This window comes from Tetranychus urticae, chromosome 3 (assembly GCF_039701765.1).
Source record: "Tetranychus urticae isolate SD_2017Ah chromosome 3, NJAU_TeUrti_SD_1.0, whole genome shotgun sequence".
Classification (NCBI taxonomy): domain Eukaryota; kingdom Metazoa; phylum Arthropoda; class Arachnida; order Trombidiformes; family Tetranychidae; genus Tetranychus; species Tetranychus urticae.
This window is the reverse complement of record NC_142960.1, coordinates 17,606,332-17,741,122: the sequence shown is the minus strand read 5'-3', so window position 1 is coordinate 17,741,122 and position 134,791 is coordinate 17,606,332. Positions and strand designations below refer to the sequence as shown.

Genomic DNA, 134,791 nt, shown 5'->3' with positions numbered 1-134,791 from the left:
ACTTCATGAGTTATCACTGGGCTAATCTCAGTAATTTTTTACGAACCTTCAAAAGTTTATTTATCTTCGGAAACGCATCTTATAACAATTATTATACCCTTAAAAGACTTTTGAAAAAAACATTTTCGATGTTATCCAAATAGACGTTCAATCAAGTTTTATGTTTCGGTCAACAATATTCGACTATTTTTGAACATTAGTAGGATTCGACTTTGTTTTATCACTGGCAGGGTTAATGTTAGAACAGTTTGACCCAATATTATGCCAATGACTTTTTTTCGTTTTAAAAATCTTAGAACTTCTAATAGCTAAGAAATTTCAATTGCATTCAGCTATCTTCAGAACCCATGCAATAATCAATAGATTTAAATGTTTTTCTAGACCGATTGACCTGCTTTGATTAAAGCACGGGAATAAATTTGAATATAAATCATTATCGCTGATAGTAATCTCTCACAGTAGAAACGGAATTAGATAAACCAATAAAAGAAATTCAAAAAGTCGTTTAGCAAATCTTGCTCAAGTTATTAGCACTTCCAAATAATAAACTTCGCCCATTTTAATGAGTTTTCATTGGAAATTAAAAGTCATTTTTTTAAAATTTAAATCTTGTAATAGTCACAGGGAAAAGAACAGTTTATCTAGGGTCTTTAGCGAGCTTATCTGAATTTTTTCCTTGAATCGCATGAAGACGTTCCTGAAAATATTCCAAGGGTTCACTTGAATATTATCGTACAATGGCACAATCATCGAAAAGGTCCAAGAAAAGGAACAACCACTAGTTTGAGATTCAACAACACATGAAAATTTCAAATTATATTTTAGTTTCAACCGAATCTTCTTTGAAATTAAAAGCTTTTGTTTAAATTTAAAATTCTTCTTTACTTTGATCACAGTCTCTAGGCTGGCGAAGTCGAAAAGAACGTTATGTTTATATGGTAAATGTGTTCGTCATCTGACCCATCAAACGATAAAAAAACAACGCTATCAGGAGATCAGTTTTTTAGCAGCAATATTGGCCGTTCAATGGTTTCTTATTGAAGGAACAAAAAATCATTGAAAACGTTAAATGGTTCATTTTTCATTTTCTAAGCATTTAACATTCAACTAAAGTGCAACCGTTACAAGTCCGGACAATTCGATTGCCAAGCAACAATACCGGAACCTCTCTCATTTTAAGTCGTTGCAAACGTTCTCTTACACACAAAAGAGATCTTAATAGCAATTAAGGTGAACCTTAAACAGTTATTTGCAATCTTTGTTCGAACAATTGGTATTCCTGTGATTGACTTTGAGTCAGAAAGGAAATTTAATTTTAAAAACTTCATATAAGCGACATTAGTCGATTGCTTGAGATTCGGAACTCTTTCCTCTTGGATGTTTTAACAATTTTAAATATTTTACTTGAGACAGTCAGATATTCCAAGCCGTGGTGACTAGATACCTGATCACAGAAAGATTGAAGTAAATTTTAAAAGCTAAAAAAGCTTTAGAGAGCGCGCATGATGACACAAAAAAAGACCTCAAATCTCGAGTTAACCATTCAAATTTGGGAATACCATGTGCAAAAAAGAGAACCAGAACTCATTCTTCTGAATGTTTTATGAAATGCTCATTTGTCTAATGAGCTTCAAGAGCTATTCAGATTTTCCAAGTCTTGGTGACTAGATACCTGATCACAGAAAGACTGAAGTAAATTTTAAAAGCTAAAAGTACTAAAGAAAGCGCAATTTAAATCGAATATATTTTTTAAAAATTAATTTAAAAAGGGACTTTTTTGACATCAAAAAACCACAAATTTCATATCTCGAAACAACTTTTTCAGAGACTCAGAATTCATTTCAATTTGAATGTTTCAACAATTTTAAAAAACTTCAAGAGCTATTCAGATTTTCCAAGGTATTGGTGACTAGATACCTGATCACAGAAAGATTGAAGTAAATTTTAAAAGCTAAAAAAACTAAAGAAAGCGCAATCAAAATCGAATATATTTTTTAAAAATTAATTTAAAAAGGGTCTTTTATGACATTAATTTACTTCTTGTTTAGTGTAACACGGAGTAGTTTTAAATTTGAATTTTTATGCCGTATTGAAGTAATGTGTAAGATGATTTATCAAGATAAGATTTTCAAAGTCAACGGCTCAACAAAATGCCAAAAACGATTCAAAATTTGACTGAAATTGAATATATTTTTATGAAGCAATTTTAATGACATCAAAAAAGCCTTTCAAGATTTGTCTTGAAAAATTAATTTCAACTTTTTTTAAATTGAGAACATTTTTTCGAGAAGAGTTTCCTTGAGAAAACTTGTCGCTTTGAATAAAACAAAATGGATAGCAACTCTAACCCTTTTCTCTGCTTTACTCATAGAGACTAAATTTCAACCGAATTTCAACCTTTTGGTCGATTTTAAAATTGTCGTTATTAGAAAAAGACACTATTTGCCAGTCGATCTATCAAAGGTGAATCGTATTGTTGCACTGTGATAAATGTTGCGAGATCTTCGATATCAATTGCCGAAAACTCCAAAGAGTTTTTGCCAGCTTCATTTAATTGTCACCTTCGAAGTTTGGAACCGCAATATTAAATATGTACTCTTTTCGGTTTTGAAACTTAAAATTGTCTTGATGTATCTAGTAACGATTGCAGATCATTTTTGAGTACACGGTTCATAAGCCTTGCGAACGAACTCGAAAAGTTAAATATTTATAAAATTTCGTTAAATATAATGGTTTTACTGTTATTATTGTGGCAAAGTACTTATGGAAAATTTGAAAGAGTTTTAAAAAGTCTTAAAATAGATGAAAAATGTTAAAAATGAAGCGACTAACATTTTCGATTCGCGATTAAAACTGCAGCTTTCAAATGTTCTAATGAGATTGTCTGTAAAAAGTAACGAGCTTTGCCCTTTATTAGAATCCTGGATTAAAGTTAAAAATGTTGCATTTCGTTACTTATCTTAAATGCGTCTCTTAAAAATTGAGATTGACCGATCATTTCCACTAAAAATGATTTCGAGAATTCAAATCTTAATCAAAACCAAAATAAAAACGAAATTTAAATTCAAAAGGTGTTCTATTTTTGACAACAAACCCAGTCTCAGTACTCCACAAAAATGATCATTTTTGTGAATATAATATTAAATATTTAATGATCTTTAAAAATTAAAAAGTCGATTTTTTCAAATGTAAAAAACTTTAAAAAAGTTTCTTCCTGGCTTTTCCGAATCCAATGAGATGTTAATAGTATTTTGGTTTCCTCAGTGATGAAACAGAAATAGGAGAAAAAACCTTGATTATCGCATGAATTTACTCACAACTTAATCGTAGTCTCTGAGAACTGATCTCAGTTTATCGTAATTTGAAGCTCTTGAACTGCATTAACTTTTTTTCTAGCATTTGGTTCCAAATGTTTTACACTCATAATGCTCGTTAAAGTGTCTTGGACTACTAAATATTTCAAGTTTTTATTAAAATTGCATTAAGCCTGGCTTGACACTTGAAAAAGTTCAATAAATTAAAATTAAATTTTCTGGTTTTCCAAGTGCTATAAAGCTGGATAGGACATTTGGTTACTGAAGACGGAATTTGTGATATCGCCTGTTGAACAGAATTCCAATTTAAATTTAATTCTCCAGTTGAGAAATTATTCTAACTTATCGGGATTAAAAAGTTTTTGCAATCAAAATCGGAGTAGAAATTGAATTTTTTAAAATCGACCGGAATAACACTGACCGTCTGTTTTTGAACCGCTTTAAGAGTTTCTGTAAAACTTTAAATTTAACTTCCAAATGTGTCGCAGTGAAATCTTTTCTTGCACCTAAATGTTTTCGCAATAACTCTATTGTTTGGGTTATGTGTCCACAAATCGAACACGAAATTGTGAACTTTTTTTCCAAATGGTTGATTACCTTAGTTTTGTTGTCAAAAGACATCCACAGGAATCATATTCACAAATAAATCTGTTTTTTCTTGTCCCCTTGTGATTCATTAACTTCAAGCTGATGAATGCTTGCAGGATACAATTTTTTCATTGTTTTATGGCACTTTGGTCCATCGCCATAAATAAATTCAATTTCGTAGCATTTTCATGAAACCAGTTTTTAGCTTTTAAAAATTGAAATAAAACTTTTAATCCAACAGCGGGAATTTAGTAAATTAATTTGCAATTAAAACCTTCAATCAATTATCCCAAGTAATTGGTGTTTTTACATGATTATTGTTCCTTAATTTTTCTCTATTCGAACATCTCGACCAAATTAAACGATAATTTAATGGGAAAGGCTTTTTTGGTAAAATCAAGAACAATCATCCATATGAAGTGGATCCAATTCGGGGAAATTTTATCTTTTAAATTTAAAGAAGAAGCAAATTTTTTAAATTTAAACTTTGATATTCTTCCTAATTAGTCATTTACGTTGTTGCACCAACGTAAATTTAATTTCATTCACTCACTACAAGCGACTGTGACTAATCCGTGTTATTTAAAAATTAATTTAAATTTAAAAACCCTGAAAATTAAATTTCTATCAAAACTTTTCATTGTAAACGTATTAAACTTATACAATGACTTTGAACATAATCAGCAGCTTTTTGAATATTGACAGTAAGTGTTAGGGCTAAGTTAACAAATACAGATCAGAGTTAAGTCAATTTTCAAGTGTGGCCATCGCGAGCCATCTACAGTCAGCATTCTCTCACCAACTTAAACCTTTTACTAATTGAAAATTCAATGCACTCAAACAAATGACCATTAGTTTATTTGTGTCATGATTAACCCGAGTAACAACTTATTCAACAAAACAAACTCATTCTAACCCATTTCTTGGTAAATAAATCAATTTTCTGGTTAAGCTTGCAAATGTAAAACAAAAAGTGCTACAAAAGACTCAAACATGTAAGTAATGAAGTTTAGACTCTGTTGGTTTGTAGAGACATAAAAGCTGAATTCAATCCTGCGATTTTGAAGTTTCTCTGGCCGACAGTTTTTGAGAAAATCGAGTTCGAATTTGAAACTTTGATTGCCTTTTGTACAATTATGTAAGCAGATTTTTTCGTGAAACTCATTTCGCTGATGTAATTATTGATGATAAATCAGAAAATGTATGTATTTTGATGAATGAACACTTCTATTTCTGTCAAACAGATCAAGTTCGATTTTAATTCAAACCGACTTTTTTCTGAGTCCATAAGAACTAGCAAGCTAAAACTTCTTATTAGTTAATAAAAATTGTTATTACGCAGCATGAAACTAATTATTTTTCTAAATTTTCAACCGTTCTCTTATTTTTGGCCATTGGCCTCAAAACTTTGGTCCTTATTATTTCGAGAATGGTATTACCTAGAATCACCACTATTTGGCCAATCATTTGATTTTATTTTGTGCTTTAATAAAATATGATTGAATACCGAATAAAATCTGAGCTATCGACTACGAGCTACGAATATCTTTCCCCACACAAGATATGTTTTTGAGAAACTATTATAAACTTAATAAATCAAGCTCAAATCTGGTAACATAAGTAATGGGATGCTATAGCTCTTTTAAAGGTTCTTAAATAATTTACTATTTCAATCAATTATAGCACAAAATAAACCCTAATGTTTGGCCAAAGAATGGTGATTCTAGGTAATACCATTCTCGAAATAATAAGGACCAAAGTTTTGAGGCCAATGGCCAAAAACAAGAGAACGGTTGAAAATTTGGAAAAATAATTAGTTCCATACTGTGTAATAACAATTTTTATTAACTAATAATAAGTTTCAACTCGCTAATTCTTATGGTCACAGAAGAAAGTCGGTTTAAAGTAAAATCAAACTTGATCTGTTTGACAGAAATAGAAAAGTTCATTAATCAAAATACATACATTTTCTGATTCATCATCAATGGTTACATCAGCGAAATGAGTTACACGGAAAAATCTGCTTCCATAATTGTACAAAAGGCGATCAAAGTTTCAAATTCGAACTCCATTTTCGCAAAAACTGACCATTAAAGGGGTTATTTAAAAGCATCAATGGATTCAGTTTTTAAGTCCCTACAAACCTATCCAGTCTGAACTTCAGCATTCACATTTTCGAGTCTTTTGCAGTACTTTTTGCTTTGCATTTGCAAGTTTAACCAGAAAAATGGTTGATTTACCAAGAAATGGGTTTATATGAGTTTGTTGTGCTAAATAAGTTGTTTCTCTTGCATTTAAAACCCAAAAATAATGACCCAAATAAGCTAATGGACATTTGTTTCAATGCATTGGATTTTTAATTAGTAAAGGTTCAAGTCGGTGAAAGAATGCTGACTGTAGATGCTATTATTCTCGAAATATCGAGGTTCGAAGTTTGTAAACTAATGGCCGAAATCAAGAGAACTATTACTGAATCGTAAAAATCATTCAACCCATAATGTTTGCAGACAATTTTCATGAACGAATAATAAGTTCCAGTTTACTAACTGTTAAGGTCACAGAATACAGTCGGTTTAATTGAAAATCGAACTAATCTAGTTTGCAGAAAAATAAAAGTGCTATTATTTAAAATAAGTGCATTTTCCTGTTAGCCATGAAAAGTTACACCAGTTTAATGAATTTCATCGATAAATCTGCCTCCATAACTGTACAAAAGCTCAATCAAGTTCCAACTTCGAGCTCGATTTTCTCAAAAACTGTCCATCGAATGGATTATTTAAAAGCACCAATGGATTTAGTTCTTAAGTCCAAACCAAACCAACAGAGTCTAAATTTTAAAGAAAGTAATTTTCATCCGTTTTCACCTTATTGTATCGATCGTATCGTATGTGTCTTTTTAGTGTTAATAACAGCCTGAATATGTCTTACACTCTTAATCATTTAGGTTTACAATAGTTAGGTGAATGTAAATCACTTTGCACCCACAGAAATGCATGTTATTTCCAATAAAACTGTTCTTATTGTTTAAGATCATTTCAATGACTTGATTACTAGTAAAATTAAAAGCCCAGAAAAAGGTAAAGTCAATTCAAACGGATTCAAATCAATGGAACTCGACTTAAATCCAGTGAGGAAACGGCAGAGAGAGTTGAGATTTCCTTAAAGCTCATTCATCTCCAGAAACTCAAGTAATCTGTTCAATTCTAAAAACTGAAAACTCTAAAGTTCATGTTTGGTTTTATGAAAATATTTACAAGCGAATTTGACTCTGTTTGGAGTTGATTGCGTTTCATTGCATTGGGTAAAAGATGACTCCAAGTGTATATTGTGCTGCGGATGTTTAACCAAATAAACTAATTCAAAGATGGTTGTGTGGTTGTAAAATATGAATGGAGGAAGGTTTGTAATGTGTGGATCAATCAGTCTATTTGAATTAAATGTTGAAATTGTTATTGGATCGTAATCAAAATGCGAAGCTAGACATCCAAATTTGACAACCAGATTCAAAGAGCTGTTGAATTCATAGTTTTTATCTAGTGAACTACTGACTGGTGTTGTATCACAATTGATTATTAATTGTATTCCCATTGTAATATTAACGGTTTTGCAGTTAATAATAGGTCCTGGAGTTGAGGCCAGTTCAAATTCAATTTTATCGACCTTCCAAGTTAAAGCTGTAGAGGCTGTATTATAAGATATTTTGACAGCTTCACCTCCACTTGATATTTCAATGGGTTTAATGTCAACAAATGAAATCCAAGTTATATCAGTTGGAATTAAATTACAATAAGATTGGCCGGTACAGTTTAACCAGGTTTCAAAATAAATCAACAAAAACAAAACCCAATCAAGTCTAGGTTCAATGAAATGGTGAAACATGGAGCAAAACCAGAACCCAATTAAAGGTTAATTGTTCCCATTTAAACGAAACATTAGATTTACTATTAAGGATGTTGCCTTTGAAAAGCTTGTTGGTGTTTTGGTTATTTCAATGTTTTGTTTTCTGGTTTAGGCAAAACCCAAAAGTGGATATTAAAGGTTGCTATTGAAGATGCTATGAGATTGAGATTTTAAAGTAACAATTGAATGTTTATTTACAATTTTATAATCTTGTGTTCAGTTTGTTTGGTTGATTGGCTTAAAATGTTAAGTTCACCATGAATTTGATTAGTGTAAACTCATTGGAAGCTCAGTTTTATTGCTTTATTTCATTTCATCTTTGGTTTGGTGTCTATTGTCAAGCTTTATGCGAGGAGCTAAGTCTTAATATTGAACTTGTAGCAGTTGTACCAAATGAGATCGTTTCAATCAATGAACAGGTTCTAGTTTATTTTAGAGCAGAAGGTTTCAAAATTTCTGACTTAAACGTCACTTTTCGCGATTCTCTTGGTGCAAGGATATTTTGTTTGAATAAAGATTGGACGCAAAGCTATATTTTGAATTCAATGGTCAGTTGTACAACAGAAACTTTTGATAATTTCACTTTCGGGTCATCTTTAGATCTTGAAACGACAATCAAGTGTGGAAACACACTAGTTGATCACAAAATAACAGCAAATGTTGCAAAAGTAATTGATCCAGAGATTGAAGATTACACCAAATATGTTTTCATGGGGGAACAAAGCAATGTTATACTCGACTATGCCAATATACATGAAAAACACATCAATACAACAAACCTTTCCTACAAAGAGACAAAATGTGATAGAGTTAGTTTCGAGGATAAAGCGCACCGATTCAAGTGTTTGATTCCCCAGTTTAATCAAACCCAAGGCTCGGTAAATGATACGATTCTTGATTTCGTGATCTCTTTGACGGATAAATATTGGAGGACATTGAAGCTTAGTGTACTTCCCATGCCAACCATTGAAGGCACTTTGGGTTCAACCTTTGCTGGTGCCTTGAATCCAATCCTTATTATTGGCTCTGAGTTCTCGCCTCTATTTGCTTCTCAATTGCTTTTAGTGACGAGCAAGTCAAAGACTCCAAATAAATGTAGTTACTTTAATGAAACCTATCTCAGGTGTATAGCAGCTCATGGTCTAACACCGGTTAATCTGGCAACTCAAGTAAATTTTACCCTTCTATTGAGTCCAGACTTTAATATTTCCTCAACATGGACATTCACCCAAAACAAAAATCCAATCATTCTTTCAGCCGATTTTTCCTTTTCCAAACAAATACTGACTTTGCTACTTTACAATTACATTTCTTATTACCAACAGTTTACAGCAATTGAAATTTTCGATGCAACCAAAAAAGAGGTTACACCATGCACAAAAGTTAGATTCACTTCTGTTTCAACTTTAACCTGTGAACCTGTGGTTCACCTTTCACGAGGCTATCCTCATAAAAATCATGTAACATTGAAAATAAGCTCTTGGCAAATCACTCACTGCATTAACTGTCCAACAAGTGCTTCATCCTACTCAAAGACTTTTATTGTCGTGGGAATTTTAAGTGCGTTTTTACTCTCAATTGCAACAGCCATAATAGTTTGTAACCAGTTAGAAGCCAGTAACACACTCAGTGTTTTCAAGCCGCCACCCAAGCCACTAGGCATGGCATTAGAAAGGCCACTAGCCAAGCCCGTAGTCAAACCACTTGCCAAGTCAGAAGTTGAGCCACTAGCCAAGCCACTAGCCAAGCCTGTAGTCGAGTCCGTAGTCAAGTCAATAATCGAACCCCTTACCAGGTCAGAAGTTGGACCACTTGACAAGTCAGAGGTCAATGCAGTCAAGACACTAGTTAAGCTTATAGTCAAAACACACAATAAAGATAAATTTCACTTTTAATTTCTCATTAAGACAATCATCGACCAGATTAAGTGGAGACTCAGCGCTTAATGTTTGGTTTCGAATCGTAAAGTCATGTTTACAGGGGAAAATATTTTGAATGTTGAATGTTGTCCTAACCTGGAAATGATATTTCGGAGAAATTTTGACAGAAAAATACCAAAACGGTATTAATATGCGAAAAGAGTCTTGAAAAACAGAAATGGCAAACAACGAAATATGTTGTATCGATAATGTGTATAAAAGTGCATGATATAACTGAAAATGCATTTAAATCTGGTTTTATGTTTTAAAATAAATCACTTCAGATTCCTTCTATTTGCATTTCAATGAAGAAAAGATCACACTTGGCTTATTAAATTTTATTCAAGATGACGTTCAAGTAACAAGAATGTTAGAATTTTGGAAATTTCATTTTTTTCTCGATGTTTTTCTGATGGTTATTGTAGATGTAATTTAGATCAAAGTGGATTTTGATAATGATTTCTTGTAACATTTATCCATTTCTCAAAAAAGTTTGAGATTTCAAAAAGACTTCATGGTAAGGATTCGATGAAGATAAATACTAGATATTGCAAAGTTATCTAATAGTGACCTTTATAAAAAACTCTACCTTTTCTATTTTTAAAATTATTCCGTCTTCTTGTTTCGGAATTAGAAGATTCTATTTCTTCATCTCGACATCGCGCTGAGTTGTAAGTTACAAAGTATTACGGTCGATTGCTCATTGCCTTGCACAATAGGAGGGTTTGTCACAAGAGAGAGATCTTTACATTTCAATTGATCTGTTGAGCAAAGTTGTTTCGTTTCAACTGTCATTACAAATTATGGAACCGAATTGTGAGAGCTTACCTTCAAACACGATCGTACATATTGACATCAAAGTGGACTCGACTTACAAGGTAAGTGTTTATTATTTATGAATTCAATTTCAGTCATAATTAAGCATTTGATTTGTGTGCATCTTAAAGGGTAAAGAAGTTGAGGTGAAACCTAAAGAAGAACCAAAGAAGAAGCCAAAGATCAACCTAAAGGTGAACCTAGCGATGAACCTAAAGTAGAGTCTAAAGTAGATCCTAAGGCTGAACCTAAAGATGGAGATAAATTGGTGCGACTTGAAAATGGTCAATTCATCCGTTCGAGTGTTCAAAGGGGCAAGATCAATTACAATGCCTGCTGCAACACAGTTCTTGCTCGACGACCAACCATGGTTAAGCTACTCGAACCTGATGCTAAGATTTTCAAGGGCTTGGATGATGTTGTGCCTTGGGATGAAACCCTTTTACCGCCTTTACCTGAAGATTTAACACCTGGAGTGATCGCTTCCATTAAGAAGGGAATGTTACTTGGAAAGTTGTACAAAATGCTAAAGTCAACTCTAGAGGAAGTTTGTCCGCGACTATCGACTGTCAAAAGTGAACGGCTGGTGCAGGAAAGAGGTTGGGTAAAGAAGAAAATGTTTCGATGTCCATTGTGTCCCAAAGATTTCCACAAGAAGACTGCTCCGAGAGATGCTTACACTCACATTGAACAGTATCACACCAAGAGTCTAGTTACTTGTACGAAGTGTCAACTTTCATTCACCTGTCAAGACAGCGTTTTAAAACATAAAGCCAGTAAACACAAACTCTGTAAACAAACTGCTTGAGTTTACCAAATAATTTACTGATTTATTCAAAATAAACTTTCCTTAACCTGAAAACAATTTTTTCCCCTTTTTCGCAAAAACGCAATCATTGTTCCTCCAAGAAACTAACCAATGCGACAGAATAGCTTTCGCTGCTTATTGAATCATTTAAAGTATCATAATGAATGTATGATTGTTACTAAAAAACGCAATCAATACGATCGATACAATAAGGTGAAAACGGATGAAAATTACTTTCTTTAAAATTTAGACTCTGTTGGTTTGGTAGGGACTTAAGAACTAAATCCATTGGTGCTTTTAAATAATCCATTCGATGGACAGTTTATGAGAAAATTGAGTTCGAAGTTGGAACTTGATTGAGCTTTTGTACAGTTATGGAGGCAGATTTATCGATGAAATTCATTAAACTGGTGTAACTTTTAATGGCTAACAGGAAAATGCACTTATTTTGAATAATAGCACTTTTATTTTTCTGCAAACTAGATTAGTTCGATTTTCAATTAAACCGACTGTATTCTGTGACCTTAACAGTTATTAAACTGGAACTTATTATTCGTTCATAAAAATTGTCTGCAAACATTGTGGGTTGAATGATTTTTCCGATTCAGCAATAGTTCTCTTGATTTCGGCCATTAGTTTACAAACTTCGAACCTCGATATTTCGAGACTGGTAGCATCTACAGTCAGCATTCTTTCACCGACTTAAACCTTTACGAATTAAAAATTCAATGCATTGAAACAAATGTCCATTAGCTTATTTGGGTCATGATTTTTGGGTTTTAAATGCAAGAGTAACAACTTATTCAACAAAACAAACTCAAATAAACCCATTTCTTGGTAAATCAACCATTTTTCTGGTTAAACTTGCAAATACAAAGCAAACAGTACTGCAAAAGACTCGAAAATGTGAATGCTGAAATTCAGACTGGATAGGTTTGTAGGGACTTAAAAACTGAATCCGTTGATGCTTTTAAATAACCCCTTTGATGGACAGTTTTTGCGAAAATGGAGTTCGAAGTTGAAACTTTGATAGCTTCTTGTACAATTATGGAAGCAGATTTTTCCGTGAAACTCATTTCGCTGATGTAAACTTTGATGATAAATCAGAAAATGTATTTATTTTGATAAATGAACTTTTCTATTTCTGTCAAACAGATCAAATTTGAACTTGATCGTTTAACAGTTAAACCGACTTTCTTTCGCGACCATAACAACTAGCGACTTGAAACTTATTATAAGCTTATTATAATTGTTATTATACAGCATGAAACTAACCATTTTTCATACTTTCTAACCGTTCTCTTGATTTTGGCCATTGGCCTTAAAACTTTGATCCTTATTATTTCGAGAATGGAATAACCTACAAGCACCATTCTTTCGTCAAACATTAGGTTTCATTATGTGCTATAATATATGATTGAATATTAAATAAAATCTGAGCTATTGATTTAATAACGAATATCCTTCTAACAATCAAGATTTGTTTTGAGAAACTATTCAACTTTATAAATCAAGCTTAAATCTGGTAACATAGTTAATGCAATGCTATGGCTCTTTTTAAAGGATTCAATATGATTTAATATTTCAATATATTAGTTCATTATAAAATCTAGTTTTTATTCTATTGTTTATTATTTACAATTTTGGAAGCAGATTTTTGCTATGAAACTTATTTTTCTGACATTTCAAATTGGCCTAAGAACTTTCAAGGAGAATGCAAATACTTTGCAGAATGGCCCACGAAATTTCTTATTACCAAATCAGATAAACCAGAGCAATCAATTCAATCAATTCGCCAACCAAAAATTAAGCTTATTCACTTCTCGTTTTACAGACGTTGTTCTCGAATATCGACACTTCTAGATGTGACAAGTTTACTAACCAATCGCTAGCCATGGAAAGTGAATCTTAAACCGTGAGACACACGTTTTGAAAGTCAAGAATTCTGACAAAACACCCGCTACAACATAAGCCAAAGACTCGAATGACGAAAAGTGCAAAAAAGTCTAAAAAGCAAAATCAAGGCCGAGTTCAAAACAGTTTAAGCGACCGAAACCTTAAACTCTCCTTATTCACATTTGAATGGCAAAATCCAACTGCACAGAAAGATCTTCATAACTTGTAATAGTCTATTGAATCCCTTAAATGTATCATTAAAATATTTTAATCGCTTATAAGCCAATCTTCATCTTATTTGTCCATGCAAAGACGAACCCTTGAAAATTGAAATTGATTCTCGTCTTTAAATTTCAAAATTAGTGTCCAAACTGAAATCTTTTAAATTTGGCAAAATGACCGAAAATGCAGATTTAAATTGAAATTAAATTTCCTTTCCCCACAACATGCGACTGTGGTCAATCCGAGTTATTTAAAAATTAATTTAAATTTAAAAACTCTGAAAATTAAATTTCTATCAAAACTTTTCATTGCTCAGTAAACATTTCAAATTGCTTAAGAACTTTCAAGCAAAATTCAAATCATTACGGCTCACTCAATATTTTATATTAAACCAGATAAACCAGAGCAATCAGTTCTAATCGCTAACTAAAAATTCGGCTTATTTCCTTCTCATTTTCCGACGTTGTTCTCGAATATAATTTAATCAATAAATGTCTATAATTAGACAGTTTTGGAATAATTTAGTTTTATTTTTTTACTTTTATTTCGTTCCAGGATTCACTCAGAGATACGTTAGAATAGAGTTAACAACAAAACAGTTTTTGAAACTATTTCGACTAATACGAATGGAACAGCAAAATTCAGGGTAACCATAAAAGTATATGAGAAGCTTTCATATTATAATAGTATTTATATGAGCTCAATATTGTAACCATCCTGAAGCCTTTACAGGAAAATGCAATAATATTTATGAACACCTTCACAAGGCAATAAAAGTAAAGCTTTGATCTGTACTTGCTGCACGAAACCGTGGTGATAGTAAGACACAGATGGACAGGGAAAATTTGAAATCGAATTATAATAAATTCTTGGGTCTTTCGATATGAGCAGATTACTACAATAGAGAATTGGAAGGGATTTCAGCCGCTAATGTATGTAACCTGACAATGGAAGAAAAAAAAGAGAAAAAAAACATCTGAATGCTGTTGTGGCAACGAAAAATGTGAAAAATGAAGTCGATAAGTTTTTTTAAATTTAATTCTTAATGGTGAATGTTCCTTCAGAGTTTTTAAATTTAAAGATTCTGGGATGTTTTGGCTTTAATTTAAAATTTAATTCTTGTAGGCCTTTTCAAAAAATGAGTAAACTCGATCTTTTGCAGATTCAAAGTAAAATTATTAAAATTGTCACAAACTCTAAGTCTCATAATTGATTGAACACTAAAAATTCACGTTCTGAGCTTTAAATTTTGAAAATTTGTCAAAAATTTAAAGCAAATCTCGTCAATACTGCAAAATGTCGAAATCATAACTGCAGAAATGTAACATGAAATGAAATGATAACTGCTGAATTAAAACTAAAAACATTACATGAATTGTAACATTGAATTTCCTGTGTTTTAAAAATTTGTATTCAGCCTTTTCTCATTGTAAATTTAAGATTTAAATGAAATACTTTCAGTGATTTGAGCATAGTATAAAATAACAAGAAGTAGATGCAAAAGTAATTTTTAAATTTAAAATAAGATTCATTATGAATGTTGAACGAGACATGCGAAGACAAAAATGAAATTTATTTTGGTCAATACGGGAAAAACTATCTTAGCATTTTCCACCCGATCAGACTTGAATAAATCTCTCTCAAGATGAGATTGACTTTTTTAGATACATTTGTTTCGTTAAAAGACGTTTCGTTGAAATCTCTACTTGAATAAACGATAGACGAATATTCAGAAGGACTAATATGAAATAAAACAGTCAGAATCGTATGATTCACTCAATTGGATTTCAGTAAAAATGTCTATAAGATTCACTCCTCACAAAATTATTCAATTTACCAAGAAGTATTAATCGAATCTTTTAATTTCTTTAAATATTTTTCCGTTTTCCTTAACCTCTTCGAATATTACTGGTTTGGTCTAACATAACCTAACCAATTTTTTCATTGAATTCTTGCAATGCTGGGATTTTATTGTGAATTTGCAAAAATTTAAAATTCGAATTAAATTAAATGCTGAAATTAAAGCAATTTAAAAGTTATTACATGACTAGACGGCACTTTCGGCTACGGAAGCAGTAAGACCATCAAGTTTTATTTCAAACTCAAAAATTCATTTTCATTTATTAAATCTACTTATTTACCGAGTAAAAAAACCGAATGTTGAGACTCGAAATGTAAAATGTATTGAGTGAAATAGGTACATGGGTGATAAAAGGATGTCATGAGAAATACTAAATCTCTTAGGTTTTCGTTAAAATTTGCAGAAAACAATTCGCTTGAAATTAATATTGTATTTTCTGGAGTTTAATGGAAATCGAAATGAATGTTAAATGAACATAAATACCAGTTTTGAGACAATTTCAAGTTTCATGTAAATTTAAAAAAATGTTTACAGCAAAACACCCAATTGAATGTTTAAAATTTTTTCGTTTTTTAAAAATTTTACTACTGCAGCAAAAATCAACTTGAACAAAAAATTGTTTCAATAAAATTTAAATTTCGACTTATTAACAACCCTTAATTGTAAAAAAAAGTCTAATGTACCAGAAAATACTATTTGATAAAGTTTTAAATTCATTATAAATGGAAACTCAAAGCTACGAAATAAGATTTCAATTTTAGTCCAAAATCCCGGAGATAAAAAAAGATTGCCATTGTTAATAGCTTTACAGAAGAAATGAAATGCTGAAAATAAAATGAATTTTCAAAGTGTTATTCCAAGTCGTTCAATTTCACTGAATGGTCAGCTTTTACTTCTCTATTGGTGTAAATTGTACGGTTGGATGTAAAGATTGTTGACTCTGTATATTCATTTTGCCCTTCTCTCAATTTATTTCAGATATTCTGAGATTTTTAAAAAACGATCTCATGTAAGAAAACTCATCCATAGGACATTGAAGATTTTTTTGATTCGATGTTTTGACTTTTCAAACATTTATCACAGGCGACGAAGTAAAGTAAAGTTTTTTTCATTTTAGCCAGATTACTATTTGATGCCCTTTCTGGAGATTTTTTTGTTTCTCGTTTTTTTTAACCAAGAAGAGATTTCGAGTTTTGAATGAAAACTTGAAAGATTTTAAAAACTCAATGTTCACTTGCTACAAGCTATCATAACTTATTTATCGAATTGTTATGATCTTAATACCTTATTATAGATACAAAGACTTACAGCTATCGCTCCAACTGCGAATAACGTTTTCTGAAAAAATTCATTCAAAAGTTAAATTTACTCTTGAAAGATTCAGTTGAAAAATATGTATCGCAGTCGCATGGAATACTTTTCTGTACAAAAAATTCATCGTGGTTATTAGTACATCACTCAACGAAATGTCATTTTTTAAAATCAATTTACTTTTTAGTCCCCTTTACGATGACAGTATGTGAAGCACTTCTTCGCGTCTATCGCCTGGCAATTAAATTTGAAATAAAATTTTAAATTTAAATTCACGTTTTTTTCTCAAGTCAAAGTGATTTTTTTTCAAATTTTTGTCCAGGAAATGTCCAGTATTACCCTTCTTTCAATATTCAAATTTTTATAACTCGTTGACAAAATTTTCGTCAAATACCATAACGGTGCTTTCCGTCCTTACCAATCTGGTCGCCCAATAACCGTTGAACAATTTGCACGAAACATAATTCCCCAAATAATGCAAAAAGCGTTCAGCTGGTGAGAAACCGAAAGTCGGATATAATGGTTCTCCTAAAAACTTATCAGTCGAGATCTGATAGCAATAAAAACGTCCCTGAAGTTATTTATTTTAATTTAGTTTTTCTTTGTCGTTTTCCATTTAGGACTGGAAGCAGAGTTTTTGAATAAGATTTAAGTCTCTCAATGAATGACCTGAAGAAATTATCGCTCAGGTCACCTTTTCGTGTTCGACGGCCTTTATACTAGTCAAAATTACGATTCAGTATTGATTGTCATCAGGTTAACGGGGATTATACTTTGGATTAAAAATACAATCTACTCGGAAAAAATGAAGAAAATTTTCGATTTAATAGAAAATTTAGAATCTGAATTAACTATTGACAATTGTGTGATAACCAACTTAACGTTTACTCGATTACCAGTGATAAATCGTGTTTTAATGAAAGTATCATTAAAGTGCTCATCGGTAATAAAAGTTGGGAAACTCACCAGCAATATAATGGAAAAGAAAGATTTCTGAATCTCTTTACATTTCAATATAAAGTATCGTCAACTATTTGAGTTTTAAACGAAATATTTATTAGCAATTATAATAGCAATTTAAAACTTCTCCAGAGTTATCGACAAACAGTCTTTCAATTGCAAATTTCAGTCCATATGCCGTCTAACAGTCATTTTAAAACAATTGGGTTTCATGATCGAAAATTAAAACTATTCATCTACCGAGTAAAGAAACCGAATGGTGACTTTATTAGGAGAAAAAACATGGAGAATCACATAAGTACTTGGAAAAACTGAATAGTGTGTAAAGCACATTGGCATGAATATGAAAATCGTGAAAATGCGACTTTTGATATTGTTTTAGAAAGTGTTTCTTGATTGTTAAGAGTCACAACAAACACTGTTTCACATTTGAACATTGAAATTAAAATCTGGAACCCAAAGTGGATAAATGATCGTCTGAATAAGACTACCAGGTCACATCCTGTTAATCAGCGATGAAACGTGACCCGGAAAAAAGGTCAAATCTTTTGTAATTTACCAACATTTAATTAAATGTTGCGGTAACAACGAAATGCTTGTAACTGAAAAAAACTTTACCGTGAAGTCTAAAATAATATTTTAACTGAATCTTTTTTTCTGAGAATTTTTTTTTCGCTTTCAACTCATGACTTGAACATTTGAAAAAGGATTTTTAATCGAGTTTTTAAAACCTCAAAAGATAAAATAATAAAATAAACGTTTCTGATGCAAGCAAACTCGCGCAATCTTGAACACATTCTTACCTGCACAGATGTATTAATACTATCATTGGTGGTGAGAAACAGTAAACTGATTCATAATATCGATTGCCGATTTAGCTCATTTACTGCGAATAACCTCGTCTTTAAAGCAGGCTAAGCAGACAGAGCTTCACGCAACTTTTTAAAATAAAATGGGCAAAAATTAATTTAAAACAAGCGATGTTTTAACTCAAAGAGCTGCGTTATGAAATAAACCGACATTCGATAAGGCAAATGTAATCTTTTGTTGGGCAAAATGATCTATTTAACAGGTTAACCTTGATGTTTCTATAGGAGTAGCTTAACCCCTTCATATTATTCATTCGTATTAATAAATTGATTATTCCAATTGTACTGAACTTTTGGCTCAAGTGTTTAGAGTAACAATGTTCCGATACTTTATTCAGATTCAGATTTGCCTATTAAGTGCAACCAAGAACATCACTTAATTTGACGAAAACGAAAAGACAAAAATTTAAAAATTTAAAAGACGTTTGGGTTTCAATAAGCTGTTTTCAGTAACATGAATTTTGCATCTGAAATCAATTTTTATTTAAGTTTTAAATTCGAGACAACTTAAAGTCCATTTAATATCTGGCTGACTAGGAGATCCTGAAAATTAAAATTTCAAGTTCTCCAAAGTACTGTTTCATACCAACAAAAAATGAAAATAAAATTAAAATTGTTACCGTTGAATGGAGTTTAAATATGTAGTTGTCGATTTATTTAAGTTTTAAATTCGAGACAATTTGAAGTCTATTCTGGCTGACTAGGAGATCCAGAAAATTAAATTTTAAATTTTTCAGTGAAATTTAATGTGTCGATTTAAGATGGTTTTTGGCTTGATTTGATTTAAATTTTTGACAAAATATTTGAGGTTCCAGATTATCTTGATGAAAATCGCAATTTTTGAAATTGATTTAGCTTTGAATGCTTTCAGACTTTAGGCAAACTCGTGAAGTCTTATGGAAAAGAAGAGACTCAGGTAGACTACAAGATCTAATCGATAAAATCAAAGATCGACACATTCTACAGTAACAGGGTCTAGATAGATTCCAAGTAGTCCAACTTTAGATGTGATGCTGATTGCTAACGAGTTTTTTAGCTGAATTTTTTTCTCCGAAATTCTCTACTTTTTACATCTCGTTTTGGAAATATTTTTCCTAAATGCATTTCTTGGTGAAAATTTTTTATATCTTGGCATAACATGGTTTCAATATATCAACTATGGTAATTTTACGTTCGATCCATCGAACCATAAGGTTTAGGTTTGGTCTGATAGATAGCAGCTTTGTTGCTGTTAAAGGTTTTAAATGGAGACTCGAAAGCCTTTTTACTTGCTTTTGGTTAACATTCAATGTGTCAAGATATTTATTTTTATTTTTATTTTTCACTCGCTTGTGTTCAATGTGATGATATTATGTGTCAATGAGAGAATCCATTTCACCAAGTTTCCATTCTTAATCAAAGTTCAACCCTTTTCTTTATCATTAATTGTTCATTTTTTTCCTCTACATCTAATTGTCACTTCACGATGAACCTTTAATCACAATTTTGGTAAGTTTCATGTTTATCATTAAATGTAAATTGTCATTTACTTCAATTTTTACACACTTTTCAGAGTAATTTCACTCCCTGTCAGGTTGTTGTTCAGTTGAAATTTTCAAGTTTTCATGGATTATTTTTGCTCAAGGTTAATCAATTAGTTGATTTGAAATGGGCATTTATTCAGATTTAATTTAGATTTATTTACATTGTTAAGACTTGGTTAGATTTTCATTTTTTTCGTGTTTTTCTGAAATTTCTGATTCGATAAGTTGATGGGATTTTGAGTGTTTTTTTAGACTAAGGTTGAAAGGTTGTGCTTTTAAAATGCTAGTCGAGTTTACGATTTGTGTGTTTGACCGAATGTTTGCCAACGGACTTTTTTCCGTTCTATTTCGGTTGGAAAAGAGAGTTCGAACAAAAAAATGAATCCAATTGTTGATTGTGAGGTTGAATTAAGATTAATAGTGAATGCATTGATATATAATAAAATGTATGATAACTGGAAATTGTTGAGGGAATAATAAAAGATGTTGGCGACAAAATAGCGAAAGGTTGAGAAGGAAAGAGGAAAATATCGATCGATTATCGTGAATGGAAGAGGCAAGAGAAGAAAAGAAAGAAAAGAGAGAGAAAAAAATATACATTGAAGGTTAACTTGAAGAAAGAAGATGAAGAGAGAGAGAGAGAGAAATGGGGAAAAATGAAGTGACAGGAAGAAAGCAGAAAGATGATGCAGAAAGGCAGATGGAAACGGGCAAAGGGTCGCACTCAGTTCGGAGGGACAATAAAGAGAGGTTAGAGAGAAATCGAATGATAAGACAGAAGAAGAAGAAGAAAGAAAGAGAAGATAAAGTGTTTGTAAAAGTGAGACTAGGAAGAGATGAGAGAGAGGCAGATGTAAACGGGCAAAGGGTCACACAGTCTCCGAGGGACCAAATCGAGCGAAGAAAGAGAGAGAGAGAGAGAAGTGGTTATGATGATGAAAGTGAGAGACGAGTCTGACAACATGGCGCCCAATGAGAGTGAAGGAAACCGTTGATGAAATGGCGTGTGCCTTGCGTAAAAAAATATTGTTGAGCGTACGCGAAGCATTATCAATGATGTTTTATCAAAAATACCCAACCTTTTCTCTCTCTTTTCTTTCTCTTCTTTTCTCACTCTATTCTCCATCTTCATCATCATCATCTCTCTCTCTCATTTAACTCCCTGTTCGGTTGATCCCTTGGCTTTCTCTAGTCAGTTACTGTCTGTCAGTCATTGATTTTATTTCAACTCAACATTTACTCGATATCTACATGACACTAGAATATCATATCTTCATCTTTTCCATTTGTTTTTTTCTTCTCCTTCAATATTTTCCATTCCAAGTTTTGATTCAATGTAATTTACGTCTTTCTTTTCCTTCTTTAGAGTTTTATTGCCAATTCATTTGATATAACCAGTGAATAACCAGAACTTTAATGTTGACTCGAGTGTTGTTTTCCTTGATCCCAGTGTCTTTTTTTTCCTCTTGTTAAGTGACTTTCAATTTTTCCAAATAAAATTTCACTCTATATATAAAAACATGATTTCCTCCCTGTTGAAAGCCTTATGAAAAACTTCAAATGTCATGTTATTGTCATTGCCATACTCTCCGTGTTCACTGTGTATGTCTTGATGTTTCCTTTGATTATCATAAGGCACGCGGTGAATGCCAAGAGTTGTGGTTATCTTATTGATATGGACATGAACCAACAGGCGCTCAACATCATACCACCAACCAAGCATCAAGACCAAGCGTTAACCAAAAAAGTACCAGAAACCAAAGTCTAAGTATTGAACGAAACAAGAGAAAAATGATGAGAAAACGGAAAAGGATGATTAGATGAGAAAAGGTAAAATCTGTTTTAATGATAAACAGGATGAAAGTGCCCGTAAGGATGCTTCACTGTAATGCTTCGCAATAAGCTGAAGCCTTAGGAAAAAGATGAGGATGAAGATGGTAAGAAGAGAAAGAGAGAGAAAAAAGAGAGAAAAAAAAAGATTACCTTCATCTTGATCGTCTTTCCGTTTTTTTATCCTTCGCTTTTCCGTCTTATTTTTTGGTCTTTTTTTCTCCACTGCGCTTTTCATCAGATCTTCATCCAAAATGATCGCCATCTTCCTCCTCTTTTTCCAGTAATTATTATCCAATTGTATTGTTCCCTTTCCGTTTCTTCTTAGTACCTTCTGTCTTCCTTCGTCTTTTCCTTCTCTCTCCCCTAGACTCTCTCATCTTCCCTCTCTATCATCTTTTGTTGCTCTTCATTGTTACCCTTGATCCCTTATGTTTACCTTTTATCCGCACATTTGGCCTCTTTTAGCGCTCGGAAGCGCAGCCAAATTATTCAGCGAAACAAAAGGCAAGATATAAAAAAAACAAAACTGTCGATTGTTAGTTTAAGACTCGACTCGACCTGGATACTCTCCGTGTTCACTGTTTGCCTTCATGTAGAGCTTTGATTTATCATAAGGCACGCGGTGAATGCCAAGAGTTTGTGGTACTGACCAGCTAAAGACAGTTAACGCAATTGCCGCACAAGTGAGCAATTGTCCAACCGTGAGTATCAGACCATTTACCTTTACAGATACAATTCAAACTTCATCTGTCAACTGACTTGACTTTTGAGTTTGATCATTTTCAAAACATTCACTTTTCGACAGCAAATTTTCATTTATAAAGTTGATTCACTTTTTTTTCTCACATCATAATTTTGAGTCAACATTTGGCCCTTTTGTGATCACTCGATTCTCATAGGAATATTGCTCATTATCATTATGAAACTGGCCTCCAATTTTTTTTGTATTATGATTAACTTTCTTATCATTCTTGTATCCATAGTAATGAGTTTCAATTGCAACCTTACAATTGTTGTTAACCTACAAAAAAAAATCTATGGAATCGGTGATTACACTTTTACTCACGTTGTCAGCTTCAACCTTTCAATTTTTGGATTTCCAATGAAACTAGAGAGAAATGAAAATGTTGAAAATGCAACAATTAAATATCAACAAGTATTTCAACTTATATATTCAATTGTTCAAATTATTTAAGGTATTATTTGGGTTGCAGATGAAAGATGAAGGCAACTAATTATCTGAAACATTATATCATTAGTTTCAATAATGATCTGTATCTGTGAACATACAAGACTACCTTTTGGTTAACATGTTTGTCTGCAAATTAATCAATACAATTCACGACATTTTATAATCAATGGTCAACACAAACAATTGTTATAATTCAATTCTAATATCAATCAGTCCGCAAAAAAACATGAGCGCATTTTCACTCTGTGTGTCTATTTTACTCTATACGCTGTCTATTTGTGTCTATTTTCATCTACTGTTGGCTGATTTGGTTAACAATTTTGGGTTTACTCAAGATTGTTTGATGAGTGCAAAACCTTTTTTCGTGATTAATCAGACAAAATGAAAACGCTACAAATGATTAATTAGAAGAGAGTAAGGAGAATAGCTTTAAGCAAAAATTAATAAAAAAAGGTAGAAATAATGTTCACCTAAAAAAATAGACAGACAGGGAAAGAGAGAAAGAGAAAGTTGATTATTATTAGTATAATTAAATAGTGAGGGAGAAAACTTAATGCATTATAATGTGCAATTAACTTACAATCAAAGGAAAGTTAAAGTGAAAAGACTAAAGCTCGAAGAGGATTTATATTGTACATAAATAAGTACTGCTTTTTATACTATTCAAATGGCTGACTGTATCTATCAAGGTCTGTCTTTATCGTCTCCTCTGTCTATACCGGTTTTGTGATACTTTCAACGGTCCAAAAGATTCTCTTTCTCTATTTTCTGTATTAGTTTTTACTGTTCTTTCACACAGAATTTTAATATCACTCCCAATCCTCTCTACATATATATATATATGAATAATGTTAACCATTATTACTAATATATATGTGATCAGAAAGGCAAGGTTGATATTATTTTTACATTAACCTTAAGAAGTAAAAATGAATGCTTTTACAATATAAAAGCTGTAGTGTGTCTTCATTGAGAGTAAAGAGAGTCTAACAACTATAGCTAATTGATAAACAGTTACGATCGATAATTGGAAGAAAAGGTAAGGTTAAGGAAAGAGAGAAGATTCATCAAAATAAACGATGAAAGATAATGTATCAATGATTGAGTATTAAGCCTTAGAAGCCATCTTTTTTCTCCTTTTCCTCATTAATTCACAGATGATCCCTTGAAAGATTAAGATTGGTGATTGATTTGTAATTGGTGGTCATCACGAGTCCAAAAATTCTTTATCCTTAGGTTACTTTTATTTCAACTGAGACCAGATTGTTTGAAATATAATTATCAAAACCAAATCACTATTCCACTCGAGGTGAACCTATGGTAAGAGTCCAGCTGTTTGGGTATTTTAACAAAAGAAATCAAAATGAGATTTGGTTGGTAAGTTAATGGCACAAAACTGTGGACTTACCTAATTAAACTTGACCCATGCCATTAATGAACCCATGGTTTAAAAGGTAGCAAAAATAGCGTCCATATAGCGTTCACATAATTATTCAAATTCACACCAAGCTAAAAATAGTCAATCAAAGCTGGTTAGATCATAAGGTAAAGACACAATACAAAGGCAAACTTACATCAGTACAATTTACAGAGCAAAACGCAACCCCAGCTGGTTATAAACCCATTGATAACAAAGAAAAGGTCAAATAAACATCTAAAAGTGAAAATGAAATAACCAAGTAAATCATTGAATCAATCAAAAAAATGGTTAATTCAAAAATTAATCTTACCAGAAAATTTTGCAACAAAATCGCCATTCAACCCAAAAAGTTACAACCGCCATCTAACGGTACAAACATTAAACATTCTCTGCACTGTTAATGGAAAAGTTAATTCACTATTAAAATGATTAACAATTTTTAAAGGCAATTAAACATGAAACAATCAAACAATAGTCGAGTCCAATCTTAATAAGTCGAAATTTGAAAGTCAAATATTAACTGTAAATTTTCCGAATCATTTTTCAAGCTCAAAATTGCAAGCTTTGATCAAGTGAAGCTGAAAACAGTTAACAGATTTAGCCTTTTAAAATTAACCAACCAAATTAAACGGTGAACTTTACAATTAATGTTGAATGGAATGTAAAAGATAAAAAAAAGAGTCAAAAGGGTTGAGTTGTCCATTAAAGTTAGCAAATGAATTTGGATATTAAAATGAAGTGAAGAATGAAAAAAATGGCAAATTAATTAAAATGAAGTCACAATTTGCCAGGTTTGATAAAAATGGTTGCATTAAATTGCTGATTCAAAACTGGTAAAATGATGAAGTAAATTAGCTGATGAAAGCTGACCAAGAGTCAACAAATTGACTGGCAATTTGTGCTTCAAATTAGGTTCGAGGTTTGATTTTGTTTTTCAAGCGACAACAAATTTTGATTATTAATCTGATCATCAGGAATCAATGGTGTCCATCAATTGGTCACCTCATGTAGAGTCGCACATGATTGATGAGATAAACTCCAACCGAGCTTTGAATAAAGTTTACTCAAGTAAACCATTTTTTTGATTCCTTTACCGATTGTCACAATTAATGTTTGATGTTTGTTGATGTTTCACTCAACCTTTCAAAGCAACAATTTTTGAAATATAAACTTTAATTAATTTTCTTAATTTAATCAAATCTAATAACTTGTTTATTTACCTTTAATTTAATTTACCTTCACTTTTATATCTTGTCAACTCAACATTCATTTGTTTACCTTTTCACTATAATTGCAGATTCATTAAGGCAATGTTTACTCTCGTTGAAAGATGTTTGGCAAAAAAATGTTAAATTGTTGAGGCTTGATTGCTCCAAGAAAATTAAACACAACTTTGATTAAACCTTATTGAAACATTAATATTTAAGTGTGTAATTAATATTCATTATTTGGTGCAATTTACCAATCTTTGCATTTCTGGTAACTCTGAGATGAACAAAGGTTTTGTGTGTAAATTGTCCGTTTGTTAAGGCTCAGATCATCTGGCTAGTTGGCATTATTATTGTTGAAGTTGGTAAAATGTAAAACATGGTTAAGTTGATAATAGTTATTGTTGAGCGCAAATTAGCCACCCTTGGCTTAAGGCTTTCCAGGACAGCTTTCCGACTCGAGCCAGGAATCGTATTAACAGACTATTTTGCATTGCTATTGTAACGCGAAACTGATACAATCTGATAAAAAAATGGAGGGACAAACATTTTGGGTTAACTTTACCAAAGAGTATTGTTGGTTACAAGCCTTTTGATAGACCAAAGCTGTCTCCAGCAAAATGATGATTAATGTGAATAATAAATTTGATTTCATTCTAATATTAGTCCCACTTGCACAGCCTTGTAAGATTGCCGTTAACCTGAACCGTTAAATTTACAAAAAGTGTCTCTTCAAACCAAATGCTGCAAGTTGAGTTATGAAAAAGCCTCATTGGTCTCATCTGCATAGCTACTGTTTCTGGTAACTTTAAGACTCGACATTCACCGATTATCATTAATTTTGCTTTTCATTATAAAATGAATTATCAACATTAATATTGTAAAATCTTTGATCTCAGATCTGTGCGAAGGGCTAAACGAAGAGGTTTGAAGATCACTTAAACTGCAAGTCTAGCGATGGATGGATGGAATGGTTTGAAATGTGTTTTTATAAAAATCATTTGATTTCTTTTGAGTAACAAAACCTGGAAAATTTGAAGCTCTAAATGTAACTGATGAATGAGATTAGATTTGACAAATTTTACTCAAACACCGTCATTAGACTAATGAACAACTCTGAAACTGATGAGTTAACGTTTTCTCGACTCATCAGTTTACATTATTAAGTGATTGTTGATAAACTAAAATATTGATCATGAAAATGATCATTTCTTTTGACTGCAAGTTGACATAACATTTGAAAGCATTTCGTTAAAAACGGACATTTATTGAACAAAGCCATTTGAACAATAATAATGAGCCAAAAAACGCATAAAAGGTGATTTGATTTTCGGAATGAATAGCAAAAGCAAAAAGAAAAAAGAATAATAAAAGAAGAAGAAAAACTGGTTTTAATAAAGTGGATCCAATAGTGGATTGAGATTGACACAGATTTTGGGGTGAAAAATGTTGCTTTTGTTATCATGAAAACATTGAAAGATGTTGAAAGGTACACACAGATCTTGGTCTCTCAATGTGATATATACTTTGGTATGTTTGTTAATATGATCATCTTTTATTGCGTGTTAGCTCTCTGTTTATGCTTGTCCTTACCATTCATTTCAGTATAAACTGATCATCATTAAACCATGATTAAACTGAATACAAGCCTTCCCCAACCTCCATCGTCTTTTTTACTCATCTTTCACCAAAATCTTTTCTCCTCCTTCTTCTCCATCCTCATCCAGCTCATTATCATTCTCATCCATCTCCATCACCAATCCAAAGGATCCATTTTAGTAGATGGCAGTAGCTATTGACTGATGAACAAATATAGGCATTCCATATAGGCTGTGTACCAGTTCAACAAGAAAAGGTATTTCAATCATCATCATCATCTCTCCACCAGAATCATCATCATCTTTCCTCTGCCTATTCCATGTAATACTTTGCTCCAGTTTTCTGTCTTTTAACTGTCTTCTTGTTCTTCATCTTTTTTTATCGCTTTCAAAAAAGATTTCTCTCTTCTTCATCTTCCCAGAAGAGCTTTTTTCCATCATCATCATCTCGCCATCATCCAAATTCAAACATTCATCTGATGCTTTGTAAATTTACTTACCTTAGCTTTTCCCTTCTCTCGACCAACTCAATCCAATGTAATCCACATTACACTCCAATTGATAGCAAACAATTGTTATCACAAAACTCCTTTTTGACCTCGATACTTTCATCTCCATCCTCATCATCTTATTATCAATATTAATAATAATATTATTGTCTTTACTTTCTTTTCCTTTTTCATCTTCTTCTTCTTCTTTCCTTTGTCAAGATTTGTTACCTTCAACTTGAATATGTTTTTTTTGGCACAACATTCATCTTCAACTCCGTGACTTGATCTTTTAATAAACTGATAAATTCTGTAGAGTTTTGTTTCCATCATGAAATTAAAACGTTACAGATTTTATCGCCATTCATCTTGTTTTTTCTCTGTCATTTTCATGGAAATTTTATTCCAACAAATGGCTTTTGTTTCATTTTACAACCTTAAAGGGAAACTTTAATCGATTTCAAAGTTTCACTTTAAGTCATTTTGATAATTTTTGTTTTCGTTGGAATATCAATTCCAGGAAAAGAAAAGATTTTTATCCTGGAAAAAAATGAGGATCAGTTGAGACTGAATTTTTTCGATAACAATTTGTTGATTCGTTTATTGAAATTGGCGCAAGATTGTTGCTAAACATATTGATGTTGGTTACTTTTGGTCAACTTTTCTGGTTCATTGCTGGATAACGTTAATAGATGGTGAAGATGATGGAAACTGTTGATGATAAAGATGATATTCTGGTAAACTGAGCATAAATTAGTCAGTTTTTGCTTCACTTGACCCTTGGTTACTGTTTGCTTTTCAAGGAAACGAATCAAATAAATAAGGATAAACAATAAATGTCCATCACAATCGCCAATATGATTAGGAGTAAGATTTGTTGTAATCAAAATGTTAACCGAGCACAAAAATGTTGATCCAATCGATTGATTGGGCCAACAATTGCTTTACCCTTTCATACTGGAAAACTATCCAAGCCTTTAATCAAAATACCTGATCAGAAATGTTCAGTTCATCAAATCGTTTTCCCTTCAAACCAAAACCCAAAAGCTTTTCTCAACTAATTACCGATTCCTTCAAAATTCAAACGTTTCTTCAAGTTGAACTTCCATTTGATAAAACTAAATTCAAGAAATGACAAAGATCGAAATTCATGGATTTCATTTTCCATGAGAATAATTACAAACATTGTATGTTACATTCAAACGCAACAATTTAGATTAGGAATGGAATTAAAATCATTCATTCTTCAACTTGGATTCTTTCGAGTTTTTTGACTCATTTTTCATCGAAAATTAGATTCAAGTTCAAAAATTCTTGCATTTGACATTCGATTAAATCAACAGTTGAAAATGATGAACTTTGAATTTCACTGTCTTAACTGAAGACTAAATTTTCACATTTAGATCAACAATCTTTGGAAATTTTCATGTAAAGATAAATTCATCGAGATTGACCGTTTAGAGTCTTATGAGCAAATTGATGAAGATGCGATTCGAAGGCGAAGCAAATGAAATGATTTGAAAATTGCTTTTAAAATTGAACGTTTAATGAAAATGAAAGGCTCAAATTTTCTCATTTTGATTTTGAAAATGTTGATCAGCACTTTACAACTCTTTCATGCGAATCATTTCAAGAACATTCAAGTTCTCCTCGAAGTATTTTGAAGCCTTTTTAACAGTTTTCAGTCTAAGATAGTCCATAATAAGGGAATCTTGATTGATGCATTTCATTTTTGCTTTTCAACCATTTATTTGTTAAACTACTCTTTCCTTGAATAGTAATAAATGTAAATAGTGAATTGAGTTTAAAATTTGTGAATAGTTTAGATTTGCTTATTAGATTGTGAAAATGAAGCAAATGTAAATGAGCAACAATAATTGGTTCAACATAATAACAATCATTAAATTGTATCTCATTTTATAATCGCATTTAAAAAGAAGGTTTCATTATAAGAATTTTTCACCAGTTTCTTTTCATGGATTACCTTTTATTCCTTCAATTCAATTTTCCTTCTTCCATTATTTTATGCCTTTCATTTGTTATCACTTTCCTTCCTCATTTACTGTTGCCATTTCAAGATATTGTTCAACAAGAAGAGGGAAGAAGAAGAAAAAGATTGAAAGAATCTTCAAAATTCTGTTCAATTTCTGAAAAATTCTGACAGATAAATATTGTGTCATGAATGGTTAACCAAGCTCAACTCATCTTCAACTTTTCACCTCACTTCACTTTTGAAGCTTCAAATGCCAATTTGGTCAACAAAATTTTTCAAGAACCGTTCATGGAACAATTTACATGGAGAAGAGAAAATTTCTCTAAAAAATGTAATCAAAAACACTTTCGATTAGCATTGAAATGAAGATGAAATTTACATTCGATTTTCGGGTTTACCAGATTGAGTAAAATCTGTTGGTTCTCATCGATGATTCAGATAACATCTAATTATCAAATGAAGCTTGTGTTCAGTATCGCATTACAAATATTGATTATTCAACATTCAAATGTTTCAAGACATTTGTGCGTTTCCTTCGTAAAGTTAACTTTATTTTTTAGGTGAATGTTGAAGAGTGGAAATAGGTTTAGATCAATCAAAAAAAAGGAAAGTTGAATGTTGAATCAGTGTTGCTGCAAGTGTTCATTAACTGGATAAAATTTTATATATTATTTGCATAGGCATGTTAAGATAAATATATGCTGTTCAGCATTGCGCCCACTCTCATTACAAATGCTTTTTTTCCCATTCAATGGTAACAATGAGGGAAAGATGAAGATGAGAAAAGTGAATGTAAAGAGAGTTGAAGATGAAAGGATGAAAGAGGATGTTAAAGAGATGAGAATCGCATCAACTGTAAGATCTATTTAGATAAGGTAAAATAATAGTCTGGGAGTGAAAATATATTTGTATAACAGTGAAAGTGAAACAAGTATTATTATAAGAGGAAATTGAGAAAGTGTTGAACGGTAAGAGAAGATGAAAGAAGATGATTCTTTTTTCTGGTTTTCTCTTGTTTTCTTTTCTTCTTTTTCTTCTTCTCTTCATTCTTTATTCATTTAAAGTTGAACAAAATTTGGTGATAATTAATTGGAAATGATTGGATTGAGTTGAGAAGTAGTTTCTGGTATTTTCAATTGGATATCCTATTAGGTGCACTTGTTTGTCTGACAAAATCAGGAATACTTTTTTCTTCTTCTTCTCCTTGTATAATGTAATATTGAGTGAATGGTTAGATGAAGAGAAGAAGAAGGAAAAAAAGTCGAAAGGAAATCGAGAGTGAAAACTGGTATTACAAGGAAAGAGTGGAAACTTGGTAGAGAGTGGAAGAGGAAAGATGAGGGAAGAAAAATGATGATGAAGAAGCTTTTGGATGTTGAAGTTGCCGAGAGACTGGGAGTTAAAAGATGAGGATAAAGGTTACAAAAGGGAAGGATAAAGAATGTTGAGAGAAGATGAAGAGAGAAGGGAAAAGGAAAAGGTTCATGTCGAGACGGTAATGAGAGTAGGATAAAAGAAGAGTGGAAAATGATGAGCAAGAAGATGAAGGAAGATGAAGGAAGATTGAGGAATGAAAAGTGGGAGGCAAATAAATCGTGAGACCCACAAATATTGGCAACCATTACAAATGTATAACAGCTAATGTATAAATATATTTTTTGTGATTGACCTTTTATCTTCTTCCTTTTTTTAAGGCACACTTCTCATCTTTCCTGATGGCGCACTTTTGAGAAAAGCTTTAGACCCGAAATTCATTCGTTTTGGTTTGCTGAGTTTCTCCTGATTCAATAGACTTTTTGAAAAATTAATTTCTCAATCTCAACCTGACTTTAGACAATTGATGTTTCAAGAGTTTGAAAGGTTTAACGTAATTATATTGTTTCATCAATGAATCAAGAACTTTGTAAATCACGATTGAATCATCAGTAAACTTTCTCATGATCAACAAGCTCAACCTTTTTGAACTGGTTAAACATCAATTTTGGTTTTGCTGTTTGTTGGTTTAAAGTTGGAAGAAAACATTAAATTGCAAGATTCCAATTTGAAAAGTCACATTTGAAAGTAACGTCAACTTGAAACTGTAAAACTCATCTATCATGACGCACTAAGAATGTATATCAATTCATCTTGACAACCCTGTAACATGGAAAAAGAAATCGATAGTTTTTGTTTCTTTCCTCTTTCCTCTTCTCCTGTGTTTTTCCTGTGCTTTTTTCACTCTCCAATGCTTTCTCATCTCCTGCTAATGCTCAAGACTTTTTCATGAGAAGATGAAGGAAGAAAAAAAATGAGAAAAATAATAATTTTGCAAACTTCTAAAGGGTCCATTACTCAACACATATCTGAATCTAAATCTGGTTCAGATTTGGTGAGAAGATATTTTACTTTTGTTCACATCTTTTCTCATGAAAATCAATAAATTGTTAAACTCGTACAAAAAGATTCTGAATGTAAAACAATCGACTGGGAGTTTCAATGACATTGCAGCAACTGTTAATTGTGATTAGTCAAACCTTTAAAAGCACTTTTCACATTTCATTCTTGATTCGTATTGATGGTTGTAATAAGATTTTCATGATGAACTGCAGAAAAAAAATCCAATTTTATAGTTGACTAGATTCACAATGTATTCATCATAATCAAGCTCAACAGTCACAAAAAAAGAGAGATTCATTGTCATTTCCATTTTGATTGAAAGTAATATATTATAATAATAATCAGGTTGATATTAAATTGCAGTTAAAAGGTTCAATTTATCATTTGATTGACGTTCATTTTAATGGATGAAACAAAGGGATTGATTAAGCAAAGTTGAAGGTAAACAAAGGTCCAATTTGAAATTGAACAAATTGTTAGCTGAGCAAATACAATTGTTTGTTCAATCAATGAATTAGTTTTAGGTTTGATTATTTTAAAATTATGTTTCACTTTAAAAGCAAAATATCAAAAGCAAAAAGTGAAACATTGAGTTGCCTTTTGCTGTAAGAAGTAAATTTGAAAAAATTGTTTTCTTTCAATTTTCCATTGAATTTCATGATAATTTGGTGAAATGTTGGAAATGGTTGCAAGAGAAAAGCTAATAAATCTATTTAGTTGATCTTATTTTCATGGTTCAACTGATTGAATCGGAAACTGAAACTTGCTATTTTCAGAGTCGCCAAAATTGTTCTGAATTACCTTTAACAAGCATCCTCATCATTATCAAGTTGGTCATCCCAAGGTAAACAAAGAAAGGAAAAGGAAGGGAAGAAGATGAAGAAGATTGGAGTTTGTTGTGAAGGACAGAAAAAGTAATAAGGAAAAAGTTTTGTTGAATCTCAATTTGCTGGACAAACTGAATCCATTGAACCATACTTTATTCAAGCTGAGCAATCCATATTGATTCCCTTTGTCCTTTAATAATCTTCACAACTTGTAACACTCTTTCCTCGTCTTCCTTTATCCTCATCTTTTATCTTCTCCTTATCAAGCACACACAACACTGCTCTTCACCATCATCCAACTAGCATCACAGTTTTCCCCATCAAACCGCTTCTCTTAGCTAATCGATCAACCCTTTTCTCTGTTGATGTAAAAAACAATTTTCAACTTTCATTATTAAATTTAAATTTCCTTTCCTTCTCATCATAATAATCATCTTCTCCTCATCTTCTTTGTCCATTTCCCATTCTAATCCTCTTCAAAACTCTACATCAAAACCTTTAATATTGTCTCTCCAGACTCTCATCCATTTTCATCTTTAGAAGCGCAATAAAATGGAAAATCAATCGATTATTAAAGCACTTTAGCAACATTCAAATTTGGGTTCAAGTCGATTTCAATTCATTTCATTATAGCTTAAGTCTAATAATCAGAAAATGTCTAACAAAAGCTGTTTCAGTTATTCATTCAAATTTTAACCGAAATTCATTTTTAAGCTTTAGCTTCATTTTTTTTATGGAGATTGAGTTTGATGCTTAAATCACTTGTAATGTTGACTAAAAGCTGCAGATGGAACAAATGAACAGAATTGAAAGAAAATTGAATTTTTCCAAAAAATCTCTTGTTTGGTCATGAAATATTGAGCCAAGCTTTGAGTTATTGCTTTGAAAATGGCAAACATTTAATGAAAATTAAGCTAATTTTGCATTCGTTTTGTGCTTTTCCATAAGAAAATGAAATCTCAAGTCTTCAACCAAGTTGAATGGATTTTGTGTTTTTCATGCAAAATTTTCTTCTCATTAAACCAAAGTCTAAGGCAACTCTTTCAATGATAAACAACAGCAAAGAATAGATCTTGAAGTGGAAAGGTTTCATCGTTTCATCACGAATCACTCGTTAAGATTGAATCGATATTCACTGGGAATTCCGTTGGACTTGACTGTGTTTTGTCTGGAGATTTTGAAGTAAAAAATTGTTCAACTAACCTTTTGGTCAACTAATCATTTGACTTTGTTTTGCTTCAACAAAACACCTTTTAAATGTTGGCTTCAATCAAAAATATTGATTCAGTTATGCCATCATTTTCACCCTGTTATTTCATTTTCACACATTTTTCATGTTTGATGAGAGAAAGGAGAGAAAAAAGAAGAAAAAATTACTGAACAATTTTTCTGTTCCTTCCTTTATTTTCCTTTCATTTGTTTATTCAAAGCACAAACAGCTAAAGCTGATAACCAAAGCTGATAGTTTTGTTGAAAAAAAACATGAACACACAGCATGATAATCATCAAATCCAATAGTTTCCACCATTCCTCAACATTAATCCAGGTTTTATCTATTTTTTCAATTCCATCCTTTCATTTTCATCCATCATAATTAGGGGACCAAAAGAAATGCCTGAAGAAGAACATTTAAACAGATTTAATAACAGAATTGGAATAATCTATTTTTCATAAATTGCAATGAATGAGCAAGAAAATTGTTCCAATGTTCATCTAAATTGCAAGATTAATTAACAATTTTGTATCATGTTATTCAACCTTTTTTTACGACCTTTTCTTGCCTCAGTTTTCCTCACAATGAATGAGCAACAGCAAAACCTCTTATTAAGTAAATAAGATTATCATTAATGAGATTATTTTCATCATGTAAAGATGAAGAAACGGAAAGATATTGGATTCTTTCATGTATTTCCATTGAACACTGTTAATAGACAATGAAATTCATTGTGTCATGAAAAATACTGTTTAGTTATTATGAGATTTTCAGTCGTCTGATAATCCGTTTCCGTTTTTAATCAAAATGTGACCTGACTTGATGATGAGCTCATTTGATCATGTCAAATGAAATTGGTTTACACCATCAATTGAAAGAGAAAATGAAATTTCTCTCCAAAAGAACATTCATTTTCTATTCAATCGAATTAGAAATTGAAATGTGTGAGGAAAAAAGGAAACTTTGAGCTTCTCTTTTGCTATTCAGCTTTAGAGGTAAATGTAAATATCATGTTGGAGGTAAAAAGAGCAAAGGTAATGAAAGAAATGGTCAAAATCAAGATTTATGCCTTTTCCTTGTTCCTTTTGTTCCAATTCAATTTACCTGGAAAAACCATCTTCTTGTAAACTTGTCCATTTCAAATGCTGGACAAGCATTCAATGAAATGTTTATTAGCATCAAATCAACTTCATGTTGATCATCTTTTCGTGATTTTAGATTAAATCAGTTTTTCCAAGGTAATGTTGAACGTATTGATAATTTTGTTAAACATTTTTACTCAAACTCGGTCAAATCGGTCAAGATTATCAACTGACTGTTAATAATGCAAGAATTTGGGTGAATTTTGATTAAAATGTCAAAATGTTTGAAGCCTCTAAACATTAAAAGTCAACAAATCAATTCTAATAGTTAGATTGGGTCCAACAAGCAACTTGAATATGATTAGCTTCAAGTTGACTTCCATCTCCATGATTAAGCTGAGAATCCAAATTTTGGCCAACATGTAAATTTGAATAAACTGGAATGTTTATTGGGATCGAATCAACTTTAACCATTGAATTTATCACCTCCAATAAAACTGACTTTTTATCAATTCCTTGTCACTATAATAGAGGAAAATAACGAAAATTATGTCTTTATATTTAGTCAATCAAAATAAGTCAATGGAACTGGTAGGTTTACACAAAAAAACTGAACTTATCTTGTAGAGTTGGCATCCAATGGGATTGTAAATTATTGCCTGGAAATCAATTTTTGTTTTTCAATATCCTTTTTGAATGAACATTTCAAGATTGATGGCGAATAAAAGGAAGAAAATATATTCTCTTTTCCATTGGTATGAAATTGACAAAATCAACGAATTGACTGTTAAATTTACTTGCATTCAATAAGCAACATTCTTGTGAACCATCATTTAGAGGAAAATGGTGAAACAGTAAACTGAAAAATATTTGCCTTCACCAGAATATTCATTTCTCTATACAATTCAGCTTATCAGCTACTTTTTTGTTCTCCATATTATTCTTGTTGTTGTTGCTCTTTCCTTTTACTCCGCCATTTATGTAAATGTACATAACTCGATGAATTTGCCCTTGAAAAAGGTTCGAACATGACGCCATTTTGACTAAAGAAGATGATGGATTCTCTTGAGAATGGATTCATTCGCCTACCAGTCTTTATCATCTTATCCCTTCTCATCCTCCCCATCATCTTTACTCCCAGCCATTGGCATAATACATATAAAAATATATATATATATATAACATTATCTTCTTAGCCATCCAAGGCTTTTTATCTCTCTGGATCAAGAAAAGAGTCTTTAGGGGAAATCGAGTGTGTAAAGAATTTATCCTCATCAAGCAATAACAGCTCAAAAGATGATGATGAGAATGAGAATGAGTATGATGAGGATGTTGATGATGAAGGGAAGGAAAATCCTGTCTTTTTCTCCCTTTTATTCAGATGGAAACAGCGACTGGCAGAGGAAGATAACTTGTTTACGCTTTGTCTTTTTTAGCCATACATTTCATTGAAAATTTTCCAAGATCAACTTTTTACTCTTTTTTTAATCAAAATGTAATTAGCTTGATTATCTGATGTAAGTGTTGACAATTAACCAATTGAGTCTTGTTTCCAAGTTCAACAAACATCATCAACCCGAGTCTCTTCCAGTGGTGTAAACATTTTCAAACAGCCATTTGAGGTTCAACTTGATAATCACAATTCAGGTTAATCAAGCAACTTTAACAGATTATTCTGTTCTTTCATTTTTTCATCAGCAAAATTCACCTTTCCTTTATGATTCCATCTTGTTGATCTTGCTTTTCAAGTATCATCCTGATTCAGTGGATTATTTTTTGACTTTTTTTCATATTTCTTATCTGCTTAGGTAAACACATTTTCACCTGAAAATAGAGAGAGTGTGAAAAAAGAGTTATTTATCAAAGGATGAAATGAGGGGAAAAGTGAATTACTTTGAAGAATCAATAAATCGACCTGAAAATGAGAGAGAAGAGGTTCGGTTTTGATGGTTACAGGGATGAGGAGGATGATGATGAACAGTATGGGAATGACTTTGATAATGTCATCACAGATTTGAAACAATTGAAGCAAAATTTGATTGCAACAGTGAGTTTGGATGCAACAGATTTTATCATAAATTATTAATCATCATTTCGTGATTAAATCTCATTTAATGGTCACAATTGACTAAGCCTAACCCAACAATCAAACTTATTGTAATTAAAAGTTATCGTGTTTCTCATTTTAGCAAAATGATGTTAAACTGATGTTTAAAATTGAATGTTACCATTATTTTAAATTATAAATTCACTTTTGGGATAAGATTTTTGTTCAAAGATAATCAATTAAAAAATAATCATTTACATTTTTGACGTTAATCTTTTTCTTCATCTGTTAAGCTTTTATTACAATTTTAATTGAAGCTAATCTGAATGTCTAAATATGTGATTTTATCCGATTTTATTGAACAAAAATCCTCTTAACGTTCTGTTTCTCCAAATACTACATCAATATTTATGTTAATCACGAATGATGATGAGAAAGAGGAGGAGAAGGATGAAGATGAGGATGAAGATGAAGGTGATCAAAAACAGTAAAGTTAATCGGACGATTGATAAACATTGAGTGGACCAATTGATGAGAGTAAAACTGGAAAAAAAGAGAAAAACGAAAATTAGTTTAAGCTGTGAATTTGGATCATCCGATAAAAGCTGTTGCTTGGAATCAATTTGGATTGAAATTGTAAGCCCTTGATAATTACAATGGGACTAATCGGCTGAAAGTCTAATTGTAAGGGACAAAATTTTAATCAATTTCACTGAATCAATCAAAATTGTGTCTGCAAAGGCAATCTGGACCATTACATGGAAAAAGGAAAGCGAGAACTTTTTACCTGAAAAAATGTGTTGCAAAAAATGATACTGTTTCTGTTTTTAAGCCAAAATAGTACAAGAAAAGAGTATTAGGACAACCATTTTATTACATAAGCTGTAAATGGTTGAATGAATTTCTGTTGTTTCTAGTTTAAAGATGATGGTAATGATGAGGATGAGGATGGCGATGGTGGTTGCGTTGTAAAAAAGATGATGAAATCATGTTGGCAAGGGATGAAATGATTTTCATCAACACAGGAAAAAACACCAAAAAGCACAAAATAAATAAAACTGAGGGATGACAGAAGATGGTGAAATAAAGGGATGATGAGAAATAAAGTTTGATGATGATAATGATGGTGATGCTTACGGCTTGGAAATTGTTTAACTTTGACTGAGGCAAGATTACATTTATTTCAATGCACCATAAAATACTGTTTAAGTTGACTCTTCCTATCAAAATCCTCTGGAGGGTTAATGTCCACCTTTTATGATAGATTACAGTTAAATATTGGTTTCTCTGATTCTGCAGATATTTCAACAATGGACGCTTTTTTGTCTGTATTAATGAATACCTTCCATTTTTAATGATCACAGTTACCAGCTTTAATTTGAAATTGAACACACTTGCAAATGCAATTCGACCAGAAAAAAAATATCTTCCTTTGTTTCCAACCAGCCTTTTGAAATCAGGTTTACAACTGCTATCAACATTTTCTATGTAACATTGAGTCTGGATTTTTTTCTCGCATCACATTATTATCATAGTTTATAATTGGAAACTGTGCTCAATACTGTTGTTGTGACCAATTAATTGTGTTTGGCTCTAAAAAAAGAGTGACGTTGATAACGCACAAACAGGTTACTAAATCAAAAGAGAAAGATAATAGGGTGAGAATGAATTTAGTTTCTCTATTCAGCTGTCTATCTTAATTTTAATCACAAGTTTCTGGTCAAATTGTAATGAAAAAGTAAAACAAAAAATTTAATCAACTCGAACAATGAGACAAGAATGATTCATTGGGATAAACAACAGCAACAACCAGAATATGTGTAGGAAAAAAACCCTAATTCGGGACTTTCTTTGTTCAACATATTGTTCAGATGAGAAACTTTTTTAATTAATTTAGCTCGAGTATTAGCTTAAAATGTGTAGTCTAATGATCATGTTGAATAAACTATGATAATAACGATCAGCAACAATAAAATCAACAGCAACAGAAGCAGAAGTTAATAATGGCACTTGGTAAGGCTTAAAATACAGGCGGAATATCCAAAAAAACTGATGAAAAGAGTGTAAATAGAGCCCAGATGAAAGTGAAACAGATCTAAATGAAAGAGAAGAGAAATTATTTTAATAAAAAGGTTGATCGTCTGATCAGTTGAAACTGAAAATTAAAAATAACCAGATTACCAGTTGATGTGTAAAGGGTATAAACCATGAAGTCCAAATTGGATACCATTAAAATCACAGTGAGTACAGTTGTAAACAATACGAAGCAGCAGCTTTGATCATGACAGAAGAAAACAAAACAATATAATAAATTAATCAACAGAATAACAAAAGGCAAGAAATTAACAGTAAAAAACAATTAACACTAGTAATAAGCCAACAGAAAAATTAAAACCATGTGACAAAAAAGTGGAGGCAAATTTTCAATTTACCAACCCATTAGTTTTAAAGCGCCAAGTTTAATATTCTTAATCAAATGTTGAATAAGTTCATTTTTTCCCTTCTTAATCAATAGTGATTCACAAAATTTGAAATAATATTACAAATAATGAAAAAAGGTCAAAAAAAGAAATAAAAATGTTCCAATTTAGTTGTCAAAATAAATATAAATATAAATGAATAGACAATAGTGCAAACAAAGGCCTAAGGCCAAGAAGTTAAGGGATGGAGGAAAAAGTGAAAAATGAAATTGAATATGATGATGAAAAGGGATAAAAAATGATTACCTATTGAAATGTCAAAAATTGTCGCAACAAAATGTTCAATCTAAATGATAACTCATAATTAAAATGGCAAAATTACCATTTCTATTTGAGTTGCAATCAAAATTGAGTCACAACTTGAAAGACAATTTATTTCTGGATTCACCTTTTTCAATGAAATTGTCAGCTTGCTACTTCCAATTTAAATCAACTCAATGTTTCAATGAATGGTAAATATTCATTGAAATCAGTTATTCACAGTAAATTTACCGATTAATTTCAAGATATAAATAAGATAAAAATTGAAAGATGAATGTTTGAGGTAAAATTTGAGGTAAAATTTGAGATGAATTTTGAGGAATGAAAAATTATTGAATAACCACTAATCCAAGAAGGATTTTGATGGTTAACACGAAGATTTACATTTTTCCCAGCAGAATTTAGAAGAAGAAGAAGCAAGAAAAATGTTGAACATTTTTGTTGAACATTCTGTTATCATTCTGATAACATTAAGCATTTTTAAATCATTTGTTGGCATGAAAAAAACTCGCATCATTTTCATCCTTAATGATAAAATAATTTTCATCAGTCAAAAAATAACAACATTGCCTGTTAGGATAAAGTAAAAAAGAGGGCAAAAATATCATTATTTTGATGAAAAAATATCAATATTTTAATGGTAAACATTTTCTTCTTTTTCTTCTCCTTTTTTTCATATTAAACTAAACATTTTTCATTTTGCCTTTAATGACATTTACTTTGAATTGTTTAATGTTTGATTAAAATTTACGCGTTTCTTTGGTGCCTTTTGCTGGTAACGACTAACAGTGAAAATTTGTTTCCATCCAATGTTCATTTGTGCCGAGAATGTTGATCAATATTTTCTGTGTACTTTGCATCTCATTTTTATGGTGAAATGCTTAAAGTCACAATTAAATGAGATTTTCCAATTCAATATCATCTTATTGTAAGAGACTTTTTGGGTTCATGTTATTGTTGAAAATGGGTAACATTATGATGGAGTAACCTTGGTGATGGATGCTAAGGGAAGAGTAAAGATGCTCATTAGTGTGGAAGAGGAAAGATCTTGAAAGCTGATGAAGATGAAAGAGATGAGAATTGAAATTGAGAGAAAAAGGAACAAAAAAGTAAGATTAGAAAAGAGGAATAAAGAGAAGACGAAGAAGAAGATAAAAGAAGGAGGAACTTGAATGATGAGAAGAAGAAGGAAAGCTGAGAATGATGAGGATGAAGAGGAATGAGACTGAGTGCTACTGTTGTTGAAGGAGGGATCAGAGGAGGAGTTGTTTGCTCTTCATCTTCATCTCCTTTTTACTGGTAAAGTGAAGATGCTTTTCAATGGTTACTGTCGACTGTGAAAAAAAGGGAACAAGAGAAATGTTGGAATAAAAAAGTCGACACAAAAATGATGATCAAGGATGAAGATGATGACAAAAAACGATGAACAAGAAGAAGATGAAAAAAAGAGAAAAGTTTTTAAACAAAAGAAATGCTTCTGGATATTACATGAAAAGCATCTATACTTTGGATAGCAAGATGAAGATTGTGTATGATGAAGAAAATATAATTGGAAAAAGGGAAAAGGAAATCGCAATTTTGACCTAAAGGGATTTAAATTGATATCAATTTGATATGTATAATATGAAGAGACAGATGATGATGATATTGATGATGATTTGTCTCTAATAATGGTTCAACATTTGGTTCCTTTTTTTGTGTCTTTTGTGAATCATTTTGCGTCTTGCAATGTTTTTGCATTGTTAATGGACATTTTTGCCTTCTATTGCTTTTATTAATTTTATTGTTATTTTTGGGTATTTGTTGCTTGTCTTTTTTTGTTTGGGTAAAAGTGTTTAAAGATGTTAAAAGATTTTTAAGTTTGATGTTTGATTTGAAAAATGGGTCTAGTTGACGGTAATTGAGGTACGTGAGGTGAAATGATTTAAATTTTTGATGATATTGAAGGGACGAGGTGAAGACTAACATCAACCGTTAATATCAACCTGTTTGCTGAATGAAGGTTGAAGATGAACATGTAAAGTATTATTGGTTATCAGGGAATGTCAGGGAAAGATAAAAGATGTGAATAGAATGTGTTTTTGCTGGTTTTAACCCAATTTTTTGTTTTACTTTACTTTACATTTTTCATTCTTATTGGCATTATTTTACTCACGCTAGTGACTCAAGGTACTTCTAATTTGATTACTTGAAAGCATTTTCAATCCAATTAAAAGTGATTTCCAATTGATGAAACACAATTTGTTTTCATTAGGAAAGGCAGAAAATTTGAAAATGATGAAAATGGTTGTAAGAACGGTAAAGATGAAGATGCTCAGAATAGTGAATGAAGAATGTGGAAAAATTGATTTTTTAGATTTTGATGCAACAAAAGGGAAAAAGTGACTTAAAGAAGGAAGATGAGGATGAAGTGAAGATGAAGGGATAAAAAGAGAAGAAGAAGAAGAAAAATCTTTCTTGATCGATATTGTAAAATCAATGCCAAGTGAAGTACATTATTTTTGTTGCTATGGTTATCCAATTGAGAGCATCAAAGTTTAGATGAGAAAAGAAGAAGATGAAGAAAAATGATGATGAAAAGGAGGAGGAGGAGGAGGTGAAGGATGAAGAGAAGAGGAAGAAGAAAGAAGAAGAAAAATGTTCCAAAGTTATCCAGCATCCCGACTGAGGTCGACACCAACACAATCCCTTGAGTAACTTCAACATCAGGCTAACCTTCATCATCAGTTCATCTTCATTGTTCATCATTTTTATCAGTTTCTCACTTGAATCGCCTCTTTCTTGACTTTCCTCATTGTTTTTGCACCATCATTATAATCATGAAACTAGAATGTTTTTTTTGTTCCCTCGATAACATCAATGTTGACCTTATCTTAAGATGATGAGGACGATGAGAGGAAGAAGACAAGATTACAGAAAACTGGTGAAGACAAAAGAAGAATAAGAAGATCGATTTTTAGGTTGACTCAATGGTGATCATTATTTTGCCTTTTTGGGCAAAAGAACCAAATTTTTGGTTGAAAAAGAGCTGGAAAAAGCACCAGAAAAAGGCTAATATCATAACCAGAAAACAAATGCAACTCTAATTGAAATAAATTGACATTCAAAACTAATATTGCAAGAGTAATAAATGTTAACCAGGTTAACCTAAAAAAAGGTAAGAAGCGTAAAATTTTCTTGCTACCATTTACCATGTTTAGGAACATCTTTTGTTCATCTTTTTCATGATGAAAATATATTTCCATATCAACATTAAATTGTTACCGTTTGCTGTCCACTAATAGGGTTTTTATGCTTATATCTACTGGGTTTAATCGCAATTCACTGTACATAATGTGTGTTGCTCAAATAAATAATGACAATAATCTTGGTTAATGTTTAATTTGAATGACCTTTTCACCTTTTCTGGTTAACTTTGAAACATTGATTTAACTCTTTGTACCTTTACATTTTATTTATTCAAATCAACTTCAATTAATTGTCTTGATTGTTTTCAATTTTCAGCTTTTTACTTGCTTCTGTTTTGGTTAAACTGGTAACATTTAATTGGAATGGTTTGACTACTTGATTTAGTCACTTTTTTTGAACACATTTTGCTGCTTTAATTGACTTGATTAAGAAATTTCTGTGATCAGAATAATCTCGGGTTTGTAAATTAAGGCAAAGATTATCGAAAATAATGAGACAGAAAAACGTCATTTGAATGCTAAACCTGACCAACGTGATTCAAATTTTTCAATTCTGTAAACTTCAAGCCTTCAATCTTTCTCATGCTTCTCGGACTATTCAACGTTCAAAGTCTCTGTTTACATTCAAACCTGGTTCCGATTGAAACTCATTTAGAGTAGATAATTGATTGCAGTTGATTTAACTGATTTTTCATAATCCAATGTTTTCCTTTCAAAAATGAAATATAAAGATTCGAAAAACAGTTTCTTCATTTTTGCAATTCCACCCGATTTTTACATTTTCAATACTCTTGAAGTTGTCATAAAATTTGACTCCAAGACTGAATAGATTATCGAGAATTCTCTTGATTTCTTATAATGTGATTGCTGAACTTTTCTAGTCTTAAAATTGGTAAATTTTCCAAAATTAAATCAAATTATTAAGGCTTAATCATTCGCCTGAAATTGAAAGATTTTAAAATTTCTAGAAATTTTGATCAATGGTTGTGATCTCATCTGTTTTTCAATTAAAAGCTCTTTTCTGGTATTACAAAGATTTTTCAGGTTTCCATTTCAATTTTGATTACAATTTTTTTTAATTTGATTGCATTTCCAACAATTTAAACAGATTATCACAGTTAAAGAAAAGTAAATTTGAATTTGAATGAAAGTAAATTTTAAATTTTGATCGTTTTACTTGCACAACCAGAAGATGTCACTAGTAACTCAATTTAACTGTTAACATTGAATAATTTTTTGATTAATGATTAAAGGACTGAAAATGTTTGACTGAACTGAAAGCTGGTTTTGCTGGGTAAAGAGTGTAATTAACATTAATTTATACATGCTGATTCATCAACTGACTCATCAAGATATTGAATAATTGAACCAATTCTGATTACGAAAATAATTTCTGATGAATCAACAATTGAAAGGCTAAAAGGTTTATTAATATATTTTTTACAATTCAATTGAAGTGCAAACACAATTTCAATCTTTATCAAATATCCATTTGAAATTTAACCAGAACCCAAAAGTTTAAAAATGTAAATCAGGTAAAAATTTCAATTCCAGAAGAGATTCTCATTGAGAGTATTTGCAAATTGCCATTCAAGTGAATCCATTTATTAGATTTAATAGATTTAATTGATGAATACAATTTACCAATTCCTTTGAGTGTAAACTGATCAATTGATGAATCTTGATCAATCTTGAAAGGTAAATAAAGATGAAATAAATTTCAATGAAATAACAAAATCAATTGTAATAATCAATAAGAAATGAAACAAAATTTGAAAGAAACATTTGATTTTCATTTCAAGATTCAATGTAAACTCAATTCTGTACCAATTAGCTGGAAATGTGAGATGAAAGACTCTTCTTGTCATGATAATAAATGTTGTCATTATCTGATCAACTTTTCCTCTTTTTTTTTGTTCAAATCATTATCATGTAATGAAAGTTAAATCCCTTGTTGACAGAAGATGACTTTTCGTAAAAATTGAACCCAAACTTGATTCACTCCAAGTCACTTCAGGTTATCTTGAAATATTTTCATCCAATTTTGTTTCAACTTGAAACCTTCAACCTGACATTGTTTCAGTGGACCCTTTTAACCCTTACAAGGCAATATCTTGACAGAATCAACCTGTTATCGGAAATTTGGTTAACACAAGTGAAACCCAAAACAACCTTTTGATTCGTTGAATCTTGTTCTGTCATGGAAAATTGAAAGCTCAAATTGTTATTAGATATTAAAGGCAAGTTCAGCCTTTTCAATGAAATTGCTTGTTGCTTGAGAAATGGAAAAAAATTGCTGATGGAAATTGTTTTCTCTGTTAAATTGTAATTACTTAGATTATCATGTTATTAGAAATGTTACATTTCTTCTTTTTTCTGTGCTTCTCTTCCCTTCCAATGGTCAACTTGTTTATTGGGTCATTTCCTGATTCATCTGATAACCTTACATGTAAACAGAAATCTGATGATCAATAATATCTATCGGTTTTCATGTGAAACTATTCTTATTATCATTTGGACCAAAGGAAATGAAATGATTCTGTTGTGTGCATCAACAGGAATGATCAATGGCCATTCCTGTCTCAGATTATTCAGACTATTTGAGTTATTCAAGTTGATATTGAGATTAATAATTTGCTAATTGAATAAGAATTTCATGAATGGCCAGGAATTTCATAAATTACAGATCGATTAGAATGGTTACAGAATTTCAGATATTCTTTCATTCTCTTATAAAATGTAATATTTTGCTATCATTGATACAAGGCTTTGCATGAAAAATTGAATTAATATCTGAAATAGTCAAAATGAGAAAAGAAATCAAGATTTTTATCATTTCTCTTTTCTGGACATTTCCAGACAATTTGATATTCTTTGATAAATTTTAATGAATTGATGAATTTCTTTGGATTTTTAATGTTCATTCAAATCTCCTCAATTCTTGGTTGTTTTGAACATTTCAAAAGCTCTTCATGTTTCTGATGTTCTTTGATATTTTTGTTCATTTAAATGAACATTTTCTTAATTCTTTTGAGCATTTCTATTGGAAGAAAATTTTTTCACTGTTTATTATTTTCTTTGATAATTTTTCAATTTCGATGATAAATTTGGACAATTTTTAACAACTGTGAATTGAATTGAACTCTTAACTTGTCCTTTATTCAATTTGAGTTTTCACTGAATTACTGTTGATGTAAAATGAATGGAAGAGCCAATTTTTGTTGGAAGGAGGAAGAAAAAGGAACCACAAATTGTAACTGATTAGAGTAGAAAATATTTAATGACCCGTAAAAGACATGATACAGGGACAATGATGATGATGAACAGGAAAAGTAAAGATGAAAAGAAGATGAGGAAAAATGATGTTTAATGATGTTCATCAGTAAAGAGTAAAAGTTAACTATTATTTTGTCCATTTGTGACAATTAGTGATTAAATAGAAAAGCAAAAAATTCTGTTTTCTCATCATTACCATGAACCATTTATTGATTGATCAAAATCTATCAAGATTATCATTCCATGATAAATTTGATCAACATTAATCACAACTGCAATAACAAATGGAATCAAAAAATTGGTCAAAATTTTAAAGTCAATCTGCAAGACTTTACCAGTTTAACCAGAAATGACCGTTTTTGACCAAATTTTCAATGCTCTAACCAATTCTGGTTCATGCTTCGATAATTCAACTTTTAATCAGCAAATTGTAATTAAATATTATTGTTATTAATTTGTTTCTCCTTTGAGAAAAGTCAATTTATCTTTTCTGTGTTTACTTTGGTTCCAATGAGAAGCAAAAATGACAAATGATGGAGAAGAGGAAGAAAAGGTTGAAAATGTTGAGTCAAACAGAGACACAGTAAATAATGCAGTTTGAATGATGATAATGATGATGAAAAGTATTAGATGAAGATGAATGGTAAAGATGATAAGTTAATTCTGGTCAAAATCGGAGTGAAAAAAGTAGTTGAAAATGAATTATTTGACTTGTCAAGTCTCTTCTCATCTTTTTTCATATTTTGTTTCATCTTTTTTGCTTCTCTTCCCTTTTTTATCCTCTTCATCATGGATTTCATTATATCCATTGAGTTGATCATTAATCTCGAGACTTATTTATTTTCCACTAGCAATTAATTCAATGGTCATTAATGAACAGTCAATTGTTCATTTTCAACTGTCACTGATCTTCAGGTTTCCAATAGTTGTTCAAAATTTTAAAATGTAAATAAAGAGATTCATTTGTAAATCATTATTTCAACTGATAATTTTGCAAATTAATTGTTGCGTTGAACAATTTATTATCAACAATGCCTTTCAATTTATATAATTATCATTGTAATTTGAATAAATTAGTGTGCAGTCAAATCTCGAGTTACAATGAAAATCCAGGTTTGAAATTTAAGCACAAGGCTTGAGTTTAATTTAAATAATGAAATTCAGAATGGAAATTTAGACTTTAGATTCATTATTTACATGAAAATTTGGAATTGAATTTGCAGTTTCAATGTGTTTCAATGTTGATTGTGATTATTGGTGATCTTCATTTACCTTCTTAGAGTTGATTAAAGGCCTTCTAGATTTCAATTGACATTAATCTTGTCGCTTTCAAGATTGCTCTGGTTTTGTATTGAATTGAGTGAATTGGCAACAGAATTTATTATTAATAACTTGACAGAGACAAAATTATCAAATAAAAATGATAACTGATCAACTGTAATTGCTTGGGAAAGCAACAGGACAATGCAGGATGAAATAAAGGTTTGAACCCAGAAAGGTCCCCAGATTGAGTAATAAGTAATGAAATTATCCTCATGTTATTTGATTCTTGATTCATTTGGAACTATACATTTCTGTATTTCTCCTCATTTCACCGTTTTTCATCTTCCATTCCATCATAAAGCTCGTCATTTCTGGTGATATTGAACCAAGTAATTTAATATGATACAGAAGAAGAAGAAATGAAAATTTGACTTTTTTCATCTCCTTAATATTACCTTTAACATGGCAACATTTCAGGTCATATTTTTACCCTTCAACGCCTTAATTAAGAGCTTCTCGTTGCTTTTTTGTCTGTTTAAAAATATTCATTTGCTAATTGTAATAGAAGCAAACAGAATCTAGGTTTTTTAATTAAACCTTTTCCCATCCATTGGAGCAATCTTGAAAGTTGTATGTTGCCTTCAGTTTGCTGGTTCACAGTGAAAATTAATCTTTACACTTTCATCTTAAATCATCCATTTCCCTTGAAATTGCTCCAGGATAAATTCATGTTCATTTCCATCCAGTCCAAGTTTCATTTTCAACGGAAATCATTGAGACATATTTTCAACTTCCTCAAGAATCTTCCAATCGAAATGGATAAATGTTGGATGCCAATTGTCAACCAGGAATAAATCATGCAGCGATTATGATATTTCTGGTGATGATGCAGTTCCAGATGTAGTTGCAGCAAGACCGAGTTAATATGCAGAGTTGAGCAGTTACAGTAATTTACGTGTAAAAAACATGAAAAATTTTCTCCAATTTTCTTTTTCGTTTTTTTTTGTCATCCTTCTTTGTCATCTTTTGCTCTTCCTCCGTCATCTTCTGTCCTCTTTCCTATTGTATTTTTGCTTAGCAAATGTGGAACCAAATATCCTTCAGGCGTAATCAAATTGTATTGGCAATTCAAATGGAGTAAAGGGAATTAACTTTCATGATTATTGTTGAACATCATTATTTTTGCTTCTCTCGTTTTGTTACCCATTTAATCATTGTTATCATCAGCCATCACCGTAATCATCATCATCATTATCATTACCTTTAAAGACCTCATCATCACATCAGTTTTTGATATAATTTGGTTACTTGGTTTTGATATATTTTTGGGTTAAATTAATAAATGTAAGAATGATGGGAAAAGAGGTTGTTAATAGAATGATCAATGGAAGATGTTCATCTTAAGATGATAATGGGAGTCCAGAGGATGGTCAAAGATTGGGGGGAAAAAAGAGGTTAATCAATTACAAGAATTTGTTTTTCTGCTTCAACAGAATAATGTTATAATCATGATTATCATCATTATTAAGATTATTATTATTCCCATTTTTCGCATTATTAATCTATTTATGTGTTGTCATTTGAATCATCAGCTTTTTCTAGTTGTTTTAATCTTATGGGAACACAAAAGGCTGATGCATTGTTAATGTCAATACAATTGAATGTTAACAGTTGATTCATGGATTTTTTCACGTCAATATTAAACTCAATCTAATCAATTAAGTCAAATGTTTTTCTTGTTGGGTTTTAAGGGAAATGATGGAAGAAAAAGAGTGATAATGAATGAATCAACTAATTAGTTTGGTGTTAATAAGGTTAACTTCAACACTTGAATGGTTAAACAAGATAATTCAGACTATTGATTTATTCAAAAATGTTGATGTCATCATTAGGATGATGAGAAGATGATGTTTGTTATGATTATGATGATTTTGATGATGATTATAACCATAATTAACAGGTCTGTCTGCCTTTGATTTGTAACAGCTTTGGATTCTTCCACCACTAATCATCCTTTTACTTGGCTATTGAATTCAATTGGAAAGGTTTCGCAAAATGGGATTAATTAGCGATATTGATGATTCAATTATTGCATATTAACAAGTAGATTTAAGTGTTTTGCTTCATTGGAAATGTTTATTTCATTACAGCTGTTTAAGACTGTGTTTAGTCTGGAAAAGCGTACGCCAATGAAAATGTTGAATATGCTTCAATAAAAAATAGCTAAGGTAGCTAGAATAGATTTATAAAGATGATTAGATGCACTTAAAGCATTGATTGCTTACAAAATATAAGTTTAAGAAACAAAGTAGATAAAAATTTGATAATAAACCGGGAAATGCCATGATTGAGTCAAGTCAAAAAAGAGGGAATTTGTAAATATAGTTGATAGTTGATGATTAAAATATCAAAGAGCAGGCTTTGCGTCATAGAAATGATGAATGCAGTTTAACAATCGAGATTAATAAAGGCGCCAACATTTCTAAATATTGCGATAGGCAGTTATATCTTAGTCTTGGTAATAAAAGATATGTATGTATGGACTTAGGATGCACTGAATGAAATGCAATCACAGGAAAGATCATTCAAATTGACCAAAGCTCCAGTAAATGATTTCTCAAATTTTGGCAATGATATGAATCGAATTTTGTTTGATCCGAATTCTTGTATCTCTGTGGCAAATTTGTCTTGATTTCCAGTGAAATAAACATCAGGTAATTTTGTCAAGCAAAATGGATCGTTATCCTTACAAGGATAGCTATGTAAAGTGTCTGGTGCTGTTGGTGCTAAATGACACCAAGAAATAGTCTTCTTCATAATTTCAATTGGGTCCTTGAGATTACTGAATCGACGTATGTTATCAATCGTTTGACCAGAATTTCCAATAAATAAACGAGAATCAAATGAGGCAGCATAGGGATTTGTAACTCCTCTAATTGTCGAGTAAATGCTACTTCGAGGCAAAATGGATGGGTGAATGGGTTGTTGAGGAATAGAAACGTTTGTTACATCAGTAAAACCAGGCATGATTTCAATTTCAATGCTCCTACCCAATTCAGCAAGATATTCATCAATTGTTGACATTATATCAACAGTGTAAGGCTTCCCCTTTCTTAGCCATGGTTTACTCAAGGATTCATCTTTAGCTTCTTCCTCGGTCCGAACAGATTCTCCAATTAGATTACCTGCAATAATAAGGCGAATAATATTTGCAGACTTATTCCCATCATCTGGATCTAATAGGCCAACGAGGTAATTGGACAGCATGTCCAGAGCATTCTTCAATTTTGATGATAGGTTACGACTAAATCCAAGACCAGAAACAAGTAGTATATATTTATCATAACAATTATTAGTATTGTTAACAGCTATCGAAGAGCTTGACCAAGGATCAGGTAACAAAGGATAACAATAGTCTTCAACTGTGAACTCATTTCCTTCGGAATCAGCGTAACCAAGCAATCCAATTACAACACCAGTTACATGAGAATGAACAGAAATATTCCCATGTAGTTTGACACATTCATTTTCATTCTGGAGTAGCAGATGATCATTTTCATCAGTATAATCATCTTGTGGCGTCAATGGTGAAGAGTCTTGATTTTCCTCATATGCAATCTCTTTCAAGATGGTCGGTTGGTTTTTCATTTGTTTAAATAGAACACCAATAATGATAACCTTCTCATTGGCATGGTCAGAAAATTCACTAATCTTGATTACTTTGGCAGTATCACTCCACTTTGCTTCAATAGATTTATGTATCAAAGGTCTAACAGCTTCCAATCGAGCCAGATAGTATGGATAATATTGTGAGGTGAATGGCTTGATTTGTATCCGAAAAGTATCACATAAATCTTGATATTGAACACGATTCCTTTGTGAATGATGATTTGACTGTCCATTGAGATTGGTCATGATTGTATATTAAACAAAATAAAAATAAATTTATTAATAATATGATTATGATAACAAGGAAAAAATAAAAATAAAATAATGGCGGTTTACTTTTTTTGTTAAACCGCTTTATGCCGTTCTGCCTCAGCAGCTGTAAAACGCATTAAAAGCATGAGCAGAGTTTCATTGGCTTATGATATTTCCTTTGGTATGCTTTCAATTTCAAAATTACTTTGACCATTCTAACTCTTCGCATAAAAGTCCTGATTTAATATAAAACTTGTTCAATCTTAGATTTAATAATATAACAATCATAATAATTCAGCGAAAATCTTACTTCAAAGGAAATACAATTTGTTTCTCAATTGATACAAGTTCTTTCAAAGATTTCGTTTAGAAATAAATTTTGATTTTGGCATAATAAACGATAGATTTGATTCTTCGATCTTATTTAACATGGATTAATAACTGGATAAGTTAAGAAGCTTGGATCTAAGATCTGGAAACACGCTCACAAATTAAATCTGATAGCTTATATGCAAATAATTCAAGCTGCAGCTTACATAGCAGAAATTGTGTGTATTCAGTATAAAAAATGAAATTAAACGTAATTAAAAACATGAATCAGTAAATCACAGCTGGTTATATTTAAAGTGATTAAAATCAGACTTGAATGTCTCCAAGTCTCAATGCTCATGATGTATAATTTGATTTTTGGTTACTATTCCAAATCATTGTAATGAAAAATCACATATTGAGCATACAGGAATGGTAACAAGGGAAAATTCGTAAAAGAGGGAATTAATAAAGGTGAATAACTAATTCAGATGATATCGACCTAAAATAAGGCAAATACTGGTACACTTAAACCACTAGCCTTAGGATAAGCTGAAATATTGGTCGATTCATCTTTCCGTTCTTCTCTTTTGTACACAATTAAGACGAGAAGAATGATTATTTCAACAGGATTAACCATAATGTATGCTAAAATACGCTTTTCTTAGATATCTCTGAACAGATAGTATGATTTTATGTTTAAATAGAAAAAGATTTGAGTAAATTGGTTTTGATAGGTTCACACAGAAAGATAAAAAGAGCAGTAGATGAAGAACGAGAAGTGGGAAATCTTTCTTAATGGTAAATCTAGCAACAAGCGAGGAAACTTAATTTATGGGTAATATTGACAACATTGATTGGTCTTTCGGGCAGTTTTGAAGAATACTTTTGATTGGGCGCTCAAATCGTCTGATTTAGCCACAAGATCATCCAATTTCTCTCCTCTTTGAAGAAGCGATGAGATAGTTTCGTGAAGAATAATTTTGGTTTCGTCAAGATCTCTTTGAAGTTTTGTCATAGCATCAGCTTCCTGAGGATTCTGGTATTTCACGAGATAGATGTCTAGAGCATTAAAAGTGACGGAACTGCAACGAAAGAAAAGAAAATATTAGGTTCTAGCCATAAAATTGAGGTACGCTTGGTTTCAATGTAAGTTTAGCAACTTGAAGATAAAACACAGAGCAACATCCCGAATGATAAGAATTTGCTAAATTCTAGAATTTATGAAACATCATTGGAGAAAATTGCAAAAAGTTGATTTCTTTGGTATGTAAAGTATCAATATTGTGCCTTACTCTTCCGCAGCACTGGCCCATCGTTGACTTGGAATAGCAACAGAAAAATCTTCGAGAATTTTACTCAACAAAGTATGAGCGACTCTATTGGGATAATCTTGGTCAGATATGATAACAGCAGCTAAATTGTCAGCTCTCACATATGCATGGCACAAGTATTCTGAATAATAGACAAAATAAAGTAATTAGATCGACGCCAAACAATACAATCATCAGAAGCTGTATTTGTTATTTACCTTGCTCTTTTATAGATGACCGAGAAGCTCTTTCGGATCTTTCCACAATCATTTTAGAGGTAAACTTCATGAATTCGCCAACGCTGAAAAAAGATAGTAAAATGAGTAAATTAGGAATTAAATGAAAATTTCATGCTATGAAAAATTAAGGCCGAACTACAGTTGGCAGAAAACTCACCTTTTCTTCTGAAAATATCCAAATGAAGTTAAATCTGCACATGATTTAAGAATAGTTGAACCTCTATCGTGCTTATAAATTACTGCAACAAAATACAACTTAACCATTATTCTAGATGATTAGTACCAAAATCGGAACGGAAAAATATGGTCTTGAAACAAAACAAATAATTTTACAAAAAAATGTTACAACAGTTGGTCCATACCAGCTGAGTTGTCATATGGAAGATGACATCTGTGAGGGTTTGAAAGAATGTGAGTTGGTCGCGGGTAAATTGTCTGAACCATGCTTTTGAATCAATAATTATTTATTATTGTTATTAATTAATTTTGTGTATTTAAACAATCTTTCATCATCCCAATTTCATCTTACTCATCATCTTGGTCAGGTAAGCGTTAAATCTTTCATTACATTGTAGGATATTACCTCTAGTTTCTATATCTTTACCGGTTCCAATTTTTTCAATTTTCAATGTTTGGTTTGCTTTTTTTAATTTTTTGTAAGTTCACCTACAGATTGTCATTAATCTAATCTCATTTCTTATTCCTCATTCTGATTTTTGTTTACATCTAGGAATAAACTGTTTGGATCATCTGATATACCAACTACATGAGTTTCTGACCTGCTGATTCTTCACCGAGTCATCATTTCATTTCATCAATTTTAAATCCTCGATCTTCATACTTATATTTCAAGTAATTGTACCCAAATCCTGAGAAAGGGATCTGTACCTAATAATTCTTTGAATTGATCTGCTGTTGTGAAAATTTCCTGTGCAACATCAGCTGTTTGCAACTTATATCACAAGGAAAATGTCTGTGCTTAAAATACTTACTAGTGGCTCGGTTAACGGAAAATTTGCAACCTTCTTTGATCGAATCAATAAAGTAAACCAAAAAAATGGCCCATTTGATATGATCTTGGTTGTTGGGTCATTTTTCTCTGATAGCCCCGAAGTTAACCAAGATTGGACTGATCCAGTTAAAAGGCTTTCCTTAAACATACCTCAAATACCAATTTATATTTTAGGCCCACAGTCACAATCCCAATTAGTTTGTTATAAAGATAAAGGTGGAGATAAACCAAATTTTGAGAGTGGCTTTGAATTAAGTGAAGGAATAACTTTTCTTGGTAAGAAAGGAATTCTCACTGGCAGTTCTGGTCTTCGTATTGCATATTTGAGTGGAAATGAGTCTAGTGAAGCAACAGATATCACATACACAAAAGAAGATGTCCGAAGTTTGGTTCAACTAGCTGAAAGTTCAACTGCACCAATCGATGTACTTGTTACGCCTCGTTCTCCTCACGATTTTGTTAAATATCTTGACTTCATACCACCCGAGATGAAAATCGTATCTGATAGTGGCTCTGATCTAATATCACGGTATCTAATTTCATTACGTCTTTTTTCTCTCATTTTTTCTGATTCTAAAATATTTCAATCTTTGTATTTGCAGACTTGCATACCATCTAAAACCCAGATATCATTTCGCTGCCGGTGATTATTACTCAGAAAGAAGACCTTACCGAAATCATGTTGTTCTCCAAGAGTCGCAAAGGCCAGTTACTCGATTCTACAGTCTAGCTGCTATTGATAATCCTAACAAGTCGAAGTGGCTTTATGCATTCAATATTATCCCAAGTGAAATGGTTGATAGAAAAGAATTAACGAAACAACATGAAGGAACAACCGAGCGCCCATATTCTTTCGCCAATGAATGGTCCGAGAAAGAATCTCTAATCAGTAAAGATCAATTCTTTTATGATGCTAACTATCAAGAAACTAGCCGACAAATGAACCCTCGTAAAGGTCCTAGGAGACCATATGATAATTCAAATCAAAATCAGTTTCGTGATAATTCAGACGATGGAGACCGCCAAAACAAGCGACATCATGACGATCGACAAAAACCACAAATTAAATGTTGGTTCTGTTTAGCTAGTCCCGATGTGGAAAAACATTTGATTGTTAGTATTGGGGAATTATGTTATCTTGCATTACCAAAAGGCGGGTTAATTGATGGTCATTGTTTGATTCTTCCAGTTTCTCACCATAGGTTTGTTTTTGGAATATTTATTTAAAAATTATCAGAATAATTTCTAGTTGAACTAATAAAAATCTCTATTTTGTAAATTTTTCAGGTCTTATTTGGAATCATCAGAAAACCAAGAACTCGTCCATGAAGTTGAAAAATTCAAAAAAGCTATTGGAGATTATTTTTTTACTAAAGATTGTATTCCAGTTTTCTTCGAGCGTAATTTCCGGAGTTATCATTTCCAGCTACAAGCTGTTCCAGTTCCAAAAGACTGTTGTGATTCCATTGAAGATAAGTTGGAGCAGTTAAGTTCTTCTAAAGGTCTCAAGTTGAAATCTATTCCTATTGAGATGGAATTACGAGATGTTTTATCTCCTGGTATTCCATATTTTTACATTGAAATTCCAGATGCTAATTTGAAAATGTTCACTCAAATAAAAAGACAAGAAAGAGGGGCAAATGATAACTCAGGGAAAAGTCAGGAAGGCCAATTTCCAATTCAATTCGGACGCGAACTCCTAGCTGATCCTCTCATTCTCAATATTCCCCATCGCATCGACTGGAAAAGCTGTTCACTTTCCAAAGAAGAAGAAATTGAAGAGACGAAAAAATTTCGAGAATCGTTCAAGCCATTTGATTTCACATTAGAATAACATATTTCTGTTTAATACATATTTAATAACATGTTTAATTACTAAATTTTCAGACTATTGTCTTCAGTGTAGCAAAGTTATCATGACCTATTTCAATTTATTGAAAAGATGAATCATTTTTGTTACTAATTGCGTGTAAACAGAGGAAATCCTGTATTACAAATTTCTATCTTAAAAATATGTTTTCATTGTTACTAAAACATTATTTAAATAATTGGCAACTTCATTCAAAGCCGCAGAAGCAAATTGACTCGACAATTTATTTGATCTGGATTTGGGAACACCATCAATCGTTTGGATACTTTTCTCGGTTTCAGACAAGAGTTTATCGATAACATTAACAGGAGATGTCCATTGAATATTTGAACAACCTTTTATGTATTTTTTAAGATTCCGTCCTTTACATTTATATCGCCAAGCAACCCAAGCATCAAAACCATGAACCTGATAAATCTTTCGTACACAAGCAATATCATCAGTAATATCATCATCAACTAATTGAAGGCAATTGATTCCACAAACGTTTATATCATTAGGTGGTCCACACCAGTAACGACTGTTGATCTATTTAAATGGTGATTAAAAAATAGATAGCAAAATTTTAATTAGAAGATGAAAGTCAATCATAAAACTCAAGGATAAAGATTGGGCTCAGATCCTTTATTCAAAGGTGTCCATCACTAGCAAATTATCACAGCTTCAAGAGTCAAGAACAACAATGATCAATTGATGAACATGCTGGTCAACAATCAAGTACAAGATAAACAGGATCGCTATGACGGGTGCCAAATTGTGTTAACTAGTAGCAGATCCAATTAGACGGTAACCTTGATCAGGCCCTTATAATTTGGATCAATGTTCAACAACTATTGGTGTTAATTTAAAGACGATAGTTAACCTTGACTATCCATCTTAATCTTGTTAAATATCAATTTATATTCAATGTTTAAATTGTTGTTGATTAATATAGAGTGAAAAACTTACTTGAAACAAACCATAATCACGGACACCATCATATTCAGGTTGACTGATTGCTCCAGTGTTATATGAGCTTTCACCTTCAATTAAACACAGCCAATCAGCTAACTGTGATTCAGGAAAATTGTGAACACTCAACAATTGATTGGCAAGTTCACATCGATCATAAATTTTGCCTGCTGACAAATTAACCAACAATAAAGTAACAATTATTGGAAACATCAATAACCAGGAATCAATATCAATGTACACAATGCAAGAAAGTGAATCAAAATGGCTGTGAATCAAATAAAACAACCAAAGAAACGAGCTGATTATCGCTAAAGGCAATAAAATCTGGTAAAATAATGCTCAAGTCTGCCTCGTTCCTTCCAATGGTTAATAAGATGCCCATTTAGTTAAACATTATGGTTAATAAAAGCAAAGATAACATCATCGTAAGCTGTAAGGAATTATCGTCATCATAAGAATCATCAACAAATCAAACTAAATGTTAAAATCATCATAATCACTCAATCAACATAACCATGATTCTAATGTTAAACTGGTGGTTATTAGCATTCATATAAGTTGATTCAAATTGATTTCCAACTGCAATCGTCCATTTTTTTACTTGAAATCAACAAAACTGAGAAACAATCATTAGTAACAGTTAATTAAATTGTATATTTGGTTAAACTGTCGTCTCTAAATGAATATATCATGGTTATTAGCATAGGAGAAGTTTATTCAACTTAACTGAAAAAAATGTAAATATTGGAAAAGTTATTAAATTCAACCTTCAAGCTGAGCGAAAACTCACCTGAAATTCTGAGTCCGAACAAATTAACATTGATAATAACCTTGATAGAGTCAGGATTAACTTGACTCTTAAAACTGGTTAATGATATCATTAATACAGAAAAATTCATAACCACTCACAATCAAGATACAGATCATGAAAGATAACATCAAATTTCAAGGCAATTAGCTAAATCAATCCGACAAGATAAAGAAACAGTTAATCTGCAATTCTTTGAATTTGATCACCGACTCAACAATTTTACCAAATGATTGGATTTGTGAATAGAGTGGCTACTGAAGTCCACATTTGTTTGAAAAATCATTTGTAAACTAACCACAGCTTTTGATAATAATAGAGGCTAAGATGGTAAACAATAATCATTATGATAATGGGCAAAGAAAAGATGAGAATTGATTTACTGAACGTAAAAAATGGATAATTTTAAGTACAATTTATCAACTGAAAGATATTATTGAAAGCGTGTGCCAAGAAGAAGCATTTGATTTACAATTGAAAAGGTGATCATTAATAAACAAGATAAAAGTGAATTTATTTCAATGTCTAATTAAAAGTCAATCATTGTCGTTAGTTTATTACTTGTGACGATAAAAAAAAGTCCGTTGTCAATGCAATAACATCAATTGTTAACTCTCAAATTGTGCACCTTTTGAATGATGAATGAAATGGTTTAACCATCAACTAACCTCAGGGTATATTTAGGGGCACTCAAAGCTCACCATCATCTTCATCTTCATCTTTTTTCTCTCTCTTCTCTTCTTTCTCTTCTTTCTCTTTCTTCCTCTTCTTCCTCTTGTTTTTTACTTTGTAAGGTAAGACATGCAAATGCTTTTTCCAGACGCGTGTAAAGATTATTTTTTATTATTTCTGTTGCTTCTTAACCTTGCTTTTTAAGTTATTTTCAAAGGTTACAGAAACACAGCTTCATTAAATGACCATCCAATGTGAGGTTAACCCAAAGGTCATTGGTCAAGTTGAGAAGGAAAATGATAACTCATATTTGACTGGACACAATAAGTAAGTTAATGCTTCTCCTGTTGTTTTGTTTCACTTTACCTGATCAACATGACAATTTAACATGATTCCTATTGTGACTTATCTTAATCAGTCCATTCAATTGGCAAAACAATTCATTTCCAAGTAAGACAACAGTTGATTGTTTTTACTGATTGTAACCCAACTTGTGAGGTAAATTGAAATTTTAACACAAAATAAACTGTTTGTCACACAAATCCAGTTAAACTCAAACAGAGAAACAAAAATACAAAGAAAAGGATAAAATCAGATTTAACTTGAAAAAAACCCAAATTTTTGTGGTTAGATTATCTTAACATTTTTATTGTCTCAATACTGGAAACATTGAAATGGGTAAAAAAGCCAAAAACAAAATACAATAAATTACCTTCGGAATGATTTCTTGACAAATTAAATGATAAAATTGGGTTCAAGCTTTTCCTTTCTTCTAAAAAAATGCTGAGATATTAATACGTAAAAAATCGTGATTTAATTAAAACAGATTCAGTTAAATTTGGTTATGATTTAAGAGCTGAAAGTAAAAGGTGAATCCAATAACCTTTGGTAACATCACAGGGCGTTGTAAATGCAGCTGGAGCATCTTCATCATGATTTGTATTTGTAAATATTTCAACGCACAGTGAAAGTGAAATGAAATGCTTAATAATTACAATCCTGAAAATTAACCTAGTTTTTCGATTTACTAGTAAATCCAGATTTCTGATTCCATTGTTTCACGAGCAGCTTTCGAGTTAAGATTATAATTTTCCTGCTATTAGTTAAATCATCAAAGATTTACAAAATTACATTATCATGTTGTAAATCAAAGGCGCACTTATGCTATTGATGACTTGACTCCAGACTTGTGTTGAGATACTTCATTCAAGCTCGTTTTATTGACAAATTATCTTAATTTTGTTTCCATTTCAACTCTTTATAATTTTATATTTTCTTGTTGTTTTCATCAACTAAATTGTTATTAAGTTTTCATTTTAATTGTCATCATGAGATGTTTCTTGAATCATTAAACATTTCAAGAAATCTCGTTGATCCTTTGAGTAATTAGCTTTAGACTTCAAGTTTCATCTCAACTCTACTTTTCCTTGTTAGACTTAAATATTCAGTTTTAGATTAACATTGCTACTTAATCAATGATTGAAGCACCCAGAGGTTAAATGATTAAATTGTGTTAATTTGAAATCATTTATTTCAAGGTGAGGCTTTACATTTCATTTAATGACACATTTTGTGTTTCATTTGGCAACTCAAAGTGATTCAAATTACAACTAATAATATTATTATCTAAATACAAAAATTCAGTAATCAAAGGAGTTATCAAAGGCAACCTTATAATGTAAATATCAATAATGATAACTTACTTTGTTTTCATATTCAAATTTTACTTAATTTTTGTCCAATCACATCCAAATTAAAGGTTATTATTACCAACAAAACCCAACCTAACAATAGTTATCATTGTATCATATTTTTCAATGCATTTCTTGCATTTCAATTCACATTGAAACACTTTCATTACAATTATAATCAAATCTCATTGAACTGTTTCAACTTGAAACAAACGACATTTCCTAGTTCAGTTTCAGTAAATCAACTGAAGGTTAAAATTTGAAAGCTGAACATTTCATGATCACAGATCAAGGTTAGGAGGAGTTAATCATTCAAACATTTACTTTGATACAACATTACTATAGGGTAAGAAGGCGGATTTCAAGCTGATCTGAGCAATTTCAATTTCTTCTTACATTTCATCATTTCCAATCAAATCATTTCAATGACCAAAATATTTGACCAAATTGTGCTTGAACAAGGAAATTGAAAGGTTTACTGGTTCAACAAATGTAACAATCAATCGATGAGTTTAGGTCACAATTTAGTGTCTCTTGAACTTCACCTCAAACCATTTTTAAGTTAAATTTTAAACTCTAAGCTTATCCAGTTGTTTTGACTAAAAAATACGAGATTTAAAGACTTCTTGAAATGATAAAGGTACCAACATGATAGATTAAGACTTACAAGTTAATCAGGCTTGCGGCATGTTTAAATAGGGGCAAAAAATTAGCCAAAATTTACAGTTAAAACGTTTAAAGTTGACAAAATTTCCTAGCATTTAAAGCATAATGATGAATGAATAGCTTTCAATCGGTAAACCTCTAAACGTTATTCAAATCTTGAGACTTTTACCTTTTCTGCATGTTAGGCCTCACAAATTATTTTAATATTAATGTTATTACCTAAAGGAGTGTCTATTGATTGTTGTTAATTAAAGTTACCTCTGGAGGAACCAATTTCAACCTTTGCTATCCTTTCAATGAATCTTTTTGTCTTTGGAAAAACAAGGTTAACCGGAAACTTTTTAAAGGTTACATTAAACAAAAGACTGAACTGGTTGACTGACAATGTTGTGAGGTCAATTTCATGTCCATCATAATTAGTATCATCATTAGATGAGTGTGGGAATGGACAAGGATTTAGTTATTGCTATGAATAATTCAATTATTATCCGGTCCATTGGATTCACTTGTAAATAATATTTAGGTTTGGACTTTTAAATGATATTAAAGTTTGTTGGGTTGAGTAGTTAATGTTTATATCAAGACATTTTATTTTGTTTTTTGTTGTTATCAAATGTTAAAATTGTTAATACAAAAACCCGTTTATCAGCCCAAGTTATAATAGACAAAATTAGTTACAATTTACAATTTAAAGGTTAAACAATTGAAATTGGTTAATTTCATAGTCAACATTTGAAAGAGGTTTCGCGATGATCACAGATTCAATTATTAAACTGATCAACATGGTGAAGAGGATTTTCATCATTTGTGATTATCTTGTGCTTTCCATTGATTTCAATTGATTCCTTTACTCCAATCATATTTACAAGTTTAAAATGGTTAAAAATGTCTTTGGGCTTTTATCAATTTTGGCTTCTTTTTGTTGGTTTCATTTCCAGTTTAACCCGTTTAGTCTGACAAGAATTGTTTGTTTTATTTAAATGACCAATGCTGGCCACTTTTCTTTGTCTTTATCCTTTCATCACTAGACATTCAATATGGCCACTAGTGAGTCTCAACATTCACCTCAACGATCCATTAATTTGTAACCTGTGAGTATCCATCGTAGGTTGAATGGAAGGGCTGGTAATAAGAGTTAACGCAGGAAGAATCGTAATTATTGCCATAAACATGGTTATGGTGTGAATGGTGATTGTGATGAATCTGAAGAGGAAAGACAAGAAATTAGTAAATTTAATCAATTAGTTAAATCGAGATTTGCTTCACTGAAACTCGGCCTTTTAATGGGACCCAATCAACCTTAACCGTCATCTTGATTACATTAAAAGGAGATTCTCATTGAACCAATCATTTTCTCACAACATTACAATTTAAATTAACTTGTTCCCAGCGAAACGCAAAACAATCAAATTGATTAAATTGATCCATTTGAAGGTTTGTTTTGAAAGCCTTTTTTAACATGAAACAAATCATTTGCAAAGCTACTGAGAAGCCCTTTCAAAGGTAAAACCAGAGACTCTGACCGGAAATTTGACCATTTTGACCTCAACTAAAAACCAATTAATCATCTAATTGGTCTAATTGTAATACAAAGTCAGAGCAAAACGCAAACGGAAACAATCGCTTTAACCCAAACATAAAGATTAACCTTTAAGATGCGTTTTTACCTCTAAAACTGAAGATTATGCATAACATTGAAATTATCACTTTATTTACAATGATAATAGAGACACACCTTGATAATAATAAAGGTTGAAATGGGCAAAATAAGGTAAAAATAAAAGTGAGTTTCGGAGTGAATTGAAAGGTGAAATATTTTTGCAAAAAGCGCTTCTTAAATGGTAGCTTTTGGCTTTTCATTGATGTCTTTCAATGTGTAAATTAGATGTTTACAGAGACAGCAATATAACTGATCATCATTTGAATCAGTGAATTGTACCAAATCAATTACTTTTTGGTTTATTAACAGCTTAAAAATTTACAGTTGATGTTAAATTTTAATGCCATGTTTTTTTGTTCTCGGTCAATATTTACCTTACTATTTACGGTCAACATGGGCAACGATTTTATACCTTAAGCTTACTTTTTTTGGCTCAATGTGCAGTTTATTTGGTAAGCTAAATTGTAAAGGTAATTCACTAACTGTTAACTTTAAGCCCCTATTTTTTGTTCAATCAAATTTGCCTCCAGTCATTTAATCATCAGTCATTATCAACATCTTGCTCTCACTTAATCCACGCGTTCATCTTTTTCTGCTTTTTCTAACTATTATGTTGGTACCTTCATCAATTAAGAAAAGTTTAAGATAAATTCAATTGAGATTAGGAAAAAAATTACCGAAAATTCAATTATTTTATATTGAAAAATGGTAAACAAAATGCTGAAAAAGTCTAATTGCTTGGCATGTCATTGAAATACAAATTTAGCGCCTAAATGATAAGAAAGGTGAAGATGAGTTGCACATTTGAACGCCATCTTTAACTCTTTGATCGGACAATCTTTGTCATTAACACATAGTTAAGTAATTTTTGATTCACTTGATATCATTTAACCACTAATTACAATTTAATTATCCTTAAAAGGTTAAATGGCTCAAATTACTCCACTTATGTAGTCAATTGAAGTCCACTTGGATCAAATTTAAAGACAAGTTAAAAGATTTAAGGACCTCTCTGTGGTTAATCTTAGTTACCGGCTTTATGCTTTCAGTAAGTGATTGTGCTTTTTGTTTTGTTTTTGTATTTGTTTTACATTTTCAATCTGATTTGTTCAGAGAATCTCCATGAATGGAATTGAGATGATTAACCCGGGTTTCAAGTGATTATGACTCTATTGTGATGTGTAATGTCCCTCGAGATTTTAATGAAACATGTAAGTCAAACATTTATAAATCTGAGTCTTATAGTGTTGATAGTCGTCAACCCTTTTGTAAACAACAGGCTAAACGAGCCTCTATTATTATGAACTTTTATTTAATTCATTCTGTATCTGATTTTTCATTAGGTTAAACTTACATTATCATTTCGGATCCATTTTGTGTCGACGATATTTTCCTTGTTAATATTTTCACAGATCAATATTTCCTTTGGCGAAGTACAATAGACTGGATTAATATAAGTCTCATTTGATGCTGATGTAAGCGAAGACGTTAATGATTGTCCATTTATTAATTTAATTTCAACTGTTGATTCCATGGAATGGCCACTATTAATTTCATTATTATTATTATTATTTGCATTGTTAACAGTATTGACTCCATTTACGATGGATCCAGGTGATAAAAGTTGCATCATTGAATTATTATTATCAGATTGTTGGTAATGTTGATTGGCAGTAACATTTGTATTAACATTCATTGTAACATTATCACCTTCACTGAGCAAACCTTGTAAGTAAGCAATATATTCAATGGCTTTCTGTAAAGTTTTCACCTTTGATAATCTCTTGTTACGATTTGGTTCATTAACATGTTTCCTTAGGGTTGCAAAAGCACTGTTGACCGCTTGGACCCGACGTCGTTCCCGAGCATTACGACGAGCTACAAGGTGGGGAGGTTTTTCACGATGAGGAATATGTTTGTAGCTAGATTTTCCAGTTTTCCTGTAACAAGCAAAAGACAACAAGTAAGTATCGGTATTGTTATGATTGTTTGTCATTTCATTGCAAAGCTTTTTACTAAACAAATCTAATCTCTATTTGTTCTAGAGTAAAACAAACTGACAAATTTGATTCATAGTTGGTGGTCAACGAAAAAGAAAAGAAAGATCTCAAAGTGAGTTAATGTCCACTGTCAATCTTGTTCAAACAAAAGTCACAATTGTAAGACGTTGTTTGCTGGACAAATTGAGATGACAACGTAAAACCGTGTTTCTACCCTTTTCCTTGAAATGTTTCAATCTGGCAACCTAAATTGAAATAACAATTTTAATTGACCTTTCAACAGGGAAAATAAAGTTAAAGCAAAGTTGTAATTGTTGACATTAACATGAAAAAGCTACAATTATTTGATTAAATTCAAGCTTTTCTGTGCTTCATGAAAGTTAATAAGTTTACAGCAAATTTGATCAGTAAGATGTTAGATCCTAATCAAAGTATAATTATCTGAAAAGTGAGGAAATTCTGAGAAGCTCAATTTTTTCTGATTGATTTCAACACATGAATTAAATTACAATTTTTCTACTTTATTGCCTTCTTCTTCTCAATAATAATATTATGAATTATTAAATTATGTTCATTATTATTATTATCATTTTAAGTGCGCAAATTCAATACAAAACTATCAACCTATACAAGGTATGAACATGAAACGATAATATCTGAACGATAAATTTTATAGGATTTTGTTTAGCCAGAATTAATAAAGATTAAAGGGAAAAAAAGATGTAGAAAGAGTTGAGAAATGAAAATGAGAAAAATATTAAGCTTAATTATATTGAATGTTGAAACAATTTAGTTGAGGCCTTCAATGGTTTTTCATTGAGGTAAAGATGATTATGGTGAGAGGAGAAGAAGATGATGATGATAGAGTGAAGATGAAGATGATGAAGTAAAAATTAAGGTTGGGCAAGTAAAGCATGGCAGTAGCATGAGCCTGCAAGCAATTCAGTATTAATACTTTTCTGTTAATTTTACTTTTTCCTTCATGATAATTTTTTGCTTTTTGCAAAGATTTCAATCAATGATTCAATTTAATTGTTTCATTGATTAGCCTTTTCATGTATAATTTGACAAAAATGGGATAAATTTAGGTCTTAATGTTAAATTGCCTTGACAATTTACAGGAAAATCTTGTAAATCAAAGTTAATCACAAAGTTAACCATTGATTTATCGTATTAAATTAAATTTGTCTGTGTGTTTTTACTCTGTGGCAGGTTTACCAATCAAAGTTGTTATTTATTGTTGCCTAATTCAATTGAATGATGCTCATTGTAATTCATTGAACATTAAATATGGTTATGAATGTTTAACTAATTTTACCTTTTCTTGATTCCTTCAGATGCAGTTGTTGAATCTGTTTTACTTGGATCCAGTCTAACTTGGTTAATTGTTGTTGTCGTTGAATCACTTGAATAATGGCAAGTCGTTGTGGATACTGAAATTAAAGATGAAAGTGAAGATGAAGAGGAAGATGACGAAGATGATGGCGAATTAACTGTTGGCGATGAAAGAGGCTGTGAGGTGATCAAACTGTTTGGAAACTGTTCATAACTATAATCAATTCCTTGGCTACAATTTTCATCATAACTTGTTGATGTAATCGTTGAATCTCCGGTAATCAAATGTTGCGCTATCGATGGAGTCCATGTTTGATAATTTGATGCTGATGCTGATGTTAAATCAGGCTTAATATCTTTCATCATTTTGGTTAACTTAATGGCACGCTTTGGATATTTGACTGTTGCAATGTGTTGGATCGAGCAAAAACAAAATGAAAATGAAGGACAAGAAAGAAGAAGAAGAAGAGAAAAGATGAAAACAAAAAGCAAATGAAATTTACGTAAATTCAAATGATGATGATGGTGGTGTATAAAGGTACAACGTTAATGATTATTTAATATTATCAAGTAGCAAAAACAACGAAAAAGAAACAAGAAAAAGGTAAAAGCAAAGTGATGAGGATCATTTGACAAGTTAAAATGATGTTAACTGGTAAAAGGTAAAAATAAAAATGCGTAAAAAAGTCGTAGCCTTAAGGTTAATAACAACGATTGTTGGAGCAGCAACAAGAAAAAAAAACACAACGAGAAGGAGAGGAACATGGAAAGGCCTTACATTTTGGTTACTTTGCAAACACGCGTCTAGTTAATTCTGTGTTACCAAAGTAACAATATTACATTATGATAATATCATTATTATTATCATGAGAATCTGTGTCCGCCTCTTTACCCTATAATAATATTGAAATAACAAAGTAACTTTATCTGTTTTTGTTGCTCCTCCTTAACACAATTGTGTTCAAATAGCTTGGCTTATCTTGTAAACTTGAAGCTTTCAGTTTCTCCAAACTTTACATGATAATTTCAATGAGTAAACTCTAATGAGTCTTTTTTTCCTTATAATATTTTCAGGTTAACATCAACTTGCAGCGATCAAACCAATTCATCGTAAACTGTTCAGATTATTCAGCGCCTGCTTCTGGCTTCAAATCTTCGTGATTTCCATTGCTACTAATTAAACCAATTTCCGTTATTTTAACCAAAATTAATTTTAAAAGTTTGGTCATGTCATTGACTTTTAAGACGTTTGGTTATAACCTTTTTAAAAGAGCGATTACGAGGTTACCTTGTAAATTTAGCTTCTTGTTGTTGGATGAAGCTTCAGCTGCTTGACCTTACCTTTAAAATGTCCTCTTCGCTACTTTCCAATTGTATCATAATTGCAATTTTTTCACTCTACCCTTCATTATAGTTGATTAGTAGTTGACTGTTTAACGATTCAATTTACATTGATTAACCTTTTACCAAATTTAATCATGTTTCCTCTCACTATTGCACACTTTTACAGTTACCAATAGTTGAGGTTGAATAATCAAATTACTAATCATCTCCTGTTTTACACACTATTTTATAATTGGTCAGCAAAAAAAAGAGATTCACTAATTTGGTTCATTTAATAAGATATTGATTGATTGATATCAAACATTCGTAGACATTCAATGGACCAAATGAATATTAAATCTCTATTATCAATTTAAATTAGTTAAAGTGTTGATGCAATGTGAATTGAAAAAATTGTTTATCAACCTTTCGTAACCATCGCCGTTCACCTGCTTCCCTAAGGGCATCAGACTCGTTGCCTTCACCTTTGCATCTTAACATCGTCTTAAGATCCACCATTCTCCTCATCATCTTTGCTATCATTTTCATCACTTTCATCTTTGTTCAACTTTCCCTTTCAATGAGCAGTTGATCTAAATAGTCATTGAATAGTTAACTAATTAATCCTCACTTTTGCCTTTCCAATCACGAATTGAAACATATTTTCAATATGAATTGAAATGCAAGAAATGTATTGAAAAATATGATACAATGATAACTATTGTTAGGTTGGGTTTTGTTGGTAATAATAACCTTTAATTTGGATGTGATTGGACAAAAATTAAGTAAAATTTGAATATGAAAACAAAGTAAGTTATTATTATTGATATTTACATTATAAGGTTGCCTTTGATAACTCCTTTGATTACTGAACTTTTGTATTTAGATAATAATATTATTAGTTGTAATTTGAATCACTTTGAGTTGCCAAATGAAACACAAAATGTGTCATTAAATGAAATGTAAAGCCTCACCTTGAAATAAATGATTTCAAATTAACACAATTTAATCATTTAACCTCTGGGTGCTTCAATCATTGATTAAGTAGCAATGTTAATCTAAAACTGAATATTTAAGTCTAACAAGGAAAAGTAGAGTTGAGATGAAACTTGAAGTCTAAAGCTAATTACTCAAAGGATCAACGAGATTTTATGAAATGTTTAATGATTCAAGAAACATCTCATGATGACAATTAAACTGAAAATTTAATAACAATTTAGTTGATAAAAACAACAAGAAAATACAAAATTATAAAGAGTTGAAATTGAAACAAAATCAAGATAATTTGTCAATTACTTATACTTCAAGTCAACACATCAAGTCTGGAGTGTGCCAAGAAGAAGCATTTGATTTACAATTGAAAAGCTGATCATTAATAAACGAGATAAAAGAGAGTTTATTTCAATGTCTAATTAAAAGTCAATCATTGTCGTTAGTTTATTACTTGTGACGATAAAAAAAGTCCGTTGTCAATGCAATAACATCAATTGTTAACTCTCAAATTGTGCACCTTTTGAATGATGAATGAAATGGTTTAACCATCAACTTACCTCAGGGTATATTTAGGGGCACTCAAAGCTCACCATCATCTTCATCTTCATCTTTTTTCTCTCTCTTCCTCTTCTTCCTCTTGTTTTTTACTTTGTAAGGTAAGACATGCAAATGCATTTTCCAGACGCGTGTAAAGATTATTTTTTATTATTTCTGTTGCTTCTTAACCTCGCTTTTTAAGTTATTTTCAAAGGTAAAAGAAACACAGCTTCATTAAATGACCATCCAATGTGAGGTTAACCCAAAGGTCATTGGTCAAGTTGAGAAGGAAAATGATAACTCATATTTGACTGGACACAATAAGTAAGTTAATGCTTCTCCTGTTGTTTTGGTTTCACTTTACCTGATCAACATGACAATTTAACATGATTCCTATTGTGACTTATCTTAATCAGTCCATTCAATTGGCAAAACAATTCATTTCCAAGTAAGACAACAGTTGATTGTTTTTACTGATTGTAACCCCAACTTGTGAGGTAAATTGAAATTTTAACACAAAATAAACTGTTTGTCACACAAATCCAGTTAAACTCAAACAGAGAAACAAAAATACAAAGAAAAGGATAAAATCAGATTTAACTTGAAAAAAACCCAAATTTTTGTGGTTAGATTATCTTAACATTTTTATTGTCTCAATACTGGAAATATTGAAATGGGTAAAAAAGCCAAAAACAAAATACAATAAATTACCTTCGGAATGATTTCTTGACAAATTAAATGATAAAATTGGGTTCAAGCTTTTCCTCTCTTCTAATGAAATGCTGAGATATTAATAAGTAAAAAATCGTGATTTAATTAAAACAGATTCAGTTAAATTTGGTTATGATTTAAGAGCTGAAAATAAAAGGTGAATCCAATAACCTTTGGTAACATCACAGGGCGTTGTAAATGCAGCTGGATCATCTTCATCTTTATTTTTATCCTCATCTTTACCTTTATCTCTAACTGAAACACATCAATGTAAAGGTTTAGAAGAGCAAAGATGATAATCACCTTTTGTTGATCATCACAGTTACTTTAAAATGTATGTAAACAATGAAATGATTTACAATCTAAAATCATAATCATAGCTTTTTATATCGGTCAATATTTAACTGTCATTTCAATTTACAAGGCAACCCAATAAGCTTGAATTTTGCAGGAAAAATAATAACATTTTAAATCATTTATTCATTTATTTCTCAATTATTTAGAATCTATTTTAGCGTCTAGTGTTGAAAAATTTGGTGCCAATTATTTGGTCCTTTACAACAATATTCAAAGCAATTTATCAATTCAATTTATCATCACCTTAAAATTAGGTTATCTTTTAATGATCAAAATATTTCAAGATTTAGGTAATTGAATAAGCAAAGTCTGTGTAAATATTAATCGAAAGGTAAAGCTTTTTAAACTTGAATTGCACACAATATTGACCTAGTTTTGATATAACTAATAGGTTTGCAGTTGAACATTGGTTTTCAATGAAAATAACAATCAAAAGGACCCATGAAAAAACTGTTTTACCGTTTAGAATGATAAACTTTTTCAATTATAAATGTTAGCTTTCGAGATTGGGATTCCCTTATTGATGAAAGGTTATCTTTGATTGTATCTGCAATGAAATTTTTCACCAATTTAGATATTGTTTATAATTATCTGTTGAAGCAAACCGTAATTCATAAGTTGCTCAAAAGCAGAATTCAATTTGAGATGAGCTTTTCTTTTCCAACTTGCTCAAGATCAACAGATCGATTAGACTTTCATTTTATAAGTACACGTATATTTGCCTATTATAAGCGCTAACATGTTTCTATTGGCTTAATTATTCATGGGTAAAGATTGATTCAGAGGCAAATCTGAACTTTTGATGTTAAATTTTAAGTTGTCGCACTTATCCAGAGGGGAAACTCAACTGTCGATGTTTTTTTGGTTGAAGTTGGTCATTTTGATTCGTTTCATTCGTGAACTGACTTTTGCAGCTATTAACGAGCTTGTCAATCAACTGTTAACTGTCCACAAAATCAAATTAATTACTATTGACTGGTTGGTGGCGTTCAATTGAAGGCAAAATTTATGCAACACAAGAGTATAAAGTAAATCAGAATATTAAGGTGTCCAGGATTTTATACAAATTAATGGTAAATAAATCGATATTCAACAAGATTAAGATTGATTGTCAAGGTTAACAATCGGCTTTAACTATTAACAAACATTAATTCACATTATAAGGGCCCAATCAAGGTTAATATCTAATTGGGTCTACCTATTTATGCAAATAGGTTAAGTGTTAAGACGGTGATACAGCTGATTTTGATACCGTTGTAAATTTATTGATTATCCCTAACGCGTTCACCCAATGAAGCAATAAGCCTTTGTTTATCAAATCACATTCAATTAATATCGATAATATGAAGATATTTTTGTTCTATATTCTTGTAATTAGTAATTTAAACAAAGCAAATTAGTAAAAATATATAAATTAGTGTTTGGATACAAGTTACACGAAACAATTGTTGGCTGTGATACGCAATTTGGAGTGCATTAATATTCAAATTGGATAGATTTTAATAACCTGAAATAAATGTGTGCAATAGGTAAGTTTAATATAATTTGATTGTACAAGTTAACTTATTAACTAAGCTCAAAATTGGCTTGATATTGATGATTTATTGATGTAAATCACGATAAAATGATTAAAATGTGATTCCATTTTGTTACTCAATCAATCATTTTGAATTCAATGTAAGTTTAACGTATATCTTTATCTTTTTCACCCTCTTTTTACTCTAGTTTTCATCACCGACAATCTATAAGGATTTACATGAGGATTGAATAGAGGTTACAACATGGCGATTGAGGAAAAACGTTTGCTGTGAATTTTAAATACATAAACTGTTAGTTTATATCATCATCATCACCATCATCTTATTATTATCATTGGGATAGAGTAAAGATGAGCTTTTGTCATGCAATTTGGTCTCAAAAAATTGTAGCTGTTTTTGCCAATTTTTAACACGTCAAATTGTACCCAAAAAAATCCTTTATCATTGCACATCACTTAATCATCATAACGCCCTCATCATTACCATCATCAACATCATCATATCTTCGACACACTCATACATGGAGACTTGAGGCTATCAATTAAAATGATTGGAACTTAATTGCTCAAGACAGTTTGAGGTCTGGAATAAGAAATGATGAGACAACATTAATTTTTAGTTTTTTTCTGTTTAATTACAGCTTATATCAGGTTAATTTAAACTTTATTAGTTGTAGGTAAGCCAACAAGGTTGGGTCAATTAAAATTTGTCAGCAAAATTTAATTGATTAATTTCCTCACATCGTCTTTGATTGAACGACTAAAGACCTGAAATATTGCTGGAATATTATATTGAAACAAATTTTGGATCTACTTTGATATTCACGAGCCATTGATTGGGCCTACAATGAATCGATGCTTTCTTCGAACCTTCGATGATGTTTTGAATAACCATGGCATTTCGAACCAATATATTGTCCAGAGATTTTATAGGAATCAACTATCAATCGGCATTTCTTGAAACTTGGTCAATTAACCCGGCCATTTTCAATCAGTAATCGTAGCTCTTGGTGTGATCTTTGATTATCCATAAATCAATACATGTTAAGTATCATTATCACTTCAATTTATCAGAAATGTTTACTTTGTTTAATTGATATTTTGACATTTTTTGATCATTAAGAAACCATTTGAGGTCAAGGTTTGAAGCAAAATTTCATTTATTTTACAATTTTCAATATTTCAAGACTTGAAGCATAGTGTAACTTGTCATTCAAAGGCTTTAGATATTAACTTTATAATTGTTAATTGCAATTTGAAAAATTTGCCATCAAAATTGTTAAAGTGTCGTTTGTGATATCTAAAAATTTGTAACATTCAATTAGAGCCAATCTGAAGTAATTAATCAGTTAATGATGAATTTAGCAACCCAACCTTATAATTAGTAAGAATGAAAGAAAAAATGATGTTTTCTTAAACATTTTTAAGACAGAAAAGATTAACAATTAACATTGTTGTCTCATCCATGATTAGTGTTTTCAAGTTGAAACAATAATTAACTTTGAATCAATCTTATTCATTTCTTTAGATGAACTATTGGTGGACAATTAACACACAACTGGGGTGAAAAAGTTCAAACAAAAACAAAATAAATTGCCGCAACTGTATTTAAACTGGTTTACAGACGATTCAGCTGATTTCTAACCACCAATCTCAACAACAAACATCTATGGATTAATTCAATCACACAATCGCTAAGTCTTGGATCATCCAGAGATAATCATAATCCTGTAAACCTAACATAACACTTTCAACGAGAACTTTAAAGTAAGCTTTGCAAATATCAAAGACTGTTACAGACTGTATTTCAGAAGAGTGTTAAAAGGTCAAAAAATCTTGATGGAATTAACGGAAATGTTAGTGTTCAACAATTAGTATCGTACTTGATTTGACAAGGAAATGATAGCTTTGAGGTGATTTAAATTTAATTTGCTTTGATTTTCTCTGTTTTCTAGGTGCCAGTCAACAATCAAAACACGGTATGAACTACAAACCTATGAAAAAAGTATATCAAAATGGGAGCAAAACAAAGGACTAGACAAGGAAGGAAGGAAGAAACGGCGAAAGGGAGGAAGAGAAAGATGATGATGGAGATAAGTGATGAAGAAAGGTTAACTATCATTCAAAATTGGTCCCTAAATCGTGAAGATAAAGATAAAGGGAAAGTTAATGCTGAAGTGGAGGAGTAGGCCGAGTTTTGATTTACGTTGGATTGTTTATGATGATAATAAAGGTCCTATGGAGTTTAAAAACAAAACGAGCAGATGATAGTAATGCTTGTCATCATTATCATCATTTGTTGCCTCTAAATTTATATTGTACCTCATTGACCTTAACCATAGAATGATTATAATCATAATTATTATGGATCTCTTCATGGGCGTGAATCCGTTTAAAGATTAACCCGAAAAGCGTTTTGCTTCATCAGTACACTCGATGGAAATGATCAACATTTGGACAATCCATTGATCAACTCAATATAAAGCCAATAAAGAATCAATGGACCAGCAATGGACAAAAGTTTACCATGATTTAGCTGATATAGTTACGCTCATTGTTTGTATTGATGGATACACTTTTCTGTTAACTGAATTATCTTCAATTAATGCTCATTAATTAAGTGCCAATTAAGTTACATTAATTGATTAAAGTGGTAAGACAGGTATATACGCGTGTATAACTTGTGACTTTATTGAATATTGAACAGAAATAATAATGTATCTCTTTCTATTTGTTTCATTTAGATTTGAATCAACTTACAATTCATGGGCTTGGCAATTTAAGATTATTTGACTTTTTCATTCTCCTCCGGCATTATTTATCTTCGGGCTAATTTCGTTTTCTATATTTCTTAGCCTTTTCTTGCCAATATTTGTTGCGTACACACATACACATTACATTTGTCTCAAAGGCATGTGACAGTTGCAACTTGATTCAACAATTAGGCTTGATTGATTAAACATTGATTACGAACTCTTACGTTACCTTCCCATTTTTTTGGTTCCAACTTTTGCCTTTATATTGACAATTATTAATCTAAATATTATTGTAACCAGATTTGGCTTTTCTTGTTATCATTAAACCAAAATTGAGCTACAAATCAAATATAAATTTCTAATAATTTTACTCTTTAAATTGTGTTCAACGAGAGACCTACCGCTGTTATGTTAATAACTACCTTTAATGACCAAGAATGCAAGTTTTATGAATCACTTAATGACAACTCAATGATAGTAACTGAAATTTTTATCAGATCAGATTTAATAGATCTTAATTTACAATTATACTTGTTGTAAATTAATATTCACTGTTGCTTGATCACTGCATTAAAATTGTGAATTGATTGAAATAATAGTTCTGAATGAATCTGGTTCTGCCTTTTGGTCAATGGAGGTGTTTTCAAAATATTCATCAAGAATCAATTTTACATTTTGAAGAATGAGGAAACGAAAACAAATGAAGCTTTTCCAATTTTTAATTACAAATTAATCAGTTGATCATTTGAAATCTTTTTGTAACACATAAGCAGCAGAGGGTTCAATCCTTTTATAGTAATTTTCTTTTGTGTCGATTATTTCGAATCCGAATTTTTTGTAAAAAGTTAGAGCTGTATCATTGTTAACTTGGACATGGAGAAACAGACCATCGAGATTGTTTTCTTGAGCATAATTGAGAACATGTTTCAACATCAGTGTACCTATTAAGGGATTTGAAGTAAAATTTAAAATTAGTGAACAATATTAAAAGGAAACAGAGAAACATACCTATGCCAAGTCTTCGATATGGAGCCAAACATCCTAAAGTCATAATATAAAGTCTTCGTTGATTATTAGATGTGTCAATGCGGCAGCAAACACCACCAACCACGATGTCATTATAAAAAGCGATTTTGGCCAATTCACCAGCGACGAGCACATCTTTGTAAAACTTGTCGTTGTAAATAACAGGGAAAACAACTTGATTAATCCGTCGAAGTAGCTTTATATTATGTACAGTAATAGAACCTAATTCAGTACGACCACGTTTATTAAACTCTGGCATGTTAAGCTAAAGTGTCAATACAATTAATGAATAATAATTACAGAATATAAATCAAAACCAAGAATAAAAAATACGATATATTCAAACTAAATTGCTTGCTGTTTTGTTTTTCAGCTGACAATTTTTCTCAATATGTTTGCGGCGACATCTGGTGTAATTTAATTGCCTCAAAACGCGATTTTCAATAAAGATTTGTATTTGAAAAATACTTCAATCGTCTATTTAACAAACTTTAAATTGCCTTATTGTCTGTGCAGTAATTTAATGATAATGAAGTCTTTAAATTAGAAATAAGAACCGTGGATTACATTGACAATAATTTCACACTTAAAGATGAATAAATTGCGAGGAAATGAAAACATTGAATATTTGCGAAACGTCTTTATTTACAAGATACAAATGATGATTGAAATTAATCAATGCAATAATTGTAATACACATTTTCTAGAAATTCATTATTTTAATACATTATATTATTACATTATATTACAGGATGCATGGACCATCTTTATACAAATGATAATCATTTAATTTTCGTCTTTGACTTTTGATGGTTTATTATTGCTAATACCATCACCTCCTTCTTCAACACTATCGCTGTCACCATCACCATCTTCATCATAATCATCATCGCCAGGAACTTCTTCATTCATTTGTTCCAATCTTTCTAATTTCTTTTGCAATTCTTGATCATCTAAATCGGTAACAACTTTAGGTGCTTGTTTAATAGAGAAAATTCCTCCAGCTTTTGTAATTGATTCTTCTATTTCTTTTAAGGCTTTATCTAAAGTTGCTAAACCAAATTCTCTTTCCATAGTGTGAGTTGTAACAACATAAGATGGAGGGGCTATCAGATTAATCTTGATTGGCATCTCTGGTGAACCACAAGCTATTCCTGCACGTAAGGCTGCTTTAACAGCATCAATACCTTCATAGGTACAACAGCCAACATCAATATCAGCTCTAACTTTAACTGCTTGTGGTGTCAATTTTCTTTTAATGTGAGTAACAAGAGCTTCTCGTGTTTTGTCATCAAGATCACATTCATCCAATACTGAAGCATCATTGACAACAAGCTTGAAATAATCAAATGCACAGCCTTGTTTCTTGTATTTTTCATCAAAATACCATGCTGTACGCTCATAAAGATCCTCTAATTGATCATCAGTTTGATAACCAAGTATTTCAGCCACATGGCGAAGAATACTATTAACAGCTTTACTTTTGGCAAATTTTTCTTCACATCTAACTATATCCTCAGGTGAAACTCTTCTTTTCGATAAATCAATGTATCCTTTATCTTTGTCAACACGGATAACAACTACACATTCACTTCGTCCAATTCTGATAAGTTTGTTGATTGATCTGATACGACGACGAGACAGTTCAGAAAGCAGAATCATGCCTTCAATGTTGTTATACTCCAATAAGTCAACGTAAGCACCCATCTCGGCCACTCGACGCACCATGACCATAGCAACATCTTCTACTTCAGGAAATTTTTGTTTATAAAAACGACAATTTAAATTAGGCATTTTAACTCAAATAAAATAAACAAACACTGTTCAGTAAGAGCTGAAGAATAGGTAAATCAGATATCTACTCTGTTTTTGTTATGCCAATGAGCTTAAATTCCAAACAATTATCTTAATTTCAACACTAAATGAACAATTTTCAATATTTTAACGGAACAGATGTTATTTTCCGTTTCCGAGAGATGAATAGGGAGACGCTTGAGCTCCCCTGGTAAGGCATCACCGCCAGATTTAAAAAAGCTTGTTTTTGATACAAAATAACATTTTCATTGTTTCTTAGGAAAGGCTGGTTAGAGTAAAGGATTTTTATCAGAGAATAATATTCTTTGATTTCATTGAAGATTACTCTATTATGATGCAAAGGAAGTATATAGTTTAACCTATGCTTGAGTAAGGTGTTTAAGTCGTCTGGTGTCACGATATTTACTCAATTTACAAGCTTTAATTTTACTTATAATTTCAGTCTGAAACTTCTTGATTAAACAAACTGTTAAACGTTGTGTTTCTCTAGTCTTGCTCAAACTTACAATTATGTAAACTTTAACTTGAAATGTTTGTATTACTTTACAAACATTATCAGATCAGTCTTTCGTACCTTATTTGCTGATAAACGAAACGTCACTGAACTCGGTCCAGGTCTTGAAATTTCATTATTTGTTGATATAAAATTGGACCGATGAATGAAATCAGAAAAATTTTTGGTACAACTTGTATTTTTAAGAGTTACATGAAAGAGGTTTAGCACAACAGAAAGAATAATCGGTGAAATAAGTTTAAGGATATGAATTGTTGATGAAAAAATGACAGAGATGTGTTAAAATTTATAAATGATGATTAAGAATGACTTTCAAATATTTGCTTAGCAAAGTTAAGTAAAGAAAGGTAATGTTATTCACTTTCTTGAGATCCACTCAAAGTGTTTTGATTGTTGTTATTTAAGAGACAAATACATTTTTTGAAACACTATTAAAATATGAGTGCAAATTGTTTGTCTCTGGCGAAGAGTCTTAAGCTGGATCTAGTTTTTTTCAAAATTACAATGATCAGCATTAAAGACTCAGTCTATGTTTTGTTTATTTGTGAGTTCTTGTAAAAGCGACATATGACTCTTATCTTCGCTGGTGGATGGTAGGCCTTTGTCTTCTTGCTCTTTGATTGAAGAAACTTCGCCATTATCTTCAATACGGTCATCAGATGTAAGTCTATTGAACTCGATTTCTTCAGAAAGATTGTCAACATTTGGCCCAAGTCCTTTGTGAGATGGAGCGTAAAGAATCAATAAAACCACGACATAGTTATTCCACATAGCATAAACTGTTGTATACATGGCACTTGTCCATTGAAGCTCAAGTAATTGAGTTTCATCCTCCCAATGATAATTTTCATCAACGAATTGATTAGTAATGAAAGCTGAGATAGTTATACCAGCGCAAATTAAGGTAGCCCAGAGCAGAAACTTGAATCTGTAAATAATTCCTTGATAAACTAGTCGTCGGGTACTTGACATTGAAGGAAGTGAGCTTTGTTTCGAAGATAATGTGGCTCTTACTCTCGAGACTTGGTAGCAAAGGAACAAGAAAAATGCGGTGGCTGAAAGTATTGCTAAAAATATGAAGATAATAGCAAGATTAGATTCAACTTCCCAAATTGTGAAAAAAGGGTTTATCCATTGTATTCCACGTTCAATCGAATCAAAGAGAAATAAAGCTGTTGAAGCGCTCAAAATAATTGCTAATTGTTTGGCATAATATGATAGACAAGATCTTTGAACTCCATCTAAAAGATGTTCTCCTGTGAAAATGCACCAAAATGATAAAAGACCACTATAAAGGATTCCCTGACGAATATCACTTAGAAAGTTCATGAAGCCCAAGTCGTAAAACAAGGATAGATATTCGATTGGTGCATTGAGTTGAGTCATCACTACTCCAAGCATGATTATTGTTCGTTCGAGTAAAGTAGTTTTTCTGGAAAGTTGCTGAAGACGATTCCAATACCAAATTAGTGTGAGTAAAGTAATAACAAAGAAAACGGTTTTCAGAGATAGCCAAACTTTTGTGAAGCCACCATTCTGATGAATAGCAGCCAAGTTTAAGTCAGTCAGTTCAGCATGTCGTAAAGCTAAGAAAAATGAAAAAATAATTATATACTGAATTCAACAATGGATAGGGTAATTAGGTAACTTACTAGGAGATGATACAATCTGGATGTTGATTAGATAATAATCGTAGAACAGCGATTGCAATTCGAATAGATGAACCAAATCACAGTCATATCCTTGTTGATCTTCAAGCTTTAAAAAAAAGAGTTAATTTTTAGTTTAAAATTGAAAAATAACCCAAAAAATACATACCTGAGGTGTATTAATCCGACAATTTAAATTTCTTTTCAAAGGATTCTTCGAAGCAATTATTTTCCAATCATCATCGCCAGCGTCTTTGGCAGCCAATGTTACTTTCATACCAATTTCTTTCTTGATAGTTCTCAAATCGGCAATGGAAGTGCTTGAATCATCTGAAAAACTTCGATAACTGATTTCAAAAGTCAAAAGTGCTATCAAATTGGACATCCATCGAGAGTAATCAAGCCTGACATTCTCTCTAGCTAATGGTATTTGGAAAGCAAAAACAATCGGCTTGTTGCTAGGGAAAAGAGAGATAAAAATTATAAATTGGTAAAAGAATCATGAGAAATGTTTAAAAAAATTTGCTTACCTCTCTTTGGGTTTTTGACAGTTCTTTGATTCTGTGTTACCATTCACTATTTGATGGAAGGGTATAGCCAATTTTTCATAGTCATCGGGAACACACATAGTAGCCGTTGCCTGTTCAGTATTAGCTGGAGCTGGAGCTGAATTTGTGAGAGAGATTCAAGAAAAATCATGGATAAATAAAGAATAATGAATTTATGTGAGAATAAAAGAAGGAAAACAAGATGAAGAAAGTTGATAAACAAAAGAAACTCACCAATAAAAGCACCAATCAGGAAAGAAACAAATTGTATTACTAAAATGATGAAAAGAACAACCGCCAATTTACGATTGGAAAGATTTTCAAGAATTGTTCCAGCCATGATTAAACCAAATAAAAAATTTGATTAAAGGAACAAGAATTTGTTGTTTACTGAAAAATATCAAGAGTCTTATTTGAATAACGAATTTTATACTCTGCAAGATCTCTGATTGGTCAAATCTCATTGGCCAAAGAGAATGGCGCTTTTTTCATTTATCCCAATGAAGAAAAACCAAAGAGTAAGTTGTCAGAATGAAAAGCAGAGTTTGTGTGCAGAATAGTAAACAATGTTTACATGTTGCTGACATGAAATCTCGTTAAGCACATCTGGTTTAAATGCGTTCTGAATTATTGGATTAATAATTCTAATTGCTTTCTTTAGTAAAAGACCCAGCAGGACCCATTTTACCTCCAAATGACGGCTTTACTCTAAAAATGTGAGTATTTTTTTCTTTTCTTTTCAATCTCTTAATCATTCTTTATTTTTTATTTTACAATTCCAGTTTTCAAATTTTATCATTCATCCAGTAATGAGCTCTAAATCCCATCCCTTCTATTGAACATATTTCTTCGATGAATATGAAGTCTGTGAAGATTTAAATGGGAAACCTAAGAAAAATAAAGTAATTAAAGAGATTAACTTCATAATCTCTGATGGTACAGAGATTAAAAGGATTAAAGCGGCCAATGATTTTGATTTCTGAGAAGCTGGACTCTCAAATTTCCGGTGAAGGAATTTCTTAAAAATAATCTTCCATGGAAAAGAAAAGAAAGCAAAAACTGGGCCAGGCAGCCAAAAATCAAAGACTGCAAGGCTTATCAAATTGAGGAAACTAAAAAGAGAACTGACGATGAACACTTGCTAGATACATTTATAAAGATGATTCTGATCTCGAAGTTAATCTAAACGAATTATATGTGGCTAGAGAATTGTATGATGATCAAATGCTGCATATTTCCGAGAAAAAAGGCAAAAATACAAACGAGATCTAAATCAATAAATAACTTTTATTTACACAGATAAATCCATCATCATCTATATTTTTTTCTTTAACAGTAAAGTATTCCATAAATAGCAGAAACAATTTCTTGAAATCTTTCATGTGAATCAAACAAGTGATTATGGTCGAACTAACTGATTTTCCGTCTCTGATAACAATCACTATTTTACCAAATAATAAAAAAGTATAGTGATAAGGCCAATTATATGAGAATAAAATCCAATGTCAAACCAAGTCTCGATGACATATTTGGTAGATGTTTGCTGTAAAAATAAAACAAAAAAATGTAAACATTTTGTGAAAAATTGAATTAAAACTATTATAAAGTTACCTCTTCTCCTAGATTAAAAGATGATCCTAAGTAGGCAAGATGAAAAATGGCAAGTAGTGAAAATCCTAGGTTAATTATGATAACCCAAAAAGAGTTGTAAGGAGTAAATTTGTGCTTCCGAGTACAGCTAGGATTGTTGGTAACTGGCGATCTGAATAGAGCTTTGAAATGATTTATAAAAACTGAGAAATAATTCACACTAATTCTAGATTCAGTGTCTTCTGTTGTGTAAGAACAGGACTTCGCTTCAATGCATGTGTCAATTGCCGAAGCTAGTAAGTGACGAAGCAAACTCTCAATCCAAGTGAGAAGTCCTAGTGTCAGCAAAACACTCCATATCTCGAAACGAAAACCATGAATGAATGAACTGGTCGCATAAGTAATGAAAATTGATGAAGCCCATCCAAATTTGTCTTTGCTAGGTTTGTAGATTCGTTCCTTTAACCATTTATGCATTGGAATATCCCAAGCTATCACAACATCCACCAAAGAGCGAGGAAGTTCAACCATTGAAGGCTTGGCAACAGTAATCTCGGAGCCCCAAAAGTTATGAGCAGATTGGATTAAAAAACATACAAAATAGTGTGAAAGACGAAATTGTAGAGCTGTACAATAAGTTACGAACAATTTTCCAATCATCTGACATACACTTTCTGGCAGATATTGAGTGAAAACATCGACAATCAAATTTTCTCCTGAATTGATGACCATTAAAATTAGGCAATCGGACAATGCAAGAAATATAAATGCTTGGATGAATGATAAGATACTTTGTTTCAAGAAGGAGAAACTAGCATAATGATCGGCAGTGAGATGTAAATTAGGAGGAAAATAGCCACCAAGAGGTAAACTTTGCGGATGAATCAGGTAAGTTATTAATAAATTAAAATGGGGAACACTTTTGTCTTGATCGATCACTATAGTCTTCAATAGAGCTCTCAGTGAAAGTAATTTCATGGATGCAGACATCAAATGAATCCTCAGCCTGATGTTCTTTTCCGAACCAAACTGGTAAAGTAATTCATTAGAGACAATTGCAATGAAGACATAAATCCAAAGTGAATTGTTGACCAAATTTTTTCTAAAATTTAAAAGAGAAATTCCTAGCACAGAATAAATTAAGAATAAAACACTTAGATAAATACTGTCAAAATGATGAAAAATTAAAAATAATCCGCCTAGTAAAATGACAACACGGCTGATTACTTCTTTACGCTCTTTGTCACATAATCTAGTAACAATTTGAAGAGTAACTTTTAACCCAAGATTGACGAGCAAAGTGGTTAGTATTGTTTGATAAAAGATATCTCCAAAACTATGTTTAATGCAATCGAAACAGTCATCTAAAGTAATGTAGTCGTCGTAAACTGAAATATAAATAACGAAAAATCATTATTAATAATAGGCAAGTAAAAACAAATCGACATGATGTGTTCATGATACAATGATAAATTTGTAATTTACTTACATTCGTCAGTCAATGCGTTCTCCATGAAAGCTGATACTGATGTGAGTGATGGTTTCTCGAACACAACTTTTAATGATATCAATCATCGGATTCAATCAGAAATCCAGACTTAAAACAAATTCAATTTGACAATTCAGGGTTGTTTTAGTCTCTCAAAAACTAGAAAAGGCCTATGAAATGTACGGGCGCCATTTGGTTCCATGTTTACATGTAACCCATGGCGACAGTCTATTTACATGTAGGTTGTCATGGGTATAACTCTATAAGAATGTTGAAGAGATGTTTACATGTTGTTGACATGAAACTTGTGTAGTGCATCTGGTTAAAGTGCCTTCTAATTTATTGGATTACTAATTTAAACTATCCTGCTTCTTGTTACTCAAAGAATTAGTGGATATTTCCCTCTGCACTGCCGGCTTGTTTTACAAATGTAAGTAATCATCTGTTTTTCCTTTGCAATCTCTTTGGTCATTCAATAATTGTTTTTATTTTTAAATTTCAGCTTTCAAATTTTGTCAACCATTCAGGATGAGTTCTAAGTCTTATCCTCGTCCTATTGATCACAAAGAATACCTTCGAATAAAGTATGGGGCTGGTGAAGATTTAAATGGAAAACCTAAGAAAAGGAGGAAGAAAGAAATTGATGAAATAAGCAAAGAGACTAACTTCAAAATCTTTGATGATGATATTGAGCTGAAAAAGATAAGAAAGAAGAAAGTGATCGATGACTTGGATGTTTATTTCGGCGTCCAAGAAGACAGACCTGTTGTTGAAGATGTCATAGACGAAAGGCCGTTAGCTTTAAAACACAAGGATGGCAAAAATTCTAAGTGGAAGCCTTTGCATGACGATAAAGATGAAGATGAAACTAGTACAGATGTTCCGGTTAAAATGCGATCAGTTGTCGGAGAGAATAAAGCAGATATCAAGAAAAAGAAAGTTAATCATGGATTGACATCAGCTGGGGAGATGAGAGAGGAAAGGAAAAGATTAAAAGAAGAAGAAGCTCGAATGCTTGAAAAGCTGGACCCTCAATTAACTGGTAAAGGGGCTAAATCCGTGTATCGTGATAAAAAAACTGGAAGAGTTAGAGATCTTGAAAAGGAAGCTGCCAGGGAAAAAGAAAAGGAAGCTAAACACGCTGCAGAGAGACAAAAGTTCAAAGAGAAGACTGCAGGACTTAAACAAATCGAGGAGACTAAAAAGAGAATTGAAGATGAAGCAATTGAAATGGAGAAACCACTTGCTAGATATGAAGATGATGCTGATCTCGAAGCTCATTTAAAAGAGTTGTGTGCTAATAGAGAGTTACATGATGATCCAATGGCTGCATATTTTCGAGAAAAAAAACAGCAAAAAGACAAAGAAGATGAACTTAGCGGTGATAAAAAAAGTAAATTAGTTTACAAAGGATCAGTTCCAGCTCCACCAAATAGATTCAATATTCCTCCAGGTCACCGTTGGGATGGTGTTAATAGGAGTAATGGTTATGAACAAAAGTATTTCGCCAGTTTAGCTGAAAAAGAAGCCATCAAAGAAGAAGCCTATCGATGGTCAACCGAGGATATGTAAATAATGTAAAAACCTTAACTTAATGCTGTAAGCTTACATGGACATGTACAATTCAGTCTAAAGGAGAGAAACAGTCATTTTTATCATAAAATTTTGTCCCAACAACTTTAATTAGAGCCATGCTGACGCAGAACACAACATTTTTTTATTTAATTAATTTTAACATGATGAATTTCAAAAGAAACTGTTTTTCTCTCTGAACCTAAATATTATTTAATGTCCCTCAATGGACATTATATTTTATGAAAAGGGTTTCGATCAGAGCAATTACTCCGCTAATCGCTCGACAAGATCCATAATCTGAGGATCCTTCACCAGAAGGAATTAATTAAACTCAGGTTGTGCAGAATCGTGATCAGTCAAAAGATTCTGGGAACTTAATTTTTGGTTATTTTGGAGGAGGAAGAAGAGTTTAAGCTCTTTTTCGCCTCCACCTAAAAAAATAAAAGCAGATTTTATTCCAATCAGATTTGTGTCCAGCTTTCATTATTTCAATCAATTTTTTTAATTTTAAATTAATTTTAAATCTCCCTGAATATTTCCAGAAGTTATCATAATCAAACAATTGCTTTATAATAAGCATACAACCCTCTTCACGCTCAGTTGAGAAAGTTTTCAAGTCAAGGCTTTGCCTTTGTTTCACTCAATTTGAATATCTTAACAACGCTACTTAATCAACCGAAACGGCGATGTTCATCGAAGCAATCAAATCTAAATTGTAATGATTGATCAATTGATAAACTGTTACAATTTTGATTAGCCAGAAAAGTTCATGATTTTGCGAAAAATTAAGAGCAAGTGTTGAGCCGATTTGCATAAAGCTTACGGAAATGGCTGATTTAATGCCTATATCATCTAAATTTTGGTTAATTGTCTATTCATTCAAATTTTGATGGGCGTTATGATCAAAAATAATGCAAAAAAGAGAGAAATAGAAAGGAAATGATCGAAAGGAAAAAAGAAAGGAAAGGCAAATGTAGACACTGAAGAAATATCTGATAGTCTCTTAGTAGCAGCAAAACGATTACACATGATAATAAAAGCCGATCAGATTTACAATATTACAATTAACCGTCATTAGCCCTCATCTTCCAAGCTGTTTCTGCTCATCATCTAGTCTTTTTCCCTGTTCTCTTTCTTCTTCTCTGTCTATTTATTCTTCTGGTAGCCTTTTTAAATCACTCTAAGCATCTCTCTCTTTACTCTCACCTGTACTTACTCTTTCCCTGAAAGTCATTTTGGTCCCCTCCATTTTTTAATTATCATTCAATTGTTAATCCAATATACTTTTATTATTTTTGTTTAGTTTAATCTGCAATTAATTCAATTAATTTAAATTCATCAAAATGGTAAGTCTGTATTTCTGTTCTATCCTATTGAATAACTCCAGCAAAGATCTGACCTTTTTCCTTTACCGTTTATCTTCATCTAGTTTTCTATGCTTCTCTCTATGCTTCTACCTTTAAATACATTGATACATCAATACATACGTTGTAATGTTTAGGACCTTGATCGCTCTACTCTTAGATTTTTGTCAATAATCAAGTTAATCTCAGAATTTAGAGCTTAAAATCTCGCCCATCTTGCCAGTTTTCTCATATTTACGATGATCTCCTTTTTCCAATCATTCAGAGTATTTTTCTTTCATTAATTACTTTGATAGCTCAGGTTTACTATAGTGATATTTACACTTGTTTCATTTCACTCAGTTTGTCCTTTAAATGACTTCATTCTAATCTACCATCCGAATTACTCTAGCACGCCCATTTGATTATTTACTTAACTTTTATACTAAAAATTGTTATTTTTTTAACCCATTTATTTTCATTCTTTCGTTTTTATTCGATCGCATTTGGATATTGTGCAAAACCATGCGTTGTAAATACTATTGGCTTCGAAATCACCACTTCGATGATGTTCAATTCTATTTTTCTTTGGATCTTTTATTGTCTTCAAGGCTGGGGCTATGGAAAGAGCTGATAAGCTTCCTAAATTAAGGGATGTCGAAAATGAAAAATTATACGGATATGTCCAAGGAGTTTCAGGTTGTGTCGTTATTGCTGAAAAAATGGCTGGTGCTGCTATGTACGAATTGGTCAGAGTTGGTCATGAGGAATTAGTAGGAGAAATTATTCGTCTTGAAACAGATTTAGCAACCATTCAAGTTTATGAAGAAACATGTATGTTTTTATGATCAAATTTTGAAACCATAACAATTTGTTGCCATTTTGAGGCTGCTTTATAACTCATAATACTTTATTTTTTTATTGTTTAGCTGGTGTAACTGTTGGTGATCCAGTTCTCCGAACCGGTAAACCATTATCTGTTGAGCTCGGACCAGGTATTATGGGATCTATTTTTGATGGTATTCAAAGGCCTCTCAAAGATATTCATGATCTTACCCAAAGTATTTACATTCCAAAGGGAGTCAATACACCCTCTTTAAACAGAGACATCAAATGGGACTTTTTCCCTCAATATGTCAGAATTGGTAGTCACATTACCGGTGGTGATGTTTATGGTTATGTTCATGAAAACAGTCTAATCAAGCACAAATTAACACTTCCACCAAAAGCAAAGGGTACCATCACATTCCTCGCTGAACCAGGGACCTATGACATTACAGTAAGTTTTCAATTTATAATGTGTTTCTATATTACTCATTCTTCTTCTTTTTTTATTATTTAGGATGTTATCCTAGAGACCGAGTTTGATGGTGAAAAATCACAGTTCACTATGATGCAAACTTGGCCAGTTCGTCAAACCAGACCGATTACTGAGAAACTTTCTGCTAATCACCCTCTTCTTACTGGTCAAAGAGTACTTGACGCTTTGTTTCCTTGTGTTCAAGGAGGTACAACTGCCATTCCAGGAGCTTTTGGTTGCGGTAAAACTGTCATCTCACAAGCTCTTTCTAAATATTCCAACAGTGATGTTATTGTTTACGTTGGTTGCGGTGAGAGAGGTAATGAAATGGCTGAAGTACTTAGAGATTTCCCTGAGTTGACAGTTGAAATCAATGGAGTTACTGAATCAATTATGAGACGTACAACATTGGTAGCCAATACTTCAAACATGCCTGTCGCAGCTCGAGAGGCTTCTATCTATACTGGAATCACATTATCTGAATATTTCCGTGATATGGGTTACCATGTCTCTATGATGGCTGATTCAACCTCACGTTGGGCTGAAGCTTTGAGAGAAATTTCTGGTCGTTTGGCTGAAATGCCTGCCGATTCTGGTTATCCCGCTTATCTTAGTGCAAGATTAGCCTCTTTCTACGAAAGAGCTGGAAGAGTAAAATGTTTAGGTAATCCAGAAAGAGAAGGAAGTGTAACCATTGTAGGTGCTGTATCACCACCCGGTGGTGACTTCTCCGATCCCGTAACCTCAGCTACTCTGGGTATTGTTCAAGTCTTCTGGGGATTGGATAAGAAACTTGCACAAAGAAAACATTTTCCATCCATTAATTGGAGTTTGTCTTACAGTAAATACACTCGAGCTCTAGATGAATACTATGAAAGAAATTTCCCAGATTTCGTACCTCTTCGTACTAAGGTTTGTTTCCATTATTCCCTAATTTCCTGATCTTGTCATTAATTTACTTTCATTTATCTGTCTTTAGTGTCAACAAATTCTCCAAGAAGAAGAAGATCTTTCAGAAATTGTACAACTTGTTGGTAAAGCTTCACTCGCCGAAGCAGATAAAGTCACATTAGAGATTGCTCGTCTTATCAAAGACGATTTCTTGCAACAAAACAGTTATTCTCCTTATGATAGATTTTGTCCTTTCTGGAAAACATGTGGTATGTTGAAAAACATTATTTCATTTTATGACTTGGCAAAACACGCTATCGAAGCTACCGCTCAAAGTGAGAATCGTATAACATGGTCAATAATTCGTGAAGCTCTTGGTTCAACTATGTATGATTTAAGCTCAATGAAATTCAAGGTAATTTCATCTTTCCAAGTATTTTTATTGAAATTGGCTTTTGTTTACTGAATAAAATGTTTTTTTTATCTCTTTAGGACCCAGTTAAAGATGGTGAAACCAAGATTCGCCGCGAATTCGATGAACTCGCAGAAACAATGCAACAAGCTTTCCGAAGTCTTGAAGATTAAATCTAAACCCAGTCAACTTAAGTTCTACATGTATTTGATGGAAAGAAAACAGAATCACGTTGAAAAATTATCATCAAAGGAGAACAAATATTTAAACCAAAAAATAGCCTTGTTGTCATTGTTTTCAGTTTTACTTTGTGTGCACCTAAAGAAAAAAATGATTGATTGACTGAGCAATAATGGAATGAAATCATGTTTTTGTGTTTCTAACGATAAAATCGTTATCGTTGAAGAAATTTTGAAAATCTAGTATTATAGACCTTCCCTTCTCTCTTCCAACTATCCTTTTCCTTTCTTTTTTGTCACAACTCTTTATGAATTTCATATTTTAAGTCATGGATTTATTGGTTATATATACATTCAAATTCCAGAAAAAAATCATACAAAACACGAATCACAAATGCATGGTATATAAATACTAATTATCCAAGCCATAATCAAGGAAATAAAATGTAATTTAAACAGAATTATTGTTTCAATTTTCTATCAATTTATTTTTCATCATTCGATTTATTGTTGATGCAATTCTAGTCTTATATTGCTCTCACAATCTCATAACTAATTATTAAACTAGAGTGTCTGATGAAATTTACACATGCATCATGTATGAGACACGAGGTTGAATAATTTCCTTAGATTTCAGTTCCAATCAATTTATGAGATGAGTTGAGCATTATTTTTACATCAGTCTAACATTGACTTGCGTTTTGAAGACATTTTTTTCTGACTTACTCAGAACTTGCAAACATTATTCGGTCAAGAGTTCAAATCCAAATCTCTTGTAACATGATTAAGTTAAACAAATAAATACAAGTCAAGACTACATTTATGGTTTAATAATGCAAAAAGTAATTAGTAATCAGTAATTAATAATCAAATGTTAATCTCAGATACGAGAGTATCTTTCTTAATGAGTTTAAGTGAAATGATAAAAGAGCTGACTAGAGATTAATTTTCATATTAAGATAATTACAATAACCCTTAATTATATTCTATATAAAATTAACCAAAATAAGTCGATGATTAAATTAGGAATTTTAATTGCAAAATTTGTTTCATGAACACTATTATTTCAACTTAACGAGAAATGCAAAACTCAGTTAATCAGTGGAAAGATAACACGAACAATGAAAAAGTACTTTCTATTCAATTGTTGACCTCTACAATTCAAACAAATAGCAATCAAGAAAACTAATCGTCTAAACCTCATCAGATTTTGATCAAATGATTAAAATTGACAAGATTGTTAACCATCGATATACTCAAATTACAAGTCGATACATCGATAACCAGAGACTTTTAGTGAGGAAAATTATTATTATTTATTGTCGATTAATTTTCAAAAAAATTCTAGAGTAAATATTATGATGATATGAATTCAGTAGTTTAATTGTTAATTGTTAATTCATTTTCTTGGCTAAATCCTCGAAGGGCCTGCGTTGGTTACTTTAGTAACCAGTTTTTGCCACTAGAGAAACTGTTTACCTAGTAACCAATAGCTGAGCGAAAGCATTCTGTCCAGACTTTAACAGAATGATTTTTGTTGCCATTCAATCGTTGAATTCAATGCCTGAATGAGCTTCTCGGGATATCACTTCATTCTTCCAGCTCTTTTTTAGTTTTTTTTACTTTTTGTGTACAAATTGGTGTTTTTTTATTCTATTATTTATGTCTTCTGCTACGCCAAAGAAATCCCCTCTGTTTACTCGTTTAAAGTCATCTGGTAGTGAATCCGCTGATCCTGATGGCGGTGAAGATGCTGCAGATTCAAGGGACAACCTTTTTTACTCGATTAACGAGCGTCCAGTTGAAAACATTCAACTTCCATTTTTCTACAAATCGCATACCATTACTTTGTTAACATCTACATTCATCCCGATAATTTATTTTGCTTTCACTCGTAACACTGAAGAGAGTTTGAGTGACAATATTTGGGCTGGAGTCAAGTTCATCATTTTTTTATCCTTAGTAATAAGTACTCTTGCCTTTCCAAATGGACCATTCACTCGACCTCATCCTGTCATGTGGCGGATGGTTTTTGGCATCAGTGTTCTCTATCTTATGGCTTTAACTTTCATCCTTTTTCAAAATTATGATACTGTCAAATCTATGCTGAACTGGGTTTTCCCTGATCTCGAAGACTTTACAATTGATGGAGAAAAGGTGACCTTTAATTCGTTTATTAATTTGCATGGTTAATTCTTATACTCTAACCTTAATTTTTATACAATAGGAATATGGTATCAATTGTTCCGATGTCTCTATTGAAAGAGTTTGGAGTCATGTGGATGTTTTTGCTTTAGGGCACTTTTTTGGTTGGACTTTGAAAGCCATGTTGATTCGCCATTATGGAATTGCTTGGTTAATCAGTGTTACTTGGGAAATTACTGAGATGACTTTTTCTCATCTATTACCAAATTTCATTGAATGTTGGTGGGATGCTTTAATTCTAGATGTTCTTATCTGCAATGGAGCTGGTATTTGGCTTGGAATGTATATTTGCAGGAAATTAGAAATGAGAAAATATCAATGGGAAAGTATAAAGTGAGTTGATCGGAAGTAAATCGGAAATGAACTATCCTTGCTATTTTAAATGTTTAATTTATACCCCATTAATCGATTTTTTTTGTCTTCTCTTTTTCAATCAGGAATATAAGTTCAACTAAGGGTAAAATCAAACGAGCTGTTCTTCAGTTTACCCCAGAAAGCTGGACCAGCATGAAATGGCTTGATCCTTCTTGTACATACATCAGATACTTAGCAGTCACTCAACTAGTCATTTACTGGCAAATCACCGAACTGAATACTTTTTTTCTCAAACACATATTCGAAATACCTCCTGGTCATCCTTTAAGCATAGGTCGTCTTGCTATTATTGCATTGATTGTTGCACCTAGTCTTCGACAATATTATGTTTACGTTGTCGATGCGCGGTGCAAGCGTGTTGGTAGCCAATGTTGGGTATTTGGGGCCATCATGTTTATTGAATCAATAATCTGTATAAGATTTGGACTTGATTTATTCGCTCAAACTCAGATAAAGAACATAGCTATTTGGATAATTATACAGGTACGTAGCACTAGCACATTATCTTCTAAATTTTGATAATATCTCACCTATTATTTTATTTTTTATCTTTTTTTATTCAGTTTATCCTCAGCATAGTTTTTGTTTCGCTAGGAGTTTGGTGGACCAAGCTAAACAGTCGTAGCCAAGACCATTCATCTAGAAAAGATAGATGATAAATAAATGTCTTGAAGAACAAGTTCAAAATCGTAATCTAATTCTTAATTTTCTGAAGTGTATCTCTTGATGTGTGTTGGTGGACGTATCATCAAAAATTCTCACAACTATTCTAGGAACTCCGAACCAGCCTTTCGCTATCAAAATGCCAAAAAAAAATTAGGCTCAACTAGTTCATAAAAGGTGTAAAAAGTTTTTATCTACATGTAGATAGATGTGCAATCTATTTTTTTGATGATCGTAATAATTGATTGAATAATAACTGTAATAATGCTACAATCAATACAATCAATATTTGACTTAATCTTTTTGACGATCTTGACGATTACTTGGAAAAAAGGCTACATTTTTGATTAATAAATAAATTACATAACGTAATAGATTAATTTGAGAGACTAAAAAATATCAAAGGTGTATGTAGAAACCATCTTTATACAAATGATAATGAAATACTTGTTCTACAAATTCATTATTTTAAGAAACTTTTGAAAAGTATCGAGTTTCATTTAATTTTCGTCTTTGACTTTTGATGGTTTATTATTGCTAATACCATCACCTCCTTCATCAACACTATCGCTGTCACCATCACCATCTTCATCATAATCATCATCACCAGGAACTTCTTCATTCATTTGTTCCAATCTTTCTAATTTCTTTTGCAATTCTTGATCATCTAAATCGGTAACAACTTTAGGTGCTTGTTTAATAGAGAAAATTCCTCCAGCTTTTGTAATTGATTCTTCTATTTCTTTTAAGGCTTTATCTAAAGTTGCTAAACCAAATTCCCTTTCCATAGTGTGAGTTGTAACAACATAAGATGGAGGGGCTATCAAATTAATCTTGATTGGCATCTCTGGTGAACCACAAGCTATTCCTGCACGTAAGGCTGCTTTAACAGCATCAATACCTTCATAGGTACAACAGCCAACATCAATATCAGCTCTAACTTTAACTGCTTGTGGTGTCAATTTTCTTTTAATGTGAGTAACAAGAGCCTCTCGTGTTTTGTCATCAAGATCACATTCATCCAATACTGAAGCATCATTGACAACAAGCTTGAAATAGTCAAATGCACAGCCTTGTTTCTTGTATTTTTCATCAAAATACCATGCTGTACGCTCATAAAGATCCTCTAATTGATCATCAGTTTGATAACCAAGTATTTCAGCCACATGGCGAAGAATACTATTAACAGCTTTACTTTTGGCAAATTTTTCTTCACATCTAACTATATCCTCAGGTGAAACTCTTCTCTTGGATAAATCAATGTATCCTTTATCTTTGTCAACACGGATAACAACTACACATTCACTTCGTCCAATTCTGATAAGTTTGTTGATTGATCTAATACGACGACGAGACAGTTCAGAAAGCAGAATCATGCCTTCAATGTTGTTATACTCCAATAAGTCAACGTAAGCACCCATCTCGGCCACTCGACGCACCATGACCATAGCAACATCTTCTACTTCAGGAAATTTTTGTTTATAAAACCGACAATTTAAATTAGGCATTTTAACTTAAATAAAATAAAATATTAATAATCCAAGAGATATTTCAAATTGTAACAACAGTCCGGTTAACAGATAAACAGCTTGTCGCAATGATGTAATTATCGCATTTCCCTATTATAAACAAGGGTTTCAGCTCCATCTTGAGTCTTCGCTTTCAACAAAACAATCCATTCCCTTTTCAAAATTTTTCAACCTAAAACATCACCACATTTAGTTATTATTTCAAATTTAAAAGATCAATCTCCAATGTTAAAATTTAATTTCAAATATACAAAACGCCTTTCGATATCAGTCTGCGAAAATATATTCTTATCCCAGCATTAACACAAGATCGCATTCGACATAAGAATACTTACACAGCACTTTGATCACTGATTTAGAGATGTCAGATCTTTTCACCAAAGCAGTAAATCCAAAATCATCAATTATGTACAATTTAAACCAAATCAAAATCGGAACAACTTTTCTCCGATCTTTTAACAAAGCACTAATCAGTCTATTAAAAGTGCAATAAATAAAAATGAAAAATGCCATTTGAAGCTCGCGATTCAAATTGCGAGCAGACCATTTGACCAGATGCTTAAGAATTAAATACTTTACTTAAAAATGTAAAAATGATACAAATTTAAATTTAATTTTATTCGGTAGTAATTGCCATCGTTCCAAACCAATTATTCCTAAGTCCTAGTAAAATCAACTTTATTTCCGTGATTTATTCTTGGAGGTTTGCAAATCCAAGTCATTTTCACGATAAAGCTAATAAATTCCATCAATTAATGATAATCATGATAAAAAATATCACATGGGTTACTCATTTACATATCAAATATTTGACCCAAAATATTTAAATTTCAAAAATTCAACAACGATGAAAACTGTTGAGAAAAAAGCCTTTTTTTAAAACATTTGCTACACCAGCAAAATCATCTTCTGTCAGTAATGAAAATTAAATGAAACTAATTTCTAGTCTTAATTTTTGATTCCAATTGCTTATATATTAATAATTCCAGAATTCAATGATAACTCCTGGGCTCAAAAATCTCAAGAAGCTCAAGAATCTGTTTCAAGTCAGTTCGGCAAACTCAATACAAAAATATGCCTCAAATAACTTTGAATCACGAATGGATATTGCAGATCTTAGCATTTTCAAACCATACTTTTTCAACCACCTTAAAGTTATTTCAAGTTAAAAATTTATTTCGTTATTGTCTCATGAAAAATTCATATTCCATCACATCTTAATACATATCATTGACAAACTAATGATGATATCATTTGTCCTTTCAATAAGACTAAGGTTCATCTCAGTGCGAAGGAAAATTAAAAGTTAAAATTTAAAATCTTTGCTAAAGCCTCGAGTGATTGACAGTCTTTTACTTGATACCCAATGAATTTATTTTTTCGAAGTTGAGGGTTCGACGTTTCTGTATTCTATGCAATGAGGACTCATTATGGATCATGATTTAGATACAGATGTAAGACTAGAAATTTTGAAAAACGATTTTTTCCACAAAATTTTTAATGGCACAAACTTTGGAAGCTTGAATATTTTAAGCTTGATATCGAACCATTTCACGAAAAAACAAAGCACGCTAAGAAGTAATATTCAATCTAAATTGGAAGAGGATCAAAAGATTGATCATCGTAAAAAGGTCGTGCTTTATTATCGTTCAAATCCGAGTTATGATAGAAATTTTAAAAAAACGATTTTTTCCACAAAATTTATAATGGCACAAACTTTGGAAGCTTGAATATTTTAAGCTTGATATCGAACCATTTCACGAAAAAACAAAGCACGCTAAGAAGTAACATTCAATCTAAATTGGAAGAGGATCAAAAGATTGATCATCGTAAAAAGGTCGTGCTTTATTATCGTTCAAATCCGAGTTATGATAGAAATTTTAAAAAAACGATTTTTTCCACAAAATTTATAATGGCACAAACTTTGGAAGCTTGAATATTTTCTTCGAAATCTGATTTTAATAATTCTTCATATTTACCTGAAGAAATAACGATTTAATGAACTGCTATTCGATGACTTTGAATTTTAAATTTCAAAAAATCAAATTTTGAATTCATTCCTAATTTCATACAACATTTAATGCGACTTCATTAATACTTGAATGTAATAAAAAATCAAAATCAACAGAAAAATTAAATTAAAAAAAATGGGAATTGGCTTCGATTTAAAATAAGAGCAATCAAAGGAAAACAAAAAGATTGAAATTAAATGTTATCGGAATTTTTTAATTTTCAGATTCTTTAAAAAATAAAAATTGATATAACGCCAGAAGAAGAAATGTTAAATGTGATTTTAAAGGGAACTGGCTATTAGCTTGATTATACGATATCTCTCAGCAACCTTCCCTAGTGAATAATATTCATCAATATCGATTAATAATATATAATAGACCCATGGCCAAAACCCGGATAGCTCCTATTATCCTAATTGTAAATAAAATTTGAATCATATGATTGTCAAATTACGAATCAATGGATACATCTTTAATTTGCACAAGAGATATTCCCTTAGACCAATACAAATCCCCTTGAGTTGGAATTTTATTTTTAATTTCAAATAATTTGCTCAAATGGACGGCATTAGCAGTCGTATCCTTAATACTCCGATGCCATAAAATGTACATGAACAAATGGCAAAGTACAAGAAAAATTAAAATGAGAATGAAACAATTATTTAAATTTAAAATCTGTTATTCCTGATGAGTCCAATATAATACCATTCAGGTTTCAAATTATGAAAAAATCTATTATAATTTATTAAACTTAACATATCACAGATCGGACAAACATTATAACAGTTGCACCAGTGCAGCTGCAGACAGTAGTGGGCATTTTTGAGCCACACCGCTATTTTAAAAACCTTGGAAAGGATTAACGACTGAATTGGAACAAAGATCACTTTTAGTTTTGAAATATTGCGAGTTAAACCTATTAACACTCTATTAGTTGAGTAGATTGGTTAAAGTTTTAGTTATGGCTAGTTGTATGAATAAATACATGGCTTCCTCTATGTTTAAGTGACTTATCCATGAACCCGAAACCCGCCGAGGGTATAACCTTGGAATAATCTTGATTTCCATGAAAACAGACTTGGTCATTGATTTAGTTTGTTTAAATTTCATATTAAATTTTACTGAAACTGAATAAGTGATGTATCTAGTTCGCTTGTCAGTTATTAAACCTAGAGATGAAGGAATCGAGATGAATGGTTCAAGAAGACGACAAGGTATTTTGGAAAAATTTTAATTTATATTACCAGTTAATTTCACCAGCTTTCCAATGATAGTTTCTAAGGTGCTCTTGAATCCTCTGCCACGAAGTGAAAAATTTATCGCTATATTTTTTCTGGTTTAACCCAATATCAGTTATTGAGATTTAAAATTTAAATCCAGATGAGTTGAGGTTTTAGGACAAATAAATTGAAAAAAAGTCATTTTAAACAGCAAATTAGTCTGGTAAAATTTTTTGATATCAGGGTGATATTTCATTGATATAGATATTAAGAGTGTAGATATCGATGTAAATAGGAATCACATTCACTGAAAATTGAATAAGATTTAGGGTTATACACAGAATGCTAGAAGAAATTTCAAGTTATTCCCATGATTAAGTTAAATATAAATTTTATTCCGTATTTATTCCGGATTTTTTTAAAAAAGCCAATTGTTTCAAACTGGTTCTTAAAAATAAAATTTACAATAAAGCAAGATTGAGATTCGACTTTGACGGGAAGGTTTCGAGAAAAGATCTTTTTTAACCAAATTAATTATTTAAATTTGAATAAAATTTGATAATTCAACTGTATTATTTTATTCATTGAAATGAAAATAGAAGGATTACTTTTTAAAAATGAATGAAGTTGAATCTTAAGTGATTTATTTTGAAACATATTTCAACTTAAAACCAGATTTAAATGAATTTTCAGTTATATTATACACTTTTATACACATTATTGATATAAGATATTTTTGCCGTTTCTGTTTTTCAAGACTCTTTTCGCATATATTTATTAATACCGTTTTGGTATTTTTCTAGCAAAATTTCTTCGAAATAACATTTCCAGGTTAGGACAAAATTCAACATTCAAAAATTTTCCCCTGTAAACATGACTTTACGATTCGGACACCTAACATTAAGCGCTGAATATCCACTTAATCTGGTCGATGATTGTCTTTATGAGAAATTAAAAATGAAACTTGTCTTTTATTATGTGTTTTGACTAGAGGCTTAACTAGTGTCTTGACTGCATCGACCTCTGACTTGTCAAGTGGTTCAACTTCTGACTTGGAAAGGGGTTCGATTTCTGACTTGACTACAGACTCGACTACAGGCTTGGCTAGTGGCTTGGCTAGCGGCTCAACTTCTGACTTGGCAAGTGGTTCAACTGTTGACTTGATAAGGGGTACGATTTCTGAATTAGAAAGAGACTCGACTTCTGACTTGACTACGGGCTCGACTACAGGCTTGGCTAGTGGCCTGCCTAATGCCTTGCCTAGTGGCTTGCGAGGCTTGAAGACACCGAGTGAGTTACTGGTTTCTAACTGGTTACAAACTATTATGGCTGTTGCAATTGAGAGTAAAAACGCACTTAAAATTCCCACGACAATAAAAGTCTTTGAGTAGGATGAAGCACTTGTTGGACAGTTAATGCAGTGAGTGATTTGCCAAGAGCTTATTTTCAATGTTACATGATTGTGATAAGGATCGTCTGGTGAAAGGTAAACCACAGGTTCACAAGTTAAAGTTGAAACAGAAGTGAATCTAACTTTTGTGCATGGTGTAACCTCTTTTCTGGTTGCATCGAAAATTTCAATTGCTGTAAACTGTTTGTAATAAGAAACGTAATTGTAAAGTAGCAAAGTCAGTATTTGTTTGGAAAAGGAAAAATCGGCTGAAAGAATGATTGGATTTTTGTTTTGGGTGAATGTCCATGTTGAGGAAATATTAAAGTCTGGACTCAATAGAAGGGTAGCATTTACTTGAGTTGCCAGATTAACCGGTGTTAGACCATGAGCTGCTATACACCTGAGATGGGTTTCATTAAAGTAACTACATTTATTTGGAGTCTTTGACTTGCTCGTCACTAAAAGCAATTGAGAAGCAAATAGAGGCGAGAACTCAGAGCCAATAATAAGGATTGGATTCAAGGCACCAGCAAAGGTTGAACCCAAAGTGCCTTCAATGGTTGGCATGGGAAGTACACTAAGCTTCAATGTCTTCCAATCTCTACCCGTCAAAGAGACCACAAAATCAACAATCGTACCATTTACCAAGCCTTGGGTTTGATTAAACTGGGGCATCAGACACTTGAATCGGTGCGCTTTATTCTTGAAACTAACTCTATCACATTTGTATATGTTTGCATATGTCTCTTTGTAGGAAAGGCTTGTTGAATTGATGTGTTTTTCATGTATATTGGCATAGTCGAGTATAACATTGCTTTGTTCCCCCATGAAAACATATTTGGTGTAATCTTCAATCTCTGGATCAATTACTTTTGAAACATTTGCTGTTATTTGGAGATCAACTGTGTTTCCACAATAGATTATCGTTACAAGATCTAAAGGTGAACCGAAAATGAAATTATCAAAAGTTCCTGTTGTACAACTGACCATTGAATTCATAGGATCGATTGTCGTGTAAACTTTATTCAAACAAAATATAGTTGCACCAAGAGAATCGTTAAAAGTGACGTTTAAGTCCTTAATACTAGCAACCTCTGCTTGAAAATAAATTGAAATCTTTTCATTGATTGAAACGATCTCCTTTGGGTCAAGTGATGTAAAGTGAAAATAAAAATCTTGCTTGCCGCATAAAAATTGACAATAGACACCCAACCAAAGATGAAATGAAATAAAGCAATAAAACTGAGCTTCCAATGAGTTTACACCAATCAAATTCATGGTGAACTGAACATTTTAAGCCAATCAACCAAACAAACTGAACACAAGATTATACAATTGTAAATAAACATTCAATTGTTACTTTAAAATCTCAATCTCATAGCATCTTCAATAGCAACCTTTAATATCCACTTTTGGGTTTTGCCTAAACCAGAAAACAAAACATTGAAACAACCAAAACACCAACAAGCTTTTCAAAGGCAACATCCTTAATAGTAAATCTAATGTTTCGTTTAAATGGGAACAATTAACCTTTAATTGGGTTCTGGTTTTGCTCCATGTTTCACCATTTCATTGAACCTAGACTTGATTGGGTTTTGTTTTTGTTGATTTATTTTGAAACCTGGTTAAACTGTACTGGTCAATCTTATTGTAATTTAATTCCAACTGATATAACTTGGATTTCATTTGTTGACATTAAACCCATTGAAATATCAAGTGGAGGTGAAGCTGTTAAAATATCTTATAATACAGCCTCTTCAGCTTTAACTTGGAAGGTCGATAAAATTGAATTTGAACTGGCCTCAACTCCAGGACCTATTATCAACTGCAAAACCATTAATATTACAATGGGAATACAATTAATAATCAATTGTGATACAACACCAGTCAGTAGTTCACTAGATAAAAACTATGAATTCAACAGCTCTTTGAATCTGGTTGTCAAATTTGGATGTCTAGCTTCGCATTTTGATTACGATCCAATAACAATTTCAACATTTAATTCAAATAGACTGATTGATCCACACATTACAAACCTTCCTCCATTCATATTTTTGAACCACACAACCATTTTTGAATTAGTTTATTTGGTTAAACATCCGCAGCACAATATACACTTGGAGTCATCTTTTACCCAATGCAATGAAACGCAATCAACTCCAAACAGAGCCAGATTTGTTTGTAAATATTTTCTTAAAACCAAAGTCGAAGCTCTTGAATTGGATGTCAAGATAAATGGTAAAAAGTATAAAAAAATTCCTTGTAATGTTTTTCCCGCTCCTGTGTTGAATAGTGTTGTTGGTTCAACCTTTGGTGGAGCTAACAACCCAATCTTCATCATTGGTAATCATTTTAACGCTGCATTTGACAGTTATATTTACTTGAAGACCAACCTTACAAGTAGATCTAAATGTATATTGGTCAACTCAACCTGCATTCGGTGTTTATTTGGACTCGGTGTAACACCGGTTAAAGTGAAATCTCATTTTCCCTTTACAATATTTTTCAATGAATTGACTGAGTTCACCAATCAAGCTCTTGGTTTAACTGTGAACCCAAACCCAATAATCACTTCAATTTCCTATTCATTTACTCAAAATCTTTTGTACACAAATATTATTCACTTCAATCCTTATTATAAATCTTTTACATATTTTCGCATCTTCGACCCAAACCGTGAAGGTTACATGAGTTGTAACATTTTAGATGAATCTCAATATTACTATCAGTTGGTTTGCAGGCCTTGGGCCAAGTTGGCTGAAAAAGGATTCAACAGAGTCCATGTGAATATCAACATAAGCGATTGGATGATTTCTTATAAAATTGTGGTTCGCTATCAAGATGGACCAGATTATCAGTTAATACTTACCTATTCAATCATGACCGTTTCGGTGTTTGTGATATTAGCCTTAATTACCTACTTTTGTTGCCTATTAGCAAAGCCTAGTTCACCTATTAATGGGGTGGAAATCGCCTCGAAAAGTCTTGTATCCATTATATCAGTTCTAATGAGCAAACGCGAGGAAAAATCAACAGCACTTCAAGATGTTGAGTCATCAAAAGTCGATGAACATAAATCTCAAAAGCGACTGAAAAACACAAAAATGAAGGAAAAGGTTGAATCAGAAAAGACAAGCCAACATAAAAGGCGAAGGAAAAGTGTATCAAAAAACCAAGGCAAAGAGAAGCGGCGAAAATGAATGACAAAAGTTCAGTTTGACTTGAAATTTCATGAGAAACGAGAGAAAATGTTTCATTTTGTGAATTTAAAATTAAATTGTAAATAATTTTCACAAGACTTAATGTATTACTTTGCTTTGAAACAATTCACACCATATTCAACACACATTATATCAAGATCTGTACAGTTTCATCTCATGAGAAGTATTTTGTTTTAAATTTTTAAATTTTTTGATGAAAAGATTCGAAATAGTTTACACTTTTCAATATTCATCATCGAGACGATTGCTCTCAGTTATTTAATTTCGCTGCTTAAAGGGAAGCTATAAGTTAGAGATAATATCTAGAATTAAGTAGCTCCATTTACATACAGAATTATATCTTTTATCAGTAACCGTATCCGAAAATTCATATGATGCTGCAAATACTGTTGATTAAATTAATGAGAAAAGTCGGATTGTGGAAAATATTTAATATTTGTTTCTGAAAATGAAACTTTTCAATTGTAAAACCAAATAAAATTTGTCTAAATTTAGTTGCAAATTGATTTATTTGTAATTAGATTATCGAAAGCGAATACCAGAAGAAAAAATAATTTAATCTGAAAAATCAACAAAAAATTTACTATTTCTGTCCACTCCTCGAACAATTCAATATGTCCAGTCATTTTGTTCTTGAACCCGATGAAGATATTGCTTTAAAAAATCAACCATTTAAAGACTCTTCTCAGTTAAACTTTCTGTGGTAAACGATTCCTATGTGTTTCAATTGATATCAAAATTAAATTTTAACAAATGGTGTAAAATAATAAAATTTAAATTTATATCAGTAACTAAAGGATTCTCAGTTATTTTACATTGTGATATTTTTTATTCTTATATCATATATCACCATGTTAGACTCATTATTTAAATTTTAATATTCAATTTAACGTTTATTTGAGGTTCAGTTTCAAAATGTTTTGTGTAGAGGAACGAGAAATGTTAGTTTTTTTCCCAAAAAATTGCTAAGATCCAACAGCTTACAAGAATTGTAACAAATCTAAATTTTTTTTGGGTTTACAGTGATAATTAGGGGTAAGGGCAGTCTGGATTTATGGACATTTTTAATTTGAATTTTAGATGAATTCCAGAATTAATTGAACCTCTTGAAATCATCTTTCGTACCAAGTGTAAGCTTTTGTTTAGCTTTTTATTTAATGTAAATTTTTTTGACTGAATCCATAATCTTGATGGTCTGGAGACCGGCTAGTCATTAAATTTAAATTTAAAAAAGATTTCACCAAAATTTAAATTCTCAAATTTTCTCCACTTGCATGGACAGTCAACAAGTACGTTTAATCTTATCAGTCGCATGAACAATTGAACTCTAATAAGTGAATGTCATTGAAAGGCAAAGACTACACTTCTTAAGGAAATAAATATTGATTTAAAAACCAATGCTTCTAGCAGTGCTTTTACTATAAGTAAGTTTTCTCGTGAAATGGTACGATATCAAATTCCGAGCATTTCCATTTATTGTAGATCTAAGCACATAGCACACTCCAAACACAAAATTAGATGAAAAGATTGAAAAACATGTCACAATTTGAATAGATTTAAAGGTTAAATCAAAATTTTACTTACTTGGGGTGTGTTGACATTTTTGTTATTAACTGATAACTAAAAATTCAAAGTTAAACACAAAATTAAGAACAGAGAACGAAACAAATCTTTGAAACTCTGACTGATTACTCTGATGTCTTTATTTTTCCCTACTATAGAGAAAACTTGGAAATTAATTTTAATTGTTCCCAAGTCAGAGCGATTAAATAAATTCAGCCATTTGTTAATTTAAACTAATTGCTTTATTCTTATCTGGCATATTTAAAAATGCTATTTCCCTGTGAAGGTTCGCATCCGAAAAATATCGTTATACATTGTCCCATATTCAAATGTGTACTAAAGGTGCTAAAATCAATCTTGAAACAAGGTTTTAAATCTTGGCAAAGATCATTTGATTCCGTTGCTTGGAGTTGATGAGACAAAATGATATACGATAAAACAAAATTTGAATTCAACTCTTTTGTCAATGGTTTATTTGTCAATGATAATCCTGATGTTTAGGGCTGAGACGGCTCAGAATTGCTATGTTTCTCTCAATTTTTTGACCAACATTGTAAACACTTCAACTTCAATATTATAGTCTGAAATTAATTGACTTATTTTTAAAGTCATTTTTGAAACCAGAAATTGGGTTATTAAAGTGAATATTTTTAAAAATTAAATTTCATGCAGGTCTGACGGGACAGTTAGTTTTATAATAAATTTCAATTTTAAACTCCTGAATTTCATCTTCATTGTTAAGAGTGACTTGTCTTTGATGACACTTCAGAAGGAATCAGAGTTTTTAAAGTTGAACAGATTACATGAATTACTGGAGATGAATGAGCTTTAAGGGAATCTCAACTCTTTCTGATGTTTCCTCACTGGACTTGAGTCGGGTTCAATTGATTGCATCTAATCATTTGAATCCACAATTGACTTTTCCCTTTTTCTGGACATTTGATTTTACTAGCAATCAAGTCCCTGAAGTGATCTAAAACAATAACAACTGGTTTATACGAATCCAAATTCATAGTTGTCGGTAAAAAGAGATTTATATTCACCTAATTATTGTAAACCTTAATGAATAATAGTGTTAGACTCATTCAGGTTGTTATTAACACTAAAAAGACACAATTGTCACATTTATGCACAAAATTGACACAAACCGTAGAAGAAAATGGACAAAAACGGGTTAAAATTACTTTCTTCAAAATTTAGACTCTGTTGGTTTGTTGAGAATTAAAAACTGAGTCCGTTTGTGCGATTTGAAAGTTTCTCTGCCGGACAGTTTTCGAGGAAATCGAGTTCAAAGTTGAAACTTTGATCGCCTTTTGTACACTTGTGTGGCTAGATTTTTTCGTGAAACTCATTTTGTAATTGTAAATTTTTATAGTCAACCAGAAAAGGTACTTATTTCGATAAATGAACTTTTCTATTTCTGTAAAACAGATCAAATTCGATTTTAATTTAAACCGACTTTTTTCTGTGACCATAATAACTAGCAAGTTGAAACTTATTATTCTTTAATAAAAATTGTTATTACACAGCATGAAACGAATGATTTTTCCAACTTTCCAACAGTTCTCTTGATTTTGGCCATTGGCCTTAAAACTTTGATCCTTATTATTTCGACAATGGAATTACCTACAATCATCATTCTTTGGGCGAACATTAGATTTTATTATAGACTATTAATGATTGAAATATTAAATCATTTTAGATCCTTTAAAAAGAGCCGTAGCATTGTATTACTTATGTTACCAAATCTGAGCTTGATTTATAAAGTTGAATAGTTTCTCAAAAACAAATCTTGATTGTTAGAAGGATATTCGTCATTAAATCAATAGCTCAGATTTTATTTGGTATTCAATCATATTGTATTATAGCACATAATAAAATCTAATGTTTGGCCAAAGAATGATGATTGTAGGTAATTCCATTGTCGAAATAATAAGGATCAAAGTTTTAAGGCCAATGGCCAAAATCAAGAGAACTGTTGGAAAGTTGGAAAAATCATTCGTTTCATGCTGTGTAATAACAATTTTTATTAAAGAATAATAAGTTTCAACTTGCTAGTTATTATGGTCACAGAAAAAAGTCGGTTTAAATTAAAATCGAATTCGATCTGTTTTACAGAAATAGAAAAGTTCATTCATCAAAATGTATACATTTTCTGATTCATCATCAAAGGTTACATCAGCGAAATGAGTTTCACGGAAAAATCTGCTTCCATAATTGTACAAAAAGCTATCAAAGTTTCAACTTCGAACTCGATTTTCGCAAAAACTGTCCATCGAAGGGGTTATTTAAAAGCACATATGGGTTTAGTTTTTAAATCCCTACAAACCTATCAAGTCTAAACTTCATTACTTACATTTTCGAGTCTTTTGCAGTACTTTTTGTTTTGCATTTGCAAGTTTAACCAGAAAATTGGTTTATTTACCAAGAAATGGGTTTATATGAGTTTGTTTTGTTGAATAAGTTGTTACTCTTGCATTTAGAACCCAAAAATCATGACCCAAATAAGCTAATGGACATTTGTTTGAATGCATTGGATTTTTAACTAGTGAAGGATTAAGTTGGTGAAAGATCGCTGACTGTAGATGCTACCATTCTCCAAATATCGAGGTTCGAAGTTTGTAAACTAATGGCCGAAATCAAGAGAACTATTGCTGAATCCGAAAAATCATTCAACCCATAATGTTTGCAGACAATTTTTATGAACGAATAAAAAGTTTCAGTTCTCTAAATCTTAAGGTCATAGAATGAAGTCCGTTCAGTTGAAATCGAACTAATCTGATTTGCAGAAAAAATAAAAGTTCTATTATTCAAAATAAGGGCATTTCCCTGTTAGCCATCAAAAGTTACATCAACAAAATGAGTTCCACGGGAAAATCTGCTTCCATAATTGTACAAAAAGCTAATCAAGTTCCGATTTCGAACTCGAACTTTCTCAAAAACTGTCTATCGAATGAGTTACTTAAAAATACCAATGGATTCAGTTTTTATATCCCTACAAACCAACTGAGTCTAAATTTTAACGAAAGTGATTTTTAGCTGTTTTCCCCTATTTGTACCGATCGTATTAATTGTGTTTTTTAGTAAAAACCAAACATTCATTATGATATTTCAAATGATTCAAAAAATAAGAACCGAAAGCTATTCTGTCGCAAGGGTTTGTTTCTTAGAGAAACAATTGTTCAGTTTTCGCGAAAAAAAGCAAAGAAATTTGTTTTCAGGTTAAGGTAAGTTTATTTTGAATAATTCAGGTATTTACCAAATTTATTTGGTAGTCTCAGGCGTTTGTTTACAGTGTTTGTGTTTACTGGCTTTATGTCTTAAAACACTGTCTTGGCAGGTGAATGAAAGTTGACACTTCATGCAAGTAACTAGACTCTTGGTGTGATACTGTTCAATGTGAGTGTAAGCATGTCTCGCGGCAGTCTTCTTGAGGAAATCTTTGGGACACAATGGACATCGAAACATTTTCTTCTTTACCCAACCTCTTTCATGCACCAGCTTTTCGCTAATGACAGTCGATAGCCGAGGATAAACTTCCTTTAGCGTTGACTTTGGCATGTTGTACAACTTTCCAAGTAACATTCCCTTCTTAATGGAAGCGATCACTTTGGGTGTTAAATCTTCAGGTAAAGGCGGTAAAAGGGTTTCATCCCAAGGCACAACATCATCCAAACCCTTGAAAATCTTAGCATCAGGTTCGAGTAGCTTAAGCATAGTTGGTCGTCGAGAAAAAACTATGTTGCAGCAGGCATTGTAATTGATCTTGCCCCTTTGAACACTCGAACGGATGAATTGACCATTTTCAAGTCGCACCAATTTATCTCCATCCTTAGGTTCAGCCTTAAGATCTACTTTAGACTCTACTTTAGGTTCATCTTTAGGTTCACCTTTAGGTTGATCTTTGGGTTGATCTTTGACTTCTTCTTTGGGTTCTTCTTTAGGTTTCACCTCAACTTCTTTACCCTTTAAGATGCACACAAATCAAATGCTTAAGTATGACTGAAATTGAATTCACAAACAGTAAACACTTACCTTGTAAGTCGAGTCCACTTTGATGTCAATATGTACGATCGTGTTTGAAGGTAAGCTCTCACAATTAGGTTCCATAATTTGTAATGACAGTTGAAACGAAACAACTTTGCTCAACAGATCAATTGAAATGTAAAGATTCCTCTCTTGCGACAAACCCGCACAAATGTTTGTACTAAAAAGATTGGACTCTTGAACTGGACAAGCAAATAAAGTGCGGCGATCTTTTAAATCTTATCAATTATTCCAATTGTAATGAGATTTGAAAGTCAATTGACTCGATATCACAATTAGATTTAATAGCATCTTCAAACAAAGAAACCAAAATACTGGTCAACAGTTAAAAGTTACCGGCATTTGGCATTTGTAAAGCTTTGATAAGCTTACAAATTGGATTTATTTATAAACTTGAAATCATCAAAATGTTAGCAAAATATCACTCAAAAACAAATAAAAGGCCAACCCTGAACAGTCAAGTTTCATAACTAACAACAGTTTTGATGACAGGTTTATCGGGATCAAAATTCATTTCAAGTGATTTACATTCACCTAACCATTAATTATAAACCTGAGTGAATAATAGTGTAAGACTCAGTCAGCTTGTTATTAACGCTAAAAAGACACAATTGTCACATTTATGCACAAAATTGATCCAAACACCAGAAGAAAATGGGCAAAAACAGATGAAAATTACTTTCTGCAAAATTTAGACTCTGTTGATTTGTTGAGAATTGCAAACTGAGTCCGTTTGTGCGATTTAAAAGTTTCTGTTATACACAGTTTGTGAAGAAATCGAGTTCAAAGTTGAAACTTTGATCGCCTTTTGTGCACTTGTGTGAACAGATTTTTCATGAAACTCATTTTGTTATTGTAAATTTTCATAGTCAACCAGAAAAGTAACTAATTTTGAGAAATGAACTTTTCTATTTCTGTAAAACAGATCAAATTCGATTTTACTTTAAACCGACTTTTTTCTGTGTCCATAAGAACTAGCAAGCTGAAATTTATTAATAGTTAATAAAAATTGTTATTACACATCACGGAACTAATAATTTTTCCAACTTTCTAACCGTTCTCTTGATTTTGGCCATTGGCCTTAAAACTTTGATCCTTATTATTTCGAGAATGGAATAACCTAGAATTACCATTCTTTGGCTGAACACTAGATTTTATTATGGACTATAATATATTGAAATATTAAATCATTTAAGATCCTTTAAAAGAGCTATGGCATTGCATTACTTATGTCACCAGATTTAAACTTGATTTATAAAGTTAAAAGTTTCTCAAAAACAAGTCTTGTGCGTTAGAAGGATATTCGTTATTAGCTCAGATTTTGATCAAAAGCATTTTGATTTAAATCATATTGTATTTTAGCACATAATGAAACCTAATGTTTGACCAAAGAATGGTGATTGTAGGTAGTTCCATTCTCGAAATAATAAGGATCAAAGTTTTAAGGCCAATGGCCAAAATCAAGAGAACGGTTGGAAAGTTTGAAAAATTATTAGTTCCATGCTGTGTAATAACAATGCTTATTGACTAATAATAAGTTTCAGCTTGCTAGTTCTCATGGTCACAGAAGAAAGTCGGTTTAACTTTTAAACGATCAAGTTCAAATTTGATCTGTTTGACAGAATTAGAAAAGTTCATTTATCAAAATAAATACATTTTCTGATTAATCATCAATGGTTACATCAGCGAAATGAGTTTCACGGAAAAATCTGCTTCCATAATTGTACAAAAAGCTATCAAAGTTTCAACTTCGAGCTCGATTTTTGCAAAAACCGTCCATCGAAGGGGTTATTTAAAAGCACATATGGGTTTAGTTTTTAAATCCCTACAAACCTATCAAGTCTAAACTTCATTACTTACATTTTCGAGTCTTTTGCAGTACTTTTTGTTTTGCATTTGCAAGTTTAACCAGAAAATTGGTTTATTTACCAAGAAATGGGTTTATATGAGTTTGTTTTGTTGAATAAGTTGTTACTCTTGCATTTAGAACCCAAAAATCATGACCCAAATAAGCTAATGGACATTTGTTTGAATGCATTGGATTTTTAACTAGTGAAGGATTAAGTTGGTGAAAGATCGCTGACTGTAGATGCTACCATTCTCCAAATATCGAGGTTCGAAGTTTGTAAACTAATGGCCGAAATCAAGAGAACTATTGCTGAATCCGAAAAATCATTCAACCCATAATGTTTGCAGACAATTTTTATGAACGAATAAAAAGTTTCAGTTCTCTAAATCTTAAGGTCATAGAATGAAGTCCGTTCAGTTGAAATCGAACTAATCTGATTTGCAGAAAAAATAAAAGTTCTATTATTCAAAATAAGGGCATTTTCTTGTTATTCATCAGAAGTCAAATCAGTAAAATCAGTTTCATCGAAAAATCTGCCTCCATAACTGTATAAAAAGCTAGCAAAGTTTCAACTTCGAACTCGATTTTCTCAAAAACTGTCAATCATAGGAACTTTCAAATTGCACAAATGGACGCAGTTTTTATGTCCCTACAAACCTACATTAGTCTAGATTTGAAAGAAAGTAATTTTTATCCGTTTTTCCCTATTTGTCTTGATTGTATTAATTGTGTTTTTTAGTAACAATCATACATTCAATATGATACTTTAAATGATTCAATAAGAAGCGAAAGCTTTTCTGTCGCATTGGTTTGTTTCTTGGAGGAATTGCTTTTAAGGTTAAGGAAAGTTTATTTTAAATAAATCAGTAAATTATTTGGTAAACTCAGTGGTTTGTTTACAGAGTTTGTGTTTACTAGCTTTATGTCTTAAAACGCTGTCTTGACAGGTGAATGAAAGTTGACACTTCGTACAAGTAACTAGACTCTTGGTGTGATACTGTTCAATGTGAGTGTAAGCATCTCTCGCGGCAGTCGTCTTGTGGAAATCTTTGGGACACAATGGACATCGAAACATTTTCTTCTTTACCCAACCTCTTTCATGCACCAGCCGTTCACTCTTGACAGTCGATAGTCGAGGATAAACTACCTTTAGCATTGACTTCGGTATGTTGTACAACTTTCCAAGTAACATTCCCTTCTTAATGGAAGCAATCACTTTAGGTGTTAAATCTTCAGGTAAAGGCGGTAAAAGGGTTTCATCCCAAGGCACAACATCATCCAAACCCTTGAAAATCTTAGCATCAGGTTCGAGCAGCTTAACCATGATTGGTCGTCGAGCAAGAACTGTGTTCAAGCAGGCAGTGTAATTGATCTCGCCACTTTGAACACTCGAACGAATGAATTGACCATTTTCAAGTCGCACCAATTTATCTCCATCTTTAGGTTCAGCCTTAGGATTTACTTTAGACTCTACTTTAGGTTCATCTTTAGGTTCATCTTTAGGTTCATCTTTAGGTTCACCTTTAGGTAGATCTTTGGGTTGATCTTTGGCTTCTTCTTTGGGTTCTTCTTTAGGTTTCACCTCAACTTCTTTACCCTTTAAGATGCATACAAATCAAACGCTTAATTATGACTGAAATTGAATTCATAAACAGTAATAACTTACCTTGTAAGTCGAGTCCACTTTGATGTCAATATGTACGATCGTGTTTGAAGGTAAGCTCTCACAATTTGATTCCATGATTCGTGATGACAGTTGAAACGAAACAACTTTGATCAACAGATCAATTGAAATGTAAAGATTCCTCTCTTGCGACAAATCCGTCCAAATGTTTGTACTAAAAAGATTGGACTCTTGAACTGGACAAGCAAATAAAGTGCGGCGATCTTTTGAATCTTATCAATTATTCCAATTGTAATGATATTTGAAAGTCAATTGACTCGATATCACAATTAGATTTAATAGCATCTTCAAACAAAGAAACCAAAATACTGGTCAACAGTTAAAAGTTACCGGCATTTGGCATTTGTAAAGATTTGATAAGCTTACAAATTGGATTTATTTATAAACTTGAAATCATCAAAATGTTATCAAAAGATCACTCAAAAACAAATAAAAGGCCAACCCTGAACAGTCAAGTTTCATAACTAACAACAGTTTTGATGACAAATGATCAAAATGAGCTGTTGATCTAAATTGTAGTTATCATCAAAATAAACAGACATTTTGCTTGTCGTAGCAAACCGTTAACATACTAAATAAAATTCAGTTTTGGCGTTCTCTCCATGCGATAACATGAGTTCAAGAATAAGAATCAGTAAATATCTACTGCAAATTCGCAAGCAGACTGAAGATGTCCCAGTCTGGCCAAGTATCAATTAATCTTTCAAAATATTAAATCAATTTTAAATTTAAAAATTTCCATTAAACTTGAAATTAAATCAACCTTTAAACTCGTGGCTTTCGTCGCCCTTATCGTCCTTTTGAATTTGAAATTTCTGATCCACTTATCAATTTCAATCTCTGAAGACTTTTCCAATTCCTTAAATAAATATAAAACTGGTCAAGACTAGGGTTAACTCAGTAAGACCGGACATTTCAAGGGGATTTGAAATTAAATAAAATTTGATTTAATGGAACTAGCCATTTTTAACGAGAATTCAAAAAAAGCTAAAAGGTGATTTATCATTGAGAATTTTTATGAAATTAAAATTAAATTTTCACATTTCAGATGGCGTATTACACACAACAAATTGTGGCATTTCAACTAAGAGTTAAAAACTGAAATTTCATGTTCTAATCCTCTTGGGATATGGGGCCAAGGCTCTGGAATATTTTTCGCCGATTTTCTGAAAATAAATTTCAATTTTATTTTAAATTAAACCGAAATTACATTTGTCGTCAGACAATTTTAATCGTAATTCATCTTACAATTCAAATCGTGCGAGAACAACCGAACACACTGTAACTTAAAGAGAGATGTCGAGAAGAAGAAATAGAATCTTCTAATTCCGAAAAAAGAAGACGGAATAATTTTAAAAATCGAAAAAAGTAGAGTTTTTTATAAAGGCCACTATTAGGTCACTTTGCAATTGAATCTCTAATTTTATCCTCGTCGAATCCATACCATGAAGTCTTTTGCAAATGTCAAACAGATCTTTTGAGAAATGAATAAATCAATAAATCATTATCAAAATTCACTTCGATCTAAATTACATCTACAATAACCATCAGAAAAAATCGAGAAAAAAATGAAATTTTCCAGATTGTGACTTTCTTGTTACTTGAACGTCATCTTGACGACAATTATCACCCGTGAAAATATTTAAAATCAATTTTAAATTTAAATCTTTTTTATTCTTACATTTTTCGTCACGAACAGAGTTTATCATTTACTGAATATTTGACGATCTTGATTTAAAAGCAGTCATGAAAATAGCTTTAGTAGTGGATAGAAATCTCTTCAAATCTTAAATTTTGTTCTTCCATTATATGCGGTGAAATAACTGAAACCTATGGTGAGAAAGATAATGATAAAATGAATTTTATAAACGATCAGATGAAATTTAATTAAGACTATTAACTTTTAAATCGGGCAACAACTCGAGCAGTTAAGATCTATTAATAGGTTCTTCTGGGCTGTAATATAATCGATCAAACTACTGGTAAAATTACAAAAAAACATTCGATTTTAAATTTTTAAATAATAAGAAAATGCTTTTAAATTTAAAAATATTGCCAGTGAACAATCACTTGAGTGTTTTAATTTTACAAATTTCAGTAGTTGCTTGATATTCAAATTTAAATTTACCATCTTTGCCCCAAAAACGCGTTAATCCTCTCATTTAAAAAGCGATGTAAAAAGGGGACAATTGCAGGAGTCAAATTCATAAAGCGTAAAACGGGATCAATAGATGTCAAAATATGCTAAATAAAATGAGATGAAACTAAAATTAGGTGCAAAGGTTAGAAAATCACTGAATAATGATGCTATTTTTGAAATTTAGTGAAAATGTTTTCAAGATTTCGTCGTATCCAAACAGCTGGAATCAATTGAAATAAATGTGCAATGAAGGTCAACTCGCAATTTTACTAAACATTAAAAAACGATAAAATAAAGATCTTCATTCACGGGATTGTCAGACGAGACAATCGCTTTTAAATTTGGCAAATGAGGACAAGCCTAAGTTTCAACTAATTTTCATTTTTAAAGTTTCCTCGTCTGAGTCTTCAGAATTTAAAAAATTTAATATTAAACCCAGAGGTAGAAATTTAATTTTTAATTTTCTTTGGCCTTAAATATGCAACACTTCATAAATCAAATTTAACACACAGTATCGTAAAAAACTATTAGCTGAGATAGGTGGTTGGGGCATAACATTTCGGGAGGCTTTGGAAGAGATCAGAGCATCGACTTTACCTGCTGAGATGATCCTTACTCATGAAGCTCAGGTAACCTATCAACAATCAACTGGTAGCTTCGAGAGAGAACTAATAAATTCAGCAGACAACAATTGTACAAACTGCAAGTGATATCAAAGCGTATTTAAAATTATTTGAATGTAATGCTCTAAGAAATCTGATCAGTAACTAAATTTTATTCCCATTGAGTTCAGATTAATTGACTTGATTTATAATGTGTCCATATCCAGACCACTAATTCTGGTAAATATCGGCGATCCTTAAATTCATTCCATTCACACGAGATGCCACAAAAGTATAAATCATCAAGCTCTTTGAAATTTGAATTTTGATGAAAGATGCAATTTATTGAGAAAGGATCAAAAGCGTGGACTCAATTTCATTCAGATCGACTCAGAATTGCTCAAATCACTTTTGTAATCACTGATGAGTTGAAAAAGAAATTTTAATTTTAAAATTATCATTTCAATTGGCTACCAACTGTATTTAAATCGTGACCATTGTTCACTGATTTTTATTAAAATTATTTTCTTCCTCACTCTGCAGATAAGTTTGACAGAGCAATTGCATTTTTTATTTTTCCTTATTTTTTAATGCCCAAATCCTGAACACTATTTTACTCGACCTTCCTTTCGTTGTCCTCGAATCTCTTTTATAGATGTGTCCATCCACAGCAAATCTATGAATTTGATACGAGTTTTTAATATAAAAACCAGAAAATTCAGCTCCCCTTTTACGGCAAAGGGGTCTACTTTTAAAATTTAACATAATTTTGAAGTTTGAGCTGTCTAGCTCATTTTCATTTTCCCATTTAATGATTTCAAGAACCAGAATCTGGTGAAGTTTACTGATTGACTTTCCCTTTAAACAGCACTTTTTAAAATTTAAATTCCCCTCGACTGATTAGCTAAAAGTTCGAGCATTTTTTCACAAAAAATTTCAATTCGTTCAATTTTAAGGATTTAATTATCAGACTTAAGACTAGCCATAAATCCTAGACTCTTAATTTTATAATAAAACCCAAATATGCCCAGATTTAAATCTGCAATTTGCAGTTTTTCAGCACACAGGGAAATGAATTTATACAAAAATTAAATAATTTCATCAATATTGAATATTATTTGTGTCTGGAGATGGTTTATGGACTTTTAAAATTTTTTTGGTTCCTTGCTGAGCGAAAGGCTCAAGTTTTTTTAGTTTTTATTGATATTAGCTTTGATCAAATTTAAAAAGAGTAATCAACTTGAATACATCATTTGTACTGTTTAGGTTCTCACAGTAATTGTTTAAAGAGATATTAACGAAAATTGAATTATATGAATTATTTTCATCAGCAATATTATCATCACTCTGGCCATTTTCACCCTCTTGATCATTTTCATTAGTTGAATTTGTATTTTTAACAATCGAAACGCGTTTTTCAATCTTTTCACCAGTTGACATCAAAGCTTCTAATTTCTGCGGTAATTTTCGCTCCAGTTTTTCTATTTCGCCTTTGACTCTTAATTTTATAATAAAACCCAAATATGCCCAGATTTAAATCTGCAATTTTCAGTTTTTCAGCACACAGGGAAATGAATGTATACAAAAAAGAAATAATTTCATCAATATTGAATTTTATTTTTGTCTAAAGATGGTTAAGGGACTTTTAAAATTTCGGTAGGTTAATACAAGTTACAATATTTTTTTGGTTCCTTGCTGAGCGAAAGGCTCAGGTTTTTTTAGTTTTTATTGATATTAGCTTTGATCAAATTTAAAAAGAGTAATCAACTTGAATACATCATTTGTACTGTTTAGGTTCTCACAGTAATTGTTTAAAGAGACATAAACGAAAAATTTAAAATTCAATATACTTTGAATGGAGATAATTTTTTATAATAATATCACTAGATTATTGTTCAATATTTTTTTCTGATCCATTATATTTTTCATAGCAATTTTTTCCAGATTCAATGACAAGCAAAATTACATTTATATTCACCTTCGGCAAGCAACTGGAACCAGCCTTTTATATCACTGTTTTGATCTCAAGACTGTCCAGTTCTAAAGACACTTTTTTTGAATGAAATTGGGAAAACAGTGTCATTTTTTAAATAATTAACTGTTAATTGCCTTGCATTGAGCTGTTGTTTGAGATTAAAATTAATTGAATGACATAAATTGGGTTAAAATCACTATTTGAAGGGATTATTTGGCGCTCTTTTGCAGCCATCTTCTGGTGCTTTTTATTACCAATGTATCAGATTTTTCTTTTGCCTTGTTTACTCATATTTTTCCTTAATTGTCATTGTATCTATTTTGTGATTTAATTAACTTTATAACCTTTGGTTTTATTTTGACCAAGCTAAATATGAGTTCCAATGCATTCCGTGATTTACTTTTTTACAGTATAGCTTTAATAACTTTACCTATAATATCTTTTTTCATCGCTCATCAAGTGCTTCCATTGATCTATGCTACTTGCATTTCTGTAATCATGATTCACATTGTTTTGTTTGCGTTCATCAGGGAGGCGTACAAGGATGAGTTCAATACAGCGGCGAAGGATAAGCCGGCCAAAAAGGATTAATCGTGTTTCTTTTCTCTGGCAACACCTTGACTTTGGTTGAGAGGTGGTAAAAATTGTGATCGACCATTATACGAAAATCATGTTCAATTTTTTTTTATTTCCAGATCAATGTTTATTTATATCAATAATTACAATGATGTCTTGATTGATAAGCGATAAATTATTGCTGATTTTGTAGTCATCTATAAAAACTATAAAATAATTTAAAAAATAAATTGTTAAACTCTGTGAAAATTGATGAAATCCGTCGTGGATTTTCATCAGCTGATATCGATTGTTGAGTGAAATTAGATTTACATCAGATTATCAGAGCTAGGTCGACTCATGATTACTGTTTTATTGTTGAAATGATTGTTATTGAGATCTCTGTTCAATTTTTCTAGGAGGCGAATGTAAATGAAAATTTCCAATCTTGGTTGTAAACTATTTTAATTTGCACATTTATTTTGCAAGGGAAGCCATTTTTTGAGATAAGATTAAAAGATCAGGATCATTGTAACATTTTGACATTTTGTTGACGAAGTTGATTCCTTTAGTGAGAGATTTATTATCCAAGAAGTTTTCTTTTAATCCCAATTGCCAAAAGTTGAAAGCCAATTTTCCAACCTTTTTAGTGTCCCCATTCATTATCAGACGATAGAAACAATCAAATGAAATGTTAGATTGTCGTTTGTACAATTGTCTCTTACCAAGATCTTTGACATAGGCAAAAATCTCTTCGATTACTTGATCACCCAATTTGCTTATATGATTCAGGAAGGATGAATGATGGCCATAGAGAGCATCATTAGAATCAATTTTGTCAACATGGTAAAGATAATTTTCTTGGGCCACCGAGAATAAGTAATCTAACATGTTTAGATAAATTGCTGGTTTTGAATCAAAACTTTGATTGAATTCCATACTCTTGATGACTTCAAATAATTTACAAAATAAAAACAAAGGGTCCTTTTCTGGGTGATCCTGAAATAATAATAAAAAAGTCGTTAGTCACAAAATTAAAACACCAATGATGATAAAATACATACCGGCACTATAACCAGAAAAGAAAGTAAATTTGCAACATAAGATACAATAAACGGTTCCATCAAACGTACTTGACCATCAGATAATTCAATTTTCACATTGGCAGAAGGAACAAGATCGATCGCAGCTTCAAGGAATGCGTCAGTTTGCGGCAAACAACCGTTGACTAAACCAATTTGAGCACTATTTAGATAAAGTTGTAGACGGATGATAGGATCTTCGAGAGATGGTATTGTTATAAATGAATATGCTAAACATGCTCTGACAAAAGCCGTTGTCTTTTTTGTATGTTGGCCTTTCACGATATTTCTGGTTTCCATAATAATACGATTAACACAGGTAACAAGGAAAGCTACCACAGATTCTAGATGCGAATAGTTGGATCGAGCTTCAACCATAAAACTAAGGTAGCCTTGGAAATCTCTGTGAAAAGAAACCAAACTGAGAAAATCGATGATTAAATTTGAAATGTCTCTTCGATCATCTTCCAGGGTTAATGCGTTCACTGAATCATGCATGGTTTTACAGAGATAGGTTAACGAGTTGAGAATAACTGGGTCAGAAATTTTAAATAGTTCTTCTTCATCATCAGATGCAGAATTCAAGATTGTTGAATTTGCACTTTTAATTTTTTCAATGTAACAACTTGTTATTAATTGGCAAGCTTGTACTTTGACAGATTCTTTTTGCAACATATCCAAAAATGGTATAAAACTATCCATAGCAAAAAACGAGGTATAATCCTCCAAAGATGAAAATTGGGTGACTTTTTTCACTATTGAAATGAGTTTATCGTAATGATCTTCATAAGCTCGATCAGGTTGCATATGTTTGACAATATCTTTGAGCAAAACATTCACTTCAAAAACACCAAGATATTGAACCACAAAGTCCATCCAAATGTCGGCACAAATTATGTGTTGAGATGCTTTTAATTTGGATACTTTCTTCCATATTTCATTCATAAGTAACAGCTTATGTGCTTTCTCTATGTTGATCCAGGCCGTTCTTCCTTCGACAAATGAAGAGCCAAGATTTTTAAGTAATAAATATCCAGGAAATCCTTTATCTTCATTGGTAGTCAGACATTCTTTGATCAGGTCAACAAATCTCTTTGCTCGTTCGATAATAAAACGAGGCTGGAATGTAGTAATCATTGAGTTCAATAGAAGCGCATTTATCGGTAGATTACCTTTGCTTTGCAAATTTTCCTGAAATTCGTCTAAAATCTCTTCCAGTAGACTATCTGAGGCTTTGAACGCGATACATTGAAGAATCCAATTCAAGGCAGGTGTGAAAAGAGTTAAATAAGTTGCAAAATTTATTTTTTGAGCTTTTAGAGTGACTATGACAAATTCGGAGGTTAGTTGATTGGAAATCATCAGGAACTCGGTTAAATTTTGACGGAAAACTGTCTTTTCCATGGGTGCAATTCTCATAATAATACGGCAAAGGTAAGCTCTTGAATAAAGTGAAACTAGGGGATCTCCGATTCCTCGAGCCATGGCAGTTAGCCGGAACAGAGCTTTACAATTCTCAGAGTAGACAAGTTTGGGATCGACGATAAAACTGAGAGTTTTTAAAATAGCAGTTTCCACATAAAACCTAGGCACCAATTCTCGAATTGAAGCAATTTTGTAGAACCAATTACGGCAAGTTTCTATTGCAGATTCCAGAGCTAACGGCGTTTCAGCTTTACAATGAATTCTTTTGTATACAAGATTTCCAAAACTATCCAACATGTCGGTTATGAGCACGAATTTACTTGGATAAAATGGTAAGACACTTACATCAACTAAAAGTTTTGCACATTGAATGGCAATTTTTAAAGCTTTGACTCTTTGATCAGTTTCCCAAGAAGATTGCAATGCAACACTTAAATCTTCAATCCTATGGACATAATCAGCTTGACTTAGATTAAACATTTCTTTGACAGAGCCATCTTCAAAATCATCTAATTGCTGTAACCGATGTTTAACTTTTTCGGCAAGAGAAGTACTTTGAAGATTCCTCAAACTGGCAACAACAACTCCTGAAGCATCACCTCCACTCAGAAAGGATGTTTTGATTGACAATTTTTCAGAGGTAGTATACTCCTTTAGTATAGCTCCTTTGAAAGTAGACCAGTTTTCGAAGCTGTCATCAACAAAATCATCATCAGACGATTTATCACTTCTTTTAACTGCCCCATCAGTGGCTAGTGGATTTAATACTGGAACAGAGTCATGTTTTGATCCGTCAATATCTTGCAGAGCAGCTGATAGTGGATCAACACCACCCCAAGATGTACTGGCTTTAACTTTTTTAGCTTCTTTTTTGGAGTTTTCAGTTGATCCATTGGCACTTGATTTGGATCCTGATCGATGTTTAACAGTAACAGTTAATGGCTTTAAAGGGTGATCCGTCACTTCATGTGGGAGTAAATTTTTTTTCCGATATCCATCAGTTGTTACTTGCCTAGGTTGCCAATTTATCATTATACCAGCAAAGATGACAACTAGACAGAGGTAAGGAAGCAAAAGTAAATAATAACGTTAATTAAACAGTTCAACAAGTACGACAAGATTATAAAACTTACCATGTAATTTATAAACTCAGTTTACAAATGATAATAACCAAAACAAGTCAATTGACTGGCCAACAACTGACAGACTTAATTGTATTCCATTCATTCAGATGGCGTTTAATGTGCTACTTTCTCAGAGCCATCTATTGCTTTGAATAAGACAAAAACAATTTAAACGATACAAATTAAACTAATCAAACAAAACCAATGAATTAATGAGTGGTGAATATTTTTCCCATTATAATCATAATCTGATGCAGAATCCACATAAAATTGTTCACATTGAATGATTACAATTAGCTGGTCAAAGTACATTTCATGTTAATTGTGATTGACTGTTGAAAATGATAATTATCACAAATTACTTGTAATATTACAAGATAATTTGTTTCTTACTGATTCTATCGTTAATTTAAATTCAACAGAAAAAGAAATAAAAATTAAAATCAATTAGAAATTAAAAAAACTCTAACCATATCTAGCCTTGGTTATTGATTTACCAAATAAAGGCAAAATTAATGTTAATTTCTGGCTGTAAGTTGATTACTGGATCAAATTTACTCAAATTACTCCATTTGCTAAATATTATTACTTGGAAGCTTAAATTACTAATCATTGATTGTCAATAAAATACTAGGAAACAATAGAAACATTTGATTGTTAATATAAATGGTAAATTGAAAATAATTTAGCAACCATAATGAGAACGAAAATGAAGCAAACATTTGAAGAGCTTCATTGATGATTGATTAGTTTAGCAATTAAAATTGTTTCCCTTTGAAAAAGCTTAATAAGTGTAAGCTAATTTGTATCTTTACAGAGTCTTAAGATAATTGGTGAAACTGTGATTAGCTTTCAACTGACTTTGGTTAATATCAACAGGCCATTGATCTTAGTATTTGACTGTTTGGGTAAATTGTTGATGAAAATGAAATTTAATTTCACTTGTAAGTTGCATACAATTTATTATCAACAGTTATAATAACCATAATACAATTTATCATTGATCTCATCTAGTCAAGATGGTAAACATTGATTTGATAATAGCAACAGCCTAATAGTGGCTTGTTATTTTATTACTATTAGCATTATTGTAGCTGCTAATTAAAATTATGTGGAATTAATTGTTAACGTTTTTGTTGTATTGTTTGATTTAAACACATTTGTTTCATTCAACTTTATCATTAACTTAATGATGATGAAGATTTTTGCTGATGACTAGAAAACAATCTTTTTCCAATTGACTATTAATTGTAAATACATGCAAGTTTTGTACATCATTGATTGATTAAATCAATCATAACAGTCTTTGAACAATAAACCAGATTGTACAACTAGAAGAAGATGCTAAATTGTCCTTAAAAAATATAATCTTTCACGATTAATCTGGTTGATTAGAGTTGATCAGTTTGGTCTGGAATGAGAATGTTGAAGCCAACAGGAAAAAGCAGTGGCAATCTGATGGATTGTTGATGAATAATTAATCATTAAACAGTTAATTGATCATTTGATATTCAATTTAAATCAGCTATCCATGAGAAAGAAATTACTTTTGGAAAAACAATTGGTTTCCATTGAAACTGGATTCTTTTGAAATGGTTAACAAAAGGTCAAACTGGATCTCGTTGTAAATTACTAACCATAGTAACCAATTCTTCCAAATTTTTGGCCGATCTTTCATACTTGTAGCTAACCAATTTTCTGTAAAAGTGAATAGCAAAGCCAATGAAGATGATGAAAACCGGAATTAGTAAAAGAGTTGCGGCAGTTGCAGCCTTTTTTCCGGTTCCTCCTTGACTAACCCCAATGTCCCAAAATTTGACCCAACAAAGAAAGGCAATCTCTATAAGGAACAAGAAGACACCAAGAACAGTGGAGAAAAGCCAAGCAATTTCAATGTAATGGGACAAGGCATCATGAGGTGAATCAATTAGAGTCCTTGATTGAATGGCTGGTGTATATGATGTTTGATCACCTAATTCACAATCAGATTCAATGTTGGGTAAAATGCATGTTGATATCATTAAAGCTAACATATGAACACTAACGAGTAGAGTGGTACAGAGAACAAAAGATATTAATAATGGCGCAGGAACTGGATTAGGAGAATCACAATTTAGAGAAACTTCAACCATGGCCACCATGGCAAATCCAGAGAGAAGGGCTGAAGTTCGCGATGAAGCTTTCAACTTGGCTCGGGAAAGATGTAAACGTCTCCATGAAAGTGAACTATTAGTTTCATCTTTGATTACCATTTTCAGACAGCCAATCAAACAATATAGTCAGGCAGCACAAATTTTGATAGGTTTGGTAATAGATGGGTTAACAAAAAAAGTCACTTGACAACAAACGATGATGATTACCTGGGTCAATATCTGGTTAAAACACTTTACTTTGGTTTTATAGATTTAGGTTTAAGAGTTGAAAATTATGGGTTTAGACTTTTAGTTATTTACTTTTGGGTTATTAGTGTTGAAAGTATTGGGTAAAGCTGTTGGTTTCAAAAAGTGTCAGTCGTTTGAAATCAATGTAGAATTTAGAAAAGACAAAGAAGATGTATCACAGTTCAAAAAAAGGTCTTCACTTGAATCACTTATTAGCCTGAAAGTCTAGGCTTATTTTTTAGTGAAAGCAAAGGTAACCAGATTTTCTGGTTTATATTTTAAACTCAATTGTTTTCTCTTCTGTTTCTAACCGCTATTTACAAGGAAATCATTGGTATTTTTGTTACACACATGCAATTCTTTGGGTTCTTTGTTTTATTTTTTTCACTGTCAGCTTTCAACGGAAACATGGAAAGACTGAAATGGTTTCAATTAAGGGTAACTATTAATATTAAACGACTAGATTATAAAATGTTTATTAGTGCTTCTAGTTTAGTACTTTTTGTTTTGCGGATTTACAGTTTTAACCAGTAGTCGTTAAGATGGTAAATAATAAGATAATCTCAATAATAATACTTCCTTAATACATAATATGTAATGATAATCATAAAATTTGGTTGAAATTTATGACGGAAACGAGATGAATCTCTATCAACACTGTTTATTTTGATTATTGTTGGGGGTAAACGACAAAAATTGGTGATTTTAGCTTATCCATTGATCTTCATAGAGAGATTTGCTTTATTTGTTCCCTTCTCATTTTCACTTGATTTTTATTGGAAATAAAGTTAATTAATAAAGCAAAGCCAGCAATTCAAGGCTAGGCCTTAAGCTTTCGGATGATTAAAGTTACCATTATCGTTGTGCAAGCAAATTGTTACAATTTAAATGATAACAATCAAAAACAGCTAAACAGGTTTATTGAAAGTGATGGTCAAATATTTTTGCGTATTGTTGTAATAGGAAAATGTTGGTGAATTTTGGTGAAACTAATGATTATTGATTGTGTTTAATTGAAATGATTATCAGGCAAGCTTACTGGCGTCTGATTAAAAAAGACAATCAATAATTAGATGATCAATGAAAGAGTGAAATGTTAAATTGAATTAAATCAAGTGAAAGTAAAGAGAAGAGAAAAATGATTACAGCAACATGAAATTAACAAAGACATGACATTAGCAATTGAAACTGATTAGGAGAAGAGAAAAGGCGAGGAAGAAAGGAAAATAGAAAGAAGTAAACAATTATAGAATTAATAGCAATAAATGGATGAAAAACATCAGCGGCCATATTGTGAGTTAATCTTTTTCCGTTAAATAATTAACATGCACATTAACAAGATGGAGATCACTATTTTCAGGAGGACAACTCTCAAGGCAAGAGAGAGAGGGAAAAGAAAGAAGGGAAGAAGATGATGATCATCATTATCATTGATCAAGTAGTTTAAACAGCGTAATAACCAATTGATGTAAGGTTGTCCATAATAACAGAAACAAAAAGCAAAATTGTGATTGTATTTACAATAAAATGATACTGATACAAAGAGTCGAATAGATTTTCAATTTCAGGTTTTCCAATTAATGATGTCATTTGATAAAAAACTAATTGACCTCAATTTCAATGAATAAGCAATCAAATTAATAAACCAAAAAACAACTTTCATTTTTATTTGAATAAAAACTGCGCTTATTAGACTTACAGAAAACTCTAACCATTTTTCTATTCTACAAATCCATATAATAGATGGCGTTCAATTCGCCCATGCCATTTGCTGCATTTTGATTTTTTCCTCTCACTCTTTGCCTCTCACTATTATTTTCAGTTTTTTTTAACCAACAACAATTAACCTTATATTTCTGTGATTAGTTAATTAATTGTCTCCAGCAACCGTCACCAGGCGTGTTTAAATACCAAGGTAAGATTTCTATGAACTCGATTAACCTTGAAGCTGTTTTCCGTTTCAACTTTCAAATTTTGTGTTAATTTTCATATTATTTGGTTAATAATACTGTAATACTGATCAATTCAATTATTCCTCTTTGGTCTCTTTCTTTTCATCTCTGTCCCCACATTTTTCCCTCTCTTTGTTCACTTTCGGCTGGACTCTCTTTTTGCTCGCTCTCTCTCTCCTTGTCTCTCTTCTCTTCCCTCTCTTTTGATATTTTTCCTTTGTTTGTTTCTTTCTTCTCTCTCTCTCTCTTACCTTCACCATTAGATGTAAAGAAATTAGTGAGCACCACAATTTAGTCAGATTTACCAGCATGCTTCAAAACTGATTGTCCACCATCTATAATTTTCTTTGTTAATTAATTTAACTGTGTTAACACATTTTTCTTACTGTTTTTCCTGTGCTTGTTTCCCGGCCTTTCATTCCATGCCCTTTGTTACCAGTCTTCAATCCTATTCTTTTTTGTAACAACTCGAAATCGATTATATTTTTCATCATAAATTGTGATTTTTCATTGTCATCTTTTTTGGTGTGGTTTTACTTCCATTTTCATTATTCAGGAATAAATTTATTACGTCACTGTTCTTGTGAATTGTTTTCTTCTTAATAATAATCTGGGGACAATTATCTGTTGATAATCATGACTAAAAGAGATTCTACTATTGATCATTCATTGAATGATAGTCAACCAAGTAAACCATCAATTGAAAGAGGCGCGAGCTGGTCTCTCAATGAAACTCGTATTCTGTTATCATTATGGGGCCAAGACATGGTTCAAAGACAGTTCACCAATTCAAAAAGGACCCGCCAAGTGTGGGAAAAAATCGCTGAAAGAATCAGAGAACATGGTTATGAAAGGACTCCAGGTAAGTTTATTTATTTTCATTGTATTTTCTTTAAGCTTTCCGTTTATTCATATTCGAAAATAATAATTCTTTTTCTTTAATTTCAGACCAAGTTAGGATCAAAGTATTCAATATGATTGCTGAATATCGGCGTATTCTTAAAAATCCAACCCCAGAACGTAAAAAGAAATGTGTTTTTTTCGATGCTCTTGATAAAATTTACCAAGCCAAAGACACAGAAGATGTTAAAGCAGCATTGAATAATTATGAAGAAGAATATCACTTTGACGCAGCTGATTCTAATATGGCTGATGAAACTAATGATAGCGGAATGGGAGCCAATGGTGATGGTGAAAATAGTGGAACGGATAATGAAGAAGTTTTCTCTTATGCAATGTCTCCTTCTCAAACTTTGAATGGGCAAGCAGAAGGTGATCAATGTTAGTATCCTTTTCTTTTACCATCATTGTTATTTCAACATTTTAATCCTTGCAAATTTAGACAAACTATTTTATTAGTTTTTCATTTTTGCTTGTGTTTTGTTTCCTAATTCTAATCAAATATTCGTCATGCTCCCTCCTTTAATCGATGATATTCCTTCTCTTGAATTTGACTTATTTGTTGATGGTAATCTTGTCACAATTAATGATTGGTTTAATATTTACTTTTCTTTTTTATTTATTTTTTAAATATAGATTTGGGACGCAATGCAGCCATAAGATCTCGATCAACCTCTAATGCAACTTATAACAATTACCAAGCTCAAGATTATAACTCAGACTTTGATTCATCGCAATCAGTTGTTCTCATTGATCGCATGTTCAATCATTTAACCAAAGAGATGGATATTATGAAGGATTGGATTAAACTGGAGAAAGAACGTTTCCAACAAGAAGCTGCTCGTCGTAAAGAAGATAATGAACGACAGGAGCGTCGGGAAAAAGCTTTCCTCACTGCGTTGGTTAAAATGCAAGAACAGACTTTCAGTTTCTTATCCGGCTCATCTCCAGGAACACCGGACTCAAGAGCCAATTTTGAACCCAGTCCAATGGAAACTCAATGCCCATCATCACAATCTACATATGAACTTTCCTGATTCATCTTAAATAATGACTGACAATGTTTCTTTGTCTAAAAAATCTAAACCAACTATCTTCAAAGTAGTGGTTTAACTTTTTTTTAAATCCATCAGGAAAGTTTAATCTCATCATTACAAACAAACTGAATGAAAGGCAAAGAATAATCGGTCAAAAGCAAGTTAGAAATCTCATCCTGACAAATCTATTTGAGGATGATGGGTCACATATTTGGTCACATTGGCTTTTGCCATCCCTCACCATTTTTTCCCTCAAACTTTGTCTCTCTATTTCACGAAAAATCATTTTTTGTCGACTAACTTTTATTTATACACAATGCATGTTTCCCCTCTTTTATTATCAACTCTTCCATCTACATGTATCAACTAACCGATTAGTAATTTTCTTTCACATTTTCAACCTTCAACCTTCAGAGATCTGATTTGCCCTGAACATGCACATAATGCAGAAAATTTACTTTTTTTCGTTAGAAAACGCAAGACGTATTCATCTACTAAGCTGATTATGCTAATTAGATCATCAAAAGCATGATAGGTACACTCATTATAAATTAAAATGAAACAAAAAGTTACAAAAAAATAGTTCATTTTTTTCATAGACATTCACATGAATTATACTCGTATAAAAAAATTGTAAGACTCATTTCAAGCAAAGTGATATTAAAAATGGCTTTAAATTAAAATCCGCATCATTCTTATAATCCATTGGATACAATTTCTTTCTTTAAATCTGAATTATTGTCAAAAATAATAATAACTATCATGGTGTATTAAAGGTTTTCCGGTGACACTTCATACACTTTTAGGATCATTGATAAATACATAAGCCATCTCATCAAATTCATAGAAATTTTTGGATAAAGTGTCACTAATTTTGACTTTTGGAATTGCCTGAAGCCCAGTATCAATTGGATAAGCTGTTAAAGTAAAATCATAACATTGATGTGGCGATATTCTGTCCAATACTTTTCCAGAAACTCCTAACCAAAGAATTGCCTGTTTCTCATCCTTGTTATCGAAAATTAAAGCCGGTTCAATATCAAAATCACTATGAATGAAAAGTAGAAGGTATTAATTAGATATTAAAACATTAATCTTAACGAATTAAGGTTAAAATTCAACTTTACCAGTAATTTGTAATTCGAAAGGTTATGTTGAATTTGTGTCTTAATTCGGCTTGACTAGGTATTCCTTCAATCGTTAAGCGAATGTCAACGTAATTCGGTGCCTGGTGGAAAATTGAATTAGAATCAATGAGTTAACGCAAACCAGATAATTAATCATATCATAAAGCTATAGAATTATTAAACAAACCATTCGTTCAAGCGGTGATGTTTGAAGATGACCAGGAACAGCAATACCTGAAATCCAAACAATATCTAATCGACCTATTACTGTCACTGATCTTAATAGTTTTAAATTAGCTTTAACTTCAGGTTTCGGAGTTAAACAGAATAAATATTGACGACTTTCCATTGGATTAAATCTATTAATTTTACCAAAAACCCACTGTTCTTCACCATCAATTGTTACTTTGTTCAGCCCTTTGACATTAAAATATTGTGATGGTTCGAGAGTAACCCGCTCCAGGCAAATAGGTAGATTGGTTAGATTTTGTAAAAGAGCTTCCAGATAAACTTCATCACTCTGAAATAAAACAAAATGGAAATCGTTAAATCTATGAAAGATATGACGAGCAACAAAATATTGATGTTGAGAATTCAATAATCAATCACACAAGCAAAGGCATAGTTCAATAACCGCTCTAGATCAATGCAAATGCTTACGAAGAGTTAATTGAAGTGTAGATTGAATAGACAATGACGAAGCATTAGCATCTTACAAATTGGAGATTGGGAATCAGCAAAGAGTCTATGCCATAGACTTGATGTGTGAAGCGAAAGGATATTATACAATGCACTATTTACCTCTGCATTATAAAACTTGGTCTTCACATCCAACGGTTTTTCAACTTGAAATTTAAAATATTTTCTAAAAATGTGTGGTTCATCAGTTACAGTTCTGTATGATATAGAAAAGATTAACCTGAAAATATAAACAAAACACCGGATTAGAGAATCATCGTTAATTTCTTATCATCAGTTGAACTTACACATGAGAACCCAAATCTTTGATTTCATAATGTTTGATTTCATCGAGAGATTGCTTTGAATCCAAAAGGGGGCTTTTCAGGAAACCAATGTTAATCATTCGATCATTTGCAAATTGCAGGTCAATTTTAACACTGACATCTTTAACTGGTTCAGTCACTGAATCATTGACAACCATAATTGAGAAGCAGAATGTCTCTCCTAAAAAAATTTGAGACAAGCTTTTGGGTAATCGCCTCCATTTGTCAACAAATTGTTTACCAATGCTGTCAGTTTCAAAATTGTCATCTGCTAATAATAATCTTTCAAATTCACCTGGTTCCATGAAGTGATCAGTTTTAACATCTCTGCTAACAACTCTATTAACTGTAATAAATAGAAAAACATCAAACAATTAAACGGAAAACAACAGAAACCAACAAAAAAGGTAGCCTATGTATCAAAATAAACAAGATAGTTTCAACAGACTTACCTCTAATGGAGATCAAATCAGTTCTATTGTCCATAACAGCTAGAGTATTTAGATATGTTTAATTACAATGTTAATGAGCGTTTTAAATACTAGATTAATGTTGATTGAAATTAAAAATATAAAATAAATTAAATGACAAGATAAAAATAACCTAAACCAGAAAGCAGAAAGAGAAGCTAAATCATATGGTTGAGTTGGTTGTGTTGTTATTTAAAATGTGAATGGCGCCAAACAAGATTTTCCAATATTTTTCTGTATATCAATTCAAATATTGATAATAGATTCATTTTTAGAAGCAGAATTAATCAAATCATTTAAATAATGGCCTCAAATTGAACTACTATCAACTAGTCTTATTATTGAATGATGAAATCCAGAGACAAATCAAGAAAAGGATCATTTCTCGGTGCAAATAATTAAACTAATTTTCAGATTCATCAGCCGAGAACAAAATTTAATATAAAATGACCTCCCCCGATCAGGCAGAGTTGATTTGCTGATCGAGGAAGGGTGAGTACGACAATGTCGCCAATAAGGCTGTATTTTTTCTCGAGACGAATTTATCCCGATTTTACTCGGACTACAATTATCTTGTCTGCAATTTTAGAATTTATTATAAAAATTCAGGTTGACCTTTTGGCTTCTGACGACTCACAATTAGTTTAAGACAAAAGATGACCCAATATCTGTGTGGCTATTTTGTCCCCACTTGATATCAGTTTATTCAAGTAAAGCGTTTTTTACCTTACTGTTTACATGTGAAATAAAATGAAAACACCGAATCAACTGGTTAACCAATATTTCCAAGCCAAATATCTGTTTACATTGATCTGAATTTGATACGATTAAGGGGAAAATTTAATGAAATTGGTCCAATAGAACAGATAAACAACAAATTAATCACAGGTCAATCCTTATTGCTTACTTAAATTTAAGTAAATTATGACACTAGATGTAGACTCTGTCGTACTGTTGAAGCAAAAAATTGTATTTGATTCAACGAGAAATTATTAATTGAGAATCAAAAGAATGATAACAAAATATATTTCAGGTCGAACAGGATGTTTCTTACTCAGGACAAAATGATTCAAATTTACATGTGTTTCAATTGCATGTTACCCGAGAAACTTTAAATTGATATGAGATTCTTTTCTCTGAACTATCAATAGTTGAGTTTTTTTAATGAAAAATGCAGCTGTATCAAGATGTTAAAATTGTGCTGTTTTATTGATAGAATCCTGAATTGGACTGGAAAAAGTTGATATTTACAAAAATGATCATGTATTTTACATGTATTTTTACGTTATGTTTGACTTTTTGTTATTAAGTTAACAAGGATAATATGTATGTTTTTTGAAGCACTTCAAAATGGTGAATTACTGTGAAAAATTTTGAGCTTCTCAACAAGAGCATGTTTAAGTGTATTTTTGATCTGATAAAATCAATGGTTAAGATACCAAATTAACCTCCTCTTTGAACGTTGATTGGACCACATGGATTTTGTGGACAGCAAACCTCCACCAATGCTCCGAGAGCCAAAATAGCCCTCTTCCTGGCTTGTAGGAAAAATATAACTTTGATCAGTTATTTGTGTAACTCAGAAACTGAATAAATTAAGTTATTGAGGTATTCAAGTTATCATGAGCTAGAATATCTAACAAGGGAAGAGACCTTATTGGTACCGGCTTTTTTCACCACTTTTTTATCGTCTTTTCACCATCTTGTCCGCCATATTGTCCATCACCCAATCCAACACAGCCATCAAATCAACCAAATCAAACATCATCACTTCTTAAAGACTTTTCTCAACAAAATTGTTAACCAAATCGTCCACGTCCAAATCGTCGACAATCTTATAAAAAAATTGTTTGAAATGTGGTGGAAAAAATCGCACGATGCACGATTCGATTTGAGAAATTTCATGATGAATCGATGGAAATAAGTTGCAAAAGATTTTTGGTGAAGTGTTAGGACCTGCAAATTTTCGCTTCAATTTTTATTCCAATTTTAAGTCTGATCAGGCCTATTGTTATGAACTGAAAATGACAAAAACAAAGACATTGCACAAAAAATTAAACAAAATGAATGTTAGTCTCAATTTGAGAATGGCAATTTTTCATAGGTCTCATTAGACTTAGAATGAAATAAAAACTGAAGCAAAAAATTGCAGATCCTAACATTTCATCAAACATCTTTTTTAACTAATTTTCATCGATTTATCATGAAATTTCCCAAATTGAATCGTACTTCTTAGGTGGCTTCCCTAGTAGGAAATTTATCTCTAACAAGAGAAGTGCCTTTGCTTGTACGTTTGTTTCAATTGTTTTCGGGTTTATATTGTAGAGGACGAAAAATAATTAGAAGCTTACTTTTGCTTTTGCTGCTTTAATGATATTCAATCACTTTTAAGCGAGGATATTGCATTGAAATCTATTGGAGTCACTAAAAAATGATTCAAAATTTTCATTAAGAGATTTTCATTCCTCTGCTTTTCATCCGTTTTATGTACTTCTCAGTGGCTGCAATACATTACTATCTTCAATAAAAAGTGCCTGAATATCATTAAACACTAGCGAAACAAAACCAAAAGCACGTCTCTAATTAGTTCGTCCTCTACAATATAAACCCGAAAAGGCTTGAAAACAATCGTACAAACAAGGGCACTTCCCTTGTAAGTTAAAACAGTCGACGAGAAAGTGAGAAATACAGACTGACCGATGATCGTGATTTATATTTTGATTGATTCCCAAAAGATTGAGTCTACTTATTCACACAGTACTGGGTTAGCCTCTGCTAAAAGCTTATAAATATCATTTTTATGTGTTTACCGTCACAATCAAGTGAACCTTTCGGATCATTGGAAAGCAATATGGTTTTTATTGGATTTTAACAAACAATATACATTTACAATAAGTGATCAACCTTTTAATGTTGATTACCACCGACGATATTTTTAGGTAAATAGGCGGACAATCTTTACAAATCTCCACTAAAAACGACAAAATCTGTAAATGGATTTATATTTGCCATTCTCTGGTTACTCTCTTAGCATCTATTTTCCCTTTATTTTTTTCCAACAGTTATATTTTCCTTCTCAAATAATCGTTATTAGTTATATCATATTATACTCAAGTTATTATTGATGTAAATTCATTGTACAATTCAGTTTAAGTTTATTTAAGTGTGTAACAAAGTTGCAATTGAAAGCAGGAGAAGCCATTATAAACCTCTTGTTAGATACACAAAAAGGTACAAATTGATTAATTAACAGCAATCTGTAAATCTTTCTTTCTGTTTACAGGAAGGAATTGACTCTCACCAATCAAGACATCAACCATAAACAGGCAATTTGGGAACAACAAGTTACAACAAACCCGTCATTTCAAGTTTTTTTTTCAAACAAAAGTTTCAACTCAATCTATCCTTTACCTACAGCATCATCTTTAGCTATTCAGACAATAATGTTGTGAACAGCAACTTGACAAATTACAATATTTTATTCAAATACAACAACAAGATTGTTGGCTAAAACAACATGGAAAAGCAGGAGGAATGAAAAGTACAACCTCTTGAGGAAAAAAAGTGTAACTTCTTAAGAGGAATGACCAAGTAATAGGAAAACGTTTCGGCCTTAAATTAGCCTGGTTGTTGGTACAAAAGATGTATGTCGACAAGCCCATTGAAACAGGTAAAGTAGAGGATAAAGAAGAGGGTAAAACATAAAATGGCAAATGCAAAGTTACCAAGTACAATCTGTGAAATAAATATCTTAAATGAGGTATTTACTTGGTTTTTCTTGCCAAACCTGTAAACATACAGAGCTAATTCAACATTTTCATATGAAAAAAACACTTATTTTGCTCTCATCATTCGCTTTTTGCTTCTTCTTTATCATCTTCATCTCCATCTTCATTTTCATCTTCCCTCTCTCTCCTTTCCTTCCCTCTCTTTCCTCCCTCTCTTGTCGACCCTGTCTATCAACAAGAGATTGTAAATATTTGTTTGACAAAACAATCCAGAAGCAAAAGCATCTTGGACAGTTTTAGCCTCATCTTATATCTCATCCTTGCCAGTTCAGATCTTTATAAAAACCACAAAAAGCTTAATTTCTCAAGTCTCTTCTCTTATTTTTTTTAACTCCTAGGCTATTCTGTTTCAAGAGGATGACAAAATGAATAACAACCTTACAAGCCAATCCTTAAAACAACTCATATATTGTTACACCCGACTCTGAAGTCTACTTGCCATTTCTTTATAATCATCATCACCATCATCACTCTGTCATCTTTAAATTTTTTTCATTCCGTTGACTGGTAAAAGTACAAAGTAGTAGATGAAAAGCATCATTAATCAACTTTGTCACCATTCAACATAAATGCACACATTAGGTAAATCAAAATTAAGCTGAAACACTTATCATTGACTTGTAACTTACCGAATATTTTATTCAAATTAAGTGATTTTGTTAACTTAACTTATCAACAATTCAAAATTGACTTGAGATGTTCCGTAACATTGCAATCAATTTTACAATTCATCTTTTATATTTTGATATTCATCATTGATAATACAATTTAGGCTTATTGGGTTTGATGGTAGTTACATTTTCATTGATTTGATATTTTAAAATCCAATTCTTTTGCTTTGTCAATTTTATGTCCGATTCCATTTCATGATCATTTTTGTTCTAAACTCGTTAATTTGATAGTTTCACTGTAATTGTTTCAATTGGTGGCAAGTTGGTGATATTGACTTCAAACAATTTGTAAGATCTCTTCAGGATGAGGAATAGAGGCTTACAACTGAGATCAGCTTCTGAATAACTTCAATTATAATCAACACTATTGATCGATTTTAGGTTAAATTATTTTATTTAAGGTGAGATTTTCAAGACAATCAAATATCAACACAGGTAATAAGTTATTAGACAGTATTTATATTAAGCAAAAGGGAAAAGAAACAAAAAATGTAAGATTAAATTAAAGGGGATTGACATTGAATTACAAACTGTAAATGAAGAGAGGCTAAATGAAGTGTCGACCCCTTACAAATTATATGAATGCACAAATGTTATCAATTTGAAAAGAGTTAACTTAGAACCGTTCTAATGAAGTAATTGTTACTTTTTTTCTTATATCATTTCAACCCTTTTCTCTTCCTTTTAAAGCTCTATTCTTGGCTACAATAATCGCAATAATATTCCTTAAGGATGGTTGGTTAGGCCTGAAAGATGAGTTGATGAACGAATCAAGATGTAACCTGATGTTAACTGAAACAATGTGAACAACAGTAGCCCAAAGTAAACTTAATTTTGATTGAAATAACTGTTTTGATGAACAAGGATACTCTGGATGGTTAACAGGGAATAGAAAAGGTAACTTTATTTGTGTACCTTATTATTATAGGCATCTTTCGTCTATTGATTTGATTTGATATTACCAAGGAATTACGTTTTCTCATCATTTTTCCATCCATCTTTTTTTGTCTCTTCATTTGTTATTTTGTTTCCTCCAGAGTAAACTCTAACCTGTGGCAAGCTATAAGATGAAAGCAACTAAACAAGAAGGTAAAAGATTACAGATGAACCTGAAAGTCCTGTGAATTTAAATTCATTCTGGTAAATCTTCTGATGAACATAATATTTAAACAAATTTTCCCGGTTAAAATGGTCTCCAAACCAAAGGTAATATCAAATATTTGTTTTGATTCATCTTTCAGTTTGATATTCAGTTATTGATCATAACTATCAATAAGCTTGTTACCTATTTTTAGACAATTTAAATCTCGAACTAATTCATTGAATGAAATTATTTTGTATCTCAAATCCGTAATCATATTTTTCCTCTTTCATTTTTCTTCTCAGATTTAACCGAAGAGAACCTGTAAAAGATGATAATCAGTTGATACCAAGAACCATTTACCATGGAAAATATGATGACAGGATAAAGAAGAGGTGAAGATGGTTTAAAGAAGACAACAAATTATCATTGAGAAGGCGGAGAAGAGCAATTGTGTATGAAGATAAATTGAATAGGCAGCTAAATGATGAGGATGATTATTGAATGAATCAACCCTGGAAGTCTATTTAATCTTGAAATAAGTTTCTGCCTCCAAGTTAACAATCTAACCAATCCCAGATTTGTTTGTGAACATAAAAATGGTCTTCTTATGCGATTGTTTGTAACATTTCACCGAGTTGAATACATGCGCAGCCTTTATTGAAACACACACACACACACATTATAATAACAAGAGTGAAGATGATTGTGGGTTGGATGCTTAAAGATAGTGTTACTCAATGATCAGAAAGTAGCAATGCTTGATTACTTGTTTCGTATTTTCAACCGAATATATCAATATATTATGAATCCATGCTCGGGAACTGCTCGTAAACCTAAATGTGCTCGTTGTCGTAACCATGGCATGATATCTTGGTTGAAAGGTCACAAGAGACATTGTCGTTTTAAAGATTGTAACTGTGCCAAGTGTAATTTAATTGCGGAGAGACAAAGAATCATGGCTGCTCAGGTAAGAATCAACTTTAAAA

The 134,791-nt window shown here is 31.6% G+C and overlaps 21 protein-coding genes, 6 long non-coding RNA genes and 1 other non-coding gene across 42 annotated transcripts in view; 11 read left to right on the top strand and 17 right to left on the bottom strand.

Moving 5' to 3' along the window:
• The first annotated feature begins 6,076 nt into the window (after window positions 1-6,076).
• Window positions 6,077-10,802, top strand: LOC149093518 (uncharacterized). The gene is made up of 2 exons (XM_089269555.1): window positions 6,077-10,599; window positions 10,669-10,802. The coding sequence occupies exon 1, from the start codon at window positions 8,060-8,062 to the stop codon at window positions 9,695-9,697; it is 1,638 nt and encodes a 545-aa protein (XP_089125681.1). The 5' UTR covers window positions 6,077-8,059; the 3' UTR covers window positions 9,698-10,599; window positions 10,669-10,802.
• A 3,655-nt stretch (window positions 10,803-14,457) lies between these two features.
• On the bottom strand, window positions 14,458-24,998 carry LOC107363311 (uncharacterized). Of its 4 annotated transcripts, XR_016200100.1 has the most exons (6): window positions 24,743-24,998; window positions 24,587-24,666; window positions 24,421-24,521; window positions 23,593-24,344; window positions 21,971-23,482; window positions 14,458-21,751 (listed from the first exon to the last, which is right to left on the bottom strand). It is a non-coding gene; the product is annotated as an uncharacterized LOC107363311 (long non-coding RNA). The 4 variants fall into 4 exon arrangements; XR_001568853.3 differs by having other exon boundaries at window positions 21,971-24,344; XR_001568854.3 differs by lacking the exon at window positions 24,743-24,998 and having other exon boundaries at window positions 24,587-24,736.
• Window positions 24,999-34,295: 9,297 nt separating this feature from the next.
• Window positions 34,296-39,675, bottom strand: LOC107363354 (uncharacterized). Of its 4 annotated transcripts, none has more exons than XR_003082415.2 (5): window positions 39,446-39,675; window positions 38,052-39,359; window positions 37,111-37,807; window positions 35,834-37,041; window positions 34,296-35,739 (listed from the first exon to the last, which is right to left on the bottom strand). It is a non-coding gene; the product is annotated as an uncharacterized LOC107363354 (long non-coding RNA). The 4 variants fall into 4 exon arrangements; XR_001568883.3 differs by having other exon boundaries at window positions 34,296-37,041; window positions 38,052-38,322; window positions 38,402-39,359; window positions 39,446-39,674; XR_003082414.2 differs by having other exon boundaries at window positions 34,296-37,041; window positions 39,446-39,674.
• An 8,155-nt stretch (window positions 39,676-47,830) lies between these two features.
• Window positions 47,831-51,647, bottom strand: LOC107363125 (DNA polymerase delta subunit 2). Its single transcript, XM_015930301.3, has one exon. It carries the CDS (start codon window positions 51,645-51,647, stop codon window positions 50,277-50,279), a length of 1,371 nt encoding a protein of 456 aa, XP_015785787.2. The 3' UTR covers window positions 47,831-50,276.
• Window positions 51,648-52,237: 590 nt separating this feature from the next.
• On the bottom strand, window positions 52,238-53,875 carry Ykt6 (YKT6 v-SNARE homolog). Its single transcript, XM_015930303.3, has 4 exons — window positions 53,672-53,875; window positions 53,494-53,576; window positions 53,258-53,417; window positions 52,238-53,047 (listed from the first exon to the last, which is right to left on the bottom strand). Exons 1-4 carry the CDS (start codon window positions 53,776-53,778, stop codon window positions 52,795-52,797), a joined length of 603 nt encoding a protein of 200 aa, XP_015785789.2. The 5' UTR covers window positions 53,779-53,875; the 3' UTR covers window positions 52,238-52,794.
• A 42-nt stretch (window positions 53,876-53,917) lies between these two features.
• On the top strand, window positions 53,918-56,606 carry LOC107363124 (pre-mRNA splicing factor cwf19l1). Of its 2 annotated transcripts, none has more exons than XM_015930299.3 (4): window positions 53,918-54,059; window positions 54,245-55,055; window positions 55,129-55,728; window positions 55,814-56,606. In XM_015930299.3, exons 2-4 carry the CDS (start codon window positions 54,484-54,486, stop codon window positions 56,358-56,360), a joined length of 1,719 nt encoding a protein of 572 aa, XP_015785785.1. In that variant the 5' UTR covers window positions 53,918-54,059; window positions 54,245-54,483; the 3' UTR covers window positions 56,361-56,606. The 2 variants fall into 2 exon arrangements, with proteins under 2 accessions (XP_015785785.1, XP_089125826.1); XM_089269700.1 differs by having other exon boundaries at window positions 54,019-54,170.
• On the bottom strand, window positions 56,340-57,598 carry LOC107363126 (lysozyme C, tracheal isozyme). Its single transcript, XM_015930302.3, has 2 exons — window positions 57,345-57,598; window positions 56,340-56,924 (listed from the first exon to the last, which is right to left on the bottom strand). The coding sequence occupies exons 1-2, from the start codon at window positions 57,558-57,560 to the stop codon at window positions 56,532-56,534; spliced, it is 609 nt and encodes a 202-aa protein (XP_015785788.1). The 5' UTR covers window positions 57,561-57,598; the 3' UTR covers window positions 56,340-56,531.
• A 4,155-nt stretch (window positions 57,599-61,753) lies between these two features.
• LOC107362856 (uncharacterized) lies at window positions 61,754-66,548 on the bottom strand. Its single transcript, XM_015929995.3, has 3 exons — window positions 66,166-66,548; window positions 64,202-64,787; window positions 61,754-62,390 (listed from the first exon to the last, which is right to left on the bottom strand). The coding sequence occupies exons 1-3, from the start codon at window positions 66,546-66,548 to the stop codon at window positions 62,265-62,267; spliced, it is 1,095 nt and encodes a 364-aa protein (XP_015785481.3). The 3' UTR covers window positions 61,754-62,264.
• Window positions 63,704-68,522, top strand: LOC149093517 (uncharacterized). 2 transcript variants are annotated; one of them, XR_016199840.1, is made up of 8 exons: window positions 63,704-63,895; window positions 63,961-64,058; window positions 64,191-64,322; window positions 64,435-64,575; window positions 64,667-64,810; window positions 64,893-64,959; window positions 66,185-66,786; window positions 67,257-68,522. It is a non-coding gene; the product is annotated as an uncharacterized LOC149093517 (long non-coding RNA). The 2 variants fall into 2 exon arrangements; XR_016199839.1 differs by having other exon boundaries at window positions 66,185-66,844.
• Window positions 68,523-71,240: 2,718 nt separating this feature from the next.
• On the top strand, window positions 71,241-74,619 carry LOC107363318 (uncharacterized). Of its 3 annotated transcripts, none has more exons than XR_016199841.1 (5): window positions 71,241-71,632; window positions 71,829-72,221; window positions 73,169-73,496; window positions 73,596-74,302; window positions 74,385-74,619. It is a non-coding gene; the product is annotated as an uncharacterized LOC107363318 (long non-coding RNA). The 3 variants fall into 3 exon arrangements; XR_016199842.1 differs by having other exon boundaries at window positions 71,323-71,632; window positions 73,169-73,407; XR_016199843.1 differs by having other exon boundaries at window positions 71,323-71,632; window positions 73,596-74,293.
• A 478-nt stretch (window positions 74,620-75,097) lies between these two features.
• san (Probable N-acetyltransferase san) lies at window positions 75,098-75,755 on the bottom strand. The gene is made up of 2 exons (XM_015930535.3): window positions 75,405-75,755; window positions 75,098-75,337 (listed from the first exon to the last, which is right to left on the bottom strand). Exons 1-2 carry the CDS (start codon window positions 75,679-75,681, stop codon window positions 75,138-75,140), a joined length of 477 nt encoding a protein of 158 aa, XP_015786021.1. The 5' UTR covers window positions 75,682-75,755; the 3' UTR covers window positions 75,098-75,137.
• A 287-nt stretch (window positions 75,756-76,042) lies between these two features.
• LOC107363055 (eukaryotic translation initiation factor 2 subunit 1) lies at window positions 76,043-77,352 on the bottom strand. The gene has a single exon (XM_015930223.3). The coding sequence runs from the start codon at window positions 77,214-77,216 to the stop codon at window positions 76,209-76,211; it is 1,008 nt and encodes a 335-aa protein (XP_015785709.1). The 5' UTR covers window positions 77,217-77,352; the 3' UTR covers window positions 76,043-76,208.
• Window positions 77,353-77,912: 560 nt separating this feature from the next.
• wls (Wnt ligand secretion mediator) lies at window positions 77,913-80,350 on the bottom strand. The gene is made up of 5 exons (XM_015930217.3): window positions 80,183-80,350; window positions 79,931-80,066; window positions 79,570-79,858; window positions 79,404-79,509; window positions 77,913-79,337 (listed from the first exon to the last, which is right to left on the bottom strand). The coding sequence occupies exons 1-5, from the start codon at window positions 80,286-80,288 to the stop codon at window positions 78,274-78,276; spliced, it is 1,701 nt and encodes a 566-aa protein (XP_015785703.1). The 5' UTR covers window positions 80,289-80,350; the 3' UTR covers window positions 77,913-78,273.
• Window positions 80,351-81,217: 867 nt separating this feature from the next.
• On the bottom strand, window positions 81,218-83,204 carry por (Protein-serine O-palmitoleoyltransferase por). 2 transcript variants are annotated; one of them, XM_089269210.1, is made up of 4 exons: window positions 83,028-83,204; window positions 82,705-82,926; window positions 81,560-82,662; window positions 81,218-81,491 (listed from the first exon to the last, which is right to left on the bottom strand). In XM_089269210.1, exons 1-4 carry the CDS (start codon window positions 83,050-83,052, stop codon window positions 81,390-81,392), a joined length of 1,452 nt encoding a protein of 483 aa, XP_089125336.1. In that variant the 5' UTR covers window positions 83,053-83,204; the 3' UTR covers window positions 81,218-81,389. The 2 variants fall into 2 exon arrangements, with proteins under 2 accessions (XP_089125336.1, XP_015785704.1); XM_015930218.3 differs by having other exon boundaries at window positions 81,560-82,926.
• Window positions 83,205-83,304: 100 nt separating this feature from the next.
• On the top strand, window positions 83,305-85,064 carry LOC107363053 (uncharacterized). The gene is made up of 2 exons (XM_015930220.3): window positions 83,305-83,457; window positions 83,530-85,064. Exon 2 carries the CDS (start codon window positions 83,556-83,558, stop codon window positions 84,597-84,599), a length of 1,044 nt encoding a protein of 347 aa, XP_015785706.1. The 5' UTR covers window positions 83,305-83,457; window positions 83,530-83,555; the 3' UTR covers window positions 84,600-85,064.
• On the top strand, window positions 84,844-85,034 carry LOC112538977 (U11 spliceosomal RNA). The gene has a single exon (XR_003082482.2). It is a non-coding gene; the product is annotated as a U11 spliceosomal RNA (small nuclear RNA).
• A 740-nt stretch (window positions 85,065-85,804) lies between the features above and the next one.
• Window positions 85,805-89,188, top strand: LOC107363049 (V-type proton ATPase catalytic subunit A). Its single transcript, XM_015930216.2, has 6 exons — window positions 85,805-85,948; window positions 86,557-86,779; window positions 86,875-87,224; window positions 87,288-88,157; window positions 88,225-88,551; window positions 88,629-89,188. Exons 1-6 carry the CDS (start codon window positions 85,946-85,948, stop codon window positions 88,719-88,721), a joined length of 1,866 nt encoding a protein of 621 aa, XP_015785702.1. The 5' UTR covers window positions 85,805-85,945; the 3' UTR covers window positions 88,722-89,188.
• Window positions 89,189-90,279: 1,091 nt separating this feature from the next.
• On the top strand, window positions 90,280-92,346 carry Pss (phosphatidylserine synthase 1 homolog l(3)77CDf). Its single transcript, XM_015930219.3, has 4 exons — window positions 90,280-90,884; window positions 90,955-91,265; window positions 91,370-91,790; window positions 91,871-92,346. Exons 1-4 carry the CDS (start codon window positions 90,390-90,392, stop codon window positions 91,961-91,963), a joined length of 1,320 nt encoding a protein of 439 aa, XP_015785705.1. The 5' UTR covers window positions 90,280-90,389; the 3' UTR covers window positions 91,964-92,346.
• Window positions 92,347-92,369: 23 nt separating this feature from the next.
• Window positions 92,370-93,557, bottom strand: LOC107363054 (eukaryotic translation initiation factor 2 subunit 1). Its single transcript, XM_025161010.2, has one exon. It carries the CDS (start codon window positions 93,476-93,478, stop codon window positions 92,471-92,473), a length of 1,008 nt encoding a protein of 335 aa, XP_025016778.1. The 5' UTR covers window positions 93,479-93,557; the 3' UTR covers window positions 92,370-92,470.
• A 25-nt stretch (window positions 93,558-93,582) lies between these two features.
• LOC149093516 (uncharacterized) lies at window positions 93,583-93,974 on the bottom strand. The gene is made up of 2 exons (XR_016199844.1): window positions 93,835-93,974; window positions 93,583-93,671 (listed from the first exon to the last, which is right to left on the bottom strand). It is a non-coding gene; the product is annotated as an uncharacterized LOC149093516 (long non-coding RNA).
• Window positions 93,975-106,118: 12,144 nt separating this feature from the next.
• Window positions 106,119-107,172, bottom strand: LOC112538929 (uncharacterized). The gene is made up of 2 exons (XM_025161012.2): window positions 106,944-107,172; window positions 106,119-106,874 (listed from the first exon to the last, which is right to left on the bottom strand). Exons 1-2 carry the CDS (start codon window positions 107,016-107,018, stop codon window positions 106,173-106,175), a joined length of 777 nt encoding a protein of 258 aa, XP_025016780.2. The 5' UTR covers window positions 107,019-107,172; the 3' UTR covers window positions 106,119-106,172.
• A 2,462-nt stretch (window positions 107,173-109,634) lies between these two features.
• On the bottom strand, window positions 109,635-114,022 carry LOC112538928 (uncharacterized). The gene is made up of 2 exons (XM_025161011.2): window positions 110,471-114,022; window positions 109,635-110,401 (listed from the first exon to the last, which is right to left on the bottom strand). Exons 1-2 carry the CDS (start codon window positions 110,543-110,545, stop codon window positions 109,676-109,678), a joined length of 801 nt encoding a protein of 266 aa, XP_025016779.2. The 5' UTR covers window positions 110,546-114,022; the 3' UTR covers window positions 109,635-109,675.
• Window positions 114,023-114,175: 153 nt separating this feature from the next.
• Window positions 114,176-116,011, top strand: LOC149093515 (uncharacterized). Its single transcript, XR_016200243.1, has 2 exons — window positions 114,176-114,886; window positions 115,162-116,011. It is a non-coding gene; the product is annotated as an uncharacterized LOC149093515 (long non-coding RNA).
• A 195-nt stretch (window positions 116,012-116,206) lies between these two features.
• Window positions 116,207-119,464, bottom strand: LOC107363279 (VPS35 endosomal protein-sorting factor-like). The gene is made up of 3 exons (XM_015930484.3): window positions 119,401-119,464; window positions 116,825-119,319; window positions 116,207-116,759 (listed from the first exon to the last, which is right to left on the bottom strand). Exons 2-3 carry the CDS (start codon window positions 119,297-119,299, stop codon window positions 116,238-116,240), a joined length of 2,997 nt encoding a protein of 998 aa, XP_015785970.2. The 5' UTR covers window positions 119,300-119,319; window positions 119,401-119,464; the 3' UTR covers window positions 116,207-116,237.
• An 836-nt stretch (window positions 119,465-120,300) lies between these two features.
• On the bottom strand, window positions 120,301-123,456 carry LOC107363197 (calcium release-activated calcium channel protein 1-like). The gene has a single exon (XM_015930383.3). It carries the CDS (start codon window positions 121,641-121,643, stop codon window positions 120,999-121,001), a length of 645 nt encoding a protein of 214 aa, XP_015785869.2. The 5' UTR covers window positions 121,644-123,456; the 3' UTR covers window positions 120,301-120,998.
• Window positions 123,457-123,595: 139 nt separating this feature from the next.
• Window positions 123,596-126,344, top strand: LOC107363196 (uncharacterized). 3 transcript variants are annotated; one of them, XM_015930382.3, is made up of 4 exons: window positions 123,596-123,687; window positions 124,281-124,586; window positions 124,673-124,996; window positions 125,261-126,344. In XM_015930382.3, the coding sequence occupies exons 2-4, from the start codon at window positions 124,361-124,363 to the stop codon at window positions 125,659-125,661; spliced, it is 951 nt and encodes a 316-aa protein (XP_015785868.1). In that variant the 5' UTR covers window positions 123,596-123,687; window positions 124,281-124,360; the 3' UTR covers window positions 125,662-126,344. The 3 variants fall into 3 exon arrangements, with proteins under 3 accessions (XP_015785868.1, XP_015785867.1, XP_025016762.1); XM_015930381.3 differs by having other exon boundaries at window positions 124,673-125,005; XM_025160994.2 differs by having other exon boundaries at window positions 123,988-124,586; window positions 124,673-125,005.
• On the bottom strand, window positions 126,231-128,414 carry LOC107363195 (trafficking protein particle complex subunit 13). Its single transcript, XM_015930380.3, has 6 exons — window positions 128,245-128,414; window positions 127,775-128,138; window positions 127,590-127,707; window positions 126,976-127,308; window positions 126,789-126,889; window positions 126,231-126,709 (listed from the first exon to the last, which is right to left on the bottom strand). The coding sequence occupies exons 1-6, from the start codon at window positions 128,276-128,278 to the stop codon at window positions 126,454-126,456; spliced, it is 1,206 nt and encodes a 401-aa protein (XP_015785866.1). The 5' UTR covers window positions 128,279-128,414; the 3' UTR covers window positions 126,231-126,453.
• Window positions 128,415-133,303: 4,889 nt separating this feature from the next.
• Window positions 133,304-134,791, top strand: part of LOC107363324 (uncharacterized) — a 5,289-nt gene continuing 3,801 nt past the window's right edge. The window contains exons 1-3 of one of the 2 annotated variants that reach the window (XM_015930540.3): window positions 133,304-133,618; window positions 133,759-133,927; window positions 134,108-134,772. In XM_015930540.3, the coding sequence (XP_015786026.2) occupies window positions 134,560-134,772 (213 nt within the window). In that variant the 5' untranslated portion in view covers window positions 133,304-133,618; window positions 133,759-133,927; window positions 134,108-134,559. The remainder of the gene's footprint in view (window positions 133,619-133,758; window positions 133,928-134,107; window positions 134,773-134,791) is intronic. The other variant, XM_015930541.3, reaches the window with a different exon arrangement.

What these genes read in the sequence shown, in the direction of transcription:
- LOC107363196 (XM_015930381.3), top strand. Translation starts at nt 124,361, where the DNA reads ATGACTAAAAGAGATTCTACTATTGATCATTCATTGAATGATAGTCAA. An exon ending in TGGTTATGAAAGGACTCCAG is followed by an intron (nt 124,587 to 124,672) that starts GTAAGTTTATTT and finishes CTTTAATTTCAG; the next exon opens with ACCAAGTTAGGATCAAAGTA. An exon ending in GCAAGCAGAAGGTGATCAAT is followed by an intron (nt 125,006 to 125,260) that starts GTTAGTATCCTT and finishes TTTTAAATATAG; the next exon opens with ATTTGGGACGCAATGCAGCC.
- LOC107363279 (XM_015930484.3), bottom strand. Translation starts at nt 119,299, where the DNA reads ATGATAAATTGGCAACCTAGGCAAGTAACAACTGATGGATATCGGAAA. An exon ending in CTTTTCTGGTTATAGTGCCG is followed by an intron (nt 116,760 to 116,824) that starts GTATGTATTTTA and finishes TTATTATTTCAG; the next exon opens with GATCACCCAGAAAAGGACCC.
- san (XM_015930535.3), bottom strand. Translation starts at nt 75,681, where the DNA reads ATGCCAGAGTTTAATAAACGTGGTCGTACTGAATTAGGTTCTATTACT. An exon ending in ATATCGAAGACTTGGCATAG is followed by an intron (nt 75,338 to 75,404) that starts GTATGTTTCTCT and finishes ATCCCTTAATAG; the next exon opens with GTACACTGATGTTGAAACAT.
- LOC107363125 (XM_015930301.3), bottom strand. Translation starts at nt 51,647, where the DNA reads ATGACCAATCTCAATGGACAGTCAAATCATCATTCACAAAGGAATCGT.
- LOC107362856 (XM_015929995.3), bottom strand. Translation starts at nt 66,548, where the DNA reads ATGATGAAAGATATTAAGCCTGATTTAACATCAGCATCAGCATCAAAT. An exon ending in TCTGAAGGAATCAAGAAAAG is followed by an intron (nt 64,788 to 66,165) that starts GTAAAATTAGTT and finishes TGCTTGTTACAG; the next exon opens with GAAAACTGGAAAATCTAGCT. An exon ending in AATGGATCCGAAATGATAAT is followed by an intron (nt 62,391 to 64,201) that starts GTAAGTTTAACC and finishes TTTCCTCTTCAG; the next exon opens with ATTCATCACAATCACCATTC.
- LOC107363055 (XM_015930223.3), bottom strand. Translation starts at nt 77,216, where the DNA reads ATGCCTAATTTAAATTGTCGTTTTTATAAACAAAAATTTCCTGAAGTA.
- LOC107363049 (XM_015930216.2), top strand. An exon ending in TCAAGTTTATGAAGAAACAT is followed by an intron (nt 86,780 to 86,874) that starts GTATGTTTTTAT and finishes TTTATTGTTTAG; the next exon opens with CTGGTGTAACTGTTGGTGAT. An exon ending in TAAGCTCAATGAAATTCAAG is followed by an intron (nt 88,552 to 88,628) that starts GTAATTTCATCT and finishes TTATCTCTTTAG; the next exon opens with GACCCAGTTAAAGATGGTGA.
- LOC107363053 (XM_015930220.3), top strand. Translation starts at nt 83,556, where the DNA reads ATGAGTTCTAAGTCTTATCCTCGTCCTATTGATCACAAAGAATACCTT.
- LOC107363124 (XM_015930299.3), top strand. Translation starts at nt 54,484, where the DNA reads ATGTCTGTGCTTAAAATACTTACTAGTGGCTCGGTTAACGGAAAATTT. An exon ending in GGCTCTGATCTAATATCACG is followed by an intron (nt 55,056 to 55,128) that starts GTATCTAATTTC and finishes TTGTATTTGCAG; the next exon opens with ACTTGCATACCATCTAAAAC. An exon ending in CTTCCAGTTTCTCACCATAG is followed by an intron (nt 55,729 to 55,813) that starts GTTTGTTTTTGG and finishes TAAATTTTTCAG; the next exon opens with GTCTTATTTGGAATCATCAG.
- LOC107363197 (XM_015930383.3), bottom strand. Translation starts at nt 121,643, where the DNA reads ATGGTAATCAAAGATGAAACTAATAGTTCACTTTCATGGAGACGTTTA.
- Ykt6 (XM_015930303.3), bottom strand. Translation starts at nt 53,778, where the DNA reads ATGGTTAAGTTGTATTTTGTTGCAGTAATTTATAAGCACGATAGAGGT. An exon ending in GGATATTTTCAGAAGAAAAG is followed by an intron (nt 53,577 to 53,671) that starts GTGAGTTTTCTG and finishes ATCTTTTTTCAG; the next exon opens with CGTTGGCGAATTCATGAAGT. An exon ending in GTCATCTATAAAAGAGCAAG is followed by an intron (nt 53,418 to 53,493) that starts GTAAATAACAAA and finishes TCTATTATTCAG; the next exon opens with AATACTTGTGCCATGCATAT.
- wls (XM_015930217.3), bottom strand. Translation starts at nt 80,288, where the DNA reads ATGGCTGGAACAATTCTTGAAAATCTTTCCAATCGTAAATTGGCGGTT. An exon ending in CCTGATTGGTGCTTTTATTG is followed by an intron (nt 80,067 to 80,182) that starts GTGAGTTTCTTT and finishes TCACAAATTCAG; the next exon opens with CTCCAGCTCCAGCTAATACT. An exon ending in GTCGGATTAATACACCTCAG is followed by an intron (nt 79,510 to 79,569) that starts GTATGTATTTTT and finishes TTTTTTTTAAAG; the next exon opens with CTTGAAGATCAACAAGGATA.
- LOC112538929 (XM_025161012.2), bottom strand. Translation starts at nt 107,018, where the DNA reads ATGGAACCTAATTGTGAGAGCTTACCTTCAAACACGATCGTACATATT. An exon ending in AAGTGGACTCGACTTACAAG is followed by an intron (nt 106,875 to 106,943) that starts GTAAGTGTTTAC and finishes TGCATCTTAAAG; the next exon opens with GGTAAAGAAGTTGAGGTGAA.
- LOC107363195 (XM_015930380.3), bottom strand. Translation starts at nt 128,278, where the DNA reads ATGGACAATAGAACTGATTTGATCTCCATTAGAG. An exon ending in CCAAGTTTTATAATGCAGAG is followed by an intron (nt 127,309 to 127,589) that starts GTAAATAGTGCA and finishes GTTTTATTTCAG; the next exon opens with AGTGATGAAGTTTATCTGGA. An exon ending in TTTCGAATTACAAATTACTG is followed by an intron (nt 126,710 to 126,788) that starts GTAAAGTTGAAT and finishes TTTCATTCATAG; the next exon opens with TGATTTTGATATTGAACCGG.
- LOC107363054 (XM_025161010.2), bottom strand. Translation starts at nt 93,478, where the DNA reads ATGCCTAATTTAAATTGTCGGTTTTATAAACAAAAATTTCCTGAAGTA.
- LOC149093518 (XM_089269555.1), top strand. Translation starts at nt 8,060, where the DNA reads ATGAATTTGATTAGTGTAAACTCATTGGAAGCTCAGTTTTATTGCTTT.
- Pss (XM_015930219.3), top strand. Translation starts at nt 90,390, where the DNA reads ATGTCTTCTGCTACGCCAAAGAAATCCCCTCTGTTTACTCGTTTAAAG. An exon ending in TTACAATTGATGGAGAAAAG is followed by an intron (nt 90,885 to 90,954) that starts GTGACCTTTAAT and finishes TTTATACAATAG; the next exon opens with GAATATGGTATCAATTGTTC. An exon ending in TATCAATGGGAAAGTATAAA is followed by an intron (nt 91,266 to 91,369) that starts GTGAGTTGATCG and finishes TTTTTCAATCAG; the next exon opens with GAATATAAGTTCAACTAAGG.
- LOC107363126 (XM_015930302.3), bottom strand. Translation starts at nt 57,560, where the DNA reads ATGTTTCCAATAATTGTTACTTTATTGTTGGTTAATTTGTCAGCAGGC. An exon ending in GTGATTATGGTTTGTTTCAA is followed by an intron (nt 56,925 to 57,344) that starts GTAAGTTTTTCA and finishes CCATTTAAATAG; the next exon opens with ATCAACAGTCGTTACTGGTG.
- LOC112538928 (XM_025161011.2), bottom strand. Translation starts at nt 110,545, where the DNA reads ATGGAATCAAATTGTGAGAGCTTACCTTCAAACACGATCGTACATATT. An exon ending in AAGTGGACTCGACTTACAAG is followed by an intron (nt 110,402 to 110,470) that starts GTAAGTTATTAC and finishes TGCATCTTAAAG; the next exon opens with GGTAAAGAAGTTGAGGTGAA.
- por (XM_015930218.3), bottom strand. Translation starts at nt 83,052, where the DNA reads ATGGAGAACGCATTGACTGACGAAT. An exon ending in GAACGCATTGACTGACGAAT is followed by an intron (nt 82,927 to 83,027) that starts GTAAGTAAATTA and finishes TTTATATTTCAG; the next exon opens with TTTACGACGACTACATTACT. An exon ending in CTTTTAATCTAGGAGAAGAG is followed by an intron (nt 81,492 to 81,559) that starts GTAACTTTATAA and finishes TTATTTTTACAG; the next exon opens with CAAACATCTACCAAATATGT.